The sequence below is a fragment of the Lygodium microphyllum genome, chromosome 23, assembly GCF_053477565.2.
Source record: "Lygodium microphyllum isolate KBCC chromosome 23, Lygodium_microphyllum_v1.1.10, whole genome shotgun sequence".
Classification (NCBI taxonomy): domain Eukaryota; kingdom Viridiplantae; phylum Streptophyta; class Polypodiopsida; order Schizaeales; family Lygodiaceae; genus Lygodium; species Lygodium microphyllum.
Genome location: NC_141157.1, coordinates 94,093,866 through 94,238,044, shown reverse-complemented (window position 1 = coordinate 94,238,044; position 144,179 = coordinate 94,093,866). Strand labels below are relative to the sequence as shown.

Sequence of the window (144,179 nt, the reverse complement as noted above, 5' to 3'; positions counted from 1 at the left end):
ACTTCATCAATGAAGTGTATGCCTTGATCACTTACTAGTTCAATTGGACAACCAAAACGTGAAAGGACCTGCTCCCACAAGAACTTTGCAATGGTTCTAGCATCGTTCTTCCTAGTGGCTCTTGCCTCTGCCCACTTCATCAGGTAATCAGTTGTCACAATGATGTACCGTTCCTGGGAGTACTGTGCCGCAGGACTGATAGGTCCAATGAAGTCAATGCCCCATTTTTCAAAGGTTTGTTGTGCTATTACGAGGGTCAACTCCATCTTATCCTTATGCACAGGCACCTTAGTCTTCTGGCACTCATAGCAATGTTTTACAAATTTAGCAGCATCACGGAATAGGGTGGGCCACCATAGTTGGGATTGTAGCACCTTACGGGTTGTTGTATCCCCACTAAAGTGTCCTTCAGCTATTCCACCATGTGCTTCTCTCAATACATCATGCATCTCACACACACATCTACGAAACAAACTGTCTTGTCCTAGCCTATAGAGTTAGCCGATGATCAGTTGGTATGGCTGGATCTTTAAGATAAGTCTCCTTAGCCTAGCTTTCTCAATAGGTCTCTTAGGTATACCGTTCTCTAGCACTTGAACTACATCATTGGCCCAATTTGGCGTCAAATCAGCTCTAAACAAGTCTCTTTCACTAGACATGCCAAAGAGATGAGCGTCCGGTAGGTCATCAGGTATGCCTTGTCCAATAGCTTCTCCTGTGGGTATGCAGGACATGCGATCAGCCATGTAGTGCTACTTTCCCTTACGTACAACCATAGAGAAATTGAATTCCAACAAGAGAATTAACCATATAGCTATGCGACCTGTAGCACATGGCTTGTTCACAAGATAAAGCAAGGCTTGATGGTCAACAAAAAAGACGAAGGGGGTGGTCAACAGATAATGCCTAAATTTCTTTACAGCAAACACCATGGCTAACCCTTCCCTTTTTGTAGTGGAATAGTTCATCTCCATTTCAGTGAGCTGCCTGTTGGAGTGGAAAAACTCACAGGGTAATCTAGGTTATGCTCACCAAGCTGGCATAGAACAACTCCAATAGCAAACTTAGAGGCATCTATGTGTACATGAAACGTTATGCTCCAGTCTGGGGCTCGTAAGATTGATGCAGTGGTGAGAGCCTTCTTCAACTCTTCATATGCACGTTGGCATTCCTTAGTCCACTCGAATACGATCAGCAACTTGTAGAATGGTCTAGCAATCAGTGCATAATTCAGTACAAAGCGTCGATAGTATCTTGTATGGCCTAAGAAACACTGAACGCCCTTGTAGTTAATGGGTGGTGGTAGGTCGACAATGACCCTGACTTTTGATAACTCAGTGGAAATGTTGTTCCTTAACACTACGTGCCCTAGGATACATCCATGCTTCACCCCCAAAACTGGCATTTTAAGGGGTTTAACGAGAGGTTGTATAACCAATACTATTCAAAGATAGCTCTCAACTTTTCTAAGTGTTCGACCGAACTAGAGTGTACGATAAGTCATCTACGAACACCTCTAGCTCGTGTCTAAGCATATCCTTGAAGATGGTGCACATTAATCATTGAAAGGTCGCAGGCGCATTCATTAGCCCAAAGGGCATAACGATGTAGGAAAATACACCCCACTCCGTGGCAAAGGCAGTCTTGTGCATGTCATCAAGGTGCACTTGCACTTGATTATAGTCAGAGAAGCCATCCAGGAAGTTGTAGGATTCTTTGCCTGCTACCCTCTCCAGCATGTGCTCGGTGTACGGTAAGGGATAATTGTCCCTCTTTGTAGTGGCATTAACTTTCTTGTAATTCTTGCACACTCGAATATTACCATTCATTTTCATAAAGATCACTATAGGTGATACCTAATCCATGTGCTCAATCTCATATATAAATCCCGCCTTTAGGAGCTTATGGATTTCCTCCTTCACTGCATGGGTGTGTTTGGGATTCATAGGGTAAGGTCATTGCTTTGTTGGCACTGCATCTAGAACCATTGGGATATTATGGGTCACAACCCTAGGATCGACTCCTTTAAGTTCCTCCAAGGACCAGGCAAACACGTCAACATACTCTCATAGGAGAGCGACAAGTTTAGCCTCCTCATCCTTGGTCAAGTCGTTAGCAATGAACACAGGTTGAGGCTTCTCGCCTTCCCCTGCCAAGTTGACTTCCTTGACCTTGGCGGGTCCCTCAATTGGCTCACTGGTTTGCCTTATCTCTTTGCTCCTAGTAGAATCACCACTCTATCACCCTTCTTAAACTGGGGAGATCCTGCAGCTTCTTTTGCCTCTCTGCTTCTGAGTCCTTAGTTCCCTTCCTGGCCTCCTCCTTTAGCCGTCTGCGCCTTAGGTAGACTGGCAAGTCCCCTTTGGTGCATCTGACCTTAGAGGGTTGGGGTATTTTGGGATCACTCTCCGTACTGACTTCTAACTCTGAGTTAAACTCACATGCCTCACTTGAGGAAGGAGTTTCGCCAGGGGGTCATAATTCAGTAGGTGTATCCGTCTTAAGCACTGGAACTATCAATGGTTGTGCCACTCCTGCCTGCTTGTAATCCATGGCTCCTATGTGCTCCAACCAGGATCTATCGCACTCCATCCACATGACTCCTCTTTCATTCCAGCCTACCCTTTCCCTTCTAGGCCTAGAGTCTGCCTTGATCTATTCGATCGTTCTCCCTTCAGTCTCATATTCTATCGTGTCTAACTCTTCTTCACTCTTGTCTCCAATAGAGCATCAGTCCTCGTACTCCTCATCATCAGAGTCTTGCCCCTCTAACTGCTTGTCATCCCCCAGGATTTCCTCTCCAATATCCTTTTCGTCACACTGATTAAAGCCCAATTGTATAATAGGTTCAGATCATGAATTTTGGTCCATTCCACTCAAACTTAGCCAAAAGATCACTTAGGGGTTTTATATTGGCAACCATGTTGCCCTTCAGTTTATTGGTCATGTACTCTATGATTTCCTGAAGCTCGACATGTTGCCCTTCAGTTTATTGGTCATGTACTCTATGATTTCCTGAAGCTCGAGCTTGTTGGTGGGGATATGGAATGAGACCGGTTTCCCTGGGTTACGTGAGCTTCCTGCCATCATGAAGAGTGGCACGATGGGCTCCCTTGCTGGCATGCTTGGGGATTTAGCAGCTTGCGTATATAGCTCTTCCTCATCTGAGAACGGTAGGTCAATGGTTGCCAAGACGTGCATCCAATCCCGCTCGTCCTCAAGGCAAGGGATGTACTTGGTCAATGACCCATAAAGTTTGCTTGCCTATGGAACACCTTTTAGCATGGTTGAGATAGCATCAAGGTCGGCTAGGGTAGTCTTCCAGGTATCCATCTCAACCCTTACCGCTTCTGTTCTATTCTATTCCCCAAGAAGATGAGATTGTTACCCCAATCTTCAATAACTCGAGCGTTCCTCATCCAGGGTTGGCCTAGCAGTATGTCGTAGTCCACTCCCTTCATGACAATGAAGTTCACGAAAAACTGCACCCTTGCGACCTTCACTGGCCAGTTCTTTAGGACCCCGAATGGTCTGACCTTCATTCCATTGGACAATGTGACATTGAACCTAGCTATTTCCACGGGTGGGTTTTCTCAGGCCTGTAGAACTACGTGGCTCAAGACACTGACACTGGCGCGTGTGTCTACAATTTCTTTTTGTGTTACATCCCCCAAGGCTAAGATAGGTAAGACTACATGCATCTCAGTGCCTTCCCAGAAATCATTGAGGTGCAGTGATCTTGGAATTGAGTGTAGTCTTAGGCTTGGAATCTGCGTGACTATGTCCTGCTCATGCAAGTCAGCGGAAGTGTGCTCCTCTTTTCCCTCCACCCAGTGCTTTAATTCTTGCCATAAGAAAAGGTGCTGCCAAAGCAGATCTCCTAGGCTCAAGGTTACTGGCATGGTTACTAAAGTGGTGAGGAGGTTGCTGGGTGGTTGCCTTCCTCCTTGGTCAGCACCCTTTGGCCATATGTCTTGGTTAGCTTGTTGGCATGCTTCTTCTTGGTCTTGCCTCTGTGGCATCTCATGTGGTGTGGGTGCGTTCCCTGATTGAGGTTGCGATAGTGAAATGGGTGTACTCACACTAGAGAGGTCTTCAATTTGGTCTTTCAGTATGGGCTCTATGTCCTTAAGGTGTTCCTGGGCATCCTTGACCCACTCCTTGACTTAGGCTATAGCCTCGAGTTTCCGTTTGGGGTGGGGGTATTCCCCTACCTTTGCAATCCCTAGTTCTGTTGTCATAGGAGCTGAGGTCTCTGCCTTTGCATCAATGACCCTCTTTCCTGTCACTAGCATTGTAGCTTCCTCAGTCTTAAGGGCAATCTTTGGATCTATTCTCTTTCTCCTTATCCTCCGGCTTTTCTTTTCCAACGAGGCTGCATCCAGGTTACTTGGCCCAGGCAATGAGATGCCTGCTTGTTTTGTTTGTGCTCGCGTCATGACATGTAGTGGGATGGGCGTGTCCTCACTGCCAAAGGTCTCCACACCAAAGAGCCCCAAGGGTACTGAGGGCATGTTGGCAGAACTATTTGATGGCTTCCGTTTAGGATAGTAAGGAAATAGGTGTGTGAATCCACACTCGGTGCATCGAAGGTTAACTTTGTCCTTGTTTGCATGTTCCCTTTTCGAGCAGCGTGATGAAATATGGCCTAGATGACTGCAAGTCCAGCATGAGATTGGATCTTGGCTTGGTCCTCCAAAGCCTCAGCCTCTTCCTCTACCTAGCGCCATCACCGGTACTGGTCAGTAGTCCATCAGGACTGGATTGCCTTCCTCGTCATAGGATATGTATGGTTTCACATAGGTCTCCTCTTCACTAGGTTCTTCCACATAGGGAACAGGAGCGTCACTCAGTGGATGGGTTACATAGGGCCCTGGTGGTCTGGGTATGCATGTTGGGTTCATCTCTAGCCTAGGAATGGCTGGTCTTGCATCATTTGGTGCTGGAAGTGCCAATTGGGCTCCCTTGCCAAAGAGGTTAGGTGGCCTGTTTCCTAAGTATGGAGGGTTATATTGTTGTGCATATGGAAATCTCCTTGGCAGTCTGCAATGTAATGCGTCATGACCAACCTACTGCAGTTTGAGCACGGCCTAGATCTAGGATCTTGGCACTCGTCTCCAAGGTGGTTACCGCCACAGTGTATACACTGCACATGCGACCGCACAGGTTTCTTCATTTGGTCTTGCAATCATGCAAGCTCCATTCTCACCTCACCTAGCTCCTGGCCTTGGTCAACACTCTTTCCCTTATCCTGTATGCTAGAGTTCTCCCTCTCCTGAAACTGTTGACCACTCTAGAGCTCTCTGACTTGTACTGTCCCGATTGGTGTTCCTCATGCTTCGCTCCCTAAGCTGATCGTCCACCCTTATTGCCTCTTCAAAGACTCTGGCTAACATGTCCGGGTGTAGAGTGGAGTTACTAGCCAAAGCCTTGTAGAGCTCCTCGCTTCCAATTCCATTTATAAATACGGTAGACACAGCTTTCTTGTTAGATCGCTCATTTGCAGGGATCCTCTTGAAGAGGCTACGCACATGAGTGACATAGACATAGTCCCTTACGTATTCCTTTTCCCTCTGACTGACATTCATCAAATGGATGATGAGATTTTCAGAGTACCCTGCCTCAGAGAATCTCTTGATAAAGAGGTCCTTACGACATGGGCAAAGTTCATGCGCTCAACTGCATCTAGACTAGTGTACCAAATTCTCCCCTTATCACCTAAGCACAGACCAAAATCTTGAGAGCATTGTGCAAGGTTTGTGAGACCGTTTGCTTCACAAACTTATTCAAATTGCTCCACAAAGCTATATGGGTCATTTCTAGATTCATACTTGTCTAGCTGCTTTGCTACAATAGGGATTCTAGATTTCCCCTTTGCCCCTTGCATGACCCCTAATCCCGAGAGTAATGCGGTGGCTAAGGCTGTTGCGCTCTGCTCAGCGGACATATTGTCCATGAGCTGCTTGGCTATGAGTTCACTCAATGATAAGTCAGCCTCTGCTGCTCGTTCTCTCTCTGCATTTGGCCTTGCTTTGACTGCACCAACCAAGGCTAGCACACGCCGGGTCTCGTACATGTCTACAGCTTGTTGGAGTTTCCTAGCCTTCTGCTCATGGTTATAGGCAATTATGCTCTCTAGCGCCTTTCTAATTGCCTTTCTTTCCTCTTTTAGGCTTGCTACCACTTCCTCTACTAGTCTGTCTTGAACTACAGTCCTAGTCAACAAGTCGTACTCATTGACTAACTCTTGCACTAAGACTGAAAATTCTCCCAAGTCCAGTCAGTGTCCGCCTCGTGATCCTGACATTGCTCCCACTTCCAACTCCACAAGGTCATCGATCAATTTGAGTAGCTCTGGCAGCATCCGATCCTCTATGTTGTCGCCTTCTGGATCTTCGTGTCCTCTTAAGGTCCTAGTAATGGGGTTCTCAGGCACCCAACTATGTTTTGGGATCTTCTCCTAATAGTGGGTTCCTTGATGTTATTATATCTCATGATGAGTTCCTTGTTATTGAAGGCAGTTGGTCAATCTTATTCATAAGTTGTGCTTCGTGCTTTCTAGTGCTCAATGCGAAAACATGCTTTTTTCTTTTCTTGTAGTGCACCTTTGGTGATAAAATCAAAAGTGAGGTGCAGATTCAAGAAATGCTCAATGCAAACTCCACTCTTTCCCTCACATTCATAGCCTGATATGGCTCTAAGCGCAGGTTCTGGCTGATCTAAGGTCTTACTAGAAGTCCATGCTACGTTTTCTATTCTGCTTTAGAGTTGGTTGGTTGATTACCGAAAGTCAAGTCAAGTTCTAAATTTGGTCCGCTCAGTGTCTAGCTATTTGGGGCGAATCCTTGGTTTTCTTGTCTCGTCTCTAGCTTCTAAGGGCTAAATTGAGTTTCCAGGGGGGTCAGAGATGTGAACAAGGTGGCCAGGACTGTCAAGCAGGTTCAAAAACCCTCTATTTTAAGTTCTGGTGAAGTGTTCAGATTCTTGGAATTGGATGGGCTGGTCCGATTCTGGGAATCGAACGGGCTGGTCCGATTCTGGGACTCAGACAGGGTGGTCTGATTTTGAGACTCGAACAGGGTGGTCCGATTGTGGAAATTGGACAGTCCAATTTCTACTTTGGTCCGATTGCCCTAGTCGGACAGGGGGGTCTGACTCCTACGGTAGGACGAGTGGTTCGATTATGGTGCTAGGACCAATGGTCCGATTCTCACACTAGGAAAAGTGGTCCAATCCTTGCAGTTGGTCCAATTTTGAGACTAGGGCACGTGGTCCAATTTTGGCACTGGGTTCGACTACTGGAATCGGATCGGGCAGGGTGGTCCGATTCTTGCAATCAGACGGAGTGGTCCGATTCTCGCAGTCGGATGGTCTGACTCCATAAATTGGGTGGTTCGACCACGCAGACGACAACCCGCGGGTTGTGTGCGATGATTCAATCTCAGCACCTACTGCATGGAATCATCCAGTGCCTTCCAAATAGGTGCAAAACACTACAAGGAAGTGCCAGACATACCTGGAATCACTGTGGTGCTCGAATCGAACGGCACTCCAAGGATCTCCCTATAGCTCTCTCTCTCTCTCTCTCTCTCTCTCTCTCTCTCTCTCTCTCTCTCTCTCTCTCTCTCTCTCTCTCTCTCTCTCTCTCTCTCTCCCCCTAGCTCTCAAGCCCACCCTCTCTCACAAAGCAGAATGTCAAATGTGGTCTTTCCTAGTTCCCTGGGCCTCTTATTACCCCATCCCAACTGTTGTAACCTCAGAAGCTAATCCCTCACACTCTTTCAACCAAAAATTTGAATTTGTGTCCCTATTTCTCTATTTCTAGCAGCAGCAGAACCCTTTCTATTTTCCCTCTTTTTACTATCCTAATCTTGACCTCGCAACAAAAATAAAAAACAGAGATGGAGATGGATGGTTCTACTCTAATATTCAACAACAAATCAAAATACTTACTTGCTCCAAGGATTAAAACCTCCTAAATCTCCTAAATATCTCGAGCACCTGTTCGGGCTGCAAACCCTACTTCTATGCTCGATTCCATGCGCGTGGCGCTTGAGGCTCGATTTCGTCGGTCCCGGCAATGGAACCAAAATGAAGGGGAGCTACGGAGCTCTACCTCGAGACCTACGAACCGCTTATGGATCAAGCATTTCAAGCTGAGCGGCCATGGCTACCTCTCACATAGCCAACGTGCAATGCCTACCTTACAGGTGGAGTGAGCTTATCTTGATGCTCGATTGAGTTCCCTCCTCTCTCTTGCACTCCAATAGCTCCACGATCCTTGCGGCAAGCTTAAGCAACCTCAAGCCCTCTCCGTCAAGCTCCATCCTCCATAGCCGCGCGAGAAAAGAGAAGAGAAGAGAAGAAGAGAATACGAAGAGAGAATATGGGGAGCTTCTTCTCCACAATCCCTCACTCTCACATACTCACTCCCTCACGCTCCCTCAATCCCTCACTCAAGCACAAGCAAGAAGTCAAGAAACAAGAGAAGAAGAAGAAGAAGCTTTGGCCACACACAAGAATGAGCTTCTCATTCACTTTTCAACTTTATATACAAAACCCTAAATCCCTTTTGGGCGGTCATCCCCTTATCCCCTTTTTTACATTGTCGGCCGTGGCCTAGGCCCTTTTTCCCATTGTCCTTCTATCTTCCTAGCTTCCTTTCCATCGCCCATCTATATTTACAAATTGCATGGGTGAGAGCCCGGCACTCCTTAAATTAAATCACGATGTGCTTGCGCTCATTTACAAAAATATTGACTTGCGCTTTTCCTTGTGCACCTTTTCGATTATTTAGGACTTTTATGCACTTCTTGTGTTTCTAGATTTTTCTTGGCACGCCTTCGTCTTCCGTTTCACTTTTGCCTTGGCCTTGTCTTCTACTTCAGCTTTTTCGGATTTTCCACCTTTATTCGTTTCAGCATTAACAATTCTCTTCTTTGTTGTGTATTTGTGTAAATGGATAGCATGAATCTCCTCTCTAAATGAGGGGAAACCCCCCTTCAAGAACAAGATTAACCCTTGCTAATGTTCCATAGTTGAAAAACATTTTGAAATTGGAATCCTCTTCATTGTTTCCCCGTTTGTCATCATAATCATCAATAGAGTTGGAATCAAAGAGTGCTCATGAATCGCATGAGCTACCCTCACTAGTGAAATATAGCTTTGACCTATCCATGACATAAAGCTCCAATGAGGCATTTCCCTCTGCAAGCCCTTAGGCAGTATTGAATGTCTAGTTCAAAGCTTCACTAGTTCTACCTCTAGCTTCTCTAGCTTCTCTAGCTTTTCCACCAAATCAATAACAACTCATGATCCCAAACTCATTTTTCGGATGTATCTTGCTTTTTTCCTAGTGCAATGTGTCCTAGAAAAAACATGCTTTGAAGATGAACTCCATGCTCAATCACATATGTTTTGAGAAGAAGTGCAAGTCAAAACCATGCCATGCAATTATACAAACAAAGCCACACACAAATATATAGATGCATTGAAAAAATTTGTTCCTAGCTTGGTCTACAAGTGTCCATGAAAAATGCAAAATGCAAACACAATTTCTTGATTACGATCCTTAACCTTATCACTCACCACTCAAAAAAGAAGAAATATTGTATTTTTCTCCACCCAAAATCTCACAATCACTCAGCAAAAATATGATCCTCATGATGTTGACCAAGTAAACAACCCATCTCATAACTGTAGGCATCATTCATGACCTCAGACTTACCGAACCACTTTTTCCACTCATCCAAAAATTTCTAATTTGGTGGTTAATATTCAAACTCTCATGCCTGCAAAAAATTGTGTGTGCACAATGAAGGTTCTCTCTCTAGTGTGCATGCATCTAAATTTTAATGTATATAGCTACATCAATCATCATGCCATGCTAGTGCTCAATGATGGTGCAATGATTGTGTCATCCCAAACCATGGCATGGAAATAAATGCTAAAATCAAGAGACAACCCCTGAGTGCAGTGTATCTGATAAGTGTAACATAAAGTACTCGTGAACCAATAATCCCTATGATTTGCAAAGATATCGGTAAGAAAAATACTTATTTCAGGATGTCTAGTAGATGCCAACAAAGTCCTGCTCCAATATATTAGAAAAACACCAATATTGACCAAGACTATCAAGTTTTCAAGCTCAACAGATTCAAAATAATGACACAAACAATTCTTGCTCTAGATAAACATTTAAAAATCCAACTACAAAACAATAAAACAAACAGTTATACAAATGACTAAGAAAATCCTACTTATTGTTTCTCTAGGGGTTTTTATTTATGCAAAAGCACTTGATAGTGTGATAACTTGGGATCACACCTACAAAGCTTGGTAAAGAAAGCTGTAAGAGCTAAGCCAAATAGAGTTAGGACTTTAAAGCCTCCACTACTCAAATATAATTGAGGCAAGGGTGGATTGGAATGAAAAAGAGTAAAAGGAGTTTATATGGGTAGAAACCAATCAACTTGATAGGAAAAGCAGTGTTAAGATCCCCAAGTCATAGTGTAATAGCCACTAATTAGCTTGATAGAAAAGGTTGCTTTAAGACCTTACTAATGAATCAAGTCCTAGACTAGTAGTAGAAATCAACAAGCTTCATAGAATGAGTTGTATTAAGACCTTAGCATGAATCAAGACAACTACCCTTAGATTACTGAGGGCAGCAATCCATTGAGCAAGGGTGAGTGTAAGGGTAATGGCTTTATAGGTATACCATGAGGTTGCCTATAAAGCAATCCATTGAGCGAGGGTGAGTGTAAGGGTAAGGGCTTTATAGGTATACCATGAGGTTTCCTATGGATGTATCTATACAAGGAGTAGTAAATACTCAAGCTTTTCTTGGGTTGTGCTTTTACATGTGATTCCCTAAGCTTGATGGTGGTCAACCCTCATATATATGGTGTCATAAGGGTGTAGTCTTGAGATATGCCTTAATCTTGTATCTTTCAATATCAAAATACAAAGGATTCATTATTGATATATCTTGTGAGTCTTTTCATTGTACTATTTATGTGCCTCATTGATAAGCTACCATAAGAAGTCCCATGAATGTTCTTAATAAACCCCTCCCCCCCCTCCCTTATGGTTAAGATTGTACTCCCCCTCCCTTTTGACTTTTGGAAGGAAAAACAGGGGTTTAAACATGCCCTCTCCTCCTTTTTTCTAGACAACTATTTTAAGTTTTTTAAATGTAAAAACACGGGGACAGCTATGGTGGCTCATAGACCTTGACTAGACACACGAAGACACTGACATGATAGAGACCAAGAACCTTGACTCAAGAGAAAATGACAATCATCAAGTATTCTATACTGAGGAGTAACATGACAATGAAATTGCATTCATCTCATATGAAAATGGCAAGCAAGTACAATGCTTTATAGGAAAGTCTAGGTAGCACATCCTCCTACTGTGCTTATAGGATTCTTATCTTGAGCCCTCACACTACTCCACCTAAAGAGAGTGAAGTAGGTGTCATTGCAAATATCTCAACACCCCTCCTCAATCACAACCAGAAGTATAAAGCATGTAGAGGCTTCAGTGAAAGCAACACCTACAAAGTGTGGGCACACCATAAACACGGAAAACATCAGAGGCTGTTGCAAAAAAGGTTAAGTGTGGGTACCACAAACATGATGGACATCTAGAGGCTATAAGAGGGGCCTCACAAAGTGTACATAGGTTATGGTACAAGGCTACTTGAGGAGTTTACAAGCTTATGTCCGAAGCATTAGGGCTAGGCATTACAAGGCTAAAAACTTCTATCAAGATAGAAGGACTGATGAGGCTTGTCCTTCTCCTAGTGGTCTTCTTCTTCTTCTTACTTTGCTCCATGGTCTTCTTCTTCTTTAACTATAGCAAGATAGGCCTTCTAGGACCTTTTTTTGGTGTGATAGAACTTCTCGGTGTGTCCGGTCCTTTTGCAAAAATCATAGAAAAGTTGGTCTTTATTGCCTTTGTACCTGTTGCCAACATATAATGCTTGTTCATCTATAGAGGTGCTTGGTTTTTCCTTAGTTTTTAGCTTGTTTTCCTCCTCTAACAGTGATGCATGGATATCAACAAGCTCAAGGTTTGGCATATTGATTAAAGTTGTTGACACATATTATATTCAAGAGGCAAACTTTTAAGCAAAACACCAATGCAAACATCTTCTTCCATTTTAATGTTGATTCCTGCAAGCTAGGTTAGAAGATCTTCAATGTAATTTAGATGTGTGGCGAGTGATGTGCTGGACTTCATGTCAAGCCTAAAAAATTCAATCAAGAGACCATACTTTGATGACTTAGACTATGCACCAAACAAAATGTCGAGTCTCTTCCATGTATTCAGTCACATCAAAGTGGCAATGGACTGATTTAAATGTTAGGAGAGAGAAAATGAGGTAAAGGATGAGCTTGAGTACTCTTCGCTATGGAGTCTACAGTCAGGGTTTTTGGGTAGCCCTGGTTTTTCACTTTTTGTGGGTTGTAGGTTGAATCATTTCCAAAAAAAATTTGATGGAAAGGAAGCTTATGACATGGACTTCAAAAGCCCTATGCATTTGGGGCAGATCATCATGTGGAGGGGAACTAGGGACAGTACTATGAACTACTACAGGCGCAACTAGTGATGTGTTGTAGACAAAATGCTCAACCGATGGAGGCTTAATATCAAGGTCTTATGTAATAGGAATCTTTATCTTGAGCAAAAGCACAATTATCTAGAAGGAAGCATGTTGATTCATGGCATGTATGAAGAGATTTAAGAGCTCCATCAGAGATAGGTATTGTGTGGCTATGACTGCCATGGCATATTGGTGCTGGTAAAGTTGAGAATTGAGGTCATTGGTTAGCCTTGAGCTAGTGGGCAATGATGGAGGAGAGTTAAGAGAGGACCTGAAACATCATAAGCCATGCTCATTTGTGCTCTGATACCATGTAAAAACATGGGACCTAGAGCATGGCAGCTATGGTGGCTCATAGATCTTGACTAGACACATGAAGACACTAACATGATAGAGAAAAAGAACCTTGAATCAAGAGCAAATGATAATCATCAAGTATGATATACTGAGGAGCAACACGACAATGACATTGCATTCATCTCATATGAAAATGACAATCAAATACAATGCTTTATAGAAAAGTCTAGGTAGCACATCCTCCTACTGTGCTTATGGGATTCTTATCCCGAGCCCTCACTACTCCATCTAAAGAGACTGAAGTAGGTGTGATTGCAAATATCTCAACATTTAGTACTCTCCTCCCTCTTGTTTAATAAGTAAATCCCCTTTCCCCATTTTAGTGAATAAAAAATTTAAAAATCCAAATAGCTATTTCTCTCTCCCCATTGATTTAAAATGCATAAATTTTGATTGTGCCAACATACTTCCACCTTCTAGAAATATCCAAGACATTTACTAACGCTTGCTATTTCCTAAGATAATTCAAAAAAATAGAAATTTTCAATATTTGACACATAAGCTTTCCACACAAAAAAATATATTCCCTCCTTACCACCATAGGACACCTCAAATTTCTATGACATAGGTAGAAAATCTCCCCTCCCTCCCCCTCTCCCTCAGCTCTATAAAGAAAGAACCAATTATGAAGAGTGGGGAATGAGAGGCAAGTGATGGCAAAGCTATGCTAGTTAGGGAGGAATGAATAAAATAATAATAGAGTGTGTGAGAGTGAGAGCATGAAGAGGGCAAAGTCAAAGATTCCTAAACATAACACATCCCCAAAGGCAAATGGTCATGATCCTATTTCAAAAAGATTCTCTTTTTCTTATCTAGCCTTTTTTTTGTAATCACAATGCCCCTATGAAAGAAGATCCACATGGTGAGATTGTCTGATGAAGTAGGACCTTTGAATGTGGGGAGTCCAACTAACAAAGTAGGTTCTTTTCATGTGGCAGGTTTGTCTTTGATGACTCTCAATGCAAATGAAAACACAGTCAATGACACAAACACATCTAATGCCCATAACAAGGAATTTCCCTTTTATTATTTACCTGACACAAATTTGATTAAAAACATGAGAAAAAAATATACTTGAGTTCTTTAAAATTTACCAACTAGTTTTGATAATGGTGGTTCTATCTTATCGTTAACTTAGAGAAAAGAGCATGAAGTTGCAATTGAAATAAAGGAAACATTTGATAGAGATAAGTGTTGCATAATTTTGTTGCAAAGTTACCAAGTGCATAAGCGCATTTGGTCAAGCCATCTTAACACTTCAAGCTATGGGGGGTGTCTATGTCCATTGTTGTTATGTATAAGACAAAAATAAAGGCTAAGTATTGTGTGTGTGTGCACTTGAATGTGACATGTGGCAACATGTGTGTGTGTGTGTGGAAACCTCTCTATGCTTGGGTATTCACTTCATGCCATTAAAGGACTAGGGGACACACCCTTAATTATCTCTTTCATAATACTATATTTCTTGAGCATAAAATGTTGAGAGATTGTGAGTCTGTGTGCATGTGCACTTGTGTACACACACAGGTCTATGCATGTGTGCATGTGTGAGAGATTTTGTGTGTGTGCATGCATGCAATTGCATGTGTGCACATGTGAGAGTGAGTGTGTATGTGTGAATGAATGAGTGAGTGAGATAAGAATACCCATTTTTCTCTTGAGATCTCCTTCTTTCCCTTCTCTTCTATTCTTCTTATTGTGGGCTTTGTGCAAGGATTGAAGAGCCTAGAGCAAATAAAGCACCATTAGAGGCTATCATTGGCTCAAAGCTTAACTAGTGCCCTTAATAAGGGCTCCCTCTTGTATGGCATATACTAACACCATGGAGGGAAGTGTAATGATAAGTCTTCTATCATTTTCTTAACCTTTATTTAATTGTGCATTTTGTGCATGGCTATGACAAAGTAGAAGGCAAGTGAGGGTTAAAGTGGGAAAAGAGCTTCCTAGTTGAGAAGTAGAAGAAAAGCGAGGGATATGGTGGGAAAGAAGCATTCTAGTTGAGAAGTGTAAGAATGATATATTTAGTGACACCTTAGGTCTATCAAACATTAGGGAATAGGAAAAGACATCATTGAATGGGACACACCCTTTGATTTTCAAAGTGTTTCTACTCATGCCACTCTAGGAAATAGGAAAATGTAGTATCAAAGGGACATGTCCCTTTGTATCCCCAAATGTTCCATCTCAGTGCACTTATAGGAATAGGAAATGATAAAGCAATACAAAGGGGCAAGCCATTTGGTTTCCTTCATTATCACACTCATACATCATTATGGGGAAAAGAAAATGCATCATTAATAAAGGGTCAAGCACTTTCATTATCACCCAAAGAGTCTTCCTTTAAAGAAGATCTTTGTCTTAATCACCCTTCAATAAAACCTATATTCAATATTAAAGGTCAAGAGTATTAAACTTAGGAAATACTCATTGATCAAATCTTGAAAATGTGCAAGGTGTACTTTTGTATAATTCTTCCTTGATAATCTACCAAAGGGTTACATCTTATTTCTCAAGTTGTACATGCTATGGTTATTGAGAAACAACTGTTGAAACAACCCTAGAGACACAACCTTAGATTTTTCCATGGGGTTCACCCTTTTGAAGATAGTCTCTAGGATGTGTTAGTTGCACATTTGAACCCTTCCCTTGTTTAAAATTATATCCATAAGTTAGATTTAAATATATCATCATCCTTAGAAGTAAGATTCATCCTTAGGATGTGTTACTTGCACGTTGGAAAACCCTTCCCTTGTTCAAAAATGTATCTTCATAGGGTAGTGCTAAATGTATCATCACCCTTAGAATTAAGAGTCAAGGTTATATGTAAATTAGATCATTTCCTTCTCTTCTATCCCTTTCTTTTTCTAAATCTTGCTAAAGAACCTTCTGAGGTACCATCGAATTGTGTGTACATGCACACATGCATGCATGGGAGCACAATGCCTGTGTTGCATGCACAAGCATCAATCATACCAAACCCTCATTCTTAAATATTCCAATTCTCTTTTACTAACTCAAAAGTAAACTTCCAATCCTTTTTATTATCCCTTGAAGTATTTTAGTATGTCTTTATTAGTTTAAAGAAAATATTTTTGGTACTCTTTTCTTTATGAAAAAATCCTAGCTTTCATAAAGATTAATTATGTGGATCCATAAAAATTATTAAAACATTTTACTTGTATAAAGCTCATATACATGAGAGTTGGATGTTGAAGGAATAGGCTAGGCTTTGTTATCAACATAAAGTCTTCATCAATATCATATCATTAAAGGAACACAAAATCAAGTATCAAAAGTCATAATGATAATGATAGAAAATATATGTGAATCTGTATGTGTGTGTGTGTGTGTCTCCATGTGTGTGTGTGTGTGTGTGTGTGTGTGTGTGTGTGTGTGTGTGTGTGTGTGTGTGTGTGTGTGTGTGTGTGTGTGTGTGTGTGTGTGTGTGTGTGTGTGTGTGTGTGTGTGTGTGTGTGTGTGTGTGTGTGTGTGTGTGTGTGTGTGTGTGTGTGTGTGTGTGTGTGTGTGTGTGTGTGTGTGTGTGTGTGTGTGTGTGTGTGTGTGTGTGTGTGTGTGTGTGTGTGTGTGTGACATGGAAAGGTTATAAATGCACCAAGTGAAAAGTAGTCGGGAATGATATGGACATAAAGAAAAAAGGGTTGAAAATAAAATGCAAATAAATTAGCTTACCATTATTGAAGCTTGAACTAGAACAATATGCATTGTGTATTAAACACATGATATACCCAAGAATATTATATCTCATGTCTTAGATGCACTAGAATTTGGATGAACCCTCAAACAAAAGTTCAACTGATGAAAGAAAATGTCACCATCCCAATAAATAAATCACCATCTTTATGAATAAAAGAAATAACTATAAGCAAGGATTATATATCTATTTTGAACATTTCCCTATGCAAAAATACACAAAAAATAGTTCATATTGATAAGAATAGAGTACAGTAATGAATCACATTTGAACATGTGATGAAGGGGATAGTAAAGTGTACAAAGCCCACCATAGACTATATCCTCTCCTACATGTATATGCATCTCTCTTCTCATTATCTCTATCTCCCCCCCCCCCCCCACACACACACACACAGAGTCTATATGTGTGTACATGTGTAGGTTTGAGTGAAATATGTCCTTGAAAAAATATTTCTTTGTATAGATGATTAAAATGCATGCAATTGAGTCTTAAAAATTTTATGAAATAAATTTATTATAGACCTTGACAATAAAGTCTTATATAATAAGCCATAATATTATCATCAGATTGATTGAATTTTGAGACATAAAGCTTATCGTAAGATGTGCATATGAATACATTTGTGTATTTTTTCAAAATGTCAGTGGGGAGTACTTATTCCATATTGCAATAACTAAAGGGTCCAATTGTTCCTTGAATCCCAATGAAAACAAATTTTTAGAAACATTTGTGCTAGTACATATCATATTATGTGTCAATACCAAAACACAATTCTTATCTAGTTTACACCTACTAAGACCTAAAAAACACAACCCAAATGACTAATGTAAAAATCTAAAATGATAGTTATATTGTCACAATTATTTGGAAGAAAATTTTCATATTGTTAAGATAATAAATGAGTGAACACTATAGAGACCCTCATAGAATGCAATTAAGGGAACAATTTAAGAATTTAGTAAGCTTATTTCCATGGGTTATATAGTCTCATATAATATTCTTTAGAGCCTTCCTAGAGTCTCCATGTAGTCTCTTCTATTGGAGGTAAGTCTTTCAAAAGAAAGAAGACTCCTTTTTTAGTTAGTTGGAAAACACCTAAGCATCCAATCTCAACAATGAAGACTTTTCTTCCACGTCTTAATAATAAAAAAGAGCTTCAACCACATTCAATAAATCACTATTGTACTAAATTAATTTATTAGTACCTTCAATCATTATCCATTCATAGAAATATAAAAATATAAAAGTCAAAACTAGTATATACCCATTGACAACCTAAAAGAAGCGAGTCACTAATGTGTGTGCATGTAAATCTTAAGTCCTAAATCCTAAAAATGTGTGTGCTCAAGTTAGGTTAAAAATATTTATATAGGTACACCATCAATAGCCTATGAATCCAACATGGCATTAATTTGTATCTAAAGAACTATTGTTTAGTTCGACAATTAAGTTAATATTTTGAGTTCATTATCTTAGATATGCTCAATGCCTCACCCTCATAAGGTGCCACCAATGATCCACAATACTCTAAGTTATAAGACCTCCATTATGAGGAGAAGTCATGTGTGAGCATGGACATTGGTTGGATCTTGACTAGTATGTCAAATAAGGTCTTTGTGACTAGATGACAAAAAGGTGACCTTTGTTGATCTAGCCTTTCGGTTAGATAGAGTAGTTATGTAGGTAGCAACTTGGCACAATGCATCTGAGTTGTAGGGTGTGGGAGTTATCAAAGACCCCTATTTTGGGGTGTGGGGCAATAGAAAGTGGCCCCTAGTTGGGGGGTGTAATGTGTCCCCCTGTCCACTTGCACGACAGATCTTAGTAGCCCATTGGGAAGGGAGTCCAGAAAGCGCCGCTCGGCACTCCCATGGAATGTCACGGGGTTTATGATCTAGGTCATCCCGATTCTGCCACGAAGTGGAAGCATTCCGGACGTTCCCACTTAGGACTGACCTGAATCAGGGTTTTCCTAATGGTCAAGTTCCTAGAAGGCAGCTAGCGTCGAGCCCCAGACGAACTACTTTACGCAGAAACATCAAGGTTGAAGCGGATTTATACTGCACTTGGTTCAAGGAGAATGGGAAACAAGAGGGATGTGAAGCTCTATTAAATAGGTTGGAACTTTGTCCTAACCTTAATTTAATACGAGTGCACTCTAAACTCATAAATATCCATTAATTTGATATGTATTTTGTGGAATCACCTACTATGGAATCACCCATGTGCACATTAAATTAACCTGACACCCGAAAAGGACAGGCGTCCTCGTCAACTTCTCGCACAAGGAATCCACCTTGTCTATGAGCCCCGGCAAATACATATAGTAGAGCATATTCTAGGTATGAGATTCACAAAGATAGAATGCAGAAATTATTGTTTTTGTCTCAAGAAAAGTACATTGAAAAGGTACTGGACAGATTTAACATGGCTGAAGCTAAGTCTTTTAGGGTACCCTTATCTCCTTACCTTAAGCTTAGTAAAGCCAACAGCCCAAAAGATGACGTGGAAGAAATGCTATGAAGGGAGTCCCTTATGCATCAGCTTGTGGCTCTCTTATGTATGCTATGGTTGCTACTCGTCCAGACATTGCTCATGTAGGACATTCTTGATATGTCCCAGCATAGTATTATCAATGACTACAAATAGCCAATACATCACCTTTTTATCTTTTGCATTCCATTCTTTCCATGCCTTTAATTCATCTGTAGTCGGAGGTATACTCAGCTCTCGTTCCTTTTCTTCACTTGAAACAAACTCATAAATGCCCTTTCCAATGAGGAAGTTCATCACACAAAACTTCCATGAGGGGTAGTTGTTCTTGTCCAGCTTCTCAATGATGGGATTTCCACTGTGTTCTCTACCATAATCAAAAAAATGATATAGAATAGCAAGCAAGTCTTCTACAACCTTTCACAACAAGTGCTCAACAATACACCAAGCAACCTTTTTCACTGATTGCTCAATAATACATGTAATCTATAACTTTTTTGCAAATAAGACTTATGTTTACTTCCTAGAAAACACCTCAAAAATTACAGATTTGAAATCTGCAACCTGTGCATCCACTTTCGATTGATATAGTCGAAATCACAGTATACCTTGAAACTGTTGTTCGCAATCTTGTGGCTCTAAAATAGGGTCCGAAATAGCCTCAAATACCCAAAAAAATAAGAGAACATATAGTGCTTTGATGGCACACCAAATCTCATAGCAATCTGAGAATTTCACTTTGCCCTACTTAAGATGCGTCCACAAGCACTATCCAAGAGAGAGAGTAGAAGAATGGGAGAGCTTCTTACCCATTGCTTACTTTCTCGAATCTTTGCTTCTTCTCCTTCACTTCAACATTCATAATCATCCTCTCTTAGTGGCATCACTCTAATACCATGTCAAGAATCGCGTGGTAGGGGGACTTGCATGAGCTGCTGCATCAAACACATAATGTATACACAAGAGGAAGCTCACTCCAAAACACATGAAGAGAGATGGAGCCCAAAACGTTTTCTTGCTAGTTTTTTCTCCTTCTTCCACACATGATACAATGTACACAAAGTATAGATAATATACAACATAAAGGAAAGTGGTCTACTAAGTCAAATAGTGCATAACTGACTATACTAATCGAGTGGCACTATATCTATGCCAACTGTAGGTAGGTGTAACAAACTAAATATAATAAGTGATAAGTCAATGGCCATGTGAGGATCATAATGACCATCGATACGTTAAGTGTAGATGTACAAATCCATTTAGCTAGGCGATCCATCATCAATGTTTGCACATATTGAGCTTGCCATCTCAACATTCTTTGGGTCAAATATTGTAGAGGAAGTAAAAGATATGATAAGACATTATATAGATATGATCATTGAGAAATATTGCCACATTGATATAGATCTTAATTTCTTAAAGTGTAAACTAAACATGATGGGTACTAGGAAGCCTAATGATGTGGACCCATCACAATTCAGATGTAAGTGGTGTGGTGGACAGCATTTCCCTTGTAATTTTCCTAATGTCAAATGTGATATATGCAAGAAGTTTGGTCACTTAGCCACTACTTGTTGGAGTAGGGTTAGTCCTCTCCAGCAAGGTAGTCAGCAACCTGGTCCTATGAACCATCATGCAAATAACAAGAATACTAAAGGAGAGGGCCCTAAGCAAGTTTTGAAAAGGGAAAAATCCAACTCGAGGAAATGCCCAGTGGGGTAAGTTTGGTTGAAACTTTGCCAATCCGTGAGAGTTTATCTCCTAACAATATTAGGATAGTAATTAGAGATCAAAAACTAAAAGGCGCTCAAAAAGATGACCCTAGTAAAGAAAAGCTAATCCTAAACCTAGTAAGGATGACAAGAAGGTGTTGGATGCCTAGGAGGGTTCTCTTAAACATGATGTTGTTTCAGAGGAGCCTGTGGTTTTAAAAAATAGAAATTAAAAGAAAATAATGGTACTAAGATTATCAAGAAGACAAAAAAATGGCTAGTGTGGAAAGAGAAAAGAGTAGTGGCAAACTTTCATGAGTTTGACCTAGCAAATATGCTTTGTGAAGTTAAACCATATATGAATCTACTACAACTAATTCAATTATCGACAAAAATTTGTAAGGAGTTCAAGAAAATCCTACAAAAAGGTTATGTTGTTGAACCTTTTGGTGTCCATCAAGTGGGTTGTGACTGGTGGGATCACGTGGAGAAGCACTACCCTAGGGTGCATGCATACGTCGATGGAATCTTGATAGATAATGTAGTGGTGGATCATGGCTCATTCGTAAACATTACGAGTATGGATTTATTAGAGAGGCTAGGTCTACCAATCCAAAAAGATGTCATGATGGTTTTAAAAATGACTGATGATAGCCTAAGGTAGCATGAAGGAATGGTAATGCAAGTACATGTGATGGTTGCTAATATCGAGTGTGTCCTTGAATTTCTGTTATCTAATTTGCTGGGAGGCCAAGCTATTAATCATTGCTTAAACATTTGTGGATATTACATTCTAATTGTTTGGTCGATATCCCAATTGGTTGACTCATTTTGGGTATGGCTTAAAACGAATAATTTTGGATGCATACCCTAAATGCCCATCAAATATGAAAGGTCATTATCTCCCACTACAAAATGGGAGGCACTTGAGGGAACTTTAGTTGTTGAAACCTCAAGTTCCAGTGATTTTGAATAGGGTTCTACCACTAAGGAGGTTTACCAAGTATGTTTGAATGAGCCAATAGAGGCAAAGGACAGGATTTGTAATGCTAATGTGATAAAATTTGATCTTGGGATCCCAATGACCCCCGATCCATTAAACTCGACACTATGCTATCTGGTAATGAGTGTGCAGATTATGTGGTACTTCTACAGGAGTTTAAGCATATATTTGCATGGAGTTATGATGAATTAAAGGGGATTCCCCCCTTTTTTGCTATGCATACAATCCCATTGAAAGAAAGTAATAGTAGCCAGTGAGTCAGAAGGTTAGATATATGCCTTTTGAGCTAGCAGAGCCTCTTTTTGAGAAATTGGTGCATTTAAGAAAGGCTGGTTTGATTTTTCCCATTGAACATACCAAATACTGTTTACTGGTAGTAATAAGAAAGAAAAATAACAATCAAATCCACCTATGTTTTGATTTTAAGGAATTGAATAAGAAGATGGTGAAGTATTATTATCCTCTACCCTTTATTGATAAGATTTTAGATCAACTGGCAGGGCGAGATATATATTCTTTCATTGACTATTTCGTGAGTTATAATCAAATGGCCATTTTTGAAGAGGACAAGTTAAAGAAAACATTAATTATAATCTTTGGTACTTATGTGTACCACATGATGGCTTTTGGCCTATGTAATGCTCCTAGGTCTTGGTAAAGAATGGTTGATAAGACATTTGTCGATATATCCTCTAAAGTGCTGAAGGCTTTCATAGATGATTTGGGGGCGGCTACTATGACCCATCAATGGCAGTTGATTGTTCTACACGTATGCTTTGAGAGATGTCATGAGTATTGCATAGTGTTGAATCCTCGGAAGTGTGTATTTGGGATGCCTTATGGTTTGCTATTAGGTCATGTTGTGAGTGTGGCTGATATTGCCACTGACCCTAAAAAGGTGGTTGTTATCCCACCCACTTACCCTAGGAAAGTTTACAGTTTTGTTTCATTTGTGGGGTATTATTTTTGATTCATTAATTCATTGGTTGAATGTTCATTGCCCTTGACAAATATTTTATCTCACAGCCATGTTTTTGAATGGACAGAAGCATGCAAGTGGCATTCAAAGATGTTAAAATAGAATTATCCAAAGTGCAAGTTTTAAAAGCTTTCAAAAGGGGTGAGGTTTTTATATATTCATGGCTGCAACAATGCGTATTATTAGTTGTTGTCTATCCCAAATCTAGGAGGCATAACTTTATCACCCTATTGTATTTGCAGATTGAAAGTTGGGAATCTCATAGCTTTGATTGCAGTTATTACTAAATAAGCTTCAACCTCCTGACCACCTAGCCAAGTGGTTAATTTCTTTGCAGGAGTTTGATTATGAGATTAGGAGAAAACCACCAAAAATGCAGGGTATTGTAGAGTATCTAGTAGATTTTGGTGAGCCTAAGGAAGAGTGGGCTGATATTAGCAACTGTAAGGATTTATACAAAATTCATGTAGCCTCTATTCCATCATGGTATGTGTTTATTACACATTATCTATCAATAGGCAACCCAACATAAACTCTTTCTAAATTTGAGGAGAGGAAGATTAAGCATCAAGAACTTCACTTTTCAATAGTAGTAGGTGTTTTATACATTTTCGGTGTGGATGAGATTTATCGTTGTTGTGTGGTGCTTGATGAAGTACCCTTTATTCTTGAGGAATGTCATGATTAAGGATGTGGAGGTCATTTTGTTGCATGATTTACTGCCCAAAAAGCTTTATATCCTACCTATTAGTAGCTGACGATTTTCTAACTATCTATCTATCTATCTTTTTATGGTATCAAAGCCTTGTCTAGGTGAGAAGTTGTCTCCCAGGAACAAGAGTCTACAAGGAAGCCTTGCTATGGATCACACTTGTGGAGATCTCTCTCATGATCTCCAATTTTTGTCTTCGCAAGCTTGGAATGGTTGAGGAAGTGTTAGAGGCCTTTGCTTTGAACTTTTATGGCCTGATTCACATTCATGTGCATTTCAATATCTATTTTGGAGTTAAAGACTATTCACATGTGAATCTGATAAGGTTCCAAAACTATGTCATCCTTGTCCATTTTACGAATAGGTTGTAGGTGTTGGATGTACTAGATAGCATTTGCAAACTATCAAGTAGTATAGGTATTTCCTATTTAGCCTTATCATGCTTTAGTCTAGTAACTGCAACTCATTGATAGTAGGAATAGGCAGTGAATTTTCCTACTTTAAAGATAGAATGAAAGGCCACTACAATGATGCCTTGAATATTGCAAATTATCTTGATTGTAGCATGATATTTTGTGGATTGATCCTCTTAACATTGTTTTAAATATGCAATGTTTGATGTGTAGAAATTACATGGCACAATGGACTCCATATGAGCAAGGAGTACAAAACACACAACAAATATGAGATAAACATAAACTACTTTAATTTTAAATGAATTGATACAAAGATGTTCACCCTACGCTTCCAGTGTGAAGCTTAGATGACAATCTAAACAAAAGATAGGCGAAGAGCGTAAGGGTAGCTAGAAGAACTCTAATTGCACGAAAGATAAATTGACGATGGCATTGGATGAGACTTCCTTTTATAGCCTAAGAATGTAGTCTAGTCGGCCTATCCGACCATATTATGAATATTTCCTAGTTGGTTAGGGAATATTCCCTTTATCATCGGGTTGAGGGCACTGCCCTTGGACCCCTTGAGACCCCCCTGTAATATTTCAGCACAAAATATTAATGATCCTAGACCCCACACATCCCACCCAAGAGCAACGTAAAGCAATATCACGCAACAATAAAATTTTGGGCTAAGTGCTCCCTCTGCATGCACTATCAAACTCCAGCCCGTGTTGTGCATAAAAGGCTGTGACTCAAAAGCCGTAGTTCCACGTGGGAACAACCTTCACGGGAAAAGCAAATGGATAAATTTTTGGCAATTTGTTTTTATTAAAACTCCCCTCCCCTTCAGTCGTTGCATGGCGGGGGAGAGGGAGTGTGAGAGGAGTGGGTGTGGAGTAGGAGAGCATGGGGGGAAGGAGGCATGCAACTAGCCACGTGTGTGGCTATCCCCCCCTTCTAACTATAAGAACCCTCCCCTCCTAAGCTTGAGGGGAGAAGAGAGGAGGACATCATGCAGAATGCTACTGCCGCCATAGCTGCCACCGTCGCCAATTTGACGCCGCCTGACTGCTGCTGCCGCCTCCACCTTCCTCACCATCATCATCATCATCAACATCGTCGTCGTCATCTTCACCTCACTCCTCATCATCATCTCCATCATTTTCTCTCTCCATGTCATCTACTGTAATCAGAGGCTTGGAAGCTTCTATTAGAAGCTTCCATTAACGCTTCCATAAGCTTTGTTTACATGTGCCTTCCCTGGTTTTTAAAAACCGGTCTTGCAAGGCCCAAGTTCTGCACGGGGGGGAGAAATTATCGGTCTAGTAGGCAGTTTGGAGATCGGGAAAAAGGGGAAGGAGATTTCGCGGAGTCCAAGTCCACTGCGCCAATGGCTCCTAAGCAAAAGGCGAGAGGAGCACATGTGGGAGCTTCCAACCCGAGTACGCGAGTGGACAATGCCCCGAATCTTAATGCCCAGGTTCTTAAAATTAATTCCGCATGAAAAGGATGCACTAGGCATGCTTAATTCTCGTAGGCAAGTTTAAATACATTGGGAAATTCATTTGCTCGCCCGATTTACAAGATTTAGTTGCATGTCATGCATTTGAAATTGCTTGCACTTCCGTGGTCAAGTTGCAATCCTGAACGCATGATGCATAAGTAAATAGACGGAATTGTGCAAAGGCATCTTTGTTGCATCGTGAAAAGAACAGCGCATATAACACATAATGCACTTAGGTAATAATTTCCTAGTTGTGACTCGTGTATGAGATAATCTTAGACGCCCATTGTAAATCGTTGCAATGCATGGAAAGGAAATTATGAACTTTGCAAATTGCATGCGATAATAGTTCATTTTGGATTGGGTTAAGTACTAAAGGAAGGATGAATTTAATGATGGACTCATGGTGTTTGCTCATGCATGAAGTTCTTTATCAAAGTTTGAATGCATCTTCATTAAAAATATTAAAGCTTTGATTTCATTGCATCATTATAGTTTAGTGCAAGGAAAAGAAAAGATCATTGCAAATCTTATAGCTGCATAGAGGGAAAAGGGTTTATAGTCTTGAAATCACAAATTTGCATGGAATGATACATCGCACACATCTTACGGTTCCTTGCATCCTTTAGGGAAACGTACTTGCTAACTTAGAAGGATGTATTTGCATCTTAAAAAAAGGATGATCGACTCTAATTCGTGGGTTAGTTAAATCAATTAAGCAATTCGCGTATAGTTGAGTTGCTCACATGAAAATCATAAAGGTACAATTAGATTGCTTATGACGATCACCCCAAAGTGCTAGGTAGGGTTAAGTTACGTTAAACTTCTGCCTAGTATCGCACTTTGGTTGCCGACTTAATACTTCCAATCTTAAAGGTCCTACCCACATTCACGGAATGTTAGGGTTAGCTAAACGCCCATGCAAGAATGATCTAGGGTTCTCACCCTAAAGATCAATTGACCAAATACTAGACTTCCGTATGAATTTAGGAACCCTAGGGCCAAAGCGTTATCGGCCTAGTAGGGTTAGGGGTTGGGTTGGGTCTAGAGGACTCCCAAACCCTACATCTTGACCAAAGGTATTCTTGACCAAGGAATACAGTGTGATGGGAGAAATAATCCCACAAGTTAGGTGTGACACCTATCTCGTGAAACAAGTTGCAACGTCGCATGGCTTTGTGTTTGAATCACAAAATAGTATTGCCACTCCTTAGAACAAGGTTGGCGAGTTCTAGGAACAAGTATAATCTTCTAGAGGATCAGTAGACATCCTGCTACTTCACCCTTCCTTGGGGCTGATTTGCCAAGTTAGGATAATTATGAATTCCCTAGTAAGCAGTTGATCAACTAAGTTAAGGGCGACGAGGTTGTCCAGGATTTATTGACCATAATATACTGAAACCTAAAGTATTGATAATTTGGGTTAATAGGGTATAAACCCTAACCCAAGGAAAGAGAGTAAGCAAGCAACTTAGCTTACGAAACCCTTGGGATCTTGCCAAGTCGCAATTGATCTCGGATCGAATGCTCGATGTATTCGGAGAGAAGGATTCACACCTTAGCAGTTGGCTGTATAAACGACCACTGGAGTGCTTGTGTTTGTACACTTAGGAGCAATGTTTGTTCTTCTTTGTTCAAGGAACTAATGCTGAAAAATAACTAACACTTCAGGTTGAAAGCCTGGAGGGAGAGGCATCATCAATTACCCCCGACTGTCTGCCTAACCCTATCCAAGGGGGTTGTTAGCCGTGTCGGGTACGTGGACCAAACCCGCCATGAGAGGTCTCTCCATGGGTGCTACTTGGAGCAGGAGGACACCTAGGTGCCAAGGGGGGCTTTGGCTATAAATCCCTTGCCTCCGGATCCTGCACAAGAGGCCGACATGACTCGAGATGGGATCTCGAGGCCCGCATACTAGTCAACGGGCGGAACTTGGAATAGTGATCCCTGAGGATTGTTGGAATAGCCTTCGGGCGGATTAGCCTTCGGGCTGGATTATATGATGTATTCCAAAGACTGATAAATAAAGATCAAATGTTGAAAAGGAACTTGTTTGACATTTTTTTCCTATGTCAGTGCCTAAGTTACGTGAAGGAATCGGTGATTAATTGGTTAATTAAAGAAGCTGTTTTTGCTTGTCAAACTAAATGTGGTAGGTAATTAGATAACTAAAGCAACCCGATGAAAGTGTGGTGGATGTGACCCTAGGTCCATCGTACGGAAGGGTGGTCCTGGTTGGCCGGGAACTTTTCTCAAAGAAGTTGATAGCAAGGTAGATGATGACCTAGAATCTAGAGAGCTAGAGTCCCAATTTATACTGTTTTAGGGGAACGGAATGGGACTATGCCTTACAGGCAGAGAGGTCAAGCTTTGCATCCCTCTCCTTCCTTTGGGGCTCGACGCTAGCTACCTTCTAGGAACTTGACCATTAGGAAAACCTTGATTCAGGTTGGTCCTAAGTGGGAATGGCCAGAGTGCTTCCGCTTCGTGGTAGTCTCGGGAGGACCTAGATCGCAAACCCCGTGACATCCCATGGGAGTGTCGGGCGGCGCTTTCTGGACTCCCTTCCCGATGGGCTGCTAAGATGTGTCCTGCAAGTGGATAGGGGGACACGTTACAATTGGTATCAGAGCGAACCAAAAAAATCTAATATTTATAAGGAAACTTAATGAGGGAAAATAGAGCAATGTTTTTGTTAAGAACATTTCCTTTTTTACTTACGGATGCTAGCCTGCAGAGTTGCAAAGCATGGAACAAATTCTTGGTGTTCCAAGTTATGTTTATGACTGCGATGCGCACTTTGGATTATCGACGAAGGCTAGGTATGATGAATATCCTAGACCGCATCTACAATCCTTCACCCCTGTACATGGAAGGAAGATGGACGGGTGATTCAGGAATTCATTACATAGATGCCCACCGACTTGCATACATTCGAACCAACTTGAAGAGAATCAAGTGGATGGAGGATCTAAAGATCGTGAAGCTGTTCATCTTTGTCGAGGCTCACACAAATGCAACCCTACATGTCGGCGGTCGAAAGGTCAAGTAGAACAAGTATGTGTACGAGGAAGTGACTCGAATAATCCCTGCCGACAGAATCAAGGTGTTGGGACGGTATGAGAAGAATGAGTATCAAAGGAAAGGATACCCTAAGCTTCCTATGACCTATTGATTCCTGAAAATCCATGACCCCAATCCATATTATTACTTAGTTCCCGTAGCTAAATGTAACACAATCTTATTCTCCCTAAACTAATGTATCAGCTTGCTCTACCTTCCCAAATAAATGTACTCGAAAGGGCTATGCCCATATGAATGAATAATATTTTTTTTATCACTATCTATCTTGGCTGTAAGTGTTGGTAAAGGAGTTAAGTGATTAGGTCACTTGGCTAAAAACTGAACTGGGCATGTTAATGTAACCTGAGAATCGTTTAGCAAGTAATTAACATAAATAATCTTATTGCCCAGGTGCAACCGCAAGTGCAGACTCCTAGTCCGACCCCTACACCAAGTACAACCGTAATTCAGGAGAAGAAGTTTCTTCTCAAACAAATCAAGCCACCTGAATTCGATGATAAGGGAAGGACCATCCAAACTGATGCCCAAATCTGGATCAAATCCATGGAGGATTATTTTGAAGCAGCGGGTATTGCACCTGCTAACAAAGTGATGCTTGCCAAACTGAAGCTTACCAGTGAAGCAAGACTTTGGTGGAAGCAATGGTGCCGAGACCAAGGGATCTCGGAAGGGTCAGTTACTTGGGAGAAGCTTAAAAGAGTTGTGTGAGGGAGATATCTACCACCTGTCTACCGCACGCAGAAGATGAACGAGTTCTATGAATTGAAGCAGCTTGGTCTATCTCTTGATGCTTACTATTCAAAATTCATCTCTCTCTTAAAGTAAATGGATATGACACAACAGGTGTCAAAGATTTGTGCCGGATTAAACCCACCCATAAACACCCGCCTGGAATCAATGCACCCAATAGACCTTCAGGACACACTCATTCAAGCTACATCGATAATATAAGAGGTGCAGACCAAGCCAAGAAATAACAGGACTTGGTCTTACAAGGATCAGAACAAGGGAGTTCATAGGTCTCAGGCTAAGAGAGCACAAGGCCAGAACTAAGCGCAAAGGAAGAAAGCTACTATCAATAACTTTGTTCCTACCCAAGGTAATGGCCACAATCTCCATTGCAACGAGCCTGGTCACTTTAAAAGGCAATGTCCCAATCTTAGCAGAGGACAACGTCAAGGGCCATTCCAAGGAGCCGCCCATGGACAAGGAGCCACCGTCATGGCCAGAGGGAGAACCACCTGTGTTTCCAAAAAGGAGATAGGTGATGAAGAAGATCCAACCATGGAAGCAGACATTGAGAGGGCAACAGTTCATGTCGCTCTTCACAAGAAAGGCCCGAATCGCCAATTCTCGGTGATTCAGACTCCATCGGATTATCAAGGTAAAAGCTTCAAAACCCTGATTGATTGTGGTAGTACATATTCCTTCATTTCACCAGTCTGTGCAAAAGGACTAGGAATAGCCACAAAAGATGCACCTACCTTACTTGTGGAATTAGCAAATGGTCGTGAGGTCTCTTGTACTAGGCAAACTGCTAAGGTGAGATTCCTACTGGGTGGAAAGTCGACTTTGGTCAGATTCAGGGTAATGAACCTAGGTGTCCACGAATGTTTGCTCAGTATGGATTGGCTAATACCCAATGATGCCCACATTCACTGTGGAAATGGCCAAGTCTCCTTTCAAAATTCTAAAGGGGAACTAGTTACAACTCAAGGAGAGGTTGGTAAGCCAAAAATTCAACTGGCCAAAGCAACACGGATAATAAAGGGAGTCAAAAAGGGGCTACCTATCTATTTGATTAAACTAAATAACCTAGATCAGAATCAGGAGTCTAGGGAAGAACCTTCATGGTTAAAGAAATATGCAGACGTATTTCCTGAAGAGCTGACAGAACTTCCTCCTCAAAGGGAAGTCGATCATGAAATCAAGCTAGCGCCAGGAGCTGCACCAATCGCAAAGAGACCATATAGGATGTCCATTCCGGAAGCGATTGAGCTAAAGGAGAAACTCAAGCAATTGTTAGACCAAGGTTACATCCATCCTAGCAGTTTGCCATGGGGAGCTCCAGTGTTGTTCCAGAAGAAGAAAGATGCAACATTTTGGCTATGCATTGACTACACAGGGTTGAATCAATCGACCATTAAAAACAAATACCCCATTCCAAGAATAGATGAACTTCTTGACCGTCTTCAAGGAGCGAAGATCTTCTCTAAGATAGATCTCAGGTCTAGATATTATCAGATAAGGATCAAGGAAGAAGATATCCCAAAGACGGCATTCAACACAAGGTATGGACACTTTGAATTCCTAGTCATGTCATTCGAGCTAACAAATGCTCCTGCTACCTTCAACAGGCTAATGCAGGATATCTTTAGGCCCTATCTTGATGACTTCGTACTCATCTTCTTTGACGATACCCTAGTTTACTCCAAATAGGAAGAAGATCATGAACCCCAGCTTCGCATTGTTCTTGAAACAATGAGGGCACACAAGCTTTATGCCAAGAAGAAGAAGTGTGCATTTTTCAAGGGACAGATTGAATATCTAGGATTCATTGTATCAACGACAGATTGAACATTCCCCATAAGCGACCGGGTCCTGTCTCATCATTGATAGGAATATCCAAACTAGGACCACAGTTGAAGAAAAGGTCTTCTTCATAAGCAAGGTTTGCTAGTGAATCTGCAAATTGATTCCAGTAATGTGGAATTAGCTGAAGAGACACTCTCTCAAACTCCTCAAGTAGGGTCATGGCAGTTCGATGATACATACCAAGGATGGGATTTCGCACTGTGTATGTCCCATATAGCTTATTCAAGATCAACTGGGAATCCCCTTTTACTAACAGCTGCCGAATACCACCTTGCTTGGCAATATACAGTCCCATAATGAAGGCTTTATACTCCGCCATGTTGTTAGTAAATCCTACCCGAGATAAGCAGCTAACTTCATCGTAACTCTACGTCGGGGATCTCGAATTACTACTCCAACGCTCCCTTTTTATTAGGGCCCCTGGACGCTATGTCAAAATATAATGTGTATGTCCACAATGGGTTTACACAGCCTGCCATCACGAACTCCTCTATTCATAATTATGATAGTCAAAATTTAACATGTTTAGAGGATGAGCTGACGACTCCATCCCACCTTCTTCATTGAACTCAACAGGGATACTTGTCAACATTCGTAAGCAGTGATGGTAGATGACATTGATCTCCCACACAAAGGTTCCATCTTCTTGCTCAATCACTTTGTATCCTTTGCCCCACCAAATAAATTTCCCCTAATGGTATCTCTGCTCCAGATATGGGTGCTCCAAATAAGGGATTAACCACCCCATCAACTAGCTTTAAGATCTTTTGTAGGTCTCAAATCAGCCCCAGCATGGACCTGCAATGCATTTTTCTATGTTAGCATGCTTAGAAGTAATAAGGTTTAATATTATTAAGATTAACCTTATTTTTAAATGCTACTCCTTGCAGATCAGCTAGTAGAGCCGTAGACCTATTTTTTACTATCCTGACAATCTTGTAGGCGCCATCCCATCTAGGTTCTAGCTTTCCTAGAAACAGCTCCCTACGCGCATCATACTACAGAACTAATTGCCATTTTTTAAAGGTATACTTCTTTCCTTTAAGGTCATGCAACTGCTTCATCCGACGTTTAGCTACCTCCTGGTGTAATAGGCTCTGTAATTTCAGCTCATCCAGGTGGGCTATGGTCGTGAAACGTTCAAAGAGTGCATCCTCGTCTCCCAAAGAGTGGTTAATTGCAAACCGTATGGTTGGCAACTCGATTTTGAGGGATAACACACACTCTTCCCTATAAACTAATTTAAATGGAGTATGGTCGGTAGCTCGCTTGAACGTTGTATTGTACGCCCATACTGCCACATACAACTTCCTGTCCTAGTCTCGTTTCTTCTCTGAGACTATTTTAGACAAGATACCCACAAGCTGCTTATTAGTACTTTTGACTTGCCCGTTGGCTTGCGGATTATAGGGGGTCATTTTGTTGTGCTTGATTTTCCAAGCTTCAGTCAGGTTTTTGATCACTTTATTCAAAAAGTGAGTTCCACGGTCCAACACTAGTTCCTTCGGTGGACGGAAACGGCAGATAATCTGCTCTAACAGGAAACTTGGAGTCTCTTTTGCATTGTCCTGCCTCATTGCCCGCACTTCTGACCATTTTGTAAAATAATCAATTGCTACTATAATGTACCTCTTCTGAGTAGTAGACGACGGGGTGATAGGACCCACAAAGTCAATACCCACTTCTCAAATGGAAGGATAGCCATAATAGGCGTAAGTGGGCATTTCCTATTCTCTCTACTGTCATGTCTTTGACAGGTATCACATCTCTTAACATACTCAAAGGAGTCTTGGAATATGGACGATCACCTCTTAAAGCTTTCTGTGCCGTCAACCATCTAGTGAAGTGCACTCCACATGCAGAGTCATGGCACTCTTCCAAGATGAAAGGAACCTCGTCAGGCATCACACATCGGCGATAGATATCATCAACACCCTGCTGATATAGTGTTCCTGCGATCAAGGAAAACTTCAAAGCATGTTGTCTGATTTTCCTCTTTTCAGATTTTGATAAACCATCTCTAGTCTCTCTCGTTCATAAATAATGTGCGATAGCAGCATACTAAGATGGGATAGAAGCTGTATCGATTTTAAACATTTCCTCAATATCACTTCCTTCAGCCAAAGTCTCTTTTGGCTCCCCGAAATCCACAAGGCATTCCACAATCCCATGCAACTCGGTGGCTTACTCTTAATCTCATAATCGAACTCCTGCAAAGTGATTAACCACTTTGCCAGACGATCAGGCGGTTGTAGCTTGTTCATAAGCAATCTAAGCCCTTCCACCTTTGTATAGAAAACTACCTTCTCATAGAGGATGTAGTGCCTGAATTTTTTAGTCGCAAAGACCATTGCAAGGCACAACTTCTCCATGTAGGTGTAGTTGATTTCTGATATGCCCAATTTTTGACTAGCAAAAGCTATCGGATGATACCACTTTTCCTCCCAGATTTGGGCTAAATAGCAGCTGATACTATGCATGGTGGCTGCTAAAAATATGTAAAATACCTTGCCTCTTTTGGGTGCTTTTAAAACTGGTTAAGGATACAAGCAGATGGCAATTGTAGAAGATGACAAGTTGAAAACAACTTTCATTACTGTCTTTGGTACTTTTGTATACAATGTGATGGCCTTTGGATTGTGCAATGCATCTGGATCATGGCAGCGAACAACAGACAAGGCCTTTGATGACATCTCCCCAGACGAGTTGAAAGTATTTATCGATGACCTGGGGGGCAGCCACTGTAAGGGAAAGGATGTTGATTATCTTAAGAAAGTGCTTTGAGCACTGCAAACAATTTTGTATCGCTCTTAACCCACGGAAGTGTGTCTTTGGAGTGCCTTATGGGCTATTGCTAGGCCATGTGGTTAGCTCAGTAGGGATCGCAACTGAACCTGAAAAGATCAAGGTTATAGTCGCTATGAGTCCACCACGCACTCCGAAAGAGGTACATAGCTTTCTGTCATCGGTAGGGTACTATCGGAGGTTTATAAATGCCTTGGCAGAAAGGATGTTGCCACTAACGAACTTATTATCCTTTAACTGTCTATTTGTATGGAGCAACCCTTGTAAGGTAGCTTTTGAGGATGTGAAACAGGAGCTAGTAAAAGCACCAGTTTTAAAAGCACCCAAAAGAGGCGAGGTATTTTACATATTTTCAGCAGCCACCATGCATAGTATCAGCTGCTATTTAGCCCAAATCTGGGAGGAAAAGTGGTATCATCCGATAGCCATCTTCTGCTGAAAATATGACCAGATTTTGGGTGGATTGCCATCTGGGTCTCTAATTCAGTAGAGGATAAAGGAGCTCTCTCACTTTGAGGAGATTCAGGGTAAGCATCGACTATTACTCGATTAGCACCTCTACCTAGCACCACTCGACCGGCGGGTATATCAACTTGACAGTCTGTTCGTAAGATCCAAGGCCTGCCTAGCAAGACTCGATAGCTAGGACGTCCTGCAAATATTATAACCTTAAAGTCCAAGAAGCATTCTACACTTGCAACTGTAACATGGACTTTAGTAACGCAACCTTCTGGTTGCCTTAGACTATCATCAGCCATTCTAAGAAGGGTGGAGCTATCTTTTTGGATGCCTAGACCCAACCTCTCCATCAACTCTGAACTCGTGATATTGACAGAGGACCCAGTGTCTACGATAGCATGCTCCACTAATATTCCATCCACGTATGCTGGAACCCTAGGGCAATTCTTTTCAGCATGATCAAACCAATCTTTCCCTACTCGTGCTATGCCCAAAGGTTTTACAATATACCCAATACACAGGATCTTCTTGAATTCCTTGCGTACTCTTGGGGATAATTTAATCAACTGTAAGAGGTTTACATCTGGTTTGACTTCACAAAGAGAACTTGCTAAATCAAAATCATGATAGGTAGCCAAAGCTCTCTTTTCTCGCCAAACCATCCTTTCCTTTGGTCTCGGGACCGGCTTTGGTGCTTCCCTTTTAGCTCTTGCCTTCTTTCTTGGCACTTCCTCATCCTTCTTAGGATCGACTTTTTTCTCAACAGGCCTTAGAGGTCCACCTTCCACGCCAGGATTCAGGACTTGCGTCCCTTATCCCCTTGCTTAGGGTTTTCCTTGACCGGTTTTGCATTATCCTTATTACCCTCTTTAGTCTTTTGGTCTCTTGTCATGGCTCATAGGTTAGAGGTTCCAGCGTCATTGACGTGTACAGCCTCGATAAGGCTGACTCCATTGCCTTGTGGCAACTCCTCTATAGTGGTCTTTCCCCTTTGCAGTATTTGTCTTGGTCCATCATTTTGTTGGAGGTTACTACCTTGCGCTCTATGATTAACTAGACCTGGTTGTTTACTCCCTTGTTGAAGGGAACTAATCTTACTCCAACAGGTAGCTAGCGACTAAGTGGCCCGACTTCCCACAAATATCACATTTAACATTTGGACAGTTTCTAGGGAAATGTTGTTCGCCACACCACTTACAGCAGCTGAATCTTGAGGGACACCCTCTTCAGGGCATCGACTCCCTATCAGATTCTGTTGCTTCTTCAGGAAATTGACGTCAACAGCTATTTGCCGATGTTGTTCAGAAATCATGTCGGTGTAGTGCTTCATCATATCCTTAACTTTGCCAAGGACATTAGAGGCACTCGACTCATAGCCTTGATCGTCTATCCATCGTTCCATTGGCCTAACAATTTGATTGGGAATTGGTTGTTGACTCACAGGAACAACATTAGGGTTCAAAGCTTGGCCTCCAACATTTGGTGGAGCCAATTGACTAGCCATAGGGATAATCACACTGGGAGGAGCTAGCAGCAAAGTACATCTTGAACCATGCTTCCTCTCCCATTAGGGTTATTCATAGGCATCACTTGACTTCCATTTATCAATGGTAAATTGCCTCCAGGTACTAGACCCGCATTAAGATTTATTCGAGAGGAGTAGGCCGTTTGTAATCATGACTCTACTCCTGCCCGCGTGATGGCAGTGTCTATATCAGCCAAAGCCACACTGCTCAATTGTACCTAAATATTGAAATCCAATCTATGCAAGAAGTATTGCAATTGGGCAGTCGGCGGAATAGGAATGTAAGTTTGTAACTTACGAAACACTTCCTTCAGCTTCTTGGCATAGGCTTTCACATTCTCATGGGGGTCTTGGTGTGTTACATTCAAAACACGCAACCAGTATTGGCCACCTCTTTCAGGGGCATATTCTCCTCAAAAGCTGCATAGAATTGGTTGATTGTGGTTATGGTTCAAGTCTCTATACTATGATACCATACTGCAGCCCTTCCTTTTAATGTCATGTTAAAGAACATCATGAGATGTCCCTCATCTTGGATGCAATAATTAAACATTAATCTTTGGAATTCACAAATGTGAAAATCTACATCTTCTTTGGCTAACCCATTTAAAATGAGCAAAAGCACTCCTAAAGCTGGCAGATCTGACGTCCCTGCAAGAATTGCAATGGGTTATGCCATGACGACAATCGGATTAACAATAGGGGTTTGGACTGATGGGATCACACCCCCACTTGAAGTGGGTTGACTTGGTGGAAGAGAGGAAGAACTTGCACTTCCTCCTACACCCAAAGGACTATGTGCAACAGTTGGGTTACTAAGACCACTGCCTCTTATGCGTATCAGGCTACTCCTTTGAGGGGAATAGCGACTTACAATCTCCAACCGCCGTCTAGCCCTCTCAGCACGTTCTGATTTTTGTATTTCGACTTGATGGTCCTTGTCAAAGGACATAAATCAACTTTTTGGTCCCTAAAAACCCTAGATTTGAGAACCACCACTTGTTGGCAGCTCTCGACAAACGCACCACTGATGGGACCTCAAATGGGCCGGCACTGGCTATGGCACTAGCCAGACCTCATGCTCATGACAGACAAACACACCCTCACGGCCTCACAGGCCAGGAGCGTCAATCTACTGCTAAAGGACGAACTGTCCTAAAGCTTAATCTATGTGTTTATAGTTTTGTAGTCCAACGTTTCCCTTTCCATAAACTCCACAAAGGGAGAACCCATACATATTGGCAATAAATGCCACGATAATCACATGCATGGAAGGCAACCTCTCGATGGAATCACCGCGGCCTCACTGCAGCTCTCCTACATCGCAGGGATTAGCCCCTTGATGCGCTGCTCAACATATAGAACAAATGAACAAGCTCCACTCTTTCATTTTTAAAGTATTCCAGGAGATACCATGTGTCCTTACCAAATAATCCCCCCAAGAAATGAACTATCCTATGGCTTAGGATGCCTTTCCACACTCAAGCGTGGGTCATTGTCATTGAAAACAGGTGCTATGCATCCAGTCCTTTATATTCTAATACCATGGTTGACATGCACATGCAAAAATGAATGATCCTAAAGTGCTCAAACATCATTTTCAATGAGACACGTGTTGTGCATAACCAGGCTTTCCAATGCTCATTCACTAACTCATTGCGGTGATGTAAGGATAGCACCGAGACAACACTCGTGCTACTATCCTCTTAATTAAAATACAACGAACTCTATGCCATGATATGCATCAAAAAATCAGCAATAATCAGCATGCAAATCACACCATTCAAACCTCCTACCCCCTACGTTTAAGTATTGCTTTCATTGCATATGTGTAGAGGTTCAATTTGTTATGTTTTGATGTATGAAAAGTCGTAAATCACAAACCTTGACAAATAGATAGAGCAAACTGAGGCTAAACCTCATGCTTTGCCACTACCATACATCCACAAACAATCATTATATTTTTTTTTATTTTTGTAAGCCATAGTTCTATTTTTTCCCCTTATTTTCTCCATTTTCTTGATTTATTTGGCAATAAAATATACTATTTTTTGATTTTTCTTATTCCAATCACTTCAGCATACTAACATTCAATTTATCTTCCATTTTTCCCCCATGGGAATACCTTTCACCCACCTGTAATGGAAAAACTACCATTTTACCACTAAAAAACCGCATTTCGGGTTTACGAAAATTAAATAGAGCATGTAAATCATTGCAAAATCAAAATTTTTTGATACACAGCAATTGATCATGATGCAACCAACACTCAAACAAATTTTCATCCAATCCATCATCAACTATAAAAAAACTTCATTTTTCTTCATAAAAATGGTCATACCGTGTTTTTACGAAACCCAAGACGCATTAAATGACTTCATTGTAGGCACATCTCGGGCTCAAAACTCCGCTCTCAATGGATAATAAAAGGAGTCAGAAAGGGACTACCTGTCTAGAAAATTGCTCTTCTAATTTCTGAGGAGCAGAGAAATGGTGGTGCATCTTCTTCAGGAGGAACTTCAAAAGAAACTATCTTCTACTCAAATGCTGGAAGAGGTAGAGGCAGAGGTAGAGGAGGCCGATCTGGAGGCCGTGGTAGGAATCAGAATATGCAGCAAACTCAAGAAAACCAGTCCTATGGAGGAGAACGTGGTAACTCTAGAGGCAGGGGGAGCCAAAGAGGTCGTGGTGGATGGCAAAGAGGCCAAAATGCAAACAGCAATGTTGAATGCTACTACTGTGGTAAAATGGGTCATATGGCTAAAGACTGTTATAAAAAGCAGAATGACATCATGAATGGGAAATTGCAACAAGGGAATTATGCATCTTTTAGTAGATAGGGTGATGACAGAAATGAGCATTTGTTTATGGTGCAGCACATGAACAATTCTGTGATAAGTGCAGAAGAAAGCAACGATGTGTGGTATGTTGACTCAGGTGCATCAAACCACATGACAGGTCATGCAGAATGGATGGAGGATGCAAGGAAAATGGAAAAACCAGGATTTGTGGAGACTAGTGATGATACTGCACATCCTATTGTGCAAATTGGAAAAATTCATTTGTCTATGCAGGATGGGAAAAAGAAATACCTATCTGATGTATTTCATGTCCCGAATATCACCAAGGATCTGGTTTCTGTTGGTCAAATGGTTGAGCAGGGCTTGCAGGTCAGATTTAATCCTCATGGATGCTTTGTTGAGGATATGAAAAATAAAGGTCGCTTGATAGCAAAAGGAAAAAAGAAGGGCAGAATGTTTACGTTGGATGCAGACATGTCTGAATTGAGTGCAGCAATGTTTGCATATGGGACCGATGTAGTTGCAGATATTGATATCTGGCATAAACGCATTAGTCATGTTAATGTACAGCAACTTAAATCAATGCAGGCCCAAAATATTGTTGCAGGATTGCCTAAATTCAAGGTTGCAGAAATGCGTAAGGTATGTGAAGCCTGTAGTAAAGCTGCATCTCTTGGAGGCTGTCATTATTTTGTCACTTTTATTGATGACTATAGCAGAAAAGTTTGGATGTATTTTATGAAAAAGAAAAGTGAAGTTTTCGGGCATTTCAAAACTCTTAAAGCTATGGTTGAAAAAGAAACAGGCCTGCAAATAAAATACCTAAGGCCAGATGGAGGGGGAGAGTACCTCTCAAATGAGTTTGCAAGGTTCTTGCAGGAGCATGGCATAAAGCAGCAATATTCATGTAGTCATACCCCACAACAAAATGGAATTGCAGAAAGGAAAAATAGGCATATTGGAGAGGTATCTCGTGCCATGCTCAACGAAAAAGACTTGCCAGATTTTTACTGGGCTTGAAGTAAGCACCTAGAGCATGGTCTGATAAGATAGGACAATATCTTGTCACTATTGGCTTTCAAATTTCCAAGGCAGATTTCTCACTTTATGTGAGAAAAACAGAGAAATGTATTATACTACTTGTCATTTATGTTGATGATTTGATTATGACAGGTGACAGTGATGAAGATATCCTTCATGTGAAAATTCTATTGAAGCAAAAGTTTGAGATGAAGGATTTGGGAGAGCTGCGTTATTTCTTGGGCATTGAGGTGACTAGATCACCAAGTGGGATACAGCTCTTGCAGAGGCAGTATAGATTGGACATGCTGTCCAAATATGGGATGACAGGCTGTAAGTCTATTTCAGTTCCTTTGGAGCAGAATGTGAAGTTGAGCACAGATGCAGGTGAGCTTCTCGAAGACCCTACTATGTACAGACGCATAGTAGGAAGTTTGATTTATATGACTATTACCAGGCCAAATTTAAGCTATGCTGTTAGATTGGTAAGTCAGTTTATGCAGGCTCCAAGGAAACCACATTTGGATGCGTCTAGACGCATACTCAGATATGTGAAGTCCACATTGCAGTATGGACTACTTTATGAGACTGGGGTTCAGATACAGTTACATGGATACACTGATGCTGTTTGGGCTGGTAGTATTTCTGATAGACGATCTACCAGTGGATATGTGTTCTCTTTTGGGAGTGCTGCAGTCACTTGGAGCAGCAAGAAACAGCCTACAGTTGCCTTGTCGAGCACAGAGGCTGAGTACAGGGGTGCAGCAATGGCTGCATGTGAGGTAGCTTGGTTGCATAAGTTACTTTATGATATGCATCAGCCTATAGATAGGCCAGTTGTCATTTATTGTGACAACATGAGTAGTATACACTTGGCAAATAACCCAGTCTATCATGCTAGAACAAAGCACATTGAGGTGCATTATCACTATGTGCGGGAGAGGGTTTTACTAGGTCTTATTGATCTAGTTTATGTCAGCACAGAGGATCAGGTAGCTGACATATTCACGAAGGCATTGGGTGCAGAGAAGCTGCGCAAGTTCAGAGACCTGCTTGGTGTGCAGGAATTGGGATTGAGCTCGAGGGGGAGTGTTGAGATATTGAGCTCCACTCGTGATATGCCAAGGTGACCGTTGTGCACTTATGTCACCGACTTGTCAGTTGCAGATGCGGTTGGTACACCGCCCATGAATAATAGCTAGATGACAGCTATCCTTATCTACTCTAGTTCGTGGCTCAGTTAGTATGCCACCTTAGTTAGTTGTCTTTGGTTTGAGACCCATATATAGGGTTCTTCTATTTCTTTGTATGAGAGTTCTTTTTGGCTTACACAACTAAGAAGAGGAAAACTGTTTTCAGCCTCCACCTTTGTGTGTATTCCCCCATTGTGCAAGCAAGAAAGCTACAAGTGAGACTCCTTCCTTCTCTCCCACAATCTTGACAAAAGTGAGGTTAACAACGCACTTCTTCGAATAGAGTGAGAAACGAGGGAGAGTGTAACTCGATCTCCCTACCCATAAGGTAAAATCTCAACTCTGATCCCCCTAAAATGGTGTTAAACCTAGTAACTAATCCTACCGATATGGGCAGGGCCACGATTTGATCAGGTCTATCTAGTGTTGGAAAGTTACCCGTGGAAAGTTACCCGACTTATCGGGTCCACCCAGCCACCATAGACGTTTGATCATCAGGATCGAAGCCTCCCACTTTCCTCAATTGGTTTTGCTTTAGTTTTCTAATCAACAAAGCATACTACTACGCTATTTGGACATTAAAAAACAGCTTCATTTTATTACTCTGTTAAATTAGGTTCGTTAAACTCAATCTTTAGCACATAACAAACAATTCAAAAATCAAATACTTTATTTCAAATAATAACAAGCAGAACCATCACTCCGCAAAGTGATACAAAATCGTCTTTCTGTAGAAAGACATTGTCCAGCCTAGGATATGACATTCCAATCCCTCGGGATTGGGCTATATGTGATTGCACTCCATCCGCGATCAATAGGGAATTTACTGGCTAAGAGCCCCTCTAAGCTTCCTTGAGCCTCACAAATCGTCCTACATAACAGGGGCACTTATCACTCGGCCCTTTGCCCTCTCAGGTGCTCGAGTGATCAAAAACCAAAAACACCTACCTCCCTCAAGAGCATAGGACCCCCACCCGCAGAGTGTTAGGAAGCATTGGGTTGGGGACCCCAACGTCCCGAGCCACCACAATCCACAACTCATTCGGTTGTGCAAGCACGGAATTATAAGAGACATAATTCATCATTCACAAATCCAAAAGCTGTCATAACCATAAAACAATTTTAACACACTTGTCAATGTATGCGATGCATAGAATCTATCTCCCTCATCAATTCCCATGTTCTTTTCTAAAAAGTAATTGATAATACTAACATGCTTTTGTAAGTTTAAGTACGTTCTAACTAATCGTAATCTATGTAGCAAACTTATCTTATGGTTTTTCTAACATTACTAACTTATTCCTCATTTTATCATAAAATAACTTAAAACTAATCATTTTCTTATGTACTAAACATGATTATCTTTGTTCGACCACCCATTCTGATTATGGGGTATGACCGCAACCTCAGTTTGTTATGGAATAACTAGTCCTTTAGGTTGAAAGGATTCGAGGATAACTTCCGCTTGTGCTTTAGCTTCCTGTTGAGTTCCCTCAGCAGCGACTACTTCCTCACATTAGGGAGCTCTCCGAGCATGACCTCGTCCAACATCTCGACATCTCTTGGGAGCCATGGAAAAAGGTTGATGTATTTGAGCAATGCTTCCCCGTAGATGTGGAGAGAGAGAGAGGCTCGGCTAATTGCAACAAAGCTTCATCGCATCAACAGCAAAGAGACTTCTGCAAGGGTTGTTCTTTCCGACGTGATGCTCTACCACTATTTATATAGTAATCCGGGGTGTAATGAGAGAACGCTTGCTTTTAGTGTTTTTTTATGACATCATGGATGATAAAGAGAGAATGCTTGCTTTTAGCATTTTTTATGGCATCATTGATGATGCCAAAGAGGGGGCTCCGTTTTGGTAGTGTGAAGATAAAATGTTACGAATGCACGAGCGAGTACCACATGGGCATCTCTCCAAGGCACACGACTAAGGTGACGACTAAGGTGGCAACCAAGGCATAGACCTTGGCATCTTGGCCTTGGCATACTTGGCAACTGGCTACGAAGGCTTCGTCGGCGCCGTTGGCTACGTGTGAGAAGCTCCCACTAGTTGTAGGAAAAGCTTCCCGAGAGGTCTCCCATCCCGACAGTGTCATCACCCAAGTGTACTCAATTGCCAAGTGACTATCCACTAGGCTAGTTCTTTTTGTTGTTCTATACTACAAACATAATTTTAATAAGCTTGTCTTGGAAGGGTTTTCCAAGCCTTCCTTCCATGAATTGGCATATAATAACTTAATAATAACAATTATCTTCATAGTTAGAGCTAGTTTTAAAAATGTACCATCTTTACCATTTTGTTTTCAACATAAACCAATTTTTTGAATGTATACGCACATTGTTTATTAAAATAAACTAAGTAATGGGGACATTACACCTTCATTGTACTCTTGTGTTCAAGTTACCATCTCAAGATTTGGACTAGAAGCACTTGTTGGAATTCATCGATACTTTGTTGAGTGATTATGTTAAGCATAATCACATTGTTTTCCCATACACTGATAAGGACAATGTTCTAGATACTTGTGTGGATGCCAAGGTAGTGTTGTGCTCTTTTTCAGGTCTTTTATGAGAAATATATTATTCTCTTCTCATGAGAAGGATCCTTGTGCTTGTTAGGAAAGAGGTCTTAATCTCTTCCTCACAAGGAGAATCTCTATGCTTTCTTGGATCCATTAGTGATTGTATTCATTGTTATAGAAAGAATGTGTGGACAATTTTTCTATGGGACCAAGGGGTTTCTATAAGGTGATGTTCAAATCATCTACAACTTGTGATGTGCTCCTCACAAGGTTTCCTTTGTTTTTTTATTACATGAGTCGTTGCATGTTGTGCCATGGATATCAATGGCAAATTTCCAACATTTGCTTCACTAAGAATGCCCGATTTGAGTCGAAGTTGAAGGTTGTCCTGCAATGTATTGGCCATTATTAAAAGACGCCATAGCAGCCATTGGTACTATTCTAATTCCCCCCACTATGCGGGTGGCAAACCACATTTGCACGGGCATGTTATGGGATACATCTTGTAAAAGATCTGGCTGGCTACATTTGCATTTTTCAAATATGCATCCACTACTCTTTTGTCTTAAATGGGGCACTTTTATAGACCACTACTTTTTTAATGGCAAACCAGGTCATTTTATGGTTGAGTGCCCAAATAAATTAGATGTTAAGGTTGCACATAAAGTGTTCATAGATATTATGGTTGAGGGCCTTAGTGGAGAGCCCCTTGTGTACATAAATCTACATAAAGATAAATAGTCCATGTGGACCTTGGATCAATCTGAACCTAGTTGGGTTGATTTTCATTCAAAAAAAGGAAAAAAAGCTAATTCTAAGTCATCATGTACCATACATAAGTTCTCAAGACCCATCAGGTACATATGTAAGAAGGAAGGATAATCCTTACTCTAAACATATGGTTTTCGGAGTGATTCCCTTTGGTCAACAAAGGTTGGTAAATGTCAACGTGCCTATTGAACATACTAAGGATCTGCCAAGTAATCTACCTTTGATAGGAAAGGCGAGGTGATTACTTCATGGCATCGTTGGCATCCAAAATCGGGTCTTAAGTCAGGAGATAATCCCTCTACCTTTAAGTCTGATCCTTACAAGAAAAATGCATTTACATTGTTGTCTCACTTTTTGGATGAGAGGGTACTTGAGGTGTTGGCAAAGATAGTTAAATCAAAGCAGGATCAACCTTCAAGTTGAATTTGATTTTCCTTTGTTTGATATATGGAGATTGCCACTTGCAATGTTCATGGGTTTTGTTCTCAAAGCAAGCAGTACAACATATGGCACATTTTTCATGAGAATAGTTGGGATGTATTGTATGTTGTTGAACATAAAAGTCATGATGAAATAGGTAGAATCATGCATTGCCATGGGTTTCAATTATTTTATGCTAGGGGGACTCCAATGCAATACTCTATTGTCTTTGGTTTTGGTTCGCTCCTTTTATGTTGGCTTTGGTTCGCTCCTTATTACGTGAATCTCCAAATGATGCTTTTCTGGCTCCATTATTTCTGAGGTTGGTCAATCTTATCTTTTAGTTGAGATCTTATTAGCAAGCCAAACTTAAAACTTTGACTGAGAATCTTAAGACAACTCATGCTGGTCCCTTAAGTTCTTTCAAGGCTTGTGTACATCCCTTGCGCACAAAAACATGGTGAGACTACAAAATGTTGGTTAGATAGTCACAAACCCTCATACCATTGTTAATATGTATAGAAGCTATTTTCAATAACTTTTGGGTACAATACAAGCACCTGATCAAATCACCCACACCCATTCAATATTTTATGCCTTGGTCAGGATGAGGTTTCGCATGGCATTCATGTTGCCTTGGAGGCTGATATTCATGAGAATGAGCTTATGGATTTCTTATTACAATTACCCAAGGATAAAAGCCTCGGTTGGGATGGTCTAACCAATAAATTTTCTAACACCTATGTAGCTTGCTTCTGGATTCATACCAATATCCTAAAAAGGAGTTATTAAGTTGATACCCAAAGTCCCTTCTCCTTCAATTATCAAACATTGGAGAGACCAATTTATTTATTTCAAAGGCATTAACTAATCATCTCCATAAGCATCTCCTTAGCATTGTGCGCCTTTATCAATATGGATCCATTAAGAGGAGCAATATTTTGCATTTAGAATGCACAACACTCTAATCAAAAGGTTATTCTCCTCCAATTGGATTTGGAGAAGGCTTTTGATTACTTGTAATGGTCTTTCCTTACTGAGCTTATGCAAGCCATGGGTCAATGGGCCACGTATGTCTCAATTGATATATACCATTAGTAGTGACACCTCTTTCTCTCTCATGATAAATGATTGTGCCATGGAACCTTTTGCTCTTGTATGGTAAGTTAGAGAGGGTTGCCCTCTAAATCCACTATTCTTTGCCCTTGTAACCCATCTAATTCTCTCCATGTTATCGCATCTAGTCAAGACTAGCCGGTTGGCAAGGTTACCCCTTCCTTTCAATCAACATTTTGTTAAGCAAGCCTTAGCAAATGACATATTCATGATATTGAAAGCGGATAAGGAGAATCTCTGTAAGGCCTTGCATGTTTGAGATTTGTTTGGGCATGCTTTAGGCCTCCATGTTAATACTACTAAATGGTCTCTCCTCAATTGCATTGAATCAAACTTGCAAATGTTGGGGTGGCAAGGAGTAGTGGTTCCACATAGCCATATTCTACAACATCTTAATTACCATTTGGGCATTAAAGTTTAGCCTAAGCAATTGCTACAATGGATCTCTCGAAAGCTTAAAGATAAGTTTGACTACTGAAAATCTCAAGCTTGGTCATTTCATGTACCCAAAGTGGCCCAGACTATAGCATTGCCTATGCTTACTTTTTGTTGCTTCTGCTCTAGAGTAGGACTACTTTGAATAACCTTACCAAGCATATTCGCTTCATGATGTGGAAAAAGGATTCAATGCATGCTAGCATTTCCTAGATTTCTTGGAATCATGTTTGTACCCTAAAAAGCATTAGAGGTGGGGTTGTTTTAGATGTTGAGACTCACATAGTTGCCCTCTGTTAGTCACTTTTTCAAATGTACTTGTCAACACCCTTGTGTTTCTATTATTCACTTCTTTCTTGAAGATTAGGGGTTTTTGCATGGTAATACTAAAATTCAAGGTTTGTGGTAGCACATACTCAATATTCATTCGTAGTTGCCAACATCCTCCTCTATCCTAGTGACCATTTGATATGTTCATGGAAGGCTGTTCTTCAGATGAAGTGGCATCCAATAGAGGATAGATTGGTTGCTAATTACTTGCAAATGGAATTATCAGTTGTGTCTTGCCTGCTCGGAAAGGAAAACAAGAGCATTGGTCAAAGTTTAATTGAATGGCCCATCTCGATTACAAATGCGACTCTATCAGCCCTCGATATGTTGATATCTTTTCGTAAAGTTCAAAGGGTCTTTGGAATCCCTCGTACATACCATGCCCTGTGGGGTGAGATCTCCATGCAATTGATGTTAGTAGTCATGTGTATCTTGTGTTGTCATCTCCTACCTATGAGCCTCAATTCAAGTCAGATGAGGACATTAGGAGCTCTCACATTGTATTTTTATATCATTTTGTGTGGTTTAGACATTTGAGGTGGAGGGCACATCAATGCATTTCTTTTTGTGCACTTTTGGCTATTTTTTAGGGGATTGAACACATTTAGGGTTTTCCCTCTTTTTTGCTTATATATAAGCAACCTCCTCTCCTGCTTTCATTATCCATTATCCAGCATTAAACCTTCGTGATCAACCAACCCTCATTCTCTCATCTCCCTACTATCATTTGGAGCCCACACTAACGCGTAGAGCTACATGTCGGGGCTGACCGTTGCGGCCTTGTAAACTTCAACCATTGCAATCACATCGATCCTTTTCTCTTGCATTCTATCTCCTCTCCATATTTACTTTTCTCTTTTCATTGTGCACTCATATGGTATCAAAGCCACAAGTGGGAGCTAGAGATCTTGTAGAGAAGCACCCTATTTGCAGTTCCAGTCACCTTCATCGCCAGTTTCAGGGCAACAAACCTACGCTTTACCTCCTAACAAACTAGGAAACCTATTTTCAGATCTACATTTTAAAGGCAGCCCTCCTTACACACACATGTTGCAAATTTAGACCTACATTTCACACAAGGGGCACCCTACTCTTGATGGGCAACAAGTTTTCTCTGCTGAGCGGCAAGCTTTCTTTGCTAGGCGATAGCCTCTTGTGCTTGGTGGTAGTTTCTCTATTGGGTTGCACCTCCTATCTACTAGGCAACCCTTTATGCAAGTGACCCCCCTCAAATCTACATTTTTGGGCAATCTACAGCCTAGGCAGCCTATTTTCATGTAAGTGAACCACTACCACATCTATGTTTCATTCCTATAGGACAGTCTCCAGCCTTGGCAACTTCATACACCCTCAAGAGATCTTAACTAAGCTGAGCATTGCGCTTCAAGGCTAGGTGACGTTTTGTGTACTAGGCAACCTGTTTTTACAGGTGAATAGACCTTCCTACGATGTATTTTCTACTAAATGAACTCTCTCTCTGCCTTTTTCTTAGTTGGACAACAGGTTTTTGACATGCTTTGACTGCATTTATTACAGCCATATCTCTGTTTTGCATATTTGCCCCTTCAACTCAGCATTGAGTCGTCTCTCATACCTCGAATACTCCCCCCCGTCTACCTTGCTCCCTAATCAACATATCAATGGATTCCTCACACATGGAGGACCTTCCAATTGCATTATCTTCTTTGTTTTCTTGTAGGTATTTCTTGAATGATATATATGGTCAACCTGTATACTACGAGGGATTGTGTGGTTTAGGATCATTCTAACCAACCGCCATCTTATTACTCTTTCTTGTTATATTCTTTCGGCACTTCTAGTCCCCAACTCGCATTAATGGCATCTCTCAAGCAAGTGCCAACCCTACCCTCTCTCCATTTCAAACAAGCTAGATGGGACGAACTACCGTCTATGGTCATGCCGCATGGAGTGCCTCCTTGATAACTGTGATCTTTGGGATTTTGTTACAATCTCTATACCCCGACCTACCGTGGATCCTCATGATGGTGTAACCACAAATTCAACGGCTTATGGGATCGGTTGAATGCCAGAGCCCACTCTTCTCTCCTTTTGAGTTGTACAAATTCAGTGCTCGTGCATGTTAGACATATCTACACCATTGCAAAAATTTAAAGGAGATTGATATCTCTCTTTCAAATCCATACATTTGGGCATTGATTCTCTTGACTTGAAGCTACAACATCTCTCGATCTCGCAAATTCCCCTACGATGAGGAATCACATCCATAAGATGGAAGAGATTCAAAATGAGCTTTCATTCCTTGGTATGGACATTTCTTCGAAGGACCTAGCTGTGACACATGATGCGTTCTACACCAGTCTTCTCACTCCTCGTAGCTAAGAAACTCTTTTCAAAGGAGCTAGCCCCAATGTCATAGTGAGCCGAATTCTTGAAGAGCTCGTGCACATGGCCGTGCTTATGCGGCTTTCTCTTCAAGTGTAGGATAAGCCAAGCAAGAAAAAGGAAGGAGGAAGAAGTTGAAGTCATCCTTCGACTCTAATACAAATTTTGTGGGGAAGCGTAGAGAATATCCCACATATCCTCATTATGGGAAGACCTTGACCTCAAGAAGAAATGTTAGAGGATATACCCTCACCTTCATCTAGGAGCAAAGGGTGGATCTACATCGAAGCCTTCACCTATCTCTACTTCGTCACCCATTATTACTATCGAATCCAATTTCTATACATTTATCAGGTGGAGGAGCCTTCTTCATCTACCTTGACTTCTCAGTAGAGTCTTGGCTATTTGACAGTGGTGCATCGAGTCTTATGACTCCCCAAGGTGATTTGTTGTAGGGTCTCTATCCATCCAAGGGTATCGTCACAACTAGTGACATTTCTTCGATGCCTATTATTGGTGTTGGCACCTTGTCTCTATTGTCTAACCATCCACCGAACTCTGTTTCTGAGGCTCTATATGCTCCTGACTTGGGCTTTCCTCTCCCCTCAATTCATGGCCTAACTATACTGGAAACCCCCAAGCCAGTTGTCTTTGTTGAGGATTCTTCTACAAGAGCCACTTTTGTGATAAGTTGGCAAGAGGGGACTATCTATGCTCCATTCTTCTTCATTTATGCATGGCCCTCCAATGTATCTTTTTATAACCGCGCCTGTTCTCGATTGTGCACCATTTATCCCACAGATTCCATCCCATTCCCCATAATCTCCTCTAGTGTTTTCCTCACCCATCCCTTTCAAAGAGGGATAATATCAGTGATGCAATTGTGACTTTCTTAGCCCTTTATGTTTCAAAGGGGGCTTTCCAAGATCGTGAGGAGTTTCCTTAGGATTTCCACTCTACTTTGGGCCCTTCTTTTATGCGACTACCCCTTTTCTTTCTCGAGCCACCATTCCTTGTCGCTTGGCCCTTGGTCCCTAGTGTTTCTATGTTGCTTACGGTACCTTGATAGTTCCTCACTATCGTCTCATAGTTGGGTTAAAGACCTAGCTCACCCATCCCCGACTAGACTTTTCAAAAGTGATCCATTCGAGGCCTCTCCATTTTCATTGCCTTTTAGTGGCCATCTATTTGCTCGAATGTTTATATGGAGAGGGAGTCATGCTCCTTGGTTGGCTTTGGACTTCATCAACATTGAGACTCTTTCTACCACCCTTAGATCTGAATCTCCTTTGGCCTTCCACCACATCTAAGATTTGTGAGGGAGTGTTAGCAATCATGTGTGTCTTGTATGGGCATCTCCTATCTGTGAACCTCAATCTAAGTCAAATGAGGACTAGATAGCTTTGTATTTGTTTATCATTTTATGTGTTTGGCATTTTAGACAAATGGCATATTGTAGCATTTCTTTTTGTGTGCTTCTAGCTATTTTTTAAGGGTTCAACCACACTTAGGTTTCTTTCTTTTTCGCCTATATATAAACAACCTACCCGCTAACTTTCATTATCCATTATCCATTATCCATCATTGATCCTTTCTAATCAACCCACCCACCTCATTTTATTATCTCCATGCTACCATATAGCACCCACACTGACACATAAAGCTACATGTTGGGGCTAACTGTTACAACCTTGTACCTTCAGCCAATGCAGTCACATCGTTCCTTCCCTCTTGCATTCTCTCTGTCTTCTTTTCTCCGTGTTCAATTTCTTCTTTTCGTTGTGCGTACTCACAGTTGTAAGATCAACAACCCTTCCCTATACTAGATTATGAGCTATTCTTGGCAAGATTAGAACCTTGCAAGTCACTCGTGTCTGAAATATGCTTCAATTAATCAAATATATCACCTTATGACCACTAACCACCAATGGTTAGTGGCTAAAGCCAATGTTGTATGGGAACTACACAAAAGCAAGGCTTGGTGGAAATTAACTGTCATGGAAGGATTGGTCAATAAGACTCCATTCAAATGCAAAGTTTTTATTTGTGAAATGTTGATAGGTGGCTTGTCCCTTGCCTCAACTTTTTCAAGGTGTCGCATTTCAAATGGTAATTGCTTCTTTTATACTACTAATGTGGAGTTGCCTCGCCATAGATTGATTTCCTATCCACAAGCCATGAAAATCTGGTACCTCTTGGACATTTGTAGAGCTGTGATCGAGCCTTTGATGTGCAAATCTAATTGGGTTTTTGGAAAGATGAAATATCCCTCTCGTCTGCAACCACATGAATATCTTGTTTCATTTCCTTAGATTCTAGGGCTATTGACACAACTAAGTCACCTAGAATATATTCGTCTTGAATTCAGCATCAAGGGTCCAAAGTCAATGCTAGGCTCAGGGGTCTTCCCCATTGGCAATTGGACCTTATCCTGCATGCTGGCCTTCTCTCTAGGGAGGATTTAGTTTTGGCATATAACAGTTTCTTCTTCCTCTTTGCCATGACTCTTGCATTTCTCATGTAATTAATACAATTACTCGTTACTGAAAAAAAGAGAATTTTTCGCTCCACCCCTGTTGTGCCCACTGTATGATCCTCTTCTTTTGCTCCTGGAGTGGTATTTTCATAGCCTTTTGGCTTCATGAGTATTTATTGCCGATCTTTGATCACATTAGATGGCCAGAAGGCATGCTGTAAATATTTCTACACATTAATTCAAACTTCTTCACAAACAAAAAGACAAGAGGGGAGAGGACATGCACCACATGTGCATCCCCTCCAAAACCTTCATTAGCATATAGAAACATTTGTCTGATGCTTTCTCTAGTCTATGTCTAGTGCACAAGAGCATGTCAACATAATGCATACCAGTATAATGGCAAAACCAGTAATTCAGTTCCACTACCTGCTATAAGGACAAATAATAGCATCAAAGTAACCACTCTGCCTAGCCACAAACATCTTTCAAGATAAATTCATTCAGTAAATGGCCCCCATTATGTATTTCTTAGAATCATATCCATGCTGCCATCAAGAATTCTGGGCAAGTTGATGCTTGTTGCAACATTTCATGAGAGTACGTGACACTATAACCAGCTTTTAACTCAAATATGCATGTGCCCCCTAATATGTTTGTGGAGCAATAGTGCCTCTGCTAGAAGATCATTGACAATGGCATGAACTCAGCTATATATTTACTCCTCCAACTTTTTAGCATATGAAGCCCTCAAATTATATTTAAAAAGACACAGGCTAGATTTCTCAACAATTGTGATACCATGCCACCTTGCAAACTTCTCATCCACGGAAGGGACCACCTACACCTGATTTGCCATGGTGAATAATCAAGACAGCTTACAGATTTCCTTGTTGATCACCGAGCCTATGTGGATCATGAGAAGACTTATGTTCCTCGTTTCTTCTTGTAGAATGCTGTTCATCTAGCCTACTGGAAGCACAAAAAGGTTCCATGGTCCTTTGCAGTACCAGGACCTCCACTCTCAATCCCTACATTTAGATAGAAGGGCTTATCAAATCCAAGGCAATAATTGCAAGTGAAACCACATGAAATCAAAATCATGCTCACCTCCATCTGTACCGGAAGCTGTTGCAAAAAGTTTAGGAAGGGACTTAGTGCATTTTCTACATCATGCCTGAGTGTTTTGCTTTGGCTTAATAGAACAGCAATACCTGTATCAGTCTAAAAAGTATCAAATGCTCATATAGGTAGTAGTTCAAGAATATCATGATGATGAAGTCCAGATGAGACAAACATTGTTCTTATCAGTCAATATCACCTGTTCCCAGTCGTAAAACTCGTACAATCTGCAAAATAAACAACAAATAAAATGCAAAAAGCTCCCAAAAGCCTCCAGCTTCCTTCAATGAAATAATTATGCCTTCAAGGCCTTACCTCTTTCAGTACTTTGGGGCAAAGTGAATCTCTGGCCTTTGTGGATCCTGTAGAAGATTTTTAACCAGGTTTCCTATCAAGACCATCTGCTGACGCACCAGTTACAGACCAAAACTGAAGCTGATAGTTAATGAGGGTATACCACACCGAACACCAAATGGCATGTCACAAAGAATTCGATCTACGACATTCCCCCGTAAGGGCAAATTAGATGCATCCCATCTTGCTAGGTCACACTGGCTTAGATATCCTGAAGCTGCAAAACCCCATTACGAAATTATATATGCTGGCAAACCTGAAACCAACTCCTGTTACAATAAGTTGAAATTTCAGGCAAACAAAGAAAAGCAGGATCCATGCTGGAAAAAAAGAAAAAAAAGCATCAATGCACACCAAAAAGTAAAAGAGCCTATACACTAAGAATCACCCAGGGAATGTCTTCTTGGTGCTAGTGATGCGGCATTCATAGCTCATGATCTCAAAGACAAGTCAGTCTCGGTCACAGAAGAACCTGTTCATCATGCATCCACCTGAGCTGCTGAACAATGTTCAGATGTGAAATATTGACATGTGGCTACTAAAAGTCTGAAGTTTCATAGGGCACAATGCTGTACCTATATGGCTGGTTTTTGTGAACACTCTCCACACAAACTCAGTTGCCTTAGCACATGGCAGAGGTAGTATGCTGTGTTGGAAACACAAAGCTCATGGATATTCACTCACTTCAAAATTACAAATATGAGCTGAGGAGCCATAAATAGATATCAAGCTCATGTGAGCTAGCCTAAATATAAGCAAGCATTGTATCTATGTTTAAGCTATGAAAGGATGAGATAGAACCTAACCCTTTATGTACGTTGTTCATAAAGATAATGAAAGAGATGCCACTCTTTGTTGTGAGTATCCAAAGCAGCTCTTCTTCTCGTGCTTGTTAGCTTGGTAGTAGCAGTCAGCTCTTTTAAGCTTTTGGGTGAAAGAGAGCAACTTGCAAGTAAACGAATGCCTCTTTGAGGGGTATAGGAGAGTGAGGAGAGGGTAGCCTCACAACTATACACCTGCCCACAACACAAACCATAAGTATTACAACACCAATCGCTACTACAAAGCCATCTGGCCAAACGATAAAGAGTTTTTGATGAACTGGCCTAGTGCAGCTGAACCCCATGACAAAAGGAGAAAGAACTAGCACAACTTACAAGACCACTAACAGTGACCAACAAGTGGGTGAGTTTGGAGTGGTAGAGTGAGGTTCTGCATCGTCTTGCATTGATTCTTGCCTTCTTGCTTCGGTTTGCATTTATGGAGCTCCATTACATCACTCTCAGCACTATGTGCCCCCATTGGGAGCCCTCTATTTATTTTTCCTCTATGTGAAACTCCCAACCACCAAAAAAGAGTTGACTTGTTCTTAAGAACCGACCTATCATCTCAGCTTCTCTTTGCACTTGATGACTACCGTTCTTTCTCTTTCCACTAAATTTGGCAGTGACAGAAGTGTGACTATAAAATGACAGCATTTACAGTCTTCTTGTGTTTGCACTGTTCACTCAAACTAGTGGTAGTATTCGATTCTTAAGGGCAACAGAGCTCGTACAAGCTCAGAAATGCTCATGATTGCCTTTCTTTCTCGTTCCACTACATTTGGCAGTGACATATCTGTTTTTATTTTTTCACAGAAAAAATGTGCTTTTGCAAAGTCACAAAAATATTGCCTATTACTCAGAAGCTTTTAGAACGAAGTACATGCGCTCAACGGTCTGGCTGGAGCTGTGACAAAGTAACAAAATAATCATATATATAAGCTTTTCAAGGCAATTTGCGTGGTGTGGGGGAGAGAAGCCACAGAGGAGGATACCACCACCTGGGATTACCAGCCTGCATCATGTAAAGCAGATCATGGCCACCACAAGTGAGTGCCAAGGAGAGGTGGACTGTGCTCCCGTAAGTCAGCTTCCTCCTAATGGAGTCACTGGAAGAAACTACTAAGCTGATGTAATATCAAGTCCCATCTGGAAACCAAGATATCGGACACTCTTACCCCCTACTCACCCATCTGAAACCCAAGTGGATGCCCCACTCGGTGCTGGAGTTTGGCTCCATGAGAAAACCGAATCTAGTTGTTTTCCGCACCCGTAACAGTGCAAAACATCTCCAATGCTACTCTCACCCTCTCCAGCATCACATTTGTTGAGCTAAAAAATGCATTACAAACGGATTGATTCTTTAAAACAGCCCCAAAACATGTAATTAACCTAAAGTTTCATAAAATGGTGCGCGATCCTAGAGTGTCATTGGGGAGGATCCACTCATCTATTAATAGGCATGCTATCCATCACTGAGTCTATCCCTCGTCTCGCAAGTTTTAGCCATCAGTTCTCGCTCCAATGACTGTCCAGTCCATCGAGACTTCTGCCATGTCACAACAGCCCTTGGCACCCTGTCCATTGCTGCCACTTCCTGACTCCAGCTGCTTGTGACTAGCTTCTACCCCTCCTGACAGCTGTGTTTACAATTTGAGCAGGCTGCCCTTCTGTCCAGCCACCTCCAGTGCAAGCTGCAGCTTGTATTTACTGCAGTGCAGGTCTAGTTACCATCATCTTCACCTTCCTCTGCTGTCACCCAACTTCCTACAGCCTCCAATGATTAGCTGCCATCATTTCCAAGCAGTTACATTGCTGCATTTACCAATTCCAGCCCCAAAGATGACTGCTGTGTTTTGGTTTCCAGCATACTTCCCTTCCACTTTCAGCATCATCTGGACTCCAAATACAGCATCCAGGGTACATCTCCAGTGGACATCACACTCTCACTACTCCCTCAGCCCACTCTCAAGAGAACCATCAGCGGTTGGACAACTCTACCCTTCAGCATCTTTTACACTCTTTCCTTCATTTACAGCATTCATTTGTTAACTTCAGAGTTCTCTTTCTTCTCTGTTTGTGTTTTTGCTATCTTTGTTTTGCATTTTGTGTTTGTGTTTGAGTTCTCTGTGTTTCCATTGTTGTCGTACACTTAGTGTTTTCTTTTGCAAACCCTAGCATCTCTACACATGGTATTAGACCTAGTGCTCTTTTCAAGAGGTACCTAAGGCTATCGTGGAATGCTTGGTTCATTCTTGATTACACTATATGTTATGTGTTGATTCATGATGGCTCATACAACTCCATCGTCAGATCCCATGATGTTCTCTCAAGTTACTCCTTCAATGGCGGCTCTGTTGAGGCATTATGGTCTTGACTTGAAGGACAAGGCTCTACCTACTAACCTTTCTTCTAGGGATCATTCACATAGGCCCAACTCTTTTTTGTGTCATATCCCTACACAAAGTGCATCTCATTTGGAGAACTTAGCTGACGAGATTGATCACCGCTCAATTAAGGAAAAGACTATCCACTTGGGATGCAGCCAAATGTTCAAGCTCTTCACAATCAAGCCCTGTGGCAAGTTCGTACAATCCATTTTTGAGTGAGTCTGATTATGTCTACATTGCTTCTTCAGTTATGCAAGGACTGACTATGTCTCCTAGGAGACCCAATTTGGTATCAGTATGGATTAGAAGAAGACTCTTATGTTCAGATATGTTCCACGAGGTAATCCTTCATCGTCTATTTTATTGAGCATGAGTTTTGTGCTTCTTATTCACCTTCACATTCTTGCCCTTCCCTCCTACTTTCGCTTCATATTTAAATTCACCTAAATTCAATTTAGACCCTTACTTTAGACCTACAATAGGTTATCGAGTCTTAGCTCATATGGTCTTTGATGCACATTTAGGTTTTAGGCCATCACTAGACACTCAAAGATGTGCCACTTTACACCCTAGTACTTTGTTGTGGAAGAATCTCACCCATGCACTATGCACCTTCCCCATATCTACAAGTGGGTCACTCTCTTTCCTTTGGTCATGTTGTTCCGATTGCTTAGACACATGAACCCTTTTCTTGTGCTATTGAGTCCCCGCCTTTGAATGACTCAAAGAGTGGACATGAATCACCTAGCCACTTAGAACCAGTACCACCTTCCCTGATTGATCCTAAGCACTGACCCTGTTTCAATGTCGATGCTCAATATTTTTCTTTGAAGAAAAAAGGAAGTGGTGAAATCCAAACCTCACAAAGACTCTCTCACATTATTGTCTAAAAAGAATAGGTTTTATACATCTTGCCAAAAACCCCGCCATGTAGATGACAATTGTCACTCAAAGGCCAAGGATATTAGAACCACACCCAAAATCACACCATCCACTACTAAGCCTATTCTACATATACAAAAGCTAAATCCAATACCCATTCCCAAACCAACCTCAACCCCTTTTGATAGTGACAGTGCCACTCCAAGGTGGTTGAGAGGCGGTCTTCCCCAAGGAGGTAACATAGATTCTTCACCCCTTGGTATCCATGTTCCTCAGTGGCTGGCCACTAGTGCGATGGATCTTGAATCTCCCCCCTCAATCAGTGTCTTATAGTATCTCTGACTGGTTCGGTCATTTCCTTCCACTAGGCTAAACTCTTAGAAGTCCTAGGTCATCCTTAGGAACCTAAGGCTACTTAGACTTCATTTCCTATAGACTTAGCTGTACTTTTACTTTTCAAGTCTTCCGCTGCATACCTATCCACCTACCTTTTGTTCACTTTCACCACATCTAACTCTCACTTAGCTCTCTTTTTCATTTAACAAAGCATCTAAAGCATCTCAATATGAATCATCTCATATGTAGGTTTCTTTCTCGATTCTTCCATGATGGGTTTTATATTTCAATTCAAGACTAACATTGCAAGTATTGACCCGGCTGAAGGTTTGGTTTTCTGGTTCTTGCCTTGGTAAGTATTGCCTCCATTAACATGGAGATGGAGAAAGTATCTTCTCTCCCAAGATCAAGTCTTGAGCATCCTTTTTCTCGTGGCATCAGTCTTTCTTTCCTTTCAATTAAGGTGTTTTAATCATTTAACCATCATTAACCACACTCCTAGTTTGCTTATTTTTTCATTCAAGTGGACTACTACCTTGGTGGTTGTGCCTTCGCATTCTTGACTAGCATAGAAGCCATCTCTCGAGGTCAGATTTCATGCATGCCTATGACACTTGGCCAATATTGGAGCCATCTCCCAAGATTGAGTATGGGTAGATCCACACTGCCTTGATGGATGACTTTTCCCCCACTCTTCCAGTTGGGAAGTATCAGGTCTTCCCACTTACATCCATTATATACATTTGCACATTGGACTACTTTCCCGGCGCTTCTCGACTAGCATAGAGCCCTATCCCAAGGTTGAGATTTGGGCTTGCCCACGTCACTTAGCCAACACAAGAGCCTTCTCTTGATCAAGTACAGGCATGTTCTACATACCCAGTGTAACGTGTCCCCTAGTATCATCCAGGACACGTCTTAGCAGTCCATCGGAAAGGATGTCTAGAAAGCTCCGCCCGGCACTCCCATGGAATGTTACGGGTTTTGCGATCTAGTTCTTCCCGCGTCTGCCACGTAGCGGAAGTATCCTGGCCGTTCCCACTTAGGATCGACCGGAATTAGGGTTTTCCTAATGGGTCATTAGCTAACAGCAACTAGCGTCAGACCCGAGCGAACTACTTTACGCAGAAACGCCAGGTCCGAAGCGGATTCACGCTGCACTTGGTTCAAGGAGAATGGGAAACAAGAGGGATGCAAAGCTCAACCTCTCTGCCATAAGGCATAGTCCCATTCCGTTCCCCTAAAACAGCGTAAATCGGGTAAGACGTAGCTCTAGGTCATCGTTCTCGTTATTCTTTTTAATGATGATGATCATTCCGCTGTTCTTCGAGATTTTTGAGAAAAGTTCCCGGCTAACCGGGACCACCCAACCGTAGGACGGGCCCATGGCCCATCCTCCGCACTTTCCTCGGTTTGTTTTAGTTATGTAATTATCTAACACATTAATTTGACATATAACAATCAGCTTCGTTAATTAACCCCGCTAAGCACTAGTTCCTTCACGTAATCTTATCACGTGACATAGAAAAACAATATCAAGCAAGTTCTTTCTTTGCATTTCATCATTTTATCTTTGAAATACAAGGAGTTCTGCCCGTAGGCTTGTCCATAATCTGCCCGAAGGCTATCCAGTAATCTCCAGGGATCACTATTCCAAGCTTCCGCCCGTCAACTAGTATGCGGGCCTCGAGATCCAATCCCGAGTCACGTTAGCCTCTTGTGCAGGACCCGGAAGGCGAGGGATTTACGGCCAGAGCCCCCCCTGGCACCCAAGCGACCTCCTGCTCCAAGTAGAACTCAACGGGAAGACCTCTCGCGGCGGGTTCGGTCCACGTTCCCGGCGCGGTCAACAACCCCCTTGGTTAGGGTTAGGCAGGCAGTCGGGGGTAACTGAAGCTACCTTTCCCTTCAGGCCTTTAACCTGAAGTATAGGTACTCATTTAATTTGTAATTCATAATTCAAACAGAGCTCTAAAATCTCTAGCAAGCACAAACATTTCCGTTAATCAACCGAGTTGTTTGGCAAATTGCTAAGGAAGTGTTCTTTCCTTTTTGAGTGTATCAGCACTCGTTCCCAAGGTGTCTTGTAACTTGGCAAGATCTCTTACACTCCGGTGTAGGGCATACAAAATTTGGTTAATCCCTAAAGTGCCCTAGATATATCCAAAAATACGTCTTTTTGCAAGATAACTTGCGTAGGGATCTGCTGTCCTTGATGAGGGTTTTTACCCTTTTCCCTTGTGAATCAATCACAAGATTAAATGATTTCATACATGTCGCGCAAGTCCTGCGATGGAATAATCTGTTTAGATTCTTTAAGCTGACGTATGTCAGGCCTAGGGTTTCTTCTTTTAAGAACCTTAGGGACAAACCCTAGTTTCTTATCTTTATGAATTTATTATCCCTACGGTAAGGAAAGTAGTCAAGTGTTTAGGGTATGAATGTTTCTATGTTTAGATTGGTTCAGTTATCTTTTGGAAGGTAATATTAATCGTCTTGTCACGGTTTTACTATCCTTGTGACAATTTACTTTCCCAATCAATATAGTTTAATTTGGCATATAGCATAATGCCAAGGTGATACAAAGAGCGACAATACTCATTGGGACAAAAAGGCCTAGCTGTGAAATTGGTGTATACACACTTTATTAGTCCCCAAGTCCTCAAATAGCAAGGGAAAAGTGTTAATAGAGTGTCATCCAGCAATCCCCCATTACATTTTCTTTCCAAATGAGTTCGTATATCTAATTTTTATACTTGTTCATTCCTAACATTTAACTTCAGTTTTTTCTTAAAGATGAGCTCATGCCAACTAACAACACTTACCTTGCTAAGATGTGCAAATATTCAAGATAACTTCCTAGTAATTTGAGCAACGAAAGAAACCTTTCATGAATTTAACCATTTACAACGATTCGTTGCGAAAGGAATAAGACTAATGGTGCAAGATATAATTTCTACACCTTAGGATTTAACTAAAATATACTACTATAGTAAATGGTTAATCTTGCTCGTAATTTATAATGCTTGATGCAATTTGAAGAAAGCTAAGTTCTATACATTGTCATTCATAAGCTAAACTCCTTCAAATAACTTGAACAAATATATCCTATTCTTAACAATTTTTCTTTGCATGATCGACCTAAAACTGAATTAACGCCAAGAAGAAAAAACCTGGCTTTGAGGTGAGATATCCACATGGATACCGGGGGATGACCCTCCCGCAGCTACACCTTGGACTTTCTTCGGCGGCATCGTAGTTCGAATGTGAGATAGCCTTTTCCTCTTTCTTCTGGAATTCCACCGTCTTCTCCTTCCTTTTCTTTTATCTTTTTCCCACTCTTCCTCCTTCACTCCTTCTTTTCAATCTTTTTCCCACTCTTCCTCCTTCACTCCCTCTACTTCCCCTCCCTATCTTTTATCTCACGGCTATTTCTCCCTTACGGGATACCATCCGAGGCCATGATGATGATTTGGATTTTTAGGTTCGGGGGGAAAATAATAATGGAGATACGGGGGATTAAGAAGAAAGCTTAGGGAGTTGTGGAAAAATAAGAGTTATGAGGGGGGTTGAAAAAGGGTTAAAAGGGTTATAAGGGGGTGAAAAAGGGTTTAGGGGAATAAAACACGGGGGTTAGGTTCCCAAAGCCAAGGGAGGGGCTTAAGGGAAAAAGGAAAAAAAAACCTAGGGGATGTGTGGTTCCAAAAACCATGGGGAGGGCTAAGGGAATTTTTGAAACCCGGGGGGAGGGGGGACATTATAAACCTTGGAAGGGCTTATGGGAGCCCACAGGAAGGGGGGCTACCTAAGGGGGCTTTAGAAGCTTCCAAAGAAGCTTCTAAAGTCTTCTGGGCTCGTGATCTTTAACACGTGGAGGAAGAAGAGGGGTTGGCGAAGCTTGTTGGCGACGGCGCAGCAGATCCAACCTCTGGCTCCTTACCTCCACGCAGCACTACACGACCTTCTCCCTCTCTCTAAACGATGGCATCACCTGATGCCAAAGCGGCGGCGGCAACCTTCTTTTTTTTTCTCTCACGGCTCCAGCCTCCCTCCTGTTTTACCAGCGCCCCCCCCCCCCCCCCCCCCCCGATTAAATAGTGTAGGGGAGGGGGATCTTCCCTCCTTGCATGTCGACACGCATGTCCTCCCTCCCTCCAAAGGCTCCACCAAGGAGCTTAATAGCTCCTTCTATTCCCCTCCCCCTCCAGCTCGTCAGTCGGATCTAGCTCGTCAGTCGGCTGGAGGGATAAGGGGGGAATTTAAAAAAATTCCAATAACTAATTCATTTTTTTTTAAACGCGGAATATTACACCCAGATGGTTGATTCTCATTTCGCCATTCCAGCTAAGGGGTATTAAATCTACCTTCATCATCATCCACATCCTTCTTCATGGTTCTCAGCACTGCACAAAGACAGACATCAAGTTTCTCTTCTTCCTATGGTATCGACATCCATGGTTGAGAGGACGTTTCTACCCGTCATTGGTATTTACAAGTTTTGGCATTGTCTTCAATATCGGCCTCCCTTTCTTGTTGTACCTACCCTTTGCATTGCATAATCATACTCATCTTTGTAAAAGGACACTTGGGAAAGTGAACAATTTTCCCAGAAGGAGGAACATTGTCCAAGTGGCACTTGCTACATGCGCATTCTCATCATATAGCATTACTCTATGCATCTCATTATGCAAAGCGTCCCTGAGTAGATCCTGAGCTCTTTCCACCAACGGTTCTTTTACCACCACACCTCCATACTTCTTCACCCTTTTTCTTCATCACCAACACCCCCACTAGTGGTCGGGATAGCTTGCCTGTTTTGTGATCTGTTGGATCTAGCCATCCCTTTTTCCCCCCCTAGGGCACAATACTTGATCGATCACCAATACATATCTCAATCATCCACCAAAAAAGAAAAAGAAAAGGAAGAGTTCAAAGTGGTCCCATTTGCCTTTGTAGGTCCTCGTAGGCCACTGGGCAACCAATGACCACCCTTTGTCCAATGCCTAGGCCTCTCTAGGGTAACCCTCTATCCTCATGTAAGATAACCATCGCAACTATAGTCTTGGTAAGCCATTGGGCAACTGACATTCACCCTTTGTTTGATGCCCTAGATGCTTTGGGGTGGGATGTATCTGCGTAATTATGGGCTAGAGTTACACTTGCAGTCCCTTTTTGGTTTCAATTTTGGGCCTGAAAGGGGATGTTGAGCTTTAAAATGCAAACTAATTAGCTCTTTAAAATAGCCCCAAAACATGTAAATTACCTAAAGTTTCATTAAACGGTGTGCGATCCTAGAGAGTGTCTGTGTGTCATAAGCCAAACCCTGATTTGAGAGGATCCACTCATCTATAAATATACACGCTGCCCATCACTTTGTCTTTCCCTTGTCTTGTAGGTTTCAGTCACCATCAACTCTCCCTCCAGTGGCTATCCACGCCATTATGACTACTACCACCTACTGACTCCAACTACTAGTGACTAGTTTCTACCCCTCCTAACAGCTATGTTTAAAGTTTGAGCAAGCCGCCCTGCTGTCCAGCCACTTCCAGTGCATGCTGCAGCTTACATTTACTGTAGTGCAGGCCTAGTCAGCATCGTCTTCACCTTCCTCTATTGTTTCCCAGCTTCCTACAGCCTCCGGTGATCAGCTGCCATCATCTTTATAGGCGGTTATATTGCTGCTATTACCAGTTCCGGCCCCAAAAGCTGCTGTGTTCTGGTTTCCAGCCTTCTGTCTTTCCACTTTCAGCATCATCTCACCTCCAACTTGTGGTTACAGCACTCAAGATCCGTCTTCGGTGGACGTCACACTCTGTCACGTGCCTTCCTAACAATTCCCTAGCAACACGTTTTAGATAGCTTCACCCGGCACTCGCAAGAATGCACGGGGTCTATCGTCTAGGTTTCCCAAATTCCACCCCGTAACGGAAGGTACCGGCCGTCCCCACGAGGATCAACCTACAAGCTCTGGGTCCTAGTTTGACAACTGAGGTCTTGATACATTAGCTAGCTCCATCGAAGGTGTCCCACAAGGGCTTCTTGTCTGACTAGAGCGATCATAGTTACCCTCGATTCATGGAGTGTGACGCTTTTTTCCAATAACCGTTTAGGATTCAGGGAACCTTAACGGAGTTCTAGCACAGCCGTTACACATTTTCCCTAAGATAATTTCTAATCAAGGTTTTAAGACCTGATCCTAGGTAAGTCAATGCTCGGCTCTACCTAATTTTTCCTAATTAACATTTCGTTCAATCTCTTAAGAGAAGCTCCCAGCTTACCGGATCCACCCATCCGTAGGACGGATCCGTCAAGGATCTCGCCCACCCGCTTCCCATAAATGGTTTTCCTTAGTTTTCTAATTACCTATCGCATTAAGTTATGGCTTATAAAAGCAACTTCGTTAATTAACCTGTTATCACAGGTTCCTTCACGTAATTTTACGGCACAACACAAAGGCAGAGAAAACAATCTTTTGGTAAAACATATTTATTTATTATTTCGCAAAGTTATTTACAATGATTTTCCTCTTCTACCTACACAAAAGATAAACCTCCGTTCATCCGAAAATCCCTTCTGTCTGTGTAGAAGAAAAGAAATCCTCCAAGATTTCCGTTCCTTCACTAGTACCGGGGACTCCAAGATCCCATCCTGATTCGTGTGAGGGTCAGGCAGTTCCTAGGAGCGATCGAGAGATTCACGGCCAAAGTCCCCCTGGCACTCCCGCCTCCTCCTACCTAACGGATTTCTCATCGAGTAACCTCTCGCCGTCGGGGCCGGTCCAAAGCTTCTCACGCCGGTACAAAACAATCCCCCTTGGAGCAGGGTTCTGCGTCTAGCCATGGGAGAGGCATAGCGCAATCATTCCTCTTAATATCCTAATTATATATTTACAATCAGATCTAACTATTGCAAACACAATCAATCTTTCCTGTGCAACCATCAATGCGTACACAAATAAGAAAGAAACAATAGCAAGAGTTTTTAGCATAGGAAGCAGCCCCACCCAAATATAGGGTTTCTCTTTTAAGTTCCCGCCTTATTCTTAGGGTTTCACTTCCTACTTACAACTCTTTTTCACAATCCGCAAGTTATTTCGCGAATCTAATTAATTATGAGAAGTCTATTTTATCCTTATGAAAATTTTGATATTTCCGTCCTAAAAGATAATATAGCCATTTATGCCTATGGAATGCAATTCATACACTGCCCTACCCTAACCTGCGCTTAGCACGATTTCAATTGCTTTTCCAAGTCTGTTTAGACTTTAGAATTTGTATCGACAAATTCTTATCAATATCCAATAAGTCCTACAAACTTCTAATATTTATTTAATTTTCCAAAACTGATAGTTTCAAGGTTGTTGAGTATTTCATAGTTGTTTTCCCTTCAACATTCTCGATATTTTAGGTTAGGTTTTCTCGTTGATTCATATATGGTTCAACTCATGATATTGACGCTCTTGCTAATATAATCATTAATATTAACATTACATGTGTTTTCAGAAAGAAAATAATTTTTATTTTATTCTACTCATATTCTATGGTTTAATCGACAATGTCTGTTCATTTATCGAACTTTCAACCTTATCTAGAAAGATCAATTTTCATTTAGCTATGTCCTAAGTGCAATGCTAATTGTTTTTCTGAAAACTTTATTCCAAGCAATGCAAAAATCATAAGTGCAATTTTTTTTCATCTTTCAGACATCAAATTATATTTCCACACACCTAATTTATACGCATCTAGTATATATTTTTCCTATGTAATTTTTTGTTTTTAATACACTGTTTATTTCATGATATTATCTAAATGATTTTCTATAAATTATTATAAAATGCATATGCGTCTGTTTATCATTAGCGAAATGAAATAAAGATAGTCGATTTCAAGAAAAATTTATAGAATATTCACTTCTCTAACACCGTCTAATCATTTGTCTGTTATTATGATCACATGCGTCATTGATGAAATCAATAAATATCGTGAAATAAACCATAATTACGATATTTTCTTAATGACTGGCATATAATCCTTTTTCAAGTAAAAGAGCATTTTCACTGAATAGTTAATTATTATATTACTTAGGTTATTTTCTTAAGCGACAGTTCATATGCATTTTCACTAGAATGTGTTTATAATCGTTTAAAGCCAAATAAAGCGATAAGCTTATAAAATATTAATTTTTTCCAAACTAACAAGATGTTACCTCTCTCGGGTTTGTTGTAACGAGGTTCCTACCGCATCATTTTCTTCATCGGCCGCATTTCTTGCTTCCCTTGCTTCAAATGGGCTTTTTGAATTTATGCGCCCTCGCGGAGCCATAAGATGTCAAGCAAAATTGACGTGGTAGTTCAGGGAGAGTTGATAGTCGTCCAGAAAAATTTCGCCAACATTTTGCTTGGCGATGACTGTATGGGACAAAGGCGTAATAGGGGGTAGAGAAAATGAAAATGAGGTAGAAGGAGGGTATTTTCTTCTTTCAAGGCTCAAGCTTCAATGGATAAGAGAAGTATAGAAATTTTTCCATCATCAAGAGGTCTTCCTTCTTGCTTTTTTTGTGAAGGAGAGGGGGTGTATTTATAGGCATGAGGGGGAGCATGCAATCGACTGATTCATTTGGCTACTTGTCAAGAGTCAATTGAGCTTTGTTAAATATTCATTTTGATTGCCTATCTATTGAATAGTGGCATGGGGATGATTTTTTAATGCTTTCTCTCCCTCCAGGCGTCAAACACATCATGTATTTTGGTCTACTTTTTCAAAAACGTCTTTTTTTCTTCAAAACGACTTCATCTGGTGGTTTTTTGCCTAGTTACCTCATGACTTATCTAGTTTATAAAGTCATGTCATACTCTTTGACACTTAACTTACTCAATATCATGCTCGTTCTTGCGCATTCTTTGTCTACCGATTAAGGCTTTTGCAAATTGTCTTGCGGTTATGAAATCAATGTGATCCTCGACGCATTAAATGGAATCGGCAATGCTAATTTAAATATAATGCGAAAAAAATTTATATGATCAAGCCATCGTAATATTATTTACGAGGAGTCTTTGCTTTTTGTTGGTTGGAAACATTGAGGCATCTTCTCATGTTGGATTACGGAATTGATTTAATGCGAGACTCAATATCAAGAAAATTACGTGCGATCACTTATGTGAGAGCTCAACGAGTAATTTTTTAAAACGCCTCAAGTCCGAATTCGTTTCTTCATATAAAGCACTATGGCAGGAATAGTACATCCTCTCCTCCTTAGAGGAATCGAGATGCCCTTGTCTCGAAAAGAAACTGAAAAAACTATTTTTCTAGAGCTGTCTCTTCTTTCCAGGTGGCATCCTCCTCAGGATAGTCTTTCCACTAGATAAAATACTCTCTAATGGTTCTGTTTCTCAGAGGTTTCTCTTTTACATCTAGAATCTTATCAGATTGGAGTTCAAGGGCTCCTTGACTAGGCATTACAATTCGTTGGTCATCAAGAATATAATCTTGAATTACCACATTAGCTTTCACAAGACTAACGTGAAATACATTGTGGACTTTCACATGATCAAGAATTTGCAGTTTGTAGACATTAGCTCCTAGGCATTTGAGAACCTTGTATGGTCCACAATACCTTGGACTCAACTTTTTAAACTCTCCTAATGACAGAGAACTTTTCTTTGGGCGTACACAAATGAAAACCATGTCTCCCTCCTAAAAGATACACTCTTGCCGTCCTAGATCAACATAAGCTTTCTGGTGGTCTTTGGCAGCTTGGATGTCTTGTCAAATAGTTTTGACCTAATCATCCATGTCTTCTAGCATTTTCTTAGAAGCCTCAACCTTTAGGATTGGATCACAGAAATTCAATGGCATCAAACAATCATGCCCATACGATACTTGAAATGGAGTCATTTGAATACTCTAGTGATATGACGCATTGTAGGAAAATTCTACTAAGAGCAAATACTGTATCCACCTTGTCGATTCTCTGGAACAGTAAGTTCTCAATAAATCTTCAATGACTTGATTAACCCTCTCTGTTTGGCCATCAATTTGGGGATGGTAAGTTATGCTAAAGCAAAGCTGGGTTCCAATTACTTCAAATAGGCTTCTCCAGAAATGTGACATAAACAGAGTCATGATCAGTAACAATCCGTTTAGGCAATCCATGAAGTCTAAAGATTTATTTCACAAACAATCGTGCAATATCTGAAGCTTTATAGTTAGTCTTGACTGGGATAAGATAAGTGACCTTTATCAACATATCCACAATCACCACAATTGAATTATACCCTCATTGAACAGAAGGTAAGCCAACTACGAAATCCATACTAATGAACTCCCATTTCATCTGTGGAATGTCAAGAGGCTGGAGCTTGCCTGACATTTTAACACGCTCAGCTTTCACCTATTGGCAACTTAGACATTCAAGAGCATATTTGAGTACATCATGCTTTAGTCTTTTCCAATAGTAACTTTTCCTGACTGCATTAAGAGTCTTCGCATAGCTAGGATGTCCCGAGAACGGGGAGTCATGGGCTTTCCATAATATCTTCTTTTTCAACACTTGACTAAGAAGAATGCAGAGCCTTGTCCTGAAATAGACAAGTCCATTTTGGTATTTGACTCTAAGCTTAGGATCAGTGTCCTTAACTAGGATTTCTCTAAGCATTAGCTGATACTTAGGATCCTTGTCTACCTCTTCTTTGGCTAGCTCAATGACTGGATTGCTAGACATCGATATCATGGTAGCTAAAATCTCTCCTTTAGATGGATCTTCCATGATAAGTGCATTCAGAAAAGCTTTACGACTTAATGCATCAGCAATCACATTCTCTTTTCCCGGTCTGAACTTGATTTCAAAATCAAATTCTTGCAAGACTTCAAGCCATTGACGCTACCTTATGTTGAGGTCTGGTTGAGTAAAGATTCATTTGAGACTTTTCTAGTCGGTGACCAAAGTAAACTTGCTTCCAAGCAAATAGTATCACCACAATTTGAGAGCATGGATCACAGGCAACAGCTCGAGATCAGGGGTGGCGTAATTCCTCTCATGGATTTTCAGCTTCCTTGAGGAATAGACTATCGGATGACCTTGCTGCATACACACACAACTTAGTGCAAGAGAACTCGCATCTATTACGACCTCAAACTCTTGACTTAGGTCAAGTAGCTTTAAAATAGGTGTTGTTACCAAACTTTTCTTGAGCTACTTAAAACTAGCTTGCTCAATGGGCGTCCACACAATAGCAATTTGCTTTTTCAGCAAATTAGTGAGAGGTATAGCTATTGGGGCGTAATTTTTGATAAAAATTCTATACCATCCAATCAACCCTAAAAAACTTCTCACTTTCTTAATTGTCGTTGGAGGTTGCCACTCTTGAGCATCATACTGGGTGCGTCCTCATTGTGTCCAGCATAATGCGCAATTGCAGCTCATGGTCTTCATCTCTCTTGGAGTATGTTAGGATGCCATCAAAGAAGACTAGGACAAACTCATCAAGATAAGATCAAAAAATATCTTGCATTAATCTCTTAAATGTAACAAGGGCATTAGTTAGACCGAAAGACATTACAAGAACTTCAAAATGACCATGTCTAGTATTGAAGCCAGTTTTGGGGATATCTTCTTCCTTGATCCTTATTTGGTAATAACCAGATCGGAGATCAATCTTGGAAAAGATTTTCGCCCCTTGCAACTTATCAAGTAGCTCGTCTATTCTTGGTCGGATACTTATTCTTGATTCTTATCTGGTTTAGACTTTGGTAATCAATGCAAAGGCGAAGAGTTCCGTCCTTTTTCTTTTGAAACAATATTGGGGCTCCCCATGGCGAATTATTGGGTCTAATGTATCCTTGATCCAATAATTTCTTGAGTTGCTCTTTTAACTCAATTGCTTCAAGGATAAATATTTTATACAGACTCTTAGCGATTGGAGCGGCTCCTAGTTCAAGTCTGATGATCGACTTCTCTTCGAGGTGGTAATTCAATCAGCTCTTTTGGAAAGATGTCATCATATTTTTTCAACCAATGTGGCTCTCCCTCGTCTTGATTATTCTACTCAACCTTATTTAATTTTATGAGATACACAGGTATTCCTTTTCTTAACCCTTTTATTATGCGAGATGATTTGGCTAGTTGAATCTTGGGTTTTCCTACCTCACCTTGGGTCATCACTTTTTCCCCCTTTAGCTTTTGAAAAGTCACCTGGCCTTTTCTGCACTGAATATGTGCACCATTGGGGATTAGCCAATCCATATCCAATAGACATTCATAGGCTCCTAAATTTGTAATTCTAAATCCCATTTCAAACAGATTGCTTCCCAGGCTAAATGTCACTTCGCAAGTTTGTTGAATAGACAGGATCTCTTTTCCATTAGCAAGTTCCACAAGCAACCTAAATGTAGATATTGTGTCTATACCTAATTTCTTGGCACACTTTGGTGACATGAAGGAGTGTGTACTTCCACAATCAATCAGAATTTTAAAGGACTTACCCTAATATTCTGCTGGTGTTTGAATCGCCAAAAACTGGCAATTTGGGCATTTCTTATGGAGGGTGGCGTGTACTGATGCCCTCTCCATACCAGCTTCCATAGTTGGGTTTCCCTCTTCTTCAAGCGCTTTAAGAATTATAGCAAATGCTTTTCCTTTTGCAATTGAAGCTTGGTTCTGACCTCTGTACTGTCCTTGGCGAGGAATTTGGCCAAGCCTAGTCCATCAGTTATTGGATAGCTCTACCCTTGGGCGTCATGTAGACTCTTTTCTTCATTTATAGCATTCGTTCATTCAGTTCAAAGTTTTGTTTCTTCTTTGTTTGTGTTTTTGTGTTTTGTATTTTGCATTTTTTGTTTTACATTTTTGCATTGCGTTTGTCTTTGAGTTCTTTGTATCTCAATCATGGTTGTACATAGTCTCCACAACCTCATCATCCTCTACATAGAGGGCCGTGTCATCAACATACTCCAAGTCCACTTGCTCTATCTCCTCTCTTGCACGAAGTCTAAGGCCTCACAAACTGCCCACACTTGAGTAAAGAAAATAAGACATCGCCTCCCCAAAGAGTAGGAAGAGATATGGGGCTGAAGGGCAGCCCTAATAGACCGAGCTCTCCAACCAAAACTCTATCCCCCCCCTATCTCCAAGGAGTACCCTACTAGTGACTGACCTGTATAGTGCAGAAAGGCCACTAATCCACTCCTAGGGAAACCCAAGCTGTGCCATAGTGACCTCCAAGAAGTCCCAATCTACCATGGCATAGGCCTTCTCAAAGTCTAGAAGAAGCATGGCCATCGTCTAGACTCTAGCCGTTATGTTGAGCCCACTCAACAACCTCGAAGAAGGTGAAAACATTATCCAAGATCCTCCTATGCTAGACGAAACATGTTTGTGTGCCATGGATGGTGTCTAGAAAAATGGGGTGAAGCCTACCACCAATCATCTTGGCCAATGCCTAATAGCCCACTAGCAACAAGGTGATTGTTCTCCACTAGGACAATTCCAAGTGGACTCCCCCTTTGGGGAGGAGATTAACTAGACCTACTGACAAGCTGCCCGATTTCGGACCCAAACTAAAGATCTCCTAAAATCTTGTAACAAGGAGTCCTTCACCACCTCCCAGTATGTAGCAAAGGAGACCCTAGATAGCCCATCCTCTTCTAGGCATTTTTGCCCATCCTATGTGTGGAATGCCTTGGCTAATTCCTTCTTTGTGAAGGGGTCAAGGAGAGACCGTTCCATCTCCTTGGTGACACCATCATAGCACCCTGGCTAAGACTACCTCCTGCTGAAAAACGTGCCTGTAAAAGTCAGTAGCAAGCTCCATCACCTCCTTCAAGCTAGAGCCAACACTCCCATACTGGTCACGAAGGGCGCCGGTCTGATTTTTTGAGGTGCGAGGCTAATGCACTTGGAAGAACTCTGTGCACAACATATCCCCTTTCCACGCCCAAAAAGTTGTTGAGGTGTGGAAAGAGAACTCTGATCGCGTGTCCTCTATGCCTACAAGAGCTGCCAATGGGCACAACTCTTGCATATGAAAAGTGGGATCCCCATGTGCGTCTTGGAGCAATCTCTGAATGGCTAGTAGATCTCGCCCAAGTGCCCTCTCCTCCTCCCAACATTGCTATCAAGCCTGGAGGGCTGCCTCCTGAAAAATCCTACTGGACTACCCTGACACCTTTAAAACCTCCTTTGTAATCCGTCCATCCCCTGCCCACTCCCTAGTCAAGAGATGCTCGATCTGCCTTTTCACCTCCTCCCGCCTATAGGTCGAATCAGAGATGTGGCAACAATGATGGTCCAGGGCTGAAGCAGGAGCATCAAGTCCGAGGAGCACTAGGCTATGATCAAACATGCCCTCCTCCAGTGCACCGCCACGCCCCAACCACCCCAACATAGAACCTGTCCAATTGCTCTATGAGGGAACCACCCATCCACCTATACCTCCAAGAAAAATCCAAAGAGTCATTTCGCCTGTGGAAGGCAAGGTCCCTCCAAGCATCTCACACTCCTACTGCTAAAAGAAAGGCCTCCCATGCCTCCTGCTACTCCTCCACCATGCCCTAGAAATTTGTGCCACATCCTTGCTAATCCTCTAAGGTCTCCAAATTATTGATATCTCCTCCAACAATCCAAGAATCCACCCTAGGAACACTTGCTACAACCTCCATCCAAAAGTAACTGCATGCATGGACCTCTGTATGTAGGAGCATAGATATTAAGGACCCCAAGACATGAGTCCCCCAAGTCAAGCTTGATCCATATGACCTTCCCTACTACAATTGTCCCATGGTTTCGCATACAAGCTGTCAAACTCAGGCCGAGAGAAGTACATACTTCTCCGCTCCTACCATGGGCACCAATAGAATACTCCCAATAAGTGTGTAATTTTCTTAAGGGTACCTTCCCGAGCCTACTAGCCTAGGAGGGGCGAGCTTATGCTCTTGAAGAAGTAAGATGTCAATCCATTCGGGCAAGGGCTGGCTACAGCTCCTCCCTAACTACCAAGTTCTTGGGACCACACACCCCACTATAGTGGAGGTTGTTCACATTCCAAGATGCTAAGTATAGACTCATGGATAAGGCTAATGTGTGCTAAATAGATACCTATTCAACATAAAAGAATCTAAAGAATAGGAGGACCTATGGAGCATGCACAAAGCTAGGCTAAGAGATGTGACTTCGATTTTGTAGAATCAAGTAGCATGTGCAAGTAGCCACTCAATCACATCCATCAATAAGATCCACTATGGAGGGGCTCAAACGAAAATAATACTAAGGGGCAAGGCCTCTACCCCACGCTGCCAATTAATGTCCATCTTGCACCCTCACCACTATAGAGCTAATAATACTAGCCATCCCTTGCCCAACCATCGATTGAGAGACATGGTCTACTACCTGGTCCGTCACTAACTTCTCCACCTGTGTCATCATCTAGGCTCCAAAGTAAGAAGATTGGAGAAAGAATGCATAATTTGACCCATCTGGTAGGGCTAGCAAATGCGCGTTACCACCCCTCGACTTGCAGACCACAAAGATTACCACTTCCAAAGGAAGTGAAAACCGTCTCGTGTAGGACCATGGGCTCATGCGAAAGACTCATGTGAGAGAAGTTGTGCCTATTGGAGGAAAAAGCGGTGCATTGTTGGTGTATGTGTTGTTGTTTTTCTTTTTTCTTTTTTTTTTTTGGGGGGGGGAGGAGGGGGTTGTTGGGGTTGGGATGTGAGGAGATCTGTGGATGGTAAGTTGACTCACGGGACAGTGATTGGGGTTCCAAAGCATGAGATGGGGTTGGGGGTGAATGAGGGGGGTGGGGCTATGCAGTAGAGGGTGGTATAGACTGTGCCATCTAGGTGGGGGTTAGGGGGAACTTGAAACCAGCCTTCCTCCTCAGATAGGGTGGTAAATCCCTGATTACAACTTAATTACAACAGCAAACAATAAATACAAATCTGAAAATACAAATTTACCAACTGATCTTGGACAATGCACACCCGCTTAACCCCAAAATTGGCGCCCCTTTCGGTATTTCTTTAGCTTTATTGAAGAAAAAGTTAATTTACAATGGGATTCTCCCAATCCCTTTCGGTATTTCAACTCCCCTTGCTGTCCAAAGTGACCAACAAGTCTTCAATCTATTTTCCCTCTTGATTCGGGCACTCAATTGGCCTTCACCCACTTCATAGACGATGGAAATGCCCCAAATTCAATAGCTGGCTAGTCCTCCACCTGAATTCAGCTGAAATTCACCTTCAGTCTCGTTGAATCCAAGTCTTGGAGCTTCCAATTTTAGCATGCTTCCCAAGGCTGTTGCTAAACCCTGATTTCTGCTGTAAATTAGGGTTTACAATAGAGAATATTGCAATTTCTCAGCCTCCAAGGATCCAAATGCTGAGATTTTCAAAGCAAGGCTGTGAAATGGTTAGGAGATCAAAGGAAAATCTGTAGAGAGAGAAACTTCAGAGTTTTGTCACGAAGAATGACTGAAAATCAGTCAAGTGAAGCTGCTGCCTTGCCACAACAGCATGTAGATGCAAAGAACTGAAGAAAATCAACCATTTGTTGCTACTGCCCTGCCTCAACAGCCTATAGATGCTGTCTCTTGCTGTTGATTGGTCTTCTTTTGCCCTTGGCTGCCTCAAAAGGTCCTCCAATGACTGCAAATCAAACCAACAGCCTCCCCTCCCTCTCTATTGCAGGCTAAATTTATAAAAATGTCTCTCTCCAGCCTCTAAAGATGTTTCTCAATCTTGCATGGGCATTTTTTACAAGTGGCAACCTTTGCAAATGGTTTTTCCAACATTTTCCACAATTAAATATTAATTTTTAGTCTCTAAATACTGAAAATTAATCTAATAATTAATTCGGTGCCCTGAAAAATAATCTGACTGGCCAATAATTAAATTGGCTAGGCAACTTCCATTCCCGAGTGTCTCTACGCTATCTTTGACCATCAAATTGGCATTAGATACCATTAAACACCACTTCTCTCAAGTGTCACCAACTGACACTTATGGCCAAATGGATGACCTAGGCCAACAACTGGCACTAGATATCACTAAGTACCTGTCCGGCATAACTTATAGCAACTTTTACCTTTGGCATCCTGTGATTTCTTCAGGTCTTGGGCTCATAAACTTACTTTAACCCCAGTTGCACCTCACATGTGCAACATTTACTTAATCATGTGATTAAAAATTAATCCACATGTTAAGTTAAGTTTCAAAAATACATGTCCTCATGATAACCCTCCCCCTTGAAATCCTTGCAATCGTCCTCGATTGCACTGTCAAATGCATCAAAAGCAAAGTAGTACATTGGAATTTCCATAGTGCATCATAGTCAACACAACATTGCACACTGTTGTTCAACCATTCCATATGCCCAATATATGCTGAAAATTACCAGCCAAGATAACATGACATAAGACTCACAAAGAATCTCAAAAACATTGCTAGATTATCATGTGACATGTCTATTTCTCATGAGCTCAACTCATCTAGCAAAACCAAACCATAGCATAGCATAACCAAGCATATACCATGGCTAAACCATCAATGACATCATAGCATATATTGTTGTCCATGGAACTAGATGTAAACCATTGAAAACTGAGCATAATTTGATGAGAAACTGATCACTTGCTGATCAGAGAATTGATCACAGACTGGTGCAAATGTGACCCCAAACTGATCATAAACTCATTGCAAAAATTGACCAACAATCAGTGCAAAAACTGATGCACATCTAATCCAACAAGTGACCATAAATGGTTCTCAAGCTAATCAAAAACTTAACTAAAACTTATCAGAATTTTTGTCTCAAAATTCGGGCAAAATTCATGCTAAATTGATCATAAGCTGATGCAAAAGTATAGTTCCATTGCCCGGGTAAAATTCATACTCATCTGCATATATCTCACAGTGACTAGTACACTAAGTAGTGATCTCATGGCAAACATACTGTCAGCGTAGTACCTTGGATGCATGCTGGATACATCCCAGATCCACTACATACAAGAGCTGTCCATAACTGGAGGAGGGGAAGTGCTACCTCCCCCTTGAGCATCAGGCAATACTCCAAACCCTTGCTTTGTTAATCCTGACGGAGCCCGAACTAAAGTCGGCTCTAACTGAAAGGCATCTAGATAAAGCTGCAACAATTGAGGATGGTCTGCCAAGTCATCCTCTTCCATCCATTTGGCATCCATTGGTGAATAATTCTAATATTTCACCAACTATCTCCTGGAGACTTTACCTTTGACATTTCTTTCCTTATGTGCCAAAATCTGCTCAGGTACCAAAATCTCATCTAGCTCCTCAACCTCAAGCTGAATTTCAGCAAACATATCCTCTGGCACATCACCATGAAAAGGCCTCAACAAACTGACATGAAAGGCATTGTGTATCCGCCAATGTGGAGGTAATTTCAGCCGATATGCCACATCCTTGATCTTCTCCAACACCTGGAAGGGCCCATAGTATCTCATAGTCAACTTCGGATACAATCTTTCTCTTCCTTTCATCTGTTTTAGCCTTGTCTTTTTCAGCCCCTTTTCTCAACCTTAAATAACTTTTTATTTGGCTTCTCCCCACTCTCTAGGAAGCCTGAATCCTTCCCACGCAGCAAAGCATCGACTATAACAGCAGTCTCTATAAGCTGAGACATGCTAGACACAATGGATTTAATGCAAAAATCCCTAATTCCTTTGGGCAACCCACAGACATATTTTTCCACTTGCTCATGAAGGGGTACGGGGTGATAAGAAGTAATAGGCAGCAACGCATCCCAAAACTTCTTATTATATTGCTCCAAATTCTTACATTTCTTAGCATCCAGCTTATTCCAAGCTGTCATGATGTCCACCTCAAAGGAACTTGTCAACCAATTCGATGCAAACATTTGCCTAAATTGTACCCACGTTGACGGTGCTCTACCTTGCATCAAAAGAGTAGACCACTACTGTAATGCATTCCCTTTCAACAAAGTGGTTGCCTTTCGAATCTTTGAGGACTCCGTGAAGTTCCCCCCTGAATAGGCTGCATGAAACTGCTGAATGAAAGTCAAAGCTTTCAGCCTATCTTGTACACTACTGAAAAACTCAAACTTCACTCCTTTTCCACCCTCATCATATCAAGTTGTCATACACTCGCTACTGCAAAAAGGATACATTTGCTGAATTTACATCAAAACCAACACCAAACGGAGCATTTCCATGACCACATTCATTCATTGAGCCCCATAAGCATTCGGGGGTGTAGATGTAGTACCAAACATGCTACTTTGTGCCCCATGCATCAAGCCAATGCTACCATACATAGGGTTTTGCATCTTTCTAGCCATCCACGAATACATTGGGCCTTGCACACCATGCATTCGTTGCTGCATACCATAGGGATTTGTGCCATACATTCTCGAATGCGGTCCTTGTCCAACCATAGCATGAAAAATAGTGCTTCCACCAAAATATCCTGGCTGCCCCATCACACCATGCATGCCCGGCTGTCCAAAATCCATTGGATTGGCACTTTCGTGATGGCCTTGCATTTGCATTCCTTGCCCCGTAGGTACCAACTGTTTTATTTCATTAGCATCTTTGGGACCTTCAAATGAAGGGTTTGGCATTATCTTCGATACATCTTGCTGTCCCAAAGGTGTAGAAGACGCCTTCTTCTTCTTGCCTTTGCTGTCCTTCTGTGGAACACTCAAAAATCCGGTAAATTGAGGATCCTTTGCCAATTGTGTAAAGAGATTTGCTGCTGCCCTCATCCGATTCCTGAACTGGTCATCAAATTCCTCTTCACTTTGCTGGTCATCAACCTCCTTATGCCCTGAAGAGTGTGCATCTTGCCCAACAACAACATTTTCAGCTTGTTGTCCATGGTCTAAGCCTTGTCCAAGGTCAGGCATTGCATTTCCTTCATTCCCATGTGAACGTTCATATTGAGAGACATCATCATTGCTCGAATCTATCTCACTGTATCAAGACATATTGCTGTAATTTCTCAATTGAGAGTAAAAATCAGCACTAGTACAAAGCTTTGGCTTGCAATTAGGTGCCTTTGGCCCACCAAATCAAGGGATTGAGTGGTATCTCGGCAATGGAACCATGAAACCAACCTTCCTCCTCGTATAGGGTGGTAAATCCCTGATTACAACTTAATTACAACAGCAAACAATAAATACAAATCTGAAAATACAAATTTACCAACTAATCTTGGACAATGCACACCCAATTGGCCCCAAAATTGGCACCCCTTTCGGTATTTCTTTAGCATTATTGAAGAAAAAGTTGATTTACGATGGGATTCTCCTAATCTCTTTCGATATTTCAACTCCCCTTGCTGTCCAAAGTGACCAGCAAGTCTTTGATCTATTTTGCCCCTTGATTCAGGCACTCAATTGGCCTTCACCCACTTCATAGACGATGGAAATGCCCCAAATTCAATGGCTGGCTAATCCTCCACCTGAATTCAGCTGAAATTCACCTTCAGTCTCGTTGAATCCAAGTCTTGGAGCTTCCAATTTTTGGCACGCTTCCCAAGGCTCCTGCTAAACCCTGATTTCTGCTGTAAATTAGGGTTTACAACAGAGAATTTTGCAATTTCTCAGCCTCCAAGAGTCCAAATACTGAGATCTTCGGAGCAAGGCTATGAAATGGTTGGGAGAAGAGAGGAAAATCTGTAGAAAGAGAAAATTCAGAGTTTTGTCACGAAGAATGACTGAAAATCAGTCAAGTGCAGCTGCTGCCTTGCCACAACATCATGTAGATGCAAAGAACTGAAGAAAATCAATCATTTACTATTGTTGCCTTACCTCAACAACCTGTAGATGCTGTCTCCTACTGTGGATTGGTCTTCTTTTGCCCTTGGTTGCCTCAGAAGGTCCTCCAATGGCTGCAAATCAGACCAGCAACCTCCCCTCCCTCTCTATTGCAGGCTAAATTTATAAAAATGCCTCTCTCTAGCCTCTAAAGACGTTTTTCAGTCTTGCATGGGCATTCTTTACAAATGGCAGCCTTCGCAAATGGTTTTTCAGCATTTTTCACAATTAAATATTAATTTTCAGTCTCTCGATATACTGAAAATTAATCTAATAATTAATTCCATGCCCTGAAAAATAATCTAACTGACCAATAATTAAATTGGCTAGGCAACTTCCATTTCCCAGTGTCTCTGCGCCATCTTTGACCATCAAATTGGCATTAGGTACCATTAAACGCCACTTCTCTAGTGTCACCAATGACACTTATTGCCAAATGAATGACCTAGGCCAACAATTGGCACCAGATACCACCAAGTACCTGTGCGGCATAACTCATAGCAACTTTTGCCTTTGACATCCTGTGATTTCTTCGGGTCTCGGGCTCGTAAATTTACTTTAACCCCAGTTGCACCTCACATTGCAACATTTACTTAATCATGTGATTAAAAACTAATCCACATGTTAAGTCAGGTTTCAAAAATACATGTCTTCATGACAGTACTTCTATTACTGTCGGGGCCGATATGGTGGCTATGAGGGACTCTCTAGTGGGATCCCACCAAGGTTGAGGGGCCAGTTGATGTCGAGCCTACCACCTCCCCCTCCTGCCCTCTACTGACAGAGCCGAGGCTGAGGGGCCACCAGCTAAGGTCGAGTCTACCACCTCCCCCTCCTGCCCTCTACTGAGGCCTAGCCTGCCACCTCCCCCTCTGTCATTGTTGGACCCTCGTGAAACTATCATCATTGAGCTATGCAGTTGTCTACTATGTCACCTTAGCTCCAAAGTGAGTACAATCAAAGGCTTGATACCCAAAGCCATGGCATCACAAGCACTGACCAGGCTATCTTGCCACAATAATCTACTATCTAAAGGTGTGCCTACCCACCTCAATCTCTAAAAACTTAGCAATTTTATTGGTATATTCCATTGCAACCCATACTTTTGGCACACCTGCAGCCATCACTGCATCAGCAAATGAGGGGGGAAGGACTGTGCTGAAGAGGCACCCAAATTCCTCTACCAACTAGTAATAATCCGGGGAAGAGAAGGGTGATTGGATATTGGGGGAATCTGTTATGGAGCACGAAGCTCTCAGCTGTGAAACCATTGTACCACAGGACCAAGTAAATGATGCCATTCGTGGAGGCGATGGGGAGCTATCAACAAGCTCCTGTGCCACATCCACGGAGTAAGTTGTATCTAAAAGATACCTTGGCCCATTAGTACCACCTCTGCAATCTGCGTGGTGCCAATGCACAAGGTGGAGTGAAGCCAATCTCGAAGTTGAGCCCTGGAGGGAGAGTGACCTAAAACCTGCCCAAATACCGCTGTCTCCTCCAATTCTTTTCTATGATATAAACAGACCGGCGCTGTTCCTCAATGAGGGTGATGCGCAAGGTGTTTGACTGGGGGGGCACCCAAAGAGTGTTCCAGTGTCTAACCAGAGGTTTCCCTTGCAGGTCATCACTGACGAAACACCAAGCTTACTGCTGTTAGGCCGAAGAAAGCTGCTGCTATAGAGGGAGGAAGCAACTGACAGATATAAACCTGTTTGAACTGCGCACAGGGGGAGGGGAATTTGGATTGCGTGGCATGGTGGGATAGACAGCCAGGTGGCAGTAGCGATGGTTAGGCAGTGGGCAGTGTTGATGGGTGGGGCGATGGTCAGCCTGTGCATCACCTGAGGCCAGAGCTCCAGGTGGAGTGCTGAGGCGAGGACCACTGAATTGTGTGTGTATGGGGGGGTATGGGCACGAGTGGAGATAGGTGCAGTCCGGATGGCCACACTGGCGCGCACAGGGGAGAGATGATGATGCATGGCCGAGGCAGGCGGAACAGTGCCGGGGAAGTGCAGGTGGAGCGACAAGTCTTGGCGATGGCGTGACGACAGGCAGATTCTGCAGCTCATAAGTGTGTGTATAAAATGACAGCATTCGCAGTCTTCTTGTGTTGTGCACTATTCACTTAAACTGGTTATGGTATTCAATTCTTAGGAGTGATAGATCCTGTACATGCTCAAAAATTAAATCTCTAACATCTTTTAAAGACAGATTTGCCCTCAAAAGTAAGATAATTAACTTCAAAGTTCACACGTTTTAGGAATTCCTTGACTCACTTTTATACCAGATTAGAAGATTATGCCTAATGTCATTACACATAACTAAGGTCCAAGTTCATTAGTGCTTAGAGCCATTTGGGGAAAATAAATGATGATTAATCTTTGACATTAGGGTCCATCAAGGCCAATAAAATTAACATTTCAGCAGGTCATTATAGATTCAAAGATGATGCCTGATTTTTAACACGACTACGCTCCAAGTTTAGCAGAGACTTGCTTGATTGGCCACCTTATGCAGCTTTCCTGAACAGTTCAAACTTTTTACTTGTGCTCGACTCATAGGCTGGCAAAGCTCAATCATGTACCAGATTTTGAGGTGGCTTTTGTGTGGTTACCCATTGGTTGATGGAAAGAAGAGGGCTGGATAATACATAAAGATATTCAAAATGTTGATAAAGTTTATCTGATAAGATAAATCACAAAATAAACTATATAACTTTAGACTTAGGTCAAATTTGGGCCCATACCCATACATAATGCATAGCATAAGATGATCAGCATATGATTTTAATGCAAAGAAAATTTACAAGATGGCATGTTAAAATGCTTCCTTCAAGGCATAACACTAATTTAACACAGATATAAGACATGAAGCACTAAAAGAGCTGTTTTATCTGTAACCAAAGAATTGATAGACACTATCGATGGTCGTTGAAGCAGGTAAACATCAAACAGGACTCAAAATCCATCTACCATTTATGTTCTGGAGTGTTGCATCGACACATTTAGGAGAAATATCGCCAGCCATGCAAAAAACCTGATTAGTTAACCAGTCTGCTGCTTCCAATGGTATTGTACCACAACCACACCTGTGTACCCACACAGGCAAGCCAGAGTGTAGAAATTAAAGTATATATCAGTTTGTGACTTGAACTGAAAAAAAAAACTGGGCATGCTACTTGGACCTTTGTTTCCTCATTCAGTATTAACAAAACTCAATGGTTCAACTTTAAATTTTACTGTACTACACAATGATGCATACATTGGATCCATAACTATACTGCCAGGAAGAATGTCTCCAAGGTGTAATAAAGCATAAGCAACACTGCAAAACAGAGATATTCTTGTTAGAAATGTGTTCAATGCAATTGACTCTTCTTCCACGGTATTCTAATGTGATGACTTTGTAACAGTGTGCATGCCTTGTTGAGGTCGGTACAACATCAGAGAATGCATATCTAGTCTCCCCTACTGAGCAATATTATGGTAGAAAATCACGACTTTCCCAGGTTGACTTTAGCTCTTGAAGCCATGCACCTTTCAAAGCATGTATGAGGATGTCCATCCTATTTATTGAGATCTTTTTTGCATACCCTTAGACAAAGTACTTGAAATGCCAATCTGTTTAACAAAGAGGGAAGTTGGAGCAGAGTTGGCATGGCAATTCAAAATCCTCTCAAAAGCAGGGGTAGGCAAGCATGAATACAAATACTTTTGGCAGAATCTCAACTCTATCCTTGAGTGCACTGTAAGGAAGACGTAAGGAACTTAAAGCCTCTGGCATTATTGCACCTAAATCCATCCATGAATATGTGTAAATGGGATATAGATATGTGTAGAAGCTGAGAAAGACTCGTTTGAAGAACAGATGGAACTGGCAATAGTCAGCAATCCATATGATTATCCACTTGCACAACCATTAATAGTGTGTTCTGCACTTCTTCCCTGACCCCCTTCTTCTCCCTCTCGGTTCCCTTTTCCCTTTTTGCAGCACAGCAGACTTCTTCCTGTTTTGTGAAATCTTGCAGTTCACCAAAAAGAAAGGTCAAACAATTTATAATCTGCAAACAACACTTGTCAGCAATTAAAAACAAAAGCAATTTACCTGGGTTTGAGAGATGTCTCTACAAGTGTTTTGCGATATTGCCTCCAAGAATAAAGCTAGGAAATTTTTTGGAAAGCACTAATCAAAACATTAAGCTGAAGCATTCACTTAATACTCAAAAGTCTGCCTGAACTAATCCAATTGGATAGGTCTTAAAAGTTAAGGTGAAAATCACCTGTGAGTCAGCACGCCTAGCTCGCAAGGATTTCTTGGTTTTCTTTTTTGAAGGTTCGTCTAGTGCAGAGGATTCTTTTCCATCTCCTGGCAAACATGCTGAAGCAAGTGATAAGTCTGCATCTTGAGCCATAATCCTGTTTGAACCTTTATTGCTGCTGTTGATCCAGATTGCAGGAACCACTCTAGTGTCAATGACTGAAAAGCAACATGATCATGCATACTGGTGAAACTATGATTTAACAGCATTAAAAAGTGCACCTGTCAAGAAGAGCCAGCCCTACAACAGCTTCCTCGTCTCGGATCCAAGCTAGCACCTCCACTGAATACATTATACCAACACACATCTTAGCTACATAAGTAACATACTTTCGAAAAAAATCACATAGATTATATTTTTATGATGCTAAATGTTCCTGGTGTCAATACTCTTAATAAATGACTAAACACAGTAAAAAGATGAGGCCGAGGATATAAGAAGAAATAAGTAACAAGATGAGTATGACAATCCTCTCCATGTTCGATCCTTTTTGTATCTGCATATGGCAATTCAAGATATTACCATGGATTAAGATATAGTAATGCACATAAGTGGACAAAAGTAAATATCTCTCTTGCCTCTTTACCAGCAGCAGTATTCTTTTTGTGGCTATGTTCACTTCGCATTCCAAGATGCAACATTCGCAGCTTTAAAGCCAAATAGTCACTTTCCCATACACACTATCTCCAGATAGATGAGCAAACAAATATCTACAATCAGTTGGCATATGGCATTCTCATCCATGATATTTTTTCCAATGTTTCAAGCATTCAACAGTATTGGGAGGAACTCAGATGAGGCAGCAGCATTTAGGCAGCCCTGCACACCAGCTTTGACTCGAGTGGTTTCTCCCATAACAGAGGCAAAGCAGGGGCCTCAGTCATTTCTAGATCCTTTCAAGGCAGTAAAGGGTGCGCAACCAAAGGTATGCCGTTCTCATGTGCTATGTGCAAGATCAGCAATTTGATTGGCAACAAGTTCTTCCATTGTTTCATACAATCCCAACAACACAAAGAGAACCCTATATCAACCAGCTGTGCAACCTCACATGACCATAAATAGTACTTCAGGGTCTCCAGGCACTATTTTGGGAACTGGTAACCTTGTCCTGCTGCAACTGAACCAGCAAACTACCAGTTGCTAGATTCCCGTGTGCCGCTAGCCAGAAGAAGTACGAGACCCACCTTGACCACCAAGTATCCCATAGTGTGTCTCCAGAAAGTACGTCTGAAGGGGTCCATGATGCTATGCTCTGCCCAATGTCTACTACATGAGGGAACCCAATCCAGATCATCTTGCATCAAAATGTGTCTGCCGATCTGTGTTGTGTAAGCAAAGAGACTCTCTGCCTTTTTATGAAACTGACGAAGCAGGCTAGATTCAATCTCCAGGATTCCAATCCAAAAAATTCAAGCTTCAGTCCCCCAAAATTCAAATCCATAGTTGCCACTCTTGGATATCCGACCAAGTAATGTACGGGTCAAGATGCCATGACTTCCTTCTAGTACTATGACTTCGATCTCCAAGGAAGGTCAGGGAAAGCTAAACCATGTTGCCCACTGTCCACTGCTAACCAGCCACCCTCCTACATGGAGAAGAAAATGTCTGGGGACCTCATTTGACTCTACCTGCAACCTACATGGGGATGCCCCGTGGTGAGAACTAGGTTGCCTAGCCATGGCCTGCAGCTGCACAAGCTCATGATGGGGAATGATGAGCCACTCCTGCTAAATTACTGCATCAGTCCTCCAATTATCTAGCCCCCCACCAAGGGTGACACTAGCTCAACACTGTCGCGACGCTCAGCGCTACCCCCGCTCCATCTAATCGCGCCCGCCCCCCCCCCCCCCCGGTCTGGTCCACGCCCTTCACCTCCACCTGCTCGCACCCACCCCCCAGTGGGGTTCACGTCCCTCGCCCCGCCAGATTTGCACCCGCGCCAGTTCATGCCCCCAGATCGTGGTCCGCCGTTTTTTTCTTTCGCCCCTTCATCTTGGACATCTGTCCCCGCCTCTGGCCGCCCACGTGACTGGCCAGCTCGCCCGCTTGGCGCCTCCTCCCGCCTGTCCAACCGGGCATGACTACCCCCATGCCCCGACATCTCACTGCCCCACGCCCCGACATCTCGCTGCCCCCCCCCCCCCCCCAAGCTGTCATTCCCCTTCCCCCCCTCCGTCCGCCCAGGCAAGACTTCCCCCCCTCCCCGCCCAAACATTTCGCTGCCCTCCCCCAGGCTACCTTCTGCTCCAGTTCTCCCCCCTCTGGCGCGCTCCCCCCATCCCCAACCCCGGACCCAGCTGCGGTGGATCAAAAACAGCAGTTTCTCTTCCCCCCCCCCCCCCCCCTCTCGCCATTGATCCCCCCCCACCCTCCAGTTGCTCCCTTTATCTGCAACAACTCCCCCCCCCCTCAGGTAGCACCGCGATGTGATTGGTAGTTCTCTCAAAAGGGACCCGCAATGGAAACCTCTGGCCAGACGCCAGCGCACTTTGCGAGTGCCCCCCAGTCAAACACCTTGCACGTAGTCGTCTCTGAGGAGTAGCTCTTAGCCATCCGAGCTAAGGAGCTGGAGCTAATGGAAATAGAGATTTATGGTCAGGTAGTAGGACATACCCTAGCCAGGGCCCAGCTTCGGGACTGGCGCATCGGCACAGCGCAGATCGTGGAGGCGGCCCTATTGGGCCAAGGGATCTTCATGGTCTGGCTCAGCTTGACAGACGCCGCCAGTTACTCGCCAGTGCACCATATGCATCCACGAAAGGGATCATATACATGGTCCCTTGGTACAGTGGCTTTACTGTGGAGGCGTTTGCACTCCACAACAAGTTTCTTCGGCACCCGATCACCCTTCTTTTCCCCAGCCTAGAGATTGAGTATGCCAGTTGGTGGAAGACTTTGGACGGCTCTTCGGCATTGTCCTTCTTTCGCGGATGCAGTGACAGTAGCAGGAGTCCCAAAGGTACAGGTGGCAGTGAAAGAGGTCAAGAATATCCCTTAGTTCCTAGAGATTGAGGCAGGCGGGCATTCCTTTAGGTAGCAAGTCATTGTGATTGGGCAACCAGGGCAGTGCCTGCGCTGCCACGATTTTGGGCACCAGGCAGCAGTTTGTACACGTTTCGGAGCCAAGGCGGCTCCGTCGACAAGCCCGCAGGTGGATGCCGATGGCTTTACTCGGGTCCATAGACGACAGAGAGGGAGACGGTAGGAGGGGCCCAGCTAGCTCATCAAACCCAGCCTCGTCAGCAAGGTGCAGGCGGGCGTGCAACGCTCCCTCAGCAGAGCACTCCACAATGCCCCCTTGTCCGCGTCCCACCCGATAGAACCGCAGCCCCCCACATCCTCCACCCGCGCCACAGACCGCCCCGCCTGAGTCCCCACAGTCCCCTCACCCATCCCCCCCTCCCCACATCCCATGCCCCCCCCCACTGGCCTTGGTCCACACCCCCCCCTCTCTAGGGCCACCACCCCCCCCAACACCCGCCATGCATCTCCATCCATCCCACCATCCCTCGATCCTCTTTCCCCCCACCACCACCCCTACCGAGCACCCCCCATGATCTGCACCCGGCTCAGGGGACCCACCCCCCCTCCTCCCACAGGGGGTGATGAGCCACACACACCTACCTCCGCACACCAACAGTCTTCCCCCTCCCACACAGCCACCAGCTCATCCGCCCCTGCCACTCACCATACTTTCCCAAGACACGCACAGTTGTTGCCACAGGAGTTCTTCCGCAATGGCCCATGGTCCTACTTGAGAGTTGCAGAGGAGCACGGAGAGTTCCCACTACCTCTAGAGGTGGGGATCTTCGTGGTTCGTAAGTCAAGGAGGGGCAAGGTCCACCTACTAGCACCACCGGATGGACCAAACTACGCCTTTTTTCTTCAGGCCTCTCACTCAGGGGAATGGACGACTACACATATTGAGGAGTTAAAGAGTCAGGTGGTGGATCACATCTCCTAGTGGATGGGAGATGAAGGATTAGCATTGTTTGCACAACAATGACCTGGTTGCATGATGGACATTAACTGATGGGCTAGTGCCGAGGTCCCACACTTGAGCATCATTTTTAGAGCCGCCCCACAGTGGAGAGCTCCGAGGGACGTGATCAAGTGGCCCCCTGCACAGGCGACCCGTTTCTACCAGTGTACAGAGTCGCGCTTCTCAACATGGCTGATAGATACATTGATAGTGCCACCTGGTGCATCTATCACGCCTATGGTTCAGCCAAGGGCCATCATGGGGGACTGGAGTTCACCGTCCAGACCGGGGGCAAAGCGCACTTGCTGCCCCACAGTCTCTCCTCCTCATCAGCAGCATCCACACCGAACAGATGCCTGTTTGGTCAGTCACAGGTTTCCCCATGAGCTTACACCTTGCATCTTGGAATGTGAATAGTCTCCACTACAGTGGGGCACGTGGTTCCAGGACGAAGATTGTTCGGCAAGAGCTGCAACCTGCCCTTGCTGGACGGATTGACATCTTGCTTCTGCATGAGCACAAGCTTACCCCCACCCAGGCCCAACGGATTGGGAAGGTACTTCCGGGTAGCTCACACACGTACTGGGAGCACGCCATAGGTGCCCACGGCAAAAGTGGAGGTGTATGCACCTCTATTGGCTCGAGTCTCACCGCTTGTGTACGAGACCACGGGACGATAGTGGTAGGAAGGGTTCTATGGATCAAATTGGATATTGGGGACTTGTGCATTGGAGTCCTCAATGTCTATGCCCCTACGGAGGTTAGGGCACGCAACAGGTTCTAGGTGGAGATCGCAGATGAACTCCCAGAGGTGGACTCCTGGATCATTGGAGGAGATTTCAACAACCTGGAGGCTTTGGAGGACCAGCAGGGTACAGGCAAAAACTACTAGGGCATGGCTAGGGAGGACCAATAGGGTAGAGGCAGAAACTACTAGGGCATGGCTAGGGAAGAGCAAGAGGCATGGAAGGCCTTCTTGCTTGCAGTCAAAGCACATGATGCATGGAGAGATCCTGCCTTCCATAGGAGGGAGAGGTCGTTAGACTTCTCTTGGGGATACAGGTAGCTGGGTGGAGTCTTGCTGGAGCGGCTGGATAGGTTTTATGTGGGAGAGTGGGGTGGCTCTCGTGGAGGCCAGATTGACCAATTGGCAGGCACCATGCTGTCCCGATCATTGCCCGGTTCTCTTGACGCTTGACCCCCCAGCATCCGCCCTAGACACACAATCCTGTCGAATCCCTGACTCGATCTATAGGAGGAAGGAGGTGACGAGACAGATAGAGCAGATTTGGACCAGAGACTGGGACAGGAGGGATTGGATAGCAGAGGAGGTTGCAGAGGTCCTAGCCGAGTCGAGCAGAATCTGCCAAGAGGCAACCATACAGACCAAGTAGCAGTGCTGGGAGGAGGAGAGAGCACTCCGGCGGAACCTTGCAGCCATGAAGACATTATTGCAGGAGGCACTAGGGGATCCCACCCTCCACGCGTAGGAGGTGCATGCGCTAGCAGCCATTGTTGGCCTAGAAGACAAGCGCTCGAAGTTCTCATTCCGAACCTCAGCAGCCTTCTGGACGCGGAAGGGGGACACGATGTGCAGGGAGTTCTTCCAAGTGCACCAGCCCCGCATCGCAGGAGAGCAGATATGCAGCCTTCTGGATCATTATGGGAGGACCCATTCTAGCCCAGACGAGGTGATGGAGATTGCCACCGGCTACTACATGCACCTTTTCCAGCAGGAGACAGATTCAACTAGAGAGCAGAGATGTAGACAGAAGGTATGGGATCACATCCCGTCCCTCGTCACAGAGGAGATGGGACACTCCCTCCTAGCCCCCTTCACAGAGAAGGAATTAGAGGAGACTTTCCATACACAGGATGGGCAGAAATGCCCGGGGGAGGATGGCCTCTCTAAGACCTTCTTCACTACCTACTAGGAAGTGGTGAAGGACCCCCTACTGAGGGCCTTCCAGGAGATTTTCACTTCAAGACAAATGCCTGGGAGTCTCTCGACAAGCCTCATCAGTCTTCTCCCCAAAGGGGGAGACCGGTTGGAGCTCTCCCAGTGGAGGCCGATCACCTTATTGCCAGTGGCCTATAAGGCACTGGTAAAGATGATTGGTAGACGATTACGCCCCGTGCTTCTAGATATCATCCATGACACACAGACAGGCTTTGTCCAGGATAGGAGCATCCTTGACAATGTATTTACCTTCTTTGAGGCGACAGAGTGGGCTCAGCACAATGGGCAGAGACTGCCGAACTACTCTTGAACTTCGAGAAAGCTTATGACAAGGTGGACTGGGATTTCCTAGAGGGCACCATGGTGAGGTTGGGATTCCCCTAGGCTTGGATTCACGCGGTCTCCGCCCTGTACAGATCGGCCACCAGCAGGGTGCTCATAGGCGGAAGGCGAGGGGAGAAGTTTCGGCTGGAGAGATCGGTTTGACAGGGCTGCCCCCTGGCCCCATACCTGTTTCTACTCTTCGCAGAGGCGATGTCTCACTTCCTCAAGTCACATGTGAGTGGATTACGCAACCTCCGACTTCTAGTGAGAGAGGAGACTAAGTTGCTAGACTCAGAGTACGCAGATGATACAGCCCTCTACATAGAGGACGATAAGTTGATGCTGGAGAGAGTGAGGCTAGCTCTTGACGTGTTCTGCTCTGCAGCGGGAGCAAAAATCAATTGGTGAAAGTCCGTTGGTTTCCTCACAGACCCAGACTCTAGCACAGAGTGGGGCATCCACCTGGGATTCATATGGGTGAGCAGAGGGCAGACCGTCCGGTACCTAGGGTTCCAGGTGGGACTCGACATCACTCTTGCCCAACAGTTTCTTCTTGTCCTAGATTCTATTCGGAGAAAATTGACCTACTGGAGCACGGTTCGCCTCTCACTAGTCGGACGAGCCCTGGTGGTTAACCAGGTCCTCCTAGCGACGGCCTGGTTCATTGCTTCGTGTTGGTGCTTTTCCTCATCGTGCGTAGTGCAGCTTCGCCGCCTAGTGCGGAACTTCCTTTGGTCAAGGTCTGATGGCTCCAAGGATTCCAAGGCCAAGGTGGCGTGGGCAACCATCATATGACATAGGTCAGAGGGAGGGCTTGGGATCATCCACCCACAGTATCATAGTATGGCCCTCTTGGGCAAGCTAGTTATCCACGGTCTCACACCAGGCGAGCAGACCTGGAAAGTCCTATTGCAGGAGGGCCTTCAGAACTGTAGACCGAGGCTTGGCGGGGAGTGGAGGCCGTCCCTGAGATGGATTTTCACGTCTGTCTAGATCACCCCCCCCAGATCACCTTTTCTTCGCAGCTTACTCCGCATGTGGCAAGGCCTCCAAATGGCCCTAATCCAGAGGCCCCCAGGTTGTCAGGAGGAAATAGACCGTCAGCCAGTGATCTGGAACCCCCAGGTGAAAGATCGAGAAGGGGCACACATAGGTGAACGCCCCCACATCCAGTGGGCTAGGTGGGAGGTTGGCCGCCCGTACCATCAAGACATGGTGGAAGGTGTACAAGATGGCAGACAAGGAGGTATTGCAACGAGTATCAGGTTGCCAAAGAGAAGTGGAGGTGAGGAGAAGGGAGATAGACACAGCAATACCTCCGGAGTGGCTTGCTCCCCTGATAAGTGAGCCGATAGAGCTCGGGGAGATATGGGCAACTAGGTTTTCGCCAGCAGGCATCCCCCTTTAGGTGGCAGGTAGAGTGGGTGGCGCCCTGCAAGGGACTTTCTTCATCGTTCATGAGGGGGACGTCTGGCCCTTGACAGAGGGCAGCAGGATGAGGGGATTGCCGCCCTTTCGTGGAGGAGGATTCGGGTGGTGGGCCTTCAAGGGAAGACATGGCGACTGGACCCCTATGCTTTTTGGAAGGAGCTCAGGGAGTGGCACCTTTGGATCTGGAAGGGTAGACCACTTGATGAGCTGGAGTGGGATTCAAGAGAGTGGCTATGGCTGGCCTCTGCAGTCGCCAAGAAGCCACCCAGGTTCCTAGAGTACACTGCCAGGATAGGTAGACATGTACTGATGCAAGAGGAGATGGACTGGGCGCCGTCACATAGCAGACACTGAGCGGAGCACAGCATCACGGAGCCCTTCTAACGGACCTTTTGGAGCCGCCCATGGAATAGTTGGAGGCCGAGGAGGGTGTCGTACTTCTTATGGCTAGTGGCACATGGAGGCTTGGCGGTGGGAAGTTGGCTTGCCCAGATGCAGTAGGAGGGAGATTGTAAGCGCCGCACACAACAGCCTCTGGAAACCCCAAAGCACTGCCTTTGGTCATGTGAGGAGGCGCAGCTCGTGTGGAGAGGAGCATGCCACATCCTTCGTCGTATAGCACCCAGCCTTGGATATATCTCATGGGGAGCTTTTTGTTGGCAGGCAGTCAGCCAGGGCCGTCATCTTTTGTATGAGGCTGAGATGCAGGACACGATATTCATTATCGAGGCAAGGTCATGCGCAGTGGTCGGTTTGGAGGCTCTACCCATCCGTCAAGTACTGGAACCCACAACAAACCGCTCGGAGATATGGGAGATCATAGGTAGTCTTACTGGATGGCATATCTAGAAGGCGCGGTGTCAGGAGACCTTCAACAGAGAGAGACTTTCAGCACATGCGACCTTAGCAGAGCTCTGGACCTCCATTATCCACTCCCTTCGCAGCCGATGGGACCAAGTGCAGGGCGAGTCCAGGGCTCGTCGGGAGTTCCGAGGTCACTTCATGCACACTTGGGGCGACCAAGGTCTTTTCTTCATGATGCAGGCAAGCAGCCCCGATTGGCGATATACCCCCTCCCCCCCCCATGGCTTCTTGCCCCATCCCCCCCAGACCGCCTTGAGAGGCTTGTATACATAATGTATTAGTGACTTTGCATCAGCTCCAGCTAGCTTGTTGAGCATGAGCACTCTGTTGTAATCAGTTTTTTTGAGTACTATAATCAGCCACATTTTACTTGCAAAAATATATATATATCTAGCCCCAACTCCCCTCCTACACCCTATCACTTGTTGAAGGACCTCCAAGTTTGTATTCTTGTAAATATCTCTCCAAACCCTGATGGAGCAATCAGGTCCAGCCTCCAAAACAGCCCATTGGATGGGCAATTCCCATGCTACAACTTGTCTCAATCCTTTACCTATGGATTCCAGACGACTGGTTGTCTATCCATCTCTTCCTGACAACATGGAGACTTTGCTCTAAAACCTTCTGCAGGCTCTGCCAAACTATGAAGGAAAGATGATCTAGGGAGGATGATTGGCGCATGGTAAAGTCCAACCTCAACGACAATCTCCAATAAGCTCCGAGACAGGGCTCCAATCTAGATGTCAAGTGTCACAAAACCAAAATCCATAAGATTTGTGCCAATTCATGAGAGCACTAGTAGCCCTGCTAAAAATCTCCATGGTTACTGCAAAAACCCTAAAGTTTGCTAACTCCCCATCTAAAAGCTCAATGAAATTTGCTATGGGCAACCCAATTCTTGAAACACTAGTTGATCTATGTGTCAAAAAAGAACTATTGGCCCTGCCATTTTTAAAAAAGAAAATGAAGGGGCCAAGAGGACAGCCCTAAGTCACTAATCTATAAGTGCCAAGTCTCTCTCCACTAGCTCCATTAAGTAAAAACTGGTTTTGTGTTGAATATAATGTTGCAAGTCTTTTGAAACCACTGCTCTCAAAATCCACTCATTTAAACCAATTGCTCTAGATATCCCACCTTAATTTGGTATCCTCCAAAAACTGTCAATTTGGTTTGAGTGTTTCTTAAGTCAAAAAGTAGCACATTGAGGTTCCATTGTTTGACTAAGCTAGAATTGTGGACTCCAAGGAGGTGAAGATATTGTCAAGGATGTAGCTATCTTACACAAATTCTTTCTGAGTTGGATGTACAATGGTTGGCATCAAAGGAGACAATGTAAGAAGCTACTTAACTAAGATTCCACAAGGAACCCAAAGTGAAGTCCTCATAAGGCCTCCTAACCAACTATCAAGAGTCACAAAGGTAAGATCCATAAGGTTTGTGGCAATTCGTGAGAGCAGCTGAAGCTCTACTAATGACATCACCACAACACCCCCTAAAGTTGCTCTCATCCACATTTATGTATATTGTTGTGTCACCTACTAACTTCACATCTAAAAGCGCATCACAGACTTATGTCACTAATCTCTAAATGCCAAATCTCTCCCCTATAGCTCCACCGAACAAAACATAGCTATGTGTGTGCAACTCCTTTGAAACCACTACCCTCAAAATCCATTCATCTGAATGTGCTACTTTGAAATTCCCATTATTAATTTGGTAGCCTGCCAAAACAGCCAATTTGCTTTGAGACTTATCGAAGTCAAGAAAAAATAGCATAATGAGGTTTTGGTAGCTTGAGTAAGATAGAATTTGGATTCCAAGAAGGCAAAGATGTTACCCAAGATGTGGAGCACAACCAAAATTGGATTATATCAGATAATAAACTTGCCAGTTTGGAGCTAGAGACTGGCATTTCTTTAAAATATTGAAGAGCTCTTTGAATTAGCATACAAAATCTGAGTTGGGTTTTCAGCTGACAAACCTGTGAATTATCACAGCAACAAGTGCATCCCTATTTTTCCATGATCTTCCAAGTCAATCTAGGCTTTTTGCTCTTTTTTTGGCCCCCTACATCCCTATTTTTCCATGATCTTCCAAGTCAATCTAGGCTTTTTACTCTTTTTTGGCCCCCTATTGGGAGTTTTGGGGGTGGTGGTGGCTGTGATGCAAGAGAGCCAGCAAGAACTACGCTGGATAAAGTGAGCCTTCAATTAAACAAAAGGGTAGCAAAGTAAAGTCATGAATGTGGAGATAGAGAATGCTCCAACACTAAACAGACAACACCCATTGGCCCCAAACCTTGGCGTCCCTTGTGGCATTTATTCAAATTAATGAAAAGCCTTTGAATCAGCGTACAAAATCCAAGTGCTCAGCTTATTAGGGCTTTGGCTGATAACCCTACATTACATAGCAACAAATATTTCCCTATTTTGCCCCTAAATTTCCAATGCATACTCTTTCAAGTTGATACAAGCTTTGCCTTAATGCCTCTACCTACCTTGTTCTCACCAACAACAAACATTCATATTCAAGTCTATCCCAAGTGAATCTAACAAGCACCAACACAAGTTTCCACAATTGCATGGCCTAAAAGCACTGCATTCGTGCCCAATTTCACAGCTCTAAACACATGCACAGAAACAAACAGATCCAATCTCTTTCCAATCTGATGTCCACCCACAAACAGTGGTGTCTACTGCAGCATGCAGCCCTAAACAGCCCCAATTCAGAATATCCATCACCAGAAAGCGAAAAAAAAAATAGAATCAACCCTGCTCTGATTCAATAGCAACATAATCCCAAAAGAAATGGCTCACAGCAATTTGTTGATCCAAATTGAAAAAGTAATGTCGTTACTAGTGCCCAAAAAATTCCCTGTTGACCACAATGCTGTCATAATGATCCAAATGCAAGAAATTGCTGCCTTGATGCTCGTCAATCACCATAACAAAAAATGAACTCAGCTCAAAAATGGACCTCTGCACTTTTTCTCAGCCCAGAATAGATATCTCAGCATGTATCTCAGCTTACATGCAACTAGAAGGAGATGACGATGGTAGTTTTCTACTTTCCTTGGGACCATGCAAAATCCCGTGCCCATTTTTTGTTAATTCAATAACCATTGGCTGCCCCAAATTCTCAAATGAGATTCTCAATGTTCAAACTTAATAGGCTGTCCAAAATTTAGCCCAAACTTTAAATCTTAGTGCCCTGCTCAAACTTTGGTCCAAGCCAATGGGATCATGGCATAGTGGTTTGAGTGTGGGCTGAGATATATGGGCGCATGAGTCCAAACCCTGCGCCATGCAACCCCCAAGGCATAATAAAATATCTATTCACAACCAAAACTTTGGTCAATACTTTTACACTAAGGTTTATTACCACTTTTTTGTCCCTTAATGGAAAGTTTCACATTTCTTGCCTTCAGAATTATAAATTCCAAGGTCTTGGCCATGCTGTACACTGTTAATGCAATGCCCATCATGTCTAGAACCACCAGCAAGTTCATATGCTTGTGGCACTAGCATGCTACCTCTTGGGCTATTTTCAAATGAATGAATGTTTTGTAACCGATTAATGACTAGATTTGTAAACCACATGGAATTGCTATTCACAGAAACAGGATAGCTCGCAAGCCGAATGAGCAGCTAAATCATTATGTTTACTATGCCAAATAGGATAGCCTGCAAGCCAAATCAATAGCAAAACTTGCTTTCAATGGGACCCTCCTACCCTACCAACTGCTTAAGTGGTAAAGAGCCCAGACTTACATGAATACACCATGTGAACATAGATGTCGAACCAAGTGATGCACCCAACAATACTTGAACTCACAACCTCATGATTATGAGCCATAGTGTTAACCACTAATCCATCACATTTGGGACCTAATACTGCTCTCCTTGGCAAGAATCTTACACACATTCCTTGCAACTTGATTGGTCTCCATTCAGCAATCTCCAATCTGCCTTCATTGCCATTGGGAATGAGGTCAATCAATCCCTTGGACAGTCTCTCTAGCATGTCTCTTTGTATCATGGTCTGTTGGAAAGATGTGAGGTGGTCTATGCAAAATATCGTAGCAGCTCAAGAAAGGTCATGTGGAGTCCATCATCTTGAAGGTAAGCAGTGGCCAGGGGATTCAACTTGTCATACAGAAAATTCATAGCAAGAAAAGAGTAAACTTTTTGTTTTTCATTTGAAGCCTGAAGATCACCCTAATATGGATCACGTCACACCATGAGCTGCTTTCAAGAAGTTTATCAGCCTTTCAGAGTATCCTAAGTTACTATTGTGTCTTGTCAGGGCATATTTAACTACCAATGGTAAAATCATGCACTATACTTGCTAGGACATGTTCCTCACTTCACCAGCTTGCATGACTATGTGAGTATGCCTCTATTGTGTCTCTGTACCATCTTTATTCATTTGAATTTACCTTCTTATGAGGGAGACTTACAATCATAGTAGCACATATCTGCACGCCATCCAAAGCGTGCACAAATTCCTTCCCCTAAGGCAGCTGCCAAGAAGGTAACAACGGCATAAATGTCACAGTTAAAGAATCTGGCAACCACATAAGTTCAAAGTATACGTACTATACCTGCTGCTTCCATGGATGTGAATCCATGCTTCTTCATGTTAACACATGCCCTATCACAGCTTACTCGAAAAGATAATGGAGTACATTCTGCCATCTGATACTCAAGCCTCTTCTGTTTTCGGTTATTAGATATACATGTAAAATCATACTTCTTCCACATCCAGAAGAGCTCCAAAGGAAGTTCCCATTCTGCCTGCAAGAATTCAATAATGGTTCGATGCCTTAGTTACCTATCTTTGACGAATCAGTTGTGAAAGCAACTGCTTACTCATCATTGTACCTACCTTTTCTGCCAGATCCTTGAAGAAAGAGAGCGCAGCATCTCTTTCAGAGGGTATGTTCTAGAAAACGAAACAAGTATGTCAGTTGTTCCTAATAAAGCATATACTTAGCAGGGTTCCATAAAGATAAACCAGGTTAACAAATTGCACACATAATTCTGCAAACTGTGTAACAGCAATTTGCCTTCTTCTTGTTCTTCAAGCAATCAACAGAAAAATCGATTACAAATTGTATGCATAATTCTGCAAACTGTGTAGCAACTTGCCTTATTGTTCTTCAAGCCTTCAACAGAAAAACAAACTGACCTCAAACTTTCCCACGAAAGCATAGACATTGTCAGCTGCACGCAGCCTAATAATTTCCTGAGGTACAATACAGCCAGAGAGCTGAAAACTGGCACTTGTACCTAGCCATAACAATCTTCATAAAGTAACTGACTATGAACATGTTTGCTTACAGTTGGTGCTGACAGCGTTGAGAAAGTGACCCCTCCAATAATTGAAGAATCAGAAATGATGAAAGTCTGCTTCAACTTTTGGAGCTGCTTGGCAGAACAAAGCACAAATAATTTTCATCTGGCCCAACTAGGTAATTTGCCAAGCTTTAGCACATTTTTCATTCATAAATAACCACCCAGCCAAAGAAAGACTTCCTCTATTGGACCTTCCTACAAATGCAGGAAGACACCCCTCCTTTATTCATTATGCAAGATCTTTTTTAATTCCTGGAACACCATCTTTTTTTTATATAGAAAGTTATCAGTAATGAGTTTGTCATAATCAACAATTCTATCATTAATACAGCAATAAACATAAGAGATAAAGATACAAGGCTGATGGTAGCCAAACAGCCACCAATGATCAGAGATCTATTGTTTTGGCCAGCATTTCACTGTTGCTCATTGCCTAACATTGTGCATACTACTGTGCTTGGGATCTGAACAATCTGTGCAGATTGTTGTCCATCAAGAGTGCCTAGCTGCTCGCATTTCAGCCTTTTTTGCCATCAAAATGTGCTATCGTGCATTATCTAATATGTGATGTATTTTTGACATGAATTCTGCTTTATACAAAGGATGTTTGAAGTGTGCTTATATAGTGTCTTTGATTATTTATGAAGTTGTTTATTGCAGGAGTTTACTAAAGACAAAATGAAGAGTGCATGATATATTAAGACCAATTGATGCTGCAAAATCATCACACGAAAACTGAAAGTCTAATGAGTAAAGATCCAAGAGCCATAATTTATGTTTGAAGGCTGAAGTACACATCATATTTATCATGAAAGAGCCAAGGCCCAAGCGGCAAGGTCAATTGTAGATACAAATGTTAAATATAAAGTCAAGACTTAAACAGTAAACTATCAAAACTATGCTGGCAGCTAAGTGCCGAAGGGCTGTTGGGCTCCTCCAAGATGTGTCCATGATAGCATCCTCATCTCCCATGGTCCACCTCACCGCTGCCCTCCACTACTGCCGCCTCAATTGCCTCCCCAGGGTCTCACACATGCCCTCATGTACATCCTCTTGCTTCATCTCCCACAAAGTGAAGGGATCACAGTCGCACTCTTTCAAAGCATACCCAAGTTCGCAACAAGGAAAACAGCATCATTGGCCTTCTGCAAACCAAGGCTGCTCCTCCTCTTGGAGGCAACGTCGCTATAAGATGTCAAAAGATGATGTACCAACAAAACAGTAGGGTTTTGGGGAGGAACACGGAGTGAACTCGGCAAACATGGAGAAGAGAAGAGAAGAGAGAAGAAACTTTGATGAATGGAATGATGAAGTTCTAAATCATGGAGTGAATGTGATACAAGGGAACAAGGGTGCCATAGCACAAGGAAGATGATGAAGACAGCCACGAACCACAAACCACAATGTCCTCCTGAAAGGGTGTGAGGACAATGGAGAGGCTCGAGAGAAGAGGTGATGGACTGAATGAATCAGCCATGAAGAATGAGTGAGAGAGTGGCCTATAAATAGGCAGAGTCTGTCTAGGATGGCGCCCCTTTTTGGGGCTGCAAACCCCAAACGCAAAACGCAAAAACGCATACTGCCCTAATCTAGGTAGATCCTCGAGATCCTAGGAATCAATAGGTGAGATGACCGCTGGAAGGAAGCCACCCCATCCAAGGGTAGAAGAAGAAGGTAAAAGGCCTCCACCAAGGTGTATGAAGGACTAAGCGGTGGGTGGGGACCCCTTGTGAAACTGGAGAAATAGGAGTCCCCCTCTGAAGTCGCAGTAGATGTAGATGTCCCCCTCGGAGGGCAAAGAAAGATCATCCCCCTCTCAATCCCCCTTTGGGGTAGATAGGAAATCCAAAAACTCATGGATCACGGACTCCAAAATGTCTGAGGATGAAGTAAGTGCTGCCAGTCGTACCAAAGAAGGTATCTGGGGTGGTGAAGAATGCCTAGAGTTGGCCTCTCGAACTTGAGTAGGCGAGGCTGAAGGGTGAGGCTAAGACTGAGCAATGAGTGGGCAACAATCGTTGCTTCTCAATGGAGCAGACCGAGAAGCTGAAGAAGAGGAAGGAGTCAAGCAACCACTATCTCTCGAAGGATCGGACTAACGAGAAGACAGTATCAAACAATCACTGTCTCTCAATGGAGCAGACTGCAAAACCGCGGGCCGTGGTAGCCACTATACCCGAAAATAGGTGGGAGAAGACTACCGCTGGCATTGCAACAATCTCCAGGAGGTCGTAACGCCAATTGATCCTCCATGTGCTCGAAAGGACTTAGTGCACATCGGATGCGTCTTATTGCCTTAAGCATAGTACTCTAATAGCCAATGCAGAACGATCTCTATGGCCCAGAAAGGAGAGGTGGCACAAGGAGTACCTGGTGGAAGACGCATATACTCCGGGGGGGTTGGGAGCAAAGATCAAAGTCGGAAATTATCGGTGGTGCGTCTGGTGATGCCACAGTAGGAGGACCTAGTAGTCTGGTCATCTGTAAAGAAGCCATGGGTACTAGTGTGCCTTGCTGAAGAAGGAAGAGATCAGCCAAGAACCATGAACTGCAATGTCTACCTCAAGGGCTAGAAGGGTAGTGGAAAGAGAGCTACCAGTGGGAGGAGGATGCGACCAACAGTAAGCGGTTGCAACCAATAGAAAAACGCAAGTGAGGAGAGAGAAAGACTAAAACGCAAGAAAAACCAGCAGTAGCAATCAACATGCCAAAATCAAGTCCGAACTGTGTGTGATAGGCTGGAAACAGGTGCTAGACTGTTGTAGACAGCAATGGCCAGCTTGTACCACAATGTCCTTTGCGTCCGGGGTGTGGGCAGCAAGCTGAAATACCTGAAATCTGCAAAAACGAGATTGTTTTCTGAATGGAGAGTGATCAGCAACAATTGCTTTGCTGTAAACAACTGCAAATTGCGGGTGGAAGGCTGGAAACAAGCGCCAAACTGTAGATGACAACAAGGGACAGCTGAGATTGCGATGTCCTCCGTGAAAGGGGTGTGGGCAGCAAGCTAAAAACACCTGAAACCTGCAAAAACGAGATTTTGATGCAACGGAAGAAGAAGAGAAGTGGATGCCGAACCCGCCACCGGTCTTTGCCGTCACTGGAGTGGAGGATCTTTGCCGCTCTTTGAGCAGAGATCCAGCTCTGATACCACATCAAAAGATAACGTACCAGCAAGACAATAGGGTATGTGCGGAGGAGCACGGAGTGAACTCAACAAACATGGAGAAGAGAAGAGAAGAGAGAAGAAACTCTGATGAATGGAATGATGAAGTTCTGAATCATGGAGTGAATGTGATACAAGGGAACAAGGGTGCCGTAGCACAAGGAAGATGATGAAGACAGCCACGAACCACGAACCACAATGTCCTCCTGAAGGGGTGTGAGGGCAGTGGAGAGACTGGAGAGAAGAGGTAACGAACTGAATGAATCAGCCATGAAGAATGAGTGAGAGAGTGGCCTATAAATAGGCAGAGTCAGTCTAGGATGGCGCCTCTTTTTGATGCTGCAAACCCTAAATGCAAAATGCAAAATGCAAAATGCAGAAATGCAAAAACGCAAACTGCGGGTGAGGGTGAAGGGTTTCTCAACATAAGAGCTCTACAATTGCTCCAAACAAGAGGAGCTAATAACCTGGCTCAAAATGCAACCTGCTAACCACAAACTCAAGGCCATCTACAATCAATGAACCACAGAAAGTTATGTAGGCTGCAACCTGGTCCCTCACTAAGCGTCTTATGTCAAGGTCAGTTACCATACACTCCACAATGCACCTCCAGTCATCATTGATCTCCATGTCAAAATACTTGAGGAGATTCTTTTGGACTACTCTGAGAACTCATGGTGAACAAACTGATGGTTGCGCACAAGGGTCACCATATCACTAGCTCCAATAATAGTCGACTTACCCATGAAAGCTTGTTGATATCCTTAAGCAGGTCATTCAAGCAATGAGCCATGCAAAGACAAACTGTAATAATGTGGTAGCAATGGCCCTCAACTGTAGCACCACCAACTCTACTCATTGGCTCACCATCTACCACAAATGCCACCACATTCTTTGACCCAACCATCTCAATATTGTCTATCCACTCATCGGCAAGTATATTGGCACTCTTGCCTGTGCCCAAAGTATCATGAGATGAAACTAAATACATCCCACCATAAGAGTACACTAGAAGTCCACAAATGGATTTCCTAGGACTCTCACTCCATCCATCTACATTCGAGGTTACTTCATGGCTGCCCATAGGACCTTCATGACCTCTGCAACTTGCTCAACCTTGCATCTCTCCCTCTCCAATAGCATAAGAAGCAAGGTCTCTCATCATAATAGTGTGTATGTGGTGCCATATTTCCCAATCTCCTTTAGTAAGGCCTTGGAACACTTTGATCTAATTGTACACATCTTCATATATACACACACAATAAGTTATAACATTAACACGAAATAGTGCAATAGTGCATACAAAGATCACATCATCATTGAAATTTGATCCCTTGATAGATAAACATTTATTATTTCAAAATTTTACCTTAAAATATCAAAGACAATTTGATGATGGTCAATAGATCTACAATTCCCTAGAACCTATATCCAACCGCTTTTTTTGCAATATTAAATAAAGCTTGCTAAAATTAAAGAATAATCAAATGCATAGGAGGTCGTCTAGCTTTTGAGCTAAAAAGTGCATTATAAACTGATTAGCTCTTTATTACAGCCCCAAAACTCAATTATTACCAAAGTTTCATTAAACATTGCATGTTCCTAGAGAGTGTCTATGTCTCATAAGCCAAACCCTAACTTGGGAGGATCCACACTTCTATAAATCGATAGGCTGCCCACCACTCAGCCTATTCTTGTTTGCAAATTGTTGGTGCTTGTCTCTGCTGTCCACACCCCATTCGTGAAGGATATCTCAGTTCAAGCTGTTATCTGCTACCATCTACTACTATCCACAGCTTGTGCCTGCAGCCCAGCCCCTCTCACCTTGCTGGTGACTGATTGCAGCCTGCTATCCACATCAGACAACCTGTGTTTGCTGCTGATCTTCCTGTTCCAGCCTGCATTCTCCACTGTGCAGCTGTCGCTGGGTGCTGATGTCATCATTCAGATCTGCATTTCCTGTTGAGCCCTGCCACATCATCATTGCACCTGTGTTTTGCTGCAGCAGCTGTCATCTACCCATTCTGGACTGTTTCCTACCTGTTGCTCGGTATTCATGTTGTTCAGCTTTATCCGGCACTAATCTAGACGCTGCCAGATCTGTGTTCGCTACTGTCAGTGTACTTTCAGAGGCTGTCTATTGTGTTTCAAGATCTGTCTCGATATGACATACTCCAACTCATACTCTCTGCTCCAGTCCTAGATGGTCCCAGATCTGTGTTGGCTACTGCCAGTGTACTTTCAGAGGCTATCTATTGTGTTTCAAGATCTCTCTCAATATGACATACTCCAACTCATACTCCTGGCATTACTTTAAGAGGCTATCTACTGTGTTTCAAGATCTGTCTCAATATGATATACTCCAACTCATACTCTCTGCTCCAGTCCTAGACACTCCCAAATCTGTGTTCGCTACTGCCAGTGTACTTTCAGAGGCTATCTGCTGTGTTTCAATATCTGTCTCAATATGACATACTCCAACTCATACTCTCTACTCCGGTTCTAGAGACACGGGAGTTCAAGGATCACTATTCACCTTTGCATAGTGTGTTTGCTGCATTGAGCATTGTATTTATTCACTATCATGTTCATTGTCTCTAACTTACCCTAACCCTATTGAGTTATTTTATCAATCTATACTTTGTTGCACAATTGTGTTTGTTATCTGTAGACAAATATTTATCTGCATGGTATCAGGGCTATGTACTCTCTAAAGACATTTAGGCCCTTGATTGGAAAGCTCATCATCAAAAACAAGATTTTTCAAAGGAAAGACAGCTTCGAATACTATTTCACTGCTTTAGTCTCCAAAATGTACTATGCCAAGAACCGAGCCTAAGTGAGGATCACAGCCCGGCCAGCAAGATTTTGACATAGTGAAGACACATCTGACTATTGATTCTAATATAAGTTATGAGGAAGATAGAATCCAGTTTATTGACTATGGAGCAAGTCTTGAAGAGGACTGATTTCTTATGTTAACACTAGAAGAGGTGCACATGTGAAAAAGTCCGTGAACTCTTCTGTAAGTTTTCCTTCTTCCTATTTTCCTTCGAATTTTGTTTCGCAAGGTCAATCTGAAGTTGGTGCATCATCATCATTTCAATTTCAAAATCATTCTTCTCCATTCACATCTAATTTTCGATTTTTTGAAAATGAATTTCCATTCACTCCTACATCTTCACCACAATTTCAAAACCCACCCATCCCACCCTTTTCTTCTATAATACCCACATCTACTTTTATACCATTTTACACATCACCAATCACCATTCTATAGGTCCAACCACACACCACACTGAGGGGATCTTCAAACATAAGCACATCCTATTTCCTTTAGGGCCTCTTCTTTTGCCCATCCACGTGGTGGAGGTGCACTAGTGGTGGGGGTTTATCCCCAACCCAGCCATCCATGGGGACCTATACGTACAGGTATCCCACCTACACGTCTCAAGCCCCACCCTATTCTCCTATCTTCTAGTTGACCACATAGTTTTCCACCATGACAATACCAAGTAGGATGGTTTTGGCATGTGGACCATCCAACACAAGTGAGCAACCTCCTTTGAGGCACATCTCTAGAGTCACCATCATAGTTGCACTAGTACCACGTACGAAAGCTTTCATACTACACCATACTTTAGGTATCATACCTTACATATTAGTACCATAAGGTACCAACTTAATGGATACATTTTTTCCTATTCAAATTGCACTTTGAAATGAGCTAAATGCTCTTTATGCTTATATGTTTCTCCCATGAGATCAGGTTATTTGAGAATCAAACAATTTCTCTCAACCTTCTCTCTCTCAAGCCCACACTCCTCTCATTTGTATGACCATTCATATATGATGTATCCACTTCCATCTATGTAGTTGTAAGTTGTAGGTAGCACTAGTACATGTTGCGCATGCAGCATGAGATTTTGGCATGTTACCCCTCAAGTATCCATCTTATATACTCTAATAGCATTGCTATTTAGACTTGAAACATCTATTCTATTATCTTCAGTCCAAAATAATCAAGTTTCTTTTTTTCGTACTAATATCATACCATATCTTATAAAATCTTAAGGTACCATTTAGTACTGTATTTTATCATACAGTATCGTATCATACCTTTCGTACCTAACAACTATGGTCACCATGCTAGGCACTTCGATGCCTCATGTAGCCCCTAATTATCCCCAATTTTATCCTATATCACACATCTATCCTTCTCTTCAAGCCATCCATCCATCCACATCAATCAAGTATACATTTATTTTAATGAGTCTAGTTTACCACTTGGTTTAATCTAATGCAACATGTCTTGTATTCCCAAGGCTTGTGGAAACTTGTTCAAGGGGAAGAATCCCAACCTGACCCCCGCTTGTTCTCATATGAGATAGTTCGCCCTTGGAAGGGCAAAAATGTCATAGCCACCATCAAGTTTATGCAAGATTTTATACCCAAATTTCACTCCCAACTATAACACTTTCCTTGCATCTAAGCATTGGGTACATCTTACCAAGCAATATGCAGCTCACAATCATATCCAGCACATCAATTTTGACCATGAGCTCCAAGAGTTTAGAATCATTGAAGGGGATGATTTGCATGTTAAGTTGACCGAGTATCAACCATTGCTCACTGAATTTGCCACCACTGGCTTACCCAAGTCAGTTGATGAGTATTTTTATTCCTCGAACAAACTGCCACAAAGATTTTTCAATTTTATCCAACAAGTCATCTGAGATCTCACAAGCCCAACTACCCACCTTCTATGAGTTTGAGTGTCAACTATTGCGTTACACTTGATCGTTCAATAAATTTCATAAGAATGTGAGAGTGCGCAGCGAAAGAGGCTGCATGCTGACTAAAGCATCCTAAAAACACACTGACAGAGCTCCTCTGTCTCCTGTCAGACTCTGACAGGAGCTCACAACCAGGAGATGACAGACTGAGACTGAATAAGAGCAGGCTAACACCCCCTCTCAACTCCTGGGAGAGTCTGAAGACCCAAGAACCGCATGTGATGAAGCAAAGAAGCCTGAGGCAACGGCTTCGTAAAGAGATCAGCTGCATTGGCCGCCGTAGGACAATAGACCACCACCAGCTCCGAATCCACGATCCGCTCTCGAACATAGTGATACTGAACCTCAATGTGTTTCGTACGAGCATGAAACACCGGGTTCTTGGCCAGAGCAAGAGCACTCTGGTTATCCACGCGCAGCTCCGTAGGTCCGGTCTGGAAAAAGCCAATCTCCGAGAGTAAGCGACGGAGCCAAACTGCCTCCATAGCGGTCGAACATAGGGCCCGATACTCAGCCTCTGTAGAAGAAAGTGCCACAGTAGGCTGCTTCTTGCTGCTCCAAGAGACAGCACCAGATCCAAGGGTGAAAGCATAACCTGTAGTGGATCGTCGCGAATCCACATCACCTGCCCAATCAGAATCACTCCATCCAGAAAGGGTAATCCCATCTCCATACATGATCCCAAAGGATCGAGTCCCCTGCAAATAGCGAAGAACCCGCAAGGCCGCCTGCCAGTGATCCTGGGTAGAAGTCTGCATAAAGGAAGACAATAAAGCCACCACAAAGGAGATATCCGGCCGAGTGTGAAGCAGCCAGATAAGAGAGCCGACAAGGCACCTGTAACGGGTGGGATCGGTAAGAGGAACTCCAGATGTCAAAAGCTTGGACTCAGGGTCCATAGGGCATGTGATAGGCCGACACTGAGCCATATCAAACTCCGAAAGAAGCTCGGAGATATACCTGTGCTGCGAGATAAAAATGCCCTGTGCCATCTGATAGATCTCCAGACCTAGAAAGAAGTGAAGGATCCCTAGATCCGTCATGTCAAACTCCTGCTGTAGAATGGACCGTGTATGCTCCACCTGCTGAGTGTCGCTCCCTGTAATGATAAGATCATCCACATACAAGATGAGGAACACCGAAAGAGAATCCACAACCCGTAAGTAGAGGTTGGGATCATAAGCGGAGCGCGCAAAACCACTCTGTAGAAAGAAGCGGTCAATCCGCTCGTACCAAGCACGAGGAGCCTGCTTTAGGCCATAAAGAGCCTTCCGCAGCCTGTAGACATGATCCTCCTTCCCCTGCACAAGAAAACCAGGAGGCTGTGAAACATAAATCTCCTCCTCAAGAACGCCATTCAGAAAAGCAGACTTGACGTCCATCTGATAGACAGGCCAACAGTGATGAGCAGCAAGAGCCAAAAGCACTCGGATGGTGGACATCCTAGCGGTAGGAGCAAAAGTCTCAAAGTAATCCAACCCTGCACGTTGGGCAAAACCCTTGGCAACAAGCCTAGCTTTATGCTTGTCCAAGGAGCCATCTGCAAGATATTTGGTCTTAAAGACCCATTTCACACCAATCACCTTCCGTTTCGCGGGACGCGGTACAAGCTCCCACGTATGGTTTCGCTCGATGGAGTCGAGCTCAGCCTGCATAGCCTGTCTCCAAATATCCTGTGCAAGAGTCTCCTCCACAGTGGAAGGCTCGGAATCCTGAAGAATCTGTGACATAAGAGCATAGTTCACACATAGTGAACTGTCCCGCTGGGCCTGTAAACGTGCTGATCGACGTGGACCTGAAGAAGAAGCACGAAAGTGAGTAACACCTGAATCCTGCATGAGCCAGCGATACCATAAAGGAATCCTGAGAGACTCCTTCTGTGAGGGAGACTGGGGGGTCTCCGGAACCTGTAAAGCACCCAAATCGGAGAGGGACTCCCCCTCACCGAGTGAAGGTACATCCTCCGCATCTGAAGAAGGCTGTATATCCCAAGAAGATCCCGAAGTGGCGGTAGAAGAGCTCGTAGAAGACGAAGGCACATCCACCAAAGGGGAAAGGGAAGCCGAAGGAGGAGGTATAGGGGGGGTGCTAAGGGTGATCCTGGAAGGAAATGAAGGGAGAGAAGGTGGGGGAGGGGGGGGGGGGTCCCGTCGATGAGGAAGAAACATCTGTAATAGAACCATCAATCGGATCCTCAGAGGCCGAAGCCTCATCAAAGATCACATCCCTGCTCACCTCAACCTGCCGAGTCGTCGGGTCATAGAGCCGATATCCCTTTGTGGTCGTACTATAACCAACGAAGATAAGCTTTCTCGACTTAGAGTCGAACTTCGTCTTCCTCTTCTTCTTGTCCACATGGACAAAAGCATCGCACCCAAAGATGCGAAAATGGGACACGGAAGGCTTCTTTCCAAAGAAAGCCTCATATGGAGTCATGTCCTGTAACGCCGAAGTCGGAGAGCGGTTGCGTATATGCACCGCTGTAGCCACCGCCTCACCCCAAAGGAAATGAGGAAGACTCCTATGCTCCAGCATAGATCGGGCCATCTCAATCATGGTCCGATTCGCACGCTCCACCACACCATTCTCTGATGGTGTGTTCGGATGGGAATACTCCACCCGAATACCATGATCCCTGCAAAACTGAGAGAAAAGGTGAGAAGTGAACTCTCCACCGTGATCAGCTCGAACACCACGGACCTTGGAAGTTGTTTGGGTCTCCACAAACACCTGCCACTCACAGAAACGGGAGTACGCCTCGCTCTTGTACTCCAAGAAATAAGGCCACACATAACGACTAAAGTCGTCCACAATCAGCATCAAATACTTGGCCTTCCCAAGGGAGGCCGTGCCCATAGGTCCGCAAAGGTCGGTATGAACCAACTCAAGCGGAGAAGTAGCCCTCCTAGAAGCAACCTGCGGGTGAGGCTGCCGGTGCTGCTTGCCCCTCAAGCAGCTAGGGCACAAAGTGTGAAGGGGAGGGAAATCAAGAAGTCCCTCCACCATCTTCCTCCTAGAAGCCCGGCGAAGAGAATCGAGGTTCAAATGACCATACCGAGCACGCCAGAGCAGCCCAAGCTCATGGGAAGTCCACGCAGCCAAGGCTATGAGCGTATAAAGCCCACCCTCCTGTGTACCTGTCCAAAGAGAATCACCTGTAGAAGCATCCTCCACTGTGACTGCATCCTGAGTAAAAATGACTCGGGTACCTAACTGAGTAAGACCATGCACCGATAATAGGTTAAAGCCCAAATCAGGCACATAAAGAACTTTGGCGGAGGAAGACCGTCTGTCAGAAAACATAGGTAAAGTCCCCACTCCATGAACAGGAACTGTAGAATTGTCACCAATGGTGACTGTACCCCCTCTGGAACGAAGATCCTGAAGCCAATCCTGACGGAAGGTCATATGTGAAGATGCTCCACTGTCGACGAGCCAAGGCTTCTCCTGTGTGGTAGAAGCTAGGGCAGTGTCTTCCTCAACAAAGAGATGCACAAACGCAGATTCTGTTGTGGCTGGGGCCGCCTTCGAGTCCTTCTCCTTAGGCTTCAAATGGGGATACTTCTGCCAACACTTCTCCTCGGGATGAGTGCCCTTCCCACAATGGGGACACTTGGGCTTCTTCTCCTTCGCATCCTTCTTATCTTCCTCCTTCTTGTCCTTGGACTTCTCCTGCTTTTGTTTCTTCTTCTTGCCACCACCTGTGGCAACCGTAAATGCCTTGGTGGAGCCACTGGCTCCCACCTCTTTGAGTCGCTCGTCATGCTCCAAGACAAGCGGGGAAAGCTCCTCCCATAGGAGAGTCTCACGGGTTCTCGTAGTGATGAGGCTGGTGTAGAAGACATCATAACAGGGTGATGGCAGCTGAGTCAACAGAATCATCGCCATATCCTCAGACGATATCAGACGACCAAGAGAGGCTAGCTCGCCTCGCATATCCTCCATCTTCGTGATGGAAGAACCATCAAAACTGAGCATCCGCAACTTCTTCTCCAGGGAAATCTTGTGGGCAAATGTCTTGTGCTGATACAAAGATGCAAGCTTTGTCCATACTTCCGCCGCGGTCTTTAACCTGTGAACATGTACAAGAACAGAATCATGGAGACTCATAAAAAGAAAGGAATGGGCTCGTGAGTTGAGCCTATCCCATAAGGCTGCACGGTCCATAGAGGTGCCATCGGACGAATCCAGGAGGGGTCGGTCGATGGGCGAAGAAACAAGCTCCCATAGATCAAAGGTATCAAGGATGCAAGCCACCTTGCATGACCATAGGGAGTAGTTGGAACCATCCAACTTGTCTTCCTTCGGAAAGGAAGGGAGAATCGGCACCTGGATAGAGGGAATCAAGGAAGGCATCCGCACAGTTGATGCAGTCTTCACTGAAGAAACCTTAGCAGTAGATGGAACCCTCTGAGATGCATGGACTGAAGAAGGACGAGTGCGAGGAGGGTCTTCCCGATGTCGAACTTCACGATAGTCCCACCTCCGCTCAGAGGAATGATGAGAAAGAAGCTCATCCTCTGAGTCTTCAAAGCTTGAAAACTAGTAAGACATCTTCCAATCTGCAAAATACCAAAGAAAGTTGTGCCACTGACAAAATAGGACCAACAATGTGGTCACCAACCACCAAGATGCAGGCAGAGAGTGCCTACAAACACCTGGATCTGCAAAACACAAATAGATCTGATGTCGAACACCAGAATAGAGACCACCAGCACCGGGAATAAGCCCAGACAGAGGTCGCCTGCAGGATAGGAGCAGCCGGGGAAGAAGCGACCTGCAAAACAGCAAAACACAAGCTGTAGGAGGGTCGCCCTGTAGCAGAAGAGGTCGCCAGGCAGCAAACACAGGGTTGCTGCGTCACTGGATGACGTGGCAGCCCCTGTGTACAGCAAACGCAGGCTGTACAGCCTTTTGATGCAGTCGCCTGGCTGGGATGGACCTGTTGGCAGCCGCCTGAAGGAATCGCCTGGCTGTTGTGGAACTGTGGGCAGCAGCAGTAAGGTATTTCTCTCGTCCTCCGTGTTCTCAATCAGGCGATGATACCATGTGAGAGTGCGCAACGAAAGAAGAACACGAACACAGAGGAGAGGAGAGAGGAAGCAGAGAATGAAGGAAGAAAGTCTGCACTGACTGAGATGAATGCTGAATACACTGGAATGGACAGAACAGTCCCTGCACGCAGCCCGGGGCGTCAGTGAGGGAACCAGGACAGACTGGAAGCAGAGGCAGCACCAATGCCGGAGACAGAGACGGAGGGAGCAGTGCTGTACCTGCAGAGCATGAATGCTGGACTGACTGGGGGGGCAGCTATAAATAGCCCCCAGCCAGAAAACTGGCCAACCAGCTAAACTGGCCGACCTGGCCAGATCTGGCCGATTATGGCCAGATCTGGTCCGACTGACCAGAACTGGTCCGACTGACCAGGACTGGTCCGACTGCCCAAAATAATGGGCAGTCACCCCAAAAACAGCCCAGATCTGGGCTGTAAAATGCCCAAGGCTGCATGCTGACTAAAGCATCCTAAAAACACACTGATAGAGCTCCTCTGTCTCCTGTCAGACTCTGACAGGAGCTCACAACCAGGAGATGACAGACTGAGACTGAATAAGAGCAGGCTAACAAAGAAATCCCAATATTTAGAGGTGACCTTGACTTCCCAAAAGGTGAAGCAAGGTGGTGGAAAGGACCACACCAAGACTAAGACAAGTGCAATGAGAAGCAAAGTAACTCCCCTCCAAGATTAAAACCGAATTGGCGAAATGTCCCTAAAAAGAATGGGTACCATCAACATTTTTTATGACAACTTACAAGTGTGGCTAAAAGGCCAAGGGTAGTCCACCACTCAAGACTCGACCCATTCACCACGTAGGAACTCCAGCACATCAAGCAAAGGTCCCCACCGCCACAGCTGAGAGGGGAGCATCCTCCATCCCAGCAAGGTAGACTTGCTAGTCACATGGCATCTCGACCATCTGTCCCTGCTTCACCCAAGGGGTTATCTAATCGGTCCGCCAATGCCACTATTCTAGAGTTTGGTTCTCATGTACTCCTTGTCTCCCTTCAAGATAAACTTGCTGAGTCATCTTCTATTTTTGAGTTGCTCTCCACATCTAGTATTCAACCAAAGCCAACTTTCCCTAGAGATCCTCCAATCCCATGAATTGTGGAGCCTTCCTCAAGTTCAAATGTCGATGACACAAACAATAAAACTCCCACCTGCATATCTATTGATTCCTACAAGGCACACTCTAGTTTACCTTCTCCCTTCTGCTACACATTCCTACTCTTAGTTTCCTACATCTTTAGAGTGATTTTCTTTTGGTAGTGGGACCATCTCAAAACCCAACATATTGCATGCACAAGTACTTTTTTAAAGTTGAGATATGTGTATTTTATGATCTTATGTAGTATTTTTGCTCCTAACTTGTCTCTTGCAAGTTGCCACTCACCCTTGCAGTACCTAACGCTTGATTGGAGCGAAGACTTGGATCATTTAGCACTCCTTATCTTGGTTGCCATTCCTTAATGGGGCTTCACACTCTGGACCAACAAGGAGTCTTCTACTCCCGTGGCTAAGTTCTTGCCTCTCTTAAGGCAACCTTGAAGGCCATTATTTCACAAGTTTTCAACTCGACATACATCTCACTCTTCTTCTTTGGGTGCTTCTCCTTCCCCCCATCAACATCAACATCCTGGGGAGAGAGGGAGGTGCTTCCTTCTCCTTCCCCCGTCCAATGGTGAGAGCCTAGAGAAGGCGGTGTTCTTTCCTTGGTGTTTACAAGATTTACAAGATTTGGGTTATTTCTTCAGAGACATTATTATTGTACTTTATATCATTATTCATATCATCAAGATGATTATGATTGTAAAAAGAGCATTTGCGACAGGATAATTCTTCTACAAGAGCACTATCCAAGTGGCATCATTGCATCGTATCTTGCATTATGCATTGGCATTCTATTCTTATAAACATGCAACTGTGCAAATTTATCCCTTTTAGGTGAGAGAGTGATCGACTCTATACCAAGCAATTCACATGGCGATCTGCTTGGGTAGTCTCTCTTATCAACTTCTACACATATCCCCCAAATTTTTTCTCTTCACCAACACCCACACGTGGTTGGGATAGCTTGTCTATTTTGTGATGTGTTGGATTTGACCATCCCTTCTCGTTTCCCCAAGGGGGCACAGATGCTTGATAGGATGCAACCAATTACTCCAAGAAAAACACACACACGCACACACACAAAGAAAAGAACAAAAAAACAAAGTCATAGTCACAAGTGACAAGGAATGTGGGCCGGAACGGCATTAAAAATTTCAAAATATATTTAGAGTATGAATGGACAGATTTGTCACTCATTTGGTTAAGGTTGATGAGAGCAACTAAGCACACCACATTGGGAACAAGTCTAGGCTCATTCAAGGGCAAGGCACATGGGAATTACATATCGAAAGGGGCACCAACCTTTGGGGCCTATTGTGTGTTGTCCACCATACAAGAGCATTTTAGCTCTCCCGTTCAGTGAGTCTTTTGTGTATTTGCTGATTTATTTCATGTATGCAAGTAATTAGTTTATGATTACTGCCCTTTAGATTATTTCTGAAGGCTGGTTTCAATCTCTTCTTGTTGCGTTGCACTAACTCTATATGATGGCCGATTCAATGTAGTACCACCTAGCACTAGATCAATGGAATGATGCTCGTACCTCTTGGGTGTGAGTTCTCCATACAAAGACTCGAGAAACGCTCTTTGTACAGCTACAAGAAATCAATCTTGTACTTATCCAGCTTAGACGACTTGATCTCAAATTCATTATCACTCTTATCCCCAACAAAAACCAAGTACCCAATACGATATTTTTTCACTAATTTAGTAATGGTCAAAGTTGATGTAAGAGCAACTGATTCTTCCTTAATCTTTACATTCAAAACATGAGGCTTTTCTTGATGCTGTAAAGTATTCTTCTTGTCCACACCATGAACCAACCCTATGGTACCAAGGCACACCCAACAAGACATCACAACCCTCTACAAGCATGATATAGAGCTCCTTGTTATCCACATAGCTTAGAAAATGGATTTTCAGTTTCCCAATGATAAGTGCCACAAGTTCACCATGACCAAAGAAAGCCAATCCTGCCCCACCCATCGGCTCTATCTCCTCTAGACAGATGTGTGAGAGTGCGAAGATGATCAAAAACATGAAAGAAAAATCATGAACACTGACAAAAAGAAAGAACACATAAACACAAGAAACATAGAATGAACATGCAACAAAATCCATGAAAACAGCCTTCCCCTAAAAGAACAGGTTGTAAATCCTTGATTCACGAATGATATCAGGGAGCACATGTTACATGAATAAATGAATTCAGCACATTACCAACTCAATAGAAATCCAAGTTCCAACAATGGACATTGATTAGCCCCAAACCTTGGTGCCCCTTGTGGCATTTCCTTTTAATTTATTCCAAAATTTGATGAGTTACAATAGAGAAAAGCCAAACCTTTGAAAGCAAGAGACCAAGCTAAGATCTCAAAGCCTCTTCCAAATTCATCATCTAAAATCACCTTCAATTCCAGCAAATCAAGACTCAAACCTTGACAAATCTAGAAGAACTTGTTGTCGATTATGATGAGTAACCTTAATAATCAATTTTCCCTTCGATTTGAGAGCTCCGCCCTTGGAGGAGCTAAATTGAGTCTTCTACTGCTGCATCCAATTCATCCCTATTGTAGAACACAAAATATCTCCCAATTTTCTGTCACTTTAGTGATCTACAACAGCAAACCCTTGTACATGACTGAGATATGCATACACACATCCCAAGGCAGACATGCAAACCTCGATCCTTGCTGGTTGCAGACCCAAGGACAACAAACCTCAACTGAAACACTTCAGGTCCAGAATTGAGACTCCAACAGGCATGGGAGAGAGAGAGAAAACTACTACAAGAGAGAGATTTCAGGTGTTTCTGCCCCAAAACAGTACGCAGCAACTGTTGCCTGCCCCAAAAAAAGGATCAGCAGCAGTCGCCTGCCCTAAAGGAGTGTCCAACAACCATCATCTACCCTAGATGCTCATACCCCTGCTGTCAACTGCTCCCAAACTACCCTCCTTAACCTTTCCAGCCCTGTGTGGCCTTATCGAGGGCAATCATGTTGCAGTCAGCCCCTGACACTTGGCAGACCTGCCCATGCGGTCTCAGCAGCCACACTAAATTTTCAGCCAGTTTTTAATTTCAGCAAAGGAAAAATAATTGGCCTTGGCCAAGTTTTGGCCACTACCCAACCTAAAATTTGAATTCCTAACCTCTTTAAATTTGAAAGTGTTTGAAACTTGCCACTCCCCACAAACCATAGCCCAGGACATTAAATATTTTAATTCTCTAACCCCTTTGACACTGAAAGTCATTCCCAAGGAGCTATTCAATGTCTCTCGCCCAAATCTACTCCACATACCCACTAGCATTTTTCCTCAACTTTTGCCGATGTTCCTCGTAAAGAAATACTCGTCTATAGAGAGAAACACAATTGTTTAACAAAGCTCAAACTAATAAAAGAACTTAGTAGGGTTAGGGTAACTCAAAGACAATGAACACTAAAGATGAATGAATGAATAATGAAAAAATACAATGCTCAATGCAGCAAACACACTATGCAAGATGAATACTGAACCTCGAACTCCCATGTCTCTAGAACCAAGGCAAAGAGTAAGAGTTGGCAAGTGTGTTATACTCTGATGCATCCCCAAACACAGCAGACAGCCTCCAAATGTGGATGTCAGTAGCAAACGCAGATCTAGGAGTGTCTAGATCACTATCAAACAAAGTTGGACAGCATGAACAATGGGAACCAGGCAAAAGTCTGTCCAGAATAGGCACGCAATAGCCGCTGTAGCAAAATGCAGCTGCTTTGATGATGTGGCAGCTTGTATGACCAGGCTGATCGGTAAACACAAGCAAATTTGATGACATCAGCAGTGCTAGCAACAGCAGATCAGGGGCAAATGCAGACTGAAAGCAAACAGCAGCTACCAGCAATACACACAAGCTGCCGGGCGATGGCAGCAAGCTGAGAACATTTGCCAGCAAGTAGAGAGACTAGGAGGCACCAGCTATGGACAGTAGTAGACAGCGGCATATCCTTTGTAGATGGGTTATGGACTGCAGATATAGGTGCCAGCAATTTGCAAAATAGGATTAAGGCTGAGTGGTGGGCCTATCTATTTATAGAAGTGTGGATACTTCCAAATTAGGTTTGGCTTATAAGACACAAGCACTCTCTAGGAATGCACACCATTTAATGAAACTTTTGGTAATAATTGAGTCTTGGGACTGTAATAAAGAGCTAATCAGTTTATAATGCATTTTTAGCTCAAGTTTAAACAACCCTTCTCAAGCCCAAAACTAGAACTAGGAAGGGACTGTCAAGATAGCTCAAGCCCACAATTTCCTAAGGTGTCCCACCCCAAAGCAACTAGGGCATCAAGCAAAGGATGCTTGTTGACTACCCAAATGACCCATCAAGACTACAGAGGTAATGGTTGTCTTACCAAGGGAACCCAAAGGGTCACCCTAATGAGGCCAAGGCATCCAACAAAGGGTGCTTGTTGGCTGCCAGTGACCTATTAGGACCTACAAAGGCAGATAGAACCACTTTGAACTTTTCTTTTTGTATGTTGTGTTTTTTTTTTTTTAGTAATTGGTTGCAGCCTAACAAGCATCTATGCCCCTGGGGGAAATGAAAACGGATGGTCTAATCCAACACACCACAAAACAAACAATCTATTCTAACCACCCATGGATGTTGGTAAAGAAGGAAAAGTACAAGAGGTATGTGTGTAGAGCTAACATAGAGATTGCCCAAGAGATTGCCATGTGAACTACTATGAATATGGTGGATCCACGAGTGATCAGTCCCTAACCGAAAAGGGGTAATGTGCATAGATGCATGTTTACAAGAACAAAATGCCAATGCATGGGATAATACAAAGGACAATGCAACATGTCATGTGTCATGAGGACGTGAAAATTTGATGCTTTGCTTATGTTTAATTGACATTTGATTAAAGGATTAATCAAATGTGCAATTAAAAGATACACATGTGAGGTGCAAGCTACTTTTTTTACAATTGAAGGCCCAAGGACCCTGTGAAAAAGATGGGTGTCAAAGGCAAAAGTTGTAACAAGTTACACTTGTTAGATTCTAGGTGAATTTTGGTGTCAGTTTGTCCCTAGGACCCATTAATTGGCCACTAAGTGTCAGTGGTGACACTAGGGACTAGGCATTAATTAATGAATTAATGCTTGTTCAAGGGTCAATTAATGCATGGGACCACTTTGGGTTGCAAATGGCCTAGCCAATTAATTTTTGGATGGGCAAAGAAAATTTTCTGGGCATGGATTAAGGGCTGAATTAATTTTTAGAATTAATTAATTTTGAAAATTAATTAAATGACTGGAAATTGCTGAAAATGGATTAAGAAAGCTACCACTTGGCAAAACGTTTCCATGCAAGTGGGAAAAAGGCTAAATAGGGCTGAAGAGAGAGGGAAATCTCGTTTTTTCATTTTGGAGCTGTTGGAAAGAAGTGTTGGACTGTTGTTGCCAGCTTTTGGGGCCATTTCCCAACCATTGGAGACCATTTTGGTGATGGAGATTGCATATTCTTGACCTTGGGAAGCTGGCAATTGCTGTTGATGTACTTTCTCCTGAAGATCACAGCCTCTAATGCTCCTATTGTTGTTGGTGCATCCGTTTGGGGCTGGTACAAATCTCAGAATTTTCTCTCTCTACAGCATTCTCTTATCTCCTTCAGCCTATGCTCAGTCATTCTCAGCAATTCTTAGCCATTCGAAGGAGATCTCAATCATTTTTGGTGGGCTGATTTGTAATTTCAGCAGTAAACCCTAATTTACAGCAGAAATTAGGGTTTAGCAGCCACCTTGGGATCCGTGCCACAAATTGAAAGCTCAAGGGACTGAAATCAGCAACTGATAATTGAAGATTATCAAGGGATTTTAGGAGCCAGCCCATCCCAAATTGATTTGGGGCAACATTTGGCCAGCCAAGGGTCAAATTGGAGGAGAAGTCCTGGGTGAATCAAGGGGCAAATGACCCAAAAGGCTTGCTGGTCATTTATGACAGCAAGGGCAATTGGTTATCCGGAGGAGATTGAAGAATCTCGAGTTGTACTCCTTCCAATTGAATGAAAGCTAAAGAAATACCGCAAGGGGCGCCAATTTTGGGGCCAACAAGGTGTCTACTATCCAAGAATGTTATGGTAAAGTGTGTATTTCATTTTATGTGCATTTATTTATTGCTATAATTAACTCTTAAATCAGATTATCACCACCCATTTCAAGAAGGAAGGCTAGTTTCAAGGTTCCATTGCTGGGATACATCAAATCTCTTGATTTGGTAGGCCCGAGGCACCTGATTACAAGCCAAAGCTTTGTGCTAGTGTTGATCTTTGTGCTTAGCTGAGAAATTACAGCAAGATGTCTTCATACAATGGGATGCAATCAAGCAGTAATGATGCCTCTCATGATGCACATTCACATGGGGAAGAAGGAAATGCAATGCCTGATCTTGGACAAGGCACGAATCATGGACAACATGCTGAAAATGTGGTTGAAGGCCAAGATGTTGGACCCTCAATGCAAAAAGAGGATGATGATCAACAAGGGGAAATGGAATTTGATGATGCATTCAAGAATCGAATGAGGGCAACAGCCAATATCTTTGTTGAATCAGCAAAAGATCCTCAGTTTACTCAGTTTTTGAATACTCCTACGAAGGACAACAAGGGCAAGAAGAGAAAATCCTCTTCTAGAACTTCGGGACAGCAAGATGCACCGAAGAACAAGCCAAAGTCTTCTCAAGATGCTCCTAAAGATGCTCATGGTGAAAAGCAGTTGGTGCCATTTGGGTAAGAAATGCAAATGCAAGTTCATGATGTTAATGCTAATCCTATGGTTTTTGGACAGTAAGGTTTGCATGAGAATTTGGGGCAGCCAGCTTACTTTGGTGGTAGCACAATTTTTCATGCTATGGTGGGTAAGCGACCGAATGTAGGAATGTATGGCACACCTCCCCATAACTTTCAGCAACCAATGCATGGCTTGCATAACCCAATGTACTCGGGTATGACTCATGGAATGCATAATCCGATGTATGGCGGCATCGGAAATGATGCCTGGTGTGCAAAATCACGCATATGGGCAAGCATTGGTACCCCGTCATGCTTTTGGGGCTCAAGGAATAAGTGCTGGTCATGCAAATGCTCCGTTTAATGCTGGCTATCATGGAAATTGCCTCTACACTAGCGGACACACTATGCCTTTCATGTGAGCTTGTTGAGGCCTTTTTATGTTGAAGTGCCTAAGGATGTATCTGCTGAAATTCAGTCCAACTTAAAGGAGCTAAATGAGATATTGGTATCCGAGCAGATTTTGGCACATAAAGAGAAAAGGTCAAAGGTAAAGCTTCCATAAGCTATTGGGTGAAGTTTCACAACCATTCACCAATGGATGCTAAATGGATGGAAGAGGATGACTTAGTAGACCATCCTCAGTTGTTGCAGCTTTACCTTGATGCCTTTCAGTTAGAGCCGACTTTGGATCGGGCTCTTTCAGGTTCAACAGGGCAAGGGTCCAAAGTACCACTTGATACTCAAGGGGGAGATAGCACTTCCACTCCTCCAGGAATAGACTACTCTCGTGTATAGTGGATCTCGGATGTATTCGGCATGCATCCAAGGTACTATCCTAACAGTATGTCTGCCATGAGGTCACTATTCAGTGTACTAGTCACTGTGATATGTATGCAGATGGGTATGGTTTTCATTGCAGCTCTGAAACTATACATTTGCATCAGATTATGATCATGAGAGACTAATTACCGAGTGCTGGTTTTCAGTGTATGATCATTAGTTTCAGTGGTATTCAGCTGGTTCTATGGACAGCAGCATGTGTACTGAAAGCCATTGACAATTCAGCCATGGTTTCGGCTCGGTTTATGCTTTACTATGGTTGTGTGGTCAACACTGTTGAGAAACAAGAGTTTGGGATGCATCCGATGAGTTTCTAGCAACAGTTCTGGACTATTGTTGAGCTTTATGCTATGTTTATGCTGGCTGGAAATTTTCAGCAAATGGTGGGCATAAGAGATAGTTAGCCAGCATTGGTCAATGTTGTGTTGACTATGATGCCTTGTGAAAATTCCAGTGCAATATTGTTTGCTTTGACACATTACAATGCAATCGAGGACGATTGCAAGGATTTTAAGGGGGTGACCTTGAAACCAGCCTTCCTTCTTGGAATGGGTGGTGATAACCTGATTTAAGAGTTAATTATAGCAATAAATAAATGCACATAAAATGAAATACACACTTTGCCATAACATTCTTGGACAGTAGACACCTTGTTGGCCCCAAAATTGGCGCCCCTTGCGGTATTTCTTTAGCTTTCATTCAATTGGAAAAAGTACAACTCGAGATTCTTCAATCTCCTCTTGCTAACCAATTGCTCTTGCTTCATGAATGACCGGCAAGCCTTTTGGGTCCTTTGCCCCTTGATTCACCCAGGACTTCTTCTCCAATTTGACCCTTGGCTGGCCAAATGCTGCCCCAAATCAATTTGGGATGGGCTGGCTCCTAAAATCCCTTGATAATCTTCAAATTATCAGCTGCTGATTTCAGTCCCTTGAGCCTTCAATCTCTGGCACGGATCCCAAGGTGGTTACTAAACCCTAATTTCTGCTGTAAATTAGGGTGAAATTAGGGTTTACTGCTGAAATTACAAATCAGCCCACCAAAAATGGCTGAGATCTCCTCTGAAAGGCTAAGAATTGCTGAGAATGATTGAGCATAGGCTGAAGGAGATGAGAGAATGCTGTAGAGAGAGAAAATTCTGAGATTTGTCGCGAAGAACTGATCAAAATCAGCAGCTGCCCTGTTGTACCAGCCCCAAACGGATACACCAATAACAATAGGAGCATCAAAGACTGTGATCTTCAAGAGAAAGTGCATCAACAGCAATTGTCAACTTCCCAAGGTCAAGAATATGCAATCTCCATCACCAAAATGGTCTCCAATGGCTGGGAAATGGCCCCAAAAGCTGGCAACAACAATCCAACAGCTCCAAAATGAAAAAACGAGATTTCCCTCTCCCTTCAGCCCTATTTAGCCTTTCCCCCACTTACATGGAAACGTTCTGCCAAGTGGCAGCTTTCTTAATCCATTTTCAGCAATTTCCAGCCATTTAATTAATTTTCAAAATTAATTAATTCTGAAAATTAATTCAGCCATTAATCCATGCCCAGAAAATTTACCTTGCCCATCCAAAAATTAATTGGCTAGGCCATTTGCAACCCAAAGTGGTCCCATGCATTAATTGACCCTTGGACAAGCATTAATCCATTAATTAATGCCTAGTCCATACTGTCACCACACTGGCACTTAATGGTCCTAGGGACAAACTGACACCAAAATTCACCTAGAATCTAACAAGTGTAACTTGTTACAACTTTTGCCTTTGACACCCATCTTTTTCACAGGGTCCTTGGGCCTTCAACTCTAAAAAAATGTAGCTTGCACCTCCATGTGTAACACATGTACATCTTTTAATTGCACATTTGATTAATCCTTTAATCAAATGTCAATTAAACATAAGCAAAGCATCAAATTTTCACATCCTCGTGACATCATGCTCATGCAAAATGCTATGCAAAGGCGCCACTTAGACAATGCCCTCACAAGGGGATTACTCACTTGTCCATGAAATAAAATGTAAGTCAAAACCTTATAAACACCAAGAGACAAAGCAATCCCCTCTCCCCACTAGATGGTGGAAGGGAAAGCTAAAGTAGAAAGTGAGGGAGTACCCATGCTCACCCCAGGTAGCATGCACTATAGAACCTAGTGGTTGACCGGCTTCGTCAAAATGTTTGCAAAATTATCGAATGATGACACAAATCTAGGCAGATGGTGTCTAGCTCAACCTGCTCTCTAGTCAAATCGTAGTGTACTCCTATATGCTTCATCTTTGGACTAATTATGGGGTTACTTGCAATTGCAATGGCAAAGACCTATGAGTGTGCTCATCAAAGGGCTGAGCTTGGGGGTCCTTAAATAGTTTCACAGTGGGATCTAGAGGTGTGGCCACAAATTGTGTCTAATCAGTGTAAAACTACTCAACTAATTGAAGGTCGTATTTTTGCTAAGACACAAAGATCTCAACCCCCAGATCGAACAACCTCCATACCCAAAAAAATAAAACAACTAACCTAGGTTGGTAATCTTGAATGTGGTGTAAAGCTGGGCCTTTATATTGGCAATCATTGCAAAGTCTTAGCCTGTAGAGTAAATCATTTGCGTACAAAAGAATGTAGCTAACCCCCTCTAAAGTAGTTTTTGTGGAAGTGTACAATGAAAGAGAATTACAAACATGCAAAGAAAGGAGAGAAAAAGAGAGAGCAAGAAGAGAAGAATGATTTGCACTGAACAAAGAAGAAAGCTGAATACAATGAGGATTGATCAATCCTTGCACGAAGCCCAAGGCATTAGTGAGGACACAGGATCAAGCTGAATAATGATGATAGCACCTTTGACAGTGATAGGAGGCGAAGAGTATGCAGCTTGCTATCCACAACAAAGATGGAGAAGATTGCAACCATCTAATAGAGCATCTATGAGACAGAAAAGTGGAATGATCTCTACCCAGCCAATGTCTCAACTATGAATAGCTGATAGCTGAAACCCTCCAAAACTGGCCGATCTTCCCCTAACTAGGCCGACTATAGAATATGCAGTCCGACTACAACAAAAAACTGCACAAATGCTAATGTGGCAATCCTAGAGCAGTCACAAACTCGCAAGGGCTGGAAACTAACTGGCAAGGCAGCGCAAGCTCTGAAATGCCTAACAAGCTAAGAAATGCACATAAAACTCAATCAGAGCTCCTATATCTCCGCCAGACACTAATGGAGCTCACAACCAAGAGATGACAAACTGACAAACTAAAGTAGGTAGGCTTGTTGTCCCAAGTGTGGACCAATTGTGCGATTAATTTAATGGAAAATGAATGAGAATGAAAGAATCAATCAATGCACGATACTCGATCACGAATGAGAAGCAGTGTACTAATGAGTGAGAGAGAGTGTAATGCTCAAGACAATCACATTGAATAATGCCACACTTATGTGCTAATGAGACACAAAGTGTCTATTTATAATAAAAAATTAAACCCTAATGGCTTAACCGTCATAGGAAACCCTAAAATAAACCCTAACCCTAGTGTCACTTCGTACCTAGGACACTAGGGGCAACAACTGCATTTAATAATAGTTTAAATGCCAAGGGAGACCGGATCATGGATCAAAGGGCATCAATGCATAACCCATGAGATGGCCTACAAACTTCTCTCCATAAAATGAACGGATTGATCCAAGAAAAATAGGAAAATCTTAGAAAATGAAAGAAAATATAAGGTCATGGTTGCACAAGTTTATCTAGATGGATGTAGCAACCTATGACAATACAAGATATAACCGATCATGGAACAAATGGAATCAAGTTCAAAGCTTGCCCAAAGCCTAGAACTTTGGTTGAGGAAGAGCCTTCGTGAAAAGATCTGCTAAGTTGTCTTCAGTGGATACGTAAGACAACTCTATTTCTCCAGCTAACATCCGCTCAGGAACATAGTGGTAATGAGCTTCTATATGCTTTGTGCAAGCATGGAATACCAGGTTCTATGCAATGGCCAAAACACTTTGGCAGTCAATGTAGATAAGTGTCAGAGCCGTCTGGTCTACATGAAAATCTGCAAGTAACTTGTGGAGCTAAACACACTCCACTATGGCTGTGAATGCTGCTCTGTACTCAGCTTCACAACTGGAAGAAGCAACTGTAGTTAATTTATTGCTGAACCAAGAAACAAGAAATGTACCCAAGAAGAAGCAGTTGCCACTATGAGAGATACAAGAATCTCAACATCCAGCCCAATCAATGTCAGAATATCCATGCAAAGAGAGTGAAGAATCAGCCTTGTAGAGAAGGCCAAGATCTTAGGTGCCTTTAAGATACCAAAAGAAACACTTCACTACTTGCCAATGAAGGACTGGAGGGCTGTGCATAAATCTCCTCAACTGGGAGATAGCATTTTTCCTTGGTCTAGAGATCTATTAGATGGCACAAGGCAACTTTATCTCCCAAGACAGAACTTCTTTCAAAGTTTGGTATGGCCGAGTGTTAGTGTATTTCTTGGCCCATGGACCCTGAGTCCAAGCTTGTGGCAACCAGAGAACCCCTACCAAATGTTGCTTGTTACATGTGCCTTGTTGGTTCATTAATCTAGCTTATTCACACTAGACCAAATATTTCCTTTGCAGTGGCATTGTTACCTTCTTTTATGAAGACTCCTACTCAAGCTCATTAGCAAGCGACTTTAAACGTGTTAAACTATTTATAGGGGACTTCATCCTACAGGATCATGAATGGAGAGGGGGCCACTCTTTCTGGATGGAGTGACTCAAATTAGGCAGGTGATGTGGACTTGAGACGATCCACTACCAATTATGCTTGCTCCCTTGGATCAGGAGCTATCTCATGGAGCAGTAAGAAGCAACCTACAGTGGCCTTATCTTCTACAAAGGAAAAGTACCAAGCACTTGTTCTACAACTATGGAGGCAATTTGGCTCCATCAAAAGTTGGTGGAGAATAGCTTTCCACAAGTAGGACCCACTCAACTGCACATGGATAACTAGAATAACTTAGCTCTAGCAAAGAACCCTATGTTTCATGCACACACAAAGCACATAGAGGTTCAAGACCATTATGTCCAAGAGCGAGCTGTGGATTCCAAATTAGCAGTGGCCTATTGTCCCACGAAGGACAATGCAATGGATATCTTCACAAAGCCTTTGCCTAAGGTTTCCATGCTTCATCACATGAGGTTGTTGGGTCCTCAAACACTCCTAGAATCTGAGAGGGGTTGTTACTCTGCCATTTTATTCTGTTAATTTGTCATCTCCTGGTTGTGAGCTATGTCAAAGTTTGACGGAGACATTGGAGCTCTAGCTATGTTTTCCATTCAATTTTGTGTGCACTTCTTTTCCCAATCAATGTTAGGTGTGTTCACACAGTGTCTACAGCCATTTCCTTTCCCAATTAGCGTCAGGTGTATTCATAGTGTTTGCAGCCATTTCCTATGCCCATATGAGAGGCTGTGCAACCTGTCTATCAGCGATTTGCTCCAAATAGCTGCAATCAGCCCCAGACCTACCATGTCAGCATTTCATACTGCATTAAATGCAGTCGACTAGGCAACAGTCAGCCAATTTCAACATTTTGTGGCTATTTATTAGCTGTTGTTAGGCAGGGGCAAGTCATCTTCTTCTGTCTTCTGCAGGATCTCACAGGTTGCAGCATTCTTCTTCATCTCTACCGAGGACTGCTAGCTGCACACTCCCTCACCATCAGCATCTCCAATGCTATCATCATTTTCCAACCTGATCTGGTGCCCTCACTGTAGCTTTGGGCTGCATGCAAGGACTAATTAGTCCTCCATTGTATTCAACATTCGTTTCAGATTAAGTGCAGATTCTCTTCTCTTCCTACTATCTTTTCTCTCCTCCTTTTCTTTCCATGTTCATGTTCCTCTTCCATGGCACAATCTCATAATGTTGTCTTTTGATGGATTCCAAAACACAGCAAACAATCTCCAAATGCATCTAGCAACAACAAACACAGATCTAAGAGTGTTTGGATCAATGCCCAATGAAGCTGGACAGCACAAACAATGGGCAGCATGCAGAAATCTGTCTAGAATGTGCAGGTGACAGCTGCTGCAGCAAAACGCAGCTACTTTGATGACATAACAGACTGCACAACCAGGCTAATCGATAAGCACAAGCAGATTTAATGATGTCAGCAGCTAGCAATGGCAGATCAGGGGATAACACAGGCTGGAAAGCAAACGGCAGCAGTAAACACAGGCTGTTAGGTGACTGCAACAAGTTGAGAAAAGTAGGCAACAAGGGGGGGGGGAGAGAGAGAGAGAGACACTAGAAGCAGGCGCCAACTGCAGACAGCAGTAGACAACAACTCAAATTGAAATATCCTCTGTAGATGGGGTATGGACAACAGAGACAAACACCAGCAATCTGCAAACCAGGATTAAGGCTGAGTGGTGGGCAGCCTGTTTATTTATAGAAGTGTGGATCCCCCCAAATTAGCGTTTGGCTTATGGGACACCGACACTCTCTTAGAAGCACGCACTGTTTAATGAAACTTTCAATAATAATTGAGCTTTGGGGCTGTAATAAAGAGCTAATCAGTTTATAATGCATTTTTAGTCAAGATTCCCCACTACCCAATCTTGTTTGCATGTCACCATGACTCAAATCTTAACTTAATTTCACATGTGCACAATTTAATATTCCTGAGAGAAAGAAGTTAAAAACTCACGACCCCATGACTCAAATCTTAACTAATTTCACATGTGCACAATTTAATATTCCCAAGAGAAAGATGTAAGATGATTCGCCCTATCAGTGGCCGTTCCGCTTACAATTGTTAGTAAAAGAGGCAATTTTCAACTAGAAATAGATGTGCCACCACCATCAAACAACATCTATAGTTATTCCTTAACCATGCTTATGCCCTCAACATGCTGAAGTTTCCAACCACTAAATCGAAGTTACAATTCATACATGAATCCAAAGATGCAGCCCATGCATCTCATGTATCGCATGCATCCCATGTAGTAGGAATATAGCTATAAATTTGAGGTTTTATATTAGCCATTCAAGAACTTTCATGCATTCCTATATGCATTTACTAGTATTGCTTTCTATATGGTTGTTTACGGCCGATACCTATTAGCAGTCTAGTCAACTCATGTGTGAGCCTAGCATGTGTTCCAATGAGCTAGGCATTTTAGGGATATTTAGGTATTTTTTATTGGTCATATTTATGGTGATTTATACATTTTCGGTTGGCTGACCTAATGCCATTTTTGGCATTCTTTTGTCCTATTTATCCACGTTCCTCCTCCACATTCAACATTCATCACTTGTAGATCCAGTGCATGCCTTGTGGAGAGAGGAAATGAGTGTCAATGCCCACACAGCCAGTGACTCACTGTTGTACGCAATTGTTTCTTATTTGGTATATGGATTCCATTTCTTAAGCACATCTTTAAGTTCTCTTTTACGATGTTCTTGTGTTTTCTCTTTTCTCTCTCTTTTGTTACTTCAACATTCTTTCATGCTTCCATTGCTGCATCCACTTCTGACAATGCTTTCTTCATCTTCATTAAACCTTTTAACCTAGTCTTCAACACCCTTGTGACTACATCACCTAGCCCTAGTGACTAAATGGCCTCTTGTTGTGAATGATCACGTTGTAAATGCTTTTACATAGCACGGTCTCTTTTGTGAAGGCCTTGTGATTACGTTACCTAGCCTTGGTGATTACCTCACATCTTGTCCTAAACAATCGCATTGGAATGCATGTACACAATAATGTCTCTTTTGTGAAGGCCCTTGTGATTACATCACTTGGCCCTAGTGATTACATCACCTCTTATTGTGAATAATCATGTTGGAAATGCCTTTACACAACATGGTTTGTTTTGTGAATTCCTTTGTGCTTGCGCTTGTGCTCTCTAAAGCCAATGGATAGAAAGAAAAGCATTCTCTCTTTGCTTGATGGACAATCCTCACACTCTCAAATCATCAAATTCATGAATTACTCTAAGCTGGCACTTGCACTCTCTGAAGTCAGTAGGCCAAATGAAAAGCATTCTCTACCTACGTGACAAACAATCCTTACACTCTCATATCATTAAATTTCCGCTAAGGATCTCTCTCAAAGGTAAGTGTCTCTCTTGCACACAATCTTTTCAGCTTATGTTGGGTCTAAGAACATGTGACTGGTTTGCTTGTCTCTAAGAGATGCACTAATAATTCCCTCTAGTATTCCATCTTCTCTACTCCTTTGGCCTTCAACCACACCTAGAATCAAAGGGGGGATGTTAGTAGTCATTTCATTTCCTGTCTCTCTCCACATCCATCTCCTAGTTGTGGACCTTAATCTAAGTGGCACCAGTCGTCCATCAGCCTCCTATTGTTGTTAACTTGGCCTCAAAGTTAAGGTCATGTTGGATTAAGGAGGTGGATTTGAGTATTTGTCTATCAAAGGTTCATAAAACAATCACCTTCATGGACACTGCTCTAGAGTACAAATCAAAGATACATGGATTTCTTCCTAATAGAGCTCTAGAGCTCCGGTGAATTATATGATATGTAAGACCAAACTTTTCCTCCAGCCAAACTTAGGGGAATGAACCCCCATCATTGACCCAACCACAAACTATACACATCCAGACAACAAAAGTCACTCCAAAGATCCTACAAGCCCAGTGCATGTTCTCCACATTTATTAGGCTTATAACTAGGAGGAGTTCTAGTTATACCTAAATCTCCCTTGCCAATTATAGAAAAGGAACCTAGAAGTTTACAATTTTCAAAGAAACCTAGAAAATGTGCAATTTTCCTAAGGTTTAAGTTTCCCACTGAGCAGCTCACTTAAGTTATAAGGCAGGCCAAGTGCTTGGGTTTGGTCGAGCTGGCAGCTTGAAACGTACTTGGTCTAGTGAGTAGCCTGAAACTCATAATTAGGGTACTTTCAAGATAATCCAAAATCTTCTAATCAATTTCCATACTGCCTTACCGAAGTTCAACCACCTTATTCTAAAATGTTGTAATCAATTCCATATATTGCCATATCGGAGGGATTTTCGTGCTTTGGTTCGAATGGCATAGCAACTGCATGTTGTGTTAACTAACTCCTTGGTTGTCTCATTGTGAGATAGACAGTTAATATGTGTGTGTGTGTGTGTGTGTGTGTGTGTGTGTGAGAGAGAGAGAGAGAGAAGTGCACCTCTTTTGTGAGCGCTGCTTGCAGACCAGAAGAGCAGGAAGCCCAGTACAGCTCCATCTCTTCTGTCTGTCAAAATATGGCGCCTGGTGGGTTGCTTTTCTTTGTTTACGCCGAGCTACTCAAATCAGCAGTGTTCGAAGCACTTCGCGTCTGGTGGCGTAAGAACCCGAGCTCGATACCTGAGGACGAATCCACACACAGAGACAGAGAGAGAGAGAGAGAGAGAGAGAGAGAGCGCGCACTCGGTACATTTCGTACATTTTGGTTGTGGTACATGAGGACGAATCCAGAGAGAGCGCATTCGGTACATTTGAATTTAGAGGTGTGCATTGAGAATGGGTTCATTGGTTCCTCATCTTATGTGGCACAAAGAGAAGAAGCTTGTATTCAAGAAATAAAGACACCTTTGTTTATGAGTGAGAATTATATATTTTATTTAATTATTTATTTTTATTTATAATATACACACATATATATTATCTCTCTCTTTTAATTGAACACGAACACACAACTCTCTGTCTCTCTCTCTCTCAATTGGAGATAGAATATGATCATGGAAAGGGTCAATATGAGTCTTTGAAAAATTGTATATGGCTCTTTTTTAAAAATTGTTGTTTTTAATTAAATATATAAAATTATATGATATCATAATGATTGAACATGTGCATCAATGTATACGTATTTTAAAAACATTCACAAATGCATATACACTATAAAAAAATATACATTTCTTGTTTAATTTAATATATGAAATGGGATAATAAATTTAATGGTGGAACATGTTCATGAAATGTATACATACTCTAAAACCAACACACAAATGCATATAGACTATAAAAACTCGAACAATACATGCATACATACACATGTAGCTGATACACATGTAAACATATATGAGTGAGAGAAAAAACAAAGAGAGAGGATAGATACACACTTATAAAACATGCACTTACAAACATACATACATGTACTAATACAAACATACACATTCACACACAAATATATTCACATGCAATACATACACACATGTGCATATACATGTGTACGTATGCACACATGTAAGGTGAAGAAAGGTGAGAGACAAAATGAAGAAAAAGAAAGGAGAGAAAATAAAAATGATAAAAGGGAAAGAGAGGACATACATTTATGAGACTACATAAATAGATGTATGTATATTAAACACACACATATATGTACATGCACACATGTATACGCATACACACATATACACAGCATTAAAAAAACAAGAATAAGCAAAAAAAATGTGTGTGTATGCATGCATACACATGCATGTGTATGTGTATATGTGTATCATGCAAATATACATTGATTATATATTAATCACTAACTATTAAATATTATTACATAAATTATGCTTAGCCTATAATCAATACGTATATGTAGAGTTAATATTTATATTATATGCTAATACTTAATTATTATACATCATTATCATTAATTTATTATATAAATTAAGTATAATTATAATATATATTATAATGATTAGTATGTATATAATAATTAATACATACTGTTATACATATTTAGATTACTAATCAACATGTGTATATATAATTGTAAATATATGTATTAGATTTAATATGAATACTAATAAATCATGAGAATAATACTTACAATATAAATATATGTTAATTTAATAATACACATATTAATTATGATTATTAATACATTAATATAATTGATTACATATTAATCCTTCCGAGGTTGATATTGTAAAAATATATATGTATCACGTGGATTCAACATAAGGGATTTTTAAAATACCAAGTTTACACATTTTTTACATACAAAAGGGTCCCATGTAAAGGGCTTACTTACAAATTGAATAGAAAGAGGTTATGTTTATTAAGGAAAATTTCACAAATAAGGATATTTATAAATAAGTCTTGAATGCATATGATGTAGAAGGTATACATATAGTGAATTCTTCGAGTTAATCATGAACTATTAATACGTTAATTGGTTGTTAATAAAGTATATATGTATATTATATGCATATGTTTATTAATTATTATATACATATATATATGTATGTAATTATAATTGATCGTATTAATTAATCTATTATTATTTTAGCTAATAATTACTATATATAATTATCTTTCATGTAATATCTGTATTAATAATAATTAATACATACTTTTATATGATTACTTATATATTAATTATTAATTATTAAAATAATAATTAATTATTAGTAAATTTATAACTTTATACTTTTATTAATATTATATTTATATTTATATATATAATATATGTATATATATAATTAATTATTAAATTTTAATATGTATATGAGAGAGAGAGAGAGAGAGAAAGAGAGGAGAAGAAGAAGAAGAAAAAGAAGGAGAAATTCTCGATATAGTTTATGGATTGTCAAAATTATGTGAAGTTATAGACTCAATGTATGAGGATAATATACATACCATGATAAACTCAATGTGAATAAAAATCACCTTTAAATGTGTTTGTCTTTGAGAAACTTTGAGAAATTATAATAAGGATTATTTAGACATATAGTTTAGGCTTGATGCTATTAATGTTGGTCTTTCACTCCATATATATTAGTAAGTGCTACATCCCCATATATTGTATATTCGTGCATTCAATATTGTATTAATCTATATTGCAAAACTTTCAAAGTTTTACTTATGTTTATTATATCAACCTCCCGTAAACCCTCTTGCCCCCTGATGCAAATCATCGAGAGAATCTAGGTGTGAAGCACCTAGTATTTTGTATCAAGGATCATCGCTACACCCTCGTGCAAGCACTTGGTACCAATTGTGTGGAAAGAGCTTGTGAAGCCTAAAAGAATATTCTTATTTCAGCACCCATTTTACGAGCTTAAGATTGGACAATAACGATATCCCACATCCATATTGATACATTTAAGACTGCCATAGAGATAGTACTATATCAAGTAGCTTGTAAACTTGGACAATAGCATTCCATGTGCATACTGATGCATCTAAGACTACTATAGGGATAATATTGTGCCAACCCGATGAGAGGAACCTCTAACTTTCCAATGAGCTTTGTAAATGTGATGGAGCTACCCCTAGCTAGACTAGAGGAGGCAATCTTAAGCTTGGAACATCACATTTTTAAGTGGAGCTATAAAAAAAAAGTTAAGCTTTCTTATGTAAAAATATGATAAACAAATAAATTACTTAAAGTTATCTTCTAAATAATTGAGTTGAATATAGCATTCTTGAATAGAGGACTATAAATTAGTTATGTTCCCTCGTATGAAAATGGTTAAATATAGCATTTTTTTAATAGGGAGCTAGAAATTAGTTAAGTTTGCTAGTGTGAAAATAGGAAAAAATAACAATAAATCTATTGATTAAGTTGAATATAGCAAAATCTTAAATAGAGAGATATAAATTAGTTAAGTTTCCTTACATGAAAATAGGATGGAAATGATAAATTAGTTAACATCTCTTATATTAATTTAAACAAGGGCGCACTATCACATCCAAAAGCATTGCCCCTTTTTTTCCCCCTTGAAAGAGTGCTTGGAGAAGCTTGATTTGCTTACTTATCTTGCTTGTCTAACTTGCTTAGAAATGCTTGTTTTATATCACAAGTAGTTTTGAGATCATATTCATGAATAATGCATAATGATATGACCAATATAATAGAACAATTGTAATCAATAATAATAGAAATATGTAATAGGGCCCAATCCCCCCATTATAAAATCAATTAACTTATCAAACGGTATGCCTCTAGGCATTTCTAGTACTTTCAATTTTATGATTGTTTTCCAAGTTGAGCACAACATCCTTATGCATCCTTTCCACATGTTGGGTGTAGCTGGCGTATTCGGCGGCTCTCTATTTAGTGCAATGCATGGTTCTTTGGTAACCATCCTCCATTACAGAATTGTAGATTGCATAGTTATAGAGCGAGAATAGAGCCTTATATGAAATCTTTAAACATAAAGAAATATGGGACACATCAAAACATAATGTTATGCTCTTTCCTAGAGATTGTTGTAGTCCTTGATATGAAAATTGTTGTAGGCAAAATCGACATTTTGATGTTGCCATCATGTGAGGTGTGCTATCCATTGTTTTTATGTGCAATCCTACTTATGTGAAAAAAACTAGCACATCTATCCAAAGATAAGTCAAAAAGGAAAGTAAGAAGAGTGCAATAGTACACACAAGCATTACCCTTTTAATCACTCTTTTTGTTGGTCTCGGTTTTCTTACGAGTCTTTATCAACCTTTTTGTGAACAAAGTGGTGTCTCTTCTTTAGCTTGTTCTTGTTTTTGTTTGTTTCATATTTTTAAAGGTTGTTGTAGCTTACTTTTAAGTTCTCGCTTTCTTTTGGGAAACTCCCACAAGATGGTGTGTGTATGATATCACTTTCTCCAAGTATATCCAAGTCTCTATGAGTTGTCTTTATTCATAGATCCTATCACTAACTTCTCCTTACATTACTAATGAAAACAATGTTTGTCCAAGGGGCTTTCTTGGTGGATAAAAAAGTTAGGAAAGAGGGGTTAATATTTGCAAATATCAACTACTTTGAGCTTATGTTTTGACCCTCAATTGGTGAGTTTTAGCTTGAAAAATGGCAATCCCAATTTCAACTATAGTCTTATAGCCCTTGGCATCTTTTGACTCATCAAACCAATGAGCTTAAAGCTCACAAAAAGATTAACATTTCCATTGTCTACGTTACTAGTACATGAAGTTGCACTTTCAAGTTTTAGTGACTTGAGTTATTGAATAACCAAATGAAGTCTAACAAAAATTAAACTATAATCCTTATAGTTCATAAGTATATCCAATAACAACAACCATCTCCCTTAGCCATGCCTTTTTCTTGTATTGATTTAATATAGGCTTTGATTATAACATGCAAAGCTTCGTCATCTAAAAGCTAATATATTACTACCAACTAGAGAATATCATCCAACAAAGGCATCTAACTCATTAGCTACATTGTCTTGCTTGACTCTAGACTAGGTTCTTCATCTCAAGTTCGATCCTCTACAAGGTTTTAGGAACCAACATCTCATGAAGTACCCTATCTTGCATATCATATTTTCCTTATTGACAAGATCACATACACACACACCATAGTGCTCAACAAATTTGTGAAAAGAAGAAAGTGCTCTACATGACCAAAAATGTCAAAAGGAGGAGCTTGTTAATGTGCATGTGTCGCATTGAACCTTCAAAGTAGTACAAGCCATGGTGAAAATCTATGCATGAAGAAAGATGGTCATCTACATGGATTTTGTGCTTCTAATTGAAGTTATCTTTGTATGCTCAGGACCTCTTGAAACCAAGGTAAACTCCTTCACTTAGTGAAAGAAGTTCAGTGTATCTTTGAGAGGGTAACCAACCTGATACATCAATGGATCGAGTCTCTAGAATACAAATAAGAAGAACAGTTTGTGATCACTCCAAAAGATGGTAATGCATTTGGTGAGATTTGAAGGACCTCCTTCAAAATTCGTAAGCTCATAGTAACTTATTTGGGAAATGCTATGATTGGGGTACTTTGTGGAATAGAGTTACCTCAAAAAGCTCCATCAAAACCATTATGTTAAAGGTGCTTCATCACAAATTCTCATTGACTACCTTGTGTGATTGACATTCCATAGCATCAATCAACAAGATTAAATGACTACATTTAATATCCACATGAAAGTGGATATTGAGACAAGAGGCAAGAGATGTGTCTCAAATGTGACCAAGAAACCTTCTTGATGTATACAAGAGCCCTAAAAGTACCATCTATGACAAACGTATACCTTTTACCAATGCAATAAGCATAGACAAAGTCCGATCATTGGCCTCTTGAGAGCTGCTAGATCTGTATTTACATGATCCAAGATCATTGGCAAAGATTCGCCCGTGGTGACCAATGGCTTGTAATTGTCTTTCCATTGGTGCTAGGAGTGGAAGCTCTTTTTGGACTATCAAATGAATCCTCCATTCTAGCAAGCTAGGATTTTGCCCCTCTAAATCAAGGGGCCACTACTCTTATGGATTCGGAGTCTTGGAATCTTAGTTATCTATTATCTCCTTAGGCTTTGTGCTGCGAACTTATTTTTAAAATTTTTAAGAGAGCGGTGCTACACTCATAAGGAGGATGAGCACATCAAAGCCAAAAAAAGCAAGAGTAAGACTATTTGGTTTAGTGATGTCTCCAATGAACACATCTTCAGCACCTTTAATTTTGGCCTTGCTTTTCTCTAACCTCATGAGTCCTCATACTTTGAATTGATCTACCCTCTCCTTGAGTATTTAGTAGAAAATACTCCCTATCCCACATTAAGAAACCCACAAATCAATGTGTGATCTGTAATCACAAACCTTGTGGTAAGAAAGTATACTTTTTGGAATGGAAAACTAAAGTTCAAGTTATGAATGTTCTTGATGTATAAAGACATGTCATGGTTAGGTGAGGGTTAGCTTGATAATAAAGAAGTAGGAAACTCCTCTACAACCACTTTATCCTATCTTATCATGTATTGTTTGTTACTATAATTAAAACGGATCATATTTAGGCAAGGGATTTTGGTCAACATGGAAAACGAATGTAAAACCCATGTGAACATCAGAAGGCAACATCAACTGAGGCTACCGAGCAATGCTAGCAACTCTCTAAATAATATGATCAAGGGATTTTGGTCAACATGGAAAGTGCTTGTAGAACCCATGTGAACAAGAGAAGGCGACATCAATTGAGGCTACTAAGCAATTCGAGCAACTCTCTAAATCCAAGGAACCAACTATTCTCCATGAAAGACACTAGTTGCTCTACAATGGAAAAGTCTAAAATGATTTCAATCCTTGAACCTCTTTGTAGATCTCTCTCCTTTTCTTTGTTAAGCTTCTTTGTTAAGCCTGTAATCTATAGGTTATCCAAACTCTCAAGGCCTAGACCGCTAGCGATCACATCTAAGGTTAGGGCAGCCGGTCACAAGGATAAATGGAGATTTGGCAGCGTGTGAAGAAGCTCCAAGGTAGAAAAAGCTACAAGATAAGGGAGAGAAGAGGGTTTGATGAATGAGAGAGGGCATGTCCGAGCTCAACTACCTCCGCCTCGACGAAAGCTCCCTATCCTTCTTGTCATCCTTTGTCCAGCGCCTCGATGGCCATGGCAACCTCCGCCGCACCATCAATCCCACCACCATGCCTCAGCCACTTCCAACCTCCCCTCCAAGTAGCAGCACACGTGTGATCACGGCCTCAACCACTTCCAACCTCCTCTCCAAGTAGCAGCACACGTGTGATCACGGCCTGGGGCTGGCACTAGCCGCTCCTCCTCCTCCTCCTCCGTCCACAACGCCGCTAGCTCCACTTCTGTCAGCCATTGCCTATGTCGCTGCGTTAACCTCCCTCCCCTCCTCAACCTCCCATTCTTTTTGTGACTGCCGACATGTCTACTTCCCATATTATCCATCCCTGCCACCTTCCATGGTCACGTCAAAGGAGCTGCCTCGGCATCCATCCCTGCCAGCTTCCATGGTCACGTCAAAGGAGCTGCCGCGGCATAGCGCCTACAGTCACAGAGAGAGAGAGAGAGAGAGAGAGAGAGAGAGAGAGAGAGAGAGAGCCGCGGCATAGCTAGTCACAGAGAGAGAGAGAGAGAGAGAGAGAGAGAGAGAGAGAGAGAGAGAGCCCTACCCTTGAGTGTGGAGAAGACGACTCTGAGGTCTCCCCCCCTTAAAAAAAGACGAGGTTTTCTTCTATCGAACTCCTCTCCTTATCACTTTACTTTTTTTATTCACAAATTTAAAAGTAAACCATCTAACTTAAGTTCACAATGGATTTATTTATTTTTGGATAGGTACCACCTTGTCATCGCAATGCTAACAATTGAATAAAGCATTCTTTGAAAAGGGGGCTATAAATTAGCCTCAAATTAGCTAGGTTCCCTAATTATCTAGAAAAAAATAAAAACAACAAATTAGTTAAGCTTCCTTATGTGAAAACGGGATAAAAGTGATAAATTAGTTATTGTCTTCTTATATGAAAGAATGCAAACAAGGGAAGAAGAGAGAGCATGGTTTGTTAACTAAATACTAGCTGGCTTGGTCATCATTGTCGACTAGGCATGTTAACCATGCTTCACACAATTGGCATTGTTGCAAAGCTCACAAGGCTATGCCTTGCTCACTTTGCATTTTGTGAGCAAAGAGAAGCAATTGTACTATATCATGATTGCTTCTCTTTGCCCCAAAAACCAAAATACTTGCACATAACAAACAATATATATTTTTTACTACTTGAAGCTAAGATACAAACTCTTAGAAATTGAATGTAGCTTGTATGTGAGTCAAAATTTTCATTATTTTTATATCTTCATTTTTGTAAAACCATCAAACTATGTGTCCTTGTGCCACTTTATTGCTTGCATTGTCATAAGCTTTATATACAAATGCATGATTGTGAAGCTAAAGAAGCGATACCTCAATAGCTTTTTGTTTTTTTGTGTAGCACAAATTCTTCCCTTTCCTAGCAAAATATGAAGGGCTATATATCATGTCACATTTTACATACATATTTAGTCTGGATGTATAAAGATTTATAAACTTAAGTTTAGATTTAGTGTCTTTAATGATAAACCAACGCGAAAACAGCACCAAAATAATCTCAAACCTTGGACTTTTTGATTTTCCAATGTGAAAGCTCCTTAGATTTGCCATTTAATGCCTTACATGGCAAACTCATTGTGTAAATCTTCTTTTTCAACATGGATATTCTCCTAATAATTAGACTTAACAATATCTAAAATGAAAAATATTTCCACCATAATGTGGATGATGGCCTTGTAGAGCCGTTGGAGTGTGAACATGTTCAAAGCAATATGCCTACTATTGAAAAGATAGGAGATCGCCTTGCAAAAGGACTTCATCTAGGTAAACAACAACCTTTATTGAAAAAAAAAAGTGGTAAGAAGTAAAGAATTGATCCATTTGAGCAAACATATTAGGGAGAGAGACTGATAGAGAGGGAGAACATGTAGGGTTCACTACCATAATGTGGAGCCCACTTGAATGCTATTAACTGTGCTGCCAAATTTGAGAGATGCAGAGAAATATATAGCTTCTTGCTACAATGCATCATTATAATGGTACTACCATACTCAAGAGAAGGGGGGACTTACATATGTATTACATACATTAACTCAACTCGTGAGAGAGAGAACATTAGCATGAAGGAGCGACGAATCAAGATAGAGAGTGCATTTTAAATTGAGAATATTATTCTTAAAGCTATTTTTCAAAACATAAATTTAATAAATGGAAGCTTTGGGAGCATGCTATGCATACCACATAGAATTAGGACGAAGCTCCATAGGTCCTTGTATCATCCTATAGTGCAAATTTTTGCACGGAATGCATTATCATTATATCTTATATGTTAGAATATTAGAATGTACTCATATGAACATGTACTTAGAGAATATCCAAGAAGACAATATCTAGATATTTTGGAGAACTAGATTAGATAGATCTAGAACATGTGGAGGATACTTCACTAAGAAGACCTACCATATCCACACCTTTATCGTATATATATGTATACTCTCACCTATTCCAATGTAAGTGTGTAAGCAAGTGTGCAATACAAGTGTGTGGTTCATTCTCCATCTCATTGTCTCATTATCTCTCTCTCTTTCTCTCACCATCACTTTCACTACATGGTATCATAGTACACCAAGCTCCTAAGCCTAGGTTATTAGCTTCCAGCTTCTGTCTACTCGGTTAATCCTTAGATTCATTTCTTGCATGCAATCCAATTTAATTTCTTTGTGTGTAGATTATTAGGATTTGAATCCATGTCAAGGTAAACTAACCTTATCCACATGCACCCTTATCCTCATTATCTTGAACTTATTTTGTCTTGTCCACCTACTTCTTATATATTCTTATCATCTTCACCTACTCTTATCTTCTTCATTATCACCTCTCCTTAAGAGAGAGAAAGATATTTATCCTCTTTATCATTATTATCATCTTTGAAAACTTATCTACTTCTTGACCAACTCTCTTTCTTTTTGTCTCACCTACAATCTCTCTATTATTCTCGTCCTTTTCTATATTATATCCCTTCCACCTACCTTGTTAATTTTATATTCTCTCATTTCTTATTAAGAAGAGATTATGTATTCATCACCTCTTTATTATACTTGGCATCCTTTTCGCTTCTAGCTACCCATCTTGAATATTATCCTCTCACATACTCACTTACTTTATTGAGAGAGAGAGAGAGAGAGAGAGAGAGAGATTATTTACTCTATTAAGGTTTTCTTAAACCTAAAGAAAATCTTCGATGCAGAGTGGGCTATCTAGCTCATAGTCACCTGACAGCTCTGATTGATCATAAATCAATAGGCTCTCATGTGCGCTATCTACATCAAAATGCCAACTTAGCGTGAAATAGGGTGCCATTATTGATAGAGCTCTAGCTTACTTCCAGCAAGCTTCATAATCCCAACTATCCAACCGACATCAAAGAAGAAATAGTAGCTAGTAGCTAGTGCCATCATAGCCATCATCATTTGGCGCAATCGTGTCAACAAATCATAGCGTACTCAGCTCCGCGTAGTAGACTCGTCATCCTAGTCTAGTGCAACTCAAGGCATCCAATCCAAAGGATTAGCCAACTTGATAGGCAACATCAAGCAAGGTTAGTCAATGTGCATCCAATCTATGCAATCATTAAAAAAAATGGCACTAACTTTTCCATTTAGAGCCTTTTGGGCTTGTTCTCTTATTAAGGTTAAAATGTCCCCATTCATATCAAATGCCTCACAAGCCTTAGTTCATGTGCTATCAATATATATGGCACCTTTGGCTTAGCATTAAAGCCGAAGCTCAGCATTTTTTTACAAAGAGCAGCAAAATCTATATCAAGAAGAAGCTTCAAGAGTGCAACATGAAGTCAACATATGACAAGTTTCCACAACTAGAAGAGCACAGTACTAAGAGAAGATTAAGCTCATGAGCTACACAAAAAGGAGAGTTGCTAGCACTATTCCACTATTTCAATCCCTACCAATCGTATTGATGTGTCTCATTTGATAGCTCTCATTGATACACGCTTACTCTCTCCTCTTTCATTAAACTTTGAATGTTCTCCCTTATCGAAAGTCTTTGTCACAAGATATTTCTATCACATCATGCAACACATATGTTCCATCCTTGTATCCTCATTAAGTCCAGTATTCACTCTCTCCTATCAACAACTAGTGGAATATATAGAAAATTCTTTAATGGACAACCCTAATTCTGTACCAAATGAAGGCCCCTCACATCCATCTCTCTGTCATGGATCTTCCATTTTGTGCTTTCATTCTCTCAACTCGTCCATCCAAGCATGTTCTAGCTCTCCTAGTCACTCTCAATACTACAATATTTGTCACCCATGTGAGTCTCTCCTCTTGCATCTTGAAATAGAGGACTCTATCTCAATTGGAACAACAATTGAAGAAGGGGACGCCCTTCGTACCTTACATCTTGAGACCCAAGAAGGCATTGTCCGTGGCCTCTCTATTGAATTGTATTCTTCAACACATTTGGATGGTACTTTAGCGGCAAGAAGATGGCAAAACCTCGTCAATCTATTAGTTAACAATGTGGATATGCCTACTATTCCTCATAAAATCTTATTGGATATTTCTACCAACCTTCAAGGTCACTCCCTCATCAAGTACATTGCTTCCGCTTCTCTTACATCTCTAAAGTCTATCCTATTTCCTTACATTTGTTACTCAACACCTAGTCTTTATCTAAACTTTGCTTCAATCTCAAGATCACGTCCTAGTCCTTATCTCACACTCTCTCTATGGGCTCAATATCCTCATATTTGTTGAGAAATTACAAATGATGTATGCTCTAGGAAGAGATGTCCTAAATCCCATATGCACAGTGAGGAGAGTGGAACAACCCAACTACTATAAAGCATGGTACTTGCAAGATGAGTAAGAACATATGATGGTACTTTTTTCCTTTCAGTTGAGAGTCTGAGTCATTGTCCAACCAGACAAGATTGTGTTTATGAGTCCAAGTCTCATTCTTGGAACCTAATTCACTTGTGTGACATTTTATCTTCAACTCTATGTCTTCATGAGTTCACTCTATCTCTTTAATTAAGCCACCATAGCCATGCTCTAGATTTGTTCTTTTGACATGGTATCAGAGCTCAACTGAGCATAGCCCAGCTCAATCTAGCTTTCCTCTCTACTCTCTCAAGCTCTCTTAACTTCAGTCCAGCTCATTGCTACCTTATAACCTCATTTTCACCTTTACCTTCATTCCAGCTTTTATGGTTGTCATAGCCAAATTGCACCCGCCCTAATTTGAGATCCTAGATCTCTTCAATTAGGCAAGATCTTGACAAGCTCCCTTTAGGAGACTTCTCTTCTTGCTCTTGAAGCTCTTGTCTGTCACCTCAAAGCTTGACATTTCTTACCATATAGCCCATCATTACTCAAATTCGAAGTTGTTGTCTGAACTGCACTGAATTTTGTTCATGATGTCGATTCTCAGTCTGCGTAGTGCGATGCTATCCACAACCATAGGGCATTGGAAGCTTCATACCTAAGCTGTATCCCACTAAAGGGGTTTCTCAAATGATCCACTATACAAGCTGCCCCAACCAAAAAACTAGACCCGTGTTCTAAAACCCTAATCTGCCTAGCCAAGTACTCTTCAAGTTCCTTTTCACTTCATTTTTCCTACTGTTTTAGTTAACTAAAGCCTCCTTCTCTCATATCTAAAGTCCCTAGTAAGTATAAACCTTCAAGAAGAAGATCTGGAGCAACCCACCTAAATTCAAGCAGTCCACCTGAAGATCAAGAAGACATCTTGAAATCAAGGAACATCCAAGATCAATTCATTTGCTGGTTTTACTTCAGTTCTTGCAATGACAAACATGAATATTTTAAATGTGGAGTGCCCAACTCATTAAATTTCTTGTAAGCTTCAATCTCATTGTAAAAGGATAGACACTGCCCGAGTACACTCATGGTAAGGCCTCCTTCAGAATGTCTGAACTTGAGCAAATAGCCAAGTTCGGCTTTCATGCCTAGAAGGACAAGACTATGTACCACCTTATGTGAAAGGACTTGTGGGACCTGTTTGAGAATGATGCAGATAACAATAAGGAAGATGATGAAGATGGGTTCATTGAAGAAGACCAGCTCAAGACAAAGGAATGGAAAAAGATGAACAACAAGGCTCTAGGCATCATTGCCTAGGGACTAAGTGATGATGTGCTACATCATATCTCTAGCATCATAGATGCTATAACTGCTTGGGAGGAACTTGATAGGATGTTTGGTACCCAAGAAAAGAGTTTAAAGATAAAATTACTCATGCAGTTTTATAATTAGGATATAAAAGACAATGCTTCTAGGACCATACACATTAGCAATTTTAAGAGCTTAAAAACCCAACTTGCAACTCTTAAGAAGAATATTGATGAATATGAAGCAATAGCCATATTGCTTGCAACTGTAAATAAGGATCCATATGAGAACCTTGTGTCCACCCTAAATAATATTCCAAGTCTCTCACTTAAAGATATTGAGCACTCTCTTCTTGATGAAGAGAATAAACTGAAGAACAAGAATGCAAAAGATGGTGTCCCACCATCTAGGGAAAATCTCTTACATACCAAAGGAGCTGTTGGACCCAAAGGAAGAGGTCAAGGATTCAAAATTGACAACAAAGATCAGATGACATGTCATTATTGTGGTAAGACTGACCATATAGCTAGTGAATGTTTCCATAGTAAAAGAACACAACAGATGTAAAATGGTAACCACCAAAATCAGTTCATGAATGAAAGAGAAGAAGATGCTTCCGCCATCAACAACAACTTTGATAGATTGTTTTGAAGAAATTGTCTTTCCCATGATGGATTTTTTGTTTTCCTTAGTGGATTTTCTTTGTAAAACAAAACCCTTACCAAAGATGTAAAGTTTCAAGCTTTAACTTGACTAGGTTGCCTATGAGCTAGTCTCCCGAGCCATGCTATCATGTAGGGGGGGGAGGGGGGGGGGGGGGCGGGGGCAAAAGCTAGCAAGTGTAGGAACTCATTATTTGAGGGGGGTGTTTGAGAAATGACAAATGATGTATGCTCTAGGAAGAGATATCCTAAATCCCATATGCACAATGAGGAGAGTGGAACAACCCAACTACTATAAAGCATTATACTTGCAAGATGAGTAAGGAAATATGATCGAACTTTTGTCCTTTCAATTGAGAGTCCGAGTCATTGTCCAATCACACAAGATTGTGTTATAAGTCCAAGTCTCAATCTTGGAACCTAATTCACTTGTGTGGCATTCTATCTTCAACTCTATGTCTTCATAAGTTCAGCCTATCTCTTCAAGTCACCATAGCCATGCTCTGCAATTGCACACACTCTTGGCTTCCTCCTACACATTCGGGATTCTTAAAATGTTTTCAAGTGCACACAAAAATCATATCTCCTTGAGTTTCTCATTTCACATTACTTTTTCTCAATGTGCAATCCTGAATCCCTACACATGATGTTATCCTACCATCACATTTCATCCACACTATATTTATTTATGTCCCATCAATCCCAATCAATCAAATCATCATTTCTTTTCATCCTATCCTATCCTACCTTCCTCTTGCAATCATCTTGCTCTAATTGCATATCCAAATCTCAATCATTATTCTACATTACATGCCAACAACCTCATCAACAATGACAAGTACTCTCTCTTCCAATTTTCTCTCAGTGTCATCATGAAATTGTCTATCTCTTGCCTTACCCAAATCATCATCTACAAATTATATCTTTCTCAAATTGGCCAACTATCTTAAGCTTCCAAAGGAAGGAAAAAGTATGGACAAAGTACAATGAGATGCATGCGCACATTAGTACGAACTACTTTGTATGGATAAATGGGCACACTAACATAGAGTATGCTATTAATAAAGATGTGATACTCAACTCTTGGAGTCATCTCACAAACAGTATTCTTGAAATTTCTCATCAGTCACTTGCTATTTTACACTTCTGTATTCATCAACAACCTTTCCAAAGATGATGTCACAAGCACCTTATCAATCTCTATCTTACTATGATATCTAGTGACATTGGGATCATATTTCAATCTACAAACATGCTATGATCCAAGTACTGAGATATGCCACCCGAGTATGTCAAATGGATGACAATAGGCTCCCCAAATGAGCATGGGATGCTAGCACACACCTACAGAAAACGTGGAAAAGTAAAGTGCTTTCAACAAGATAGGTGCTGGATATGCAAAAATGGTTTAAAGGTGGTTTAAAGGGTGGGGAGTGGATAAATATCTAGTGATTTGGATTTTTTACAAATCGGACTTTTACCACAAAATTTGGCCAAAACCCCTATCAAGAGCCTTACCATATCACTTTGGGTTTACTCTTCAAGCGCTAGGTATGCTACATTACTTCTCGATTATGATAACTCTAGCAAATGGGAGAAACAAGTTCTTAGAAGGAATGCCAATGTAAAGGGTAAAAGAGATGGTTATCTTAGTGAAGATGGAAATGCATTCATGGTTCGAACAAAGTAATGGCTAGAGGATTACACCCAGGAGTTGAGTGAGTGCATAGATTTTTCAAAGGACTGGCCTCCAACTACACATGGGTTCCGCCTGCATCACTAAGATTTGGAATCTATTACCATCATTAGAGGACACCTCACCCTAGTACACAAGTTAATATCCACATCATGGTGTTATTTGGATCTTACACAAAAGCTTACAAGCATGGACTCCTTCTGTCACATGCTTATATGTATTTATATATATATATATATATGGGAGACTAAAGTCAAAGAAGCTTTTGGAAGCCATTTCGTATAATCTCAATAACTCCCAAGGAAACATAAATTTCAAGAAAATTTTCACGTGGCCCGATCGATTTCGACCTAGTCTACAAAGTTGCAGAAGAAACTTTGTTCAGATTCTTCACTGATTTGAATTACAAAGACGCAGACTGCTGGCTACATGCGATTTTCTTCTCTCTTTCACCACATCAACTTTTCATTCTATCCTTCTTGTAAATATATTATAATAATATACTTCTGGCACCCACCTCTTGTAATCTAGCTCCATTTCTCTATTTTGTCTACCACCACCCTTGGCTTTTTGCATGATGACCAAGGTGGGAACTTGTCCCATCCACTATTCTCCATATTTTCAAAGATGCAATACATCATCTAAGATTATGTTAATAAAAAAGATTAGCTTAATATAATCCCTCATGGAGGCTATATAAGGAGCCCATGGAGATGTAGAGGGGGGACATGAAGGAGAATGACAAGCACATGAGAGCACTCTAGAATACCCTCATGCTAGTCCATCTCTTTGAGGTAAGCTATAAGTGAGTTCTTTTATTATGTAGCATGATGGCAAGCTTCCTTGAGCTCTTCTTTCTTATCTTCCTCTCTTCTTCTTTTCTCATTCCATGAATGCATAATGCCAAGCTTCCTCTACCTCTTCTCCTCTTGTCTCCCTCTCTTCTCGTCTTCTCATTCTATAAAGGAGAATGACAAGCACATGAGAGCACTCTAGAATACCCTCATGCTAGTCTATCTCTTTGAGGTAAGCTACGAGTGAGTTCTTTTATTATGTACCATAATGGCAAGCTTCCTCTACCTCTTCTCCTCTTGTCTCCCTCTCTTCTCATATTCTCATTCCATGAATACATAATGGCAAGCTTCCTCTACCTCTTCTCCTCTTGTCTCCCTCTCCTCTCATCTCTCTCTCACTCATATTCTAATATGGTGTCTAGTACATATATTCTCTATTATGAAGTTGTGTCTTGGTTCTTTTGATTCTCTTTGAGAAAATGAATGTCCTAGCCCATCCTCC

The 144,179-nt window shown here is 42.0% G+C and overlaps 1 protein-coding gene across 2 annotated transcripts; it reads right to left on the bottom strand.

The window, feature by feature from the left end:
• Positions 1 to 51,651: 51,651 nt before the first annotated feature.
• LOC148016474 (uncharacterized) lies at positions 51,652 to 127,601 on the bottom strand. 2 transcript variants are annotated; one of them, XM_087664610.1, is made up of 16 exons: positions 127,271 to 127,601; positions 96,340 to 96,423; positions 96,188 to 96,244; positions 95,885 to 95,941; positions 95,601 to 95,793; positions 95,457 to 95,519; positions 82,658 to 82,718; positions 82,398 to 82,551; positions 82,223 to 82,278; positions 81,380 to 81,442; positions 81,091 to 81,206; positions 52,985 to 53,098; positions 52,843 to 52,889; positions 52,727 to 52,754; positions 52,516 to 52,619; positions 51,652 to 52,436 (listed from the first exon to the last, which is right to left on the bottom strand). In XM_087664610.1, exons 1-16 carry the CDS (start codon positions 127,325 to 127,327, stop codon positions 52,284 to 52,286), a joined length of 1,407 nt encoding a protein of 468 aa, XP_087520736.1. In that variant the 5' UTR covers positions 127,328 to 127,601; the 3' UTR covers positions 51,652 to 52,283. The 2 variants fall into 2 exon arrangements, with proteins under 2 accessions (XP_087520736.1, XP_087520735.1); XM_087664609.1 differs by having other exon boundaries at positions 51,654 to 52,436; positions 82,398 to 82,554; positions 127,271 to 127,600.
• Between the last annotated feature and the right edge of the window lie 16,578 nt (positions 127,602 to 144,179).

Bases quoted from the DNA above. Each gene is read 5' to 3' on its own strand.
- LOC148016474 (XM_087664609.1), bottom strand. From the start codon at position 127,327: ATGGAGCTGTACTGGGCTTCCTGCTCTTCTGGTCTGCAAGCAGCGCTC. The intron at 96,245-96,339 runs GTAAGCAAACAT...ATTGTACCTCAG, and splicing joins CAACGCTGTCAGCACCAACT to GAAATTATTAGGCTGCGTGC. The intron at 81,443-82,222 runs GTAAATTGCTTT...TCTGTTTTGCAG, and splicing joins GAGACATCTCTCAAACCCAG to TGTTGCTTATGCTTTATTAC.